The sequence below is a fragment of the Bactrocera tryoni genome, chromosome 1, assembly GCF_016617805.1.
Source record: "Bactrocera tryoni isolate S06 chromosome 1, CSIRO_BtryS06_freeze2, whole genome shotgun sequence".
Classification (NCBI taxonomy): domain Eukaryota; kingdom Metazoa; phylum Arthropoda; class Insecta; order Diptera; family Tephritidae; genus Bactrocera; species Bactrocera tryoni.
In genome coordinates this window covers 24,433,542-24,569,863 of record NC_052499.1, presented here as the reverse complement: position 1 = coordinate 24,569,863, position 136,322 = coordinate 24,433,542, and the positions used below count along the sequence as shown (strand labels likewise).

The window sequence follows — 136,322 nt, the reverse complement described above, 5'->3', positions numbered from 1 at the left end:
TGCTCACCGAAGTGTTCTCTCAATAAATCCATTGATTAATGCGATGTGTGTGAAGTGGCGTCGCCTTATTGAAATCGAGATCAGGAGCTTCAATTGCTGACATCAAACAGTCGGTTATCTTGGCGTAATAACGGTTGCCATTGACGGTTACGTTGTTACCGGCATCATTTTTGAGGAAATATGGACCGAAGATCTAGATCTAGATGAAAAGGCGGGTCTTGAATCTCTTCAAGTTGCTCTTCGTCGCAAATACGACAATTTTACTTGTATTCATACAGAAATGGCCTCATTGCTGAAAATTAAGCTCCAACATGTCGGATCTTCTTGGAACTTTTCGAGAGCGAAGCGATGTCGCTTGGGAAGGTCGATCGGCTTCACTTCTTGCACACGCTGTGTTTTGTACGTTTTTATTTTAAGATTTCTACGTTAAATGCGTTTCATCCATACGTCCGTCCGGGTTACTGCGAACGGCGACGAATCGACTCTCCGCGGTGTTCGTGTATATTCTCAGCTACGGCTACTGTATTTGCTTCCAAGTACTCAAATTTTTGGAACACCTTCGTTCTCTGATTGGGAAAAATGACATGTTCGATCAATGATATGATAAATGATTATAATGACAGAAGACGTAATATCTCGTTTGTTGATCCAATAACCCCCCCGTCTATCATGCTTTATCTGTTTACTCTCACAACATGTGGCAACTGAGTATAATCGTTTTGTTCACCTAACTATTGTTCGTAACATTAATCGATCGATCGTAACTAAGCGAGACCCCAGACTAACTTTCTGGGTACAACGTGCTGGACGCCGCAGGAAAGGCAACGTAAATCGTCTCCCAACTGACATAGGAGGCCCCAGCCAAGAAAAGAGAAAGCTCCTAATATCGACGACTATCATACGAAGCTGAGATCTGAGCAGGCGTGCTTAAATAGGATAACCGGCGTAAGGTAGTGGCCAGAGTGCAAGGCATCGCAGCATTAATATTAGTTATAAGGCGATGCAATATTAGTTGTAAGTGGTAATGCCCCAATTAACCTTCTAGCATTCGAAAGGAAAAAGCTGTGGAAGCTAAAGAAAACATCCGATCATAACAAGAACACAATAAAACAAATAAAGAAAGAAACAATAACAACATGGCGACAAAGATGGACAAATAAGAGCCGCAGCAGATGGTCGGCATATCTTTCCCGGATAATAATGTGCTCTAATGTCAAAAATGAATCAAATCGGTTCGATACTTCCACTAGTCCCCATAATCTATTATACGAGTAAATATATAACTGCAACTTTTGAACGGCGGCTGCGTTATGGTCGTGATTCATTATTATCTTTTTTTAATACCAAAATCTTTGTAAATCAATTAGCTTCTAAAAGCCTATGAACTTTTAAGCCTACCTTCCTAGTTGGTAAGTTTGTAGTATTCTCTATGTATAGAGAATGGATGCGTGGTATGACTTCGATTATTTTTAGCAAGGAACATATATTCCACTTTGACTAGAGTTTCTCAAAAAATTATACACATTTCATAGCCAAATCTATGTCAATATTTAGAAGATATATTTTAAAGAGCGTCTTACTCAAATAAGATTCAGTGAGTTAAAACAACGAAAAACAGTGTGATAACTACTATGATTTCATCGAAAGTGACACATTTCAAATAATACAGATGATTAAACTCAGTTTCTCAGAGAAAGAGATCAAACTTGGCAGTATACAGCAAAAAGTTTACGATTTATTTCAGCAGTAACGGCCCAGCTACAAATTTTCTTCTTCTTTATTGGCTAGACACCGCTAACGCGGTTATAGCCGAATTTACAACAGCGCGCCAGTTGTTCATCCTTTTCACTGTTTGGCGCCAATCGGAGACTACAAGTGTACTAAGGTCCTTCTCCACCTGGTCTTTTCCTCTGCTTCCCCCTGCGGATACTTCGTCGAATACTCTCAGAGCTGGAGTGTTTTCATCCATTCGGACTTAGCCAGGGTAGCCGCTGTCACTAAATTCGGTGAACTATGTTAATGTCGTGGTATAACTCGTACAGCTCAACGTTCCATGGACTGCGGTATTCCTGTTGCCAATGCGCAAAGGACCATAAATCTTCCGCAGAACTTTCTCTTGAAAACTCGTAACGTCGACTCATCAAATGTTGTCATCCGTGCAGCATATAGCAGGAAGGGAATGATGATTGACTTGTAGAATTTGGTCTTTGTTCGTCGAGAAAGGACTTTACTTCTCAATTGCCCATTCAGTCCGAAGTAGCACCTGTTGGCAAGAGCAATTCTGCGTTGGGTTTCGTGGCTGACATTGTTGTTGATGTTAATGCTGGTTCCAAGATAGACGAAATTATCTGCAACTTCGAAATGTGAATGTCCAACTGCAAATAGTACTCTTTAGTTGATAAAAAAAGTAGACCTAACGTGGTGTTCCAGTTAAAATCCATATAAGCTTGATTCTAAATTTAGAGAGTAATTCGAGTATTTCACACACTGTCGTTTAGAGAGAGCAAGTCTTCAGCGGATGTTGGGCCATGCAGTCGGTATTGTTTTGTCAATTGCCGATATTCATAAGCCTAAATATACAGCGTGTGGACATATGCAGGCACATACATATGTATGTACATACCATACATGTGCTTGTGTAAGTAAATAGCAATAACACATGCATATGCGCTTAATTGTATTCCACAATTGGAGCAACAACAAGGAGCGGCAATTTATTGAATAATCCAAATTTTGTCAAATCCTATCTCCTCTAATCCGTCGCACTAATCACCGAAGCCATGAGTATTCTCATCTACGTATTGTTGTTGTTTCAAACGGTATTGTTGTTCCTGCTGTTGCATTGTCTGTGTGAACATGCGTGTATGTTTGTTTTGCTGTTTTGCTGTTGTTGTGCCTTGCACAAATTTGCATAAGTATAACGGCACACGGCGTTTAACACTCACTTGAGCTGCTGTCTGCAACAACAATAACGATTATATCGACACTTATAGCACACAATTCTCTTACCGCATTCGGTGAACATTAAGGCGTCTGCCGGCAAACCAGCTCCTCGTTGGTTCGTTGCTTGCGTAAACAAATTTGTATGCAACATTTTTGTTGTTTCTATTGGTCATACAGCTTGTTGGAAATAATGAATGTCAATGCAATGGGAATTTTGTTGCTTCTGCAAATATTTGGCAACATTAAATGCGGGTGTGTGTGTATGTGTTTATGTTTGGTATAAGCATTTACTGCTCTTGGGGTGGAAGCAGCAACTGCAGCTACCGGAGCAACAACAATATAACTACTGTACAACAAATGCTGCAACAATGCAACAATGCAGCAATACAATAACAACAATAAAATTAATACCTATTGCAGTTGTATGCTGGAAAAGTTGGTAAGTGTATGCATAACAACGACGATAACGATGTGGATGACGATGACGATGACAATAGTAACAACAACAATAACTGCAACAACATCAATGAATAAACAACGTGTCATGCTGACGGCGCTCACACCAGCAACAACCAGCATTTGCATATGCTCGTTTGAATGTGTGTGTGTGCGCTTACAAATGCCTCAGACAACCATCAAGCGGTGGCTGTGTTGTTGCAATGGCTGGCACTGGTGGCACGTTGCAAATACAGCACAAGTAAATCCGCATTGACGTAAACTCAAAATTGGCTTTTATGTGTAAGGACATTTGTTTGTTTTAACTAGTTGTACGGAATGCCATCCATGCAGTGAATCTGACTATATCCGAGCTGATGCGCTTTTCTGGCGATGAGTGATGTACGGCGATGCCTTTTGTAATCTTATACATATACCTACAAAAACACAAGCACACTATAATATACCTATGTATGTATGTGTGTATTGCGACATTTAGTTGAAATGGTGAAAAAGAGGAATATTTAAGAGGTTACATGGATTTCCTCGGGTAAAAAACAGCAGTTTTCCAAAAATTTTTTCTCATATAAAAAATGAAATATTTTATTAGAATTTTTTATTGATACAAACAAACACTACTAACAAAGAAATTCTGAAATTTTTGGAAAAATATATTTTCCATATCCGGTGACTCCTTGGAAAAAAGATGCAGGCAGGGTAACTTCTTACAGGATCAACTGAAGTGAAAAATACGTATTTTAGTTAAAACCTTAATTTAGAACTTTTACGAAAAGAAAAAAACTAAAAATTGAATTTTTGGCAGACATTTTTACAAAATAATTAAAATTTCGGTGAAAATTTCGCGACATTTTTTTTCAAATAGTTCTTATCGAAAAAAAATCCTTCGTTCAAGTTTTTAAGAATTGTAACTCAAAGACCTGTGTAAAATTTTACGAAGATTGGTTGAGGAGTTCTCGAGATATCGTGCCCACCGATTTAAAAACACACAGTTTCGAGAAAAACGCGTTTAAAGACGACGTATTTAGCGTAGCTAGCCTCGAGCGCCCAAGGTCTCAAGTCTGTATCTCCGAAATTATAACTCGGATCAACTTTACTACTCTACAAACTTTAGGACAATATTATAGAGGTGTTTTAAAATTTAATAAGACAATAAAAAAGTAAATTTTCATAATGGATTTACATCCATTTAACCTATTAAAATTACCATGGAAATATTAATATTTCCCAATTTAAAAATATAACCTCTTGGAGTTGAAGAAATATTGAGCGTGTAAAAGGAAGTGTGAATATGAATCTTTCCACATTATGCGCGTAGAAATTCATCTAAAATGTACATGGTGAAATCTTAGCAAGTAAGAAAGGTCAGAATCCAAATATGTAGGAGATTATATAACCATAGCTATGTAGGAATATTACAGTTAGTTTTAGGTGTTACAAAAACCGATGGGTATAAAAATGCTCCATACTCTTTTACCATATCTTGCGAGAGAAAAATGAAGCACTCAGGGAGCTTGGCCTAGCCTTACGCTCCTTAGGTATAACTGCAAACGCCTGCCTACCTCGGAACGTTATAATCGACGACAACATGGGTGGGATGGAATATATACCGAGAGTTGAAGAGGGAAGCGAGACGCATTTGCAGACAAAAAAGAGAGATGGCGAAATGCGTGAGTACGAAGAGCTTGATAAGCTGTTCGCCAGGTGTAACGCTCATAAATTCTACGAGAAGATGCGGCGACTAACACAAGGATTTAAGACCGGAGCATACACTTGTAGACCCCCTAGAGGTGATATGGTAACTGATGCCATATCATAACTTCGAAGTCGTAGATAATTTTGTCTAGCCTGGAACCAGCATTAACACCAACAACAATGTCAGTCTCGGAATCCAACGCAGAATAGCTCTTGCTAACAAATGCTACTTCAGATTGAGTAGTGCAGAGGCGTGGACGTTGACAACATCCGATGAGTCGACGTTACGAGATTTCGAGAGAAAGGTTCTGCGAAAGATTTATGGTCCTTTGAGCGTTATACACGGCGAATATCGTATTCGATGGAACGATAAGCTGTATGAGTTACACTACGACACTGACATAGTCGAGTGAAAAAAAGACAGCGGCTACGCTGACTAGGTCATGTATGGGTGAAAATACTACAGCTCTGAAAATATTCGACGTAGAAGCCACCGGTGGAAGCAGAGGAAGAGGAAGACCTCCACTCCTTTTGAGAGATCAGGTGAAGAAGTACCTGGCTGCACTTGGTATCTCGAATTGGCGCCAAATTGCGAACAGAAGAAACGACTGGCGCGCTGTTGTAAGCTCGGCTATAACCGTGTAACAGCGTAGATCGTTAAAGAAGAAAAAGTAATGTATTCATGTGGTTTCTTCAGAGGTCGCGTAAGTGTTTCTATATTCTGAACATGTGTTCGAAAGCTACTGTCCTTTTTTTCAGTGTATGCTTTTACCTCGGCGGCGTATAAAGTCTTGGGTGGCCAAACGAGTTTGAAAATGAGGAATTGCAAGCATTAAAAAAACCTATGCGATTGTACGCGGTTCACATCAGAATAGGGTATTAAAAATTTGATTGATTGATTTTTGGCCGCGAAGCTGACGCAGGTTTTTTGAGGAGGAATCCAAAAATTGCCAGAACGATGGGAAAATGGTGTAGAGTTCTATTGTATTAGTTTTGTTTATTAATGATCTTTTAACTTTTGACAAAAAAAAAAAATAGACCACACGAATATATTTAAGGACTTAATGCATTGGTGTATCATTAGCCCTCCTGGCTCTTCTTTAGATACATATTTAAGTGAGATGCTCTTTCGAAATGGACAACAAGTCTTACAAGGTTTTCGACCACCAAGGTCTATTATCAATATTCTCAGTGATAATCTCTCTTTGAATTGTTCGTACATACATATTTAATTGTGCATTAAAATTAGTATAAATTCATAAATTTTTTTAGCACCTTTTAACTGGTGAAAGTGTAGTTAGTTCTTGACTAGTGTGGGTTAGAGGAAGCATAACTCACTCTTCGCCAAACAATTGCTACTTTAGTTGGAGGCACATAACGCTCGCAAATGCATGCGTTTTTCTATTTTATACATACATATGTACATATGTGTATGGCTGAGTATGCGGTGCTAAGCTTATGCATTTGATCACATGTTTCGATACATTTGGTTAAAAATTGCATTACAAAAATTTGTTCACGCGCTAGTAAATCATCGCATTTTTTATGACGGCTGGAATTTGTAATAATGGAAAATACTCGGTATTGCGCAATCCCAAGCTATTTTGGAAATTATGCTATTTCATGTGCAGTCAAAAAATAGTTGCATTGCGCTCCGTGCCATACATTCGCAGCCACACATATACATACATATATAGTGGGTATTGCTTTAATTTTGTAATTTTGCTTTCAATGGGCAACAATAATTCAGAGAATTTTCAAATAATTGAACTATAATGAAACAAATGGAGGATGCGTTAGACATGATTTATCAAAGTATCCCGAAATTCGGAAAAAAGCACAAAATTATGGATGTTTGAGTGTATCACCTATCATATTTATTAAATATTTTTATAACATTTAAATAGAATTTGCGGACTCTTTTCTTCTGCTTTTTTACTGGCGTAGACACCGCTTACGCGGTTATAGGAGAGTTAACAAAAGCGCGACATTCGTTTTCCTTTTCGTTGTTTGACGCCAGTTAGAGATTCCAAGTGTAGCCAGGTCCTTCTCCACCTGGTCTCTCCAACGAAGTAGAGGCCTTCGTCTTCCTCTGCGTCCCCCAGGGGTACTCTCATAACTGACGTAGTCAGCGCAGCCGCTGTCTCTTAATTCACTGAACTATCTCAAGGTCATCATATATCTCATACAGCTCATCGTTCCATCGAACGCGATATTCGCCGTGGCCAACGCGCAAAGGATCATAAATCTTTTGCAGAACATTTCTCTCGAAAACTCGTAACGTCGACTCATCGACGCTGCCCTCGTCCATGCCTCTGTGCCATATAACAGGACAGGAATAATAAGTGACTTATAGAATTTGGTTTTTGTTCGTCAAGAGTGTACTTTACTTCTCACTTTATTCTGCGTCGGATTTTAACGCTGACATTGTTGTTGCTTTTAATACTGGTTCCAAGACAGACGAAACTGTCTACGACTTCGAAGTTATGACTGTCAACAGTGACGTGGGAGCCTAGTAGTGAGTGCGACGACTGTTTGTTTGATGTTAGGAGATATTTCGTCTTGCCCGCGTTCACTCCAGGCTCATTTGCTTCGTTTCTTTATTCTTTCTGGAGAAAGCAGAATTAACGGCGCAGTTGTTGAGCCAATGATATCAATACCATCGGCGTATGCCAGCAACTGTACACTCTTATAGAAAATAGCACCTTCTCTATTTAGTTCTGCGGCTCGAATTATTTTCTCCAAAAGTAGATTGAAGAAGTCACACGGATAGGAGCTGCCTTGTCTGAAACTTCGTTTGGTATCGAACAGCTCGTGGAGGTCCTTCCCGATCCTGACGGAGCTTTTGGTATTGCTCAACATCAGTTTACACAGCCGTATTAGTTTTGCTGGGATACCACATTGTGGCATAAAGGCAGCTCTGAAATCGACGAAGAGGTGAAACGTGTCGTTTGTCTTTTCACGGATCTTTTCCAAGATTTGGCGCATGGGAAATATCTGGTCCGTTGTTGATTTTCTAGCTTTTCCGAGGCTGTTGTTTACTTTTCATTGGGGGCCCTTTTTTTACCTGGCCAGTTCCAAACCCAGCCCTGTGGAAGGATGGTTCGCTTTCTCATTTTAGCTCGTCTTCCAAGGGATGTTCTTTGGATACTTGGTATAAGAGCGGAAGTCGTGAGCCACTAGAGCCGTATGTCAAATATTCGTTTCTTGACACTCCCAAGTGAATGACAATCTGAGAACTCTGACTCCTTTCATATCGGTTAAAATCATTTATTAATAAAAATTATATTGAAACTATTGTACATATGGGCACAGGATCAAATAAACAGGCCCTTTTTTGGCTTATTCCAACATTCGTTTTATTATTTGATGAAAGTGCATGTAATGCAGATTGTAGGCCTACAATTGAGGAAAATTAATCGATTTAATTTAATCGTGTATATAATCTTAACTTAAAAATTTATGAGATATATAAATAATTGTAAATTTGTATTTCACTCTGGTTATTAGGTACTATACTATTTTTATTAAAGATAATTTGATTTAATAATGCATATATTAAAATAGCAATATAAAAAATTTATTCAAAATTGCTAAATTTTGCTTTTAGACTAGTACTCAAACTACTCAAACAAAGTACTCAAACTACATATTTCGCCATTGATTAATAACAGCACCCACTGTTTCTTTGGTATTGACGACGCTGCCCGAGTCGAAGATTTTTCGAAGAAGATTTTTTGAGACTGAATTTGCATAGCGTATTCAACAGATCATAAATTCCAACTCTCATCATAAACTGGTCCAATGGGTTCAAATATGAATTTTCACACAGCCAATGTTTTGCAACTATGAAATCACGAATATTGCTTTTAAGCCGATGCTATCCTCCGAAGGGAGTATAGTTTAACTGTTTTGCCACGCTTTCTAAAACATCCCGCTGGTATACTTTTGTCCCATTTTTAATCTCTTTTCTCCACAGAAATGAAAAGGTGTCGCCGGTACCTCAGACTCTCCAAACATTATAGTTATAGTTGAATGGTGGCCACGTTGAAACCGTGGAATAACATTTTTTGCGTCGTTGGAAGTTTTGCGTAGATTTTGTCATTTTGTGTATAAAAAAGTTTTCATTAAGTGCATGCCACCAAAAAAGCCACTTGGATCTGTTGAGCCAAATTTTTTTCAAACCCAATAATATAACCGAATTAATGGCAAGACACATACTTAGTGCATATATGCATAATGCAATAACTGACACTATCACTAATTTCATCATCATTTCTCTTTTAGGCCAAAAAAAAATCGGACTGATTAGTTAATTTCAACATTTAAAAAAAATTGCGAAAATCGCACTGAGACGATCGATGCCTTAATCCAGTATGAGAGCGCTTTAAAAATAGGCGGTTTTTATAACATTTTCTATTGTAGCCAGATCGAACAAAATAAGAATTTTTGGGCATTTAAATTAAAACCCCCAACATTTACTACTGTGATCAAATTGAAAGGATCAATTTTATCCATTTCATCTCCTTCAAAGTAATCCCCTCCCGCTGCAATACACTTATGTCCACGAATTTTCCTGTCATCCTAGCACTTGGAAAAATCCTCCGTCGTGATGGCCATCAGAGCCTTCTTCGATTAGCATTTATATCCTCAATTGAGTCAAAACGGTGTCCTCGTAGTGGTCATGTGAATTTGCTGAATAGCCAGAAGTTAGACGAAGGTAAATCAGGCGAATGCGGTGGCTGCGGCACGACAATAGTTGAAAGTGTGGCGAAATGATCACGAATAACCAATGCAGTATGAGATGGTGCATTATCGCACTTCTTTGTTCAATAAATTCAGACATAGTAAAAATCGAAGAATTCACTTTTAAAAGCCTTACAAAACGACGCGTATCTCAAATACTAATGAATATTTTGACGTGAAATTTAGCATAGATGTCACTAACAGTGCTATCAACGAACAGAAAAAAATTCCGATTAGAAAAACACGCGAAGTATAAATTAAAAATTCATTTTCATTCATTTCAATTTGATCACAGTAGTGTAGAACGATGCTGCCATTTCATCCATAAGAAATAACGGTTTGGTGTGGTTTGTGATCGGTTAATATTTCTTCAAAAATGATGCTGGTGAGAACGTAACCGTCTATGACGGCCGTTATCGCGCCATGATAAGTGATGCCTGAAATGGAAGCTCGTGATCTCGGCAACATTTGGTTTCAAGAAGACGGCGCCATTTCCCACACATCGCATCAATTAATGGATTTATTGAGAGAACACTTCGGTGAGTAGATTGGCCACCAAGATCGTGTGATATCACACCGTTAGACTTTTTCCTGTAGGGATATGTAAAGTTTAAAGCCTTTGCGGACAATCCCGCTTCGGTTCGGGCCTTGCAGCAAAACATCATGCGTGTCATTCGCTAGTTACCAGTCGAAATGCGCAAACGTGTCATCATTGGACTCGACGGATGGACCATCAGAGACATAGCTATGGCCAACATTTGAAAGCGATAATCTTCAAAACATAAATGCCAAGGAATATTCATTCGAATGATAATAAACATTCTGCATTAAAATTGAAGTATCTGAGTTTTTTCTTAAAAAAAGTAGTATCTTTACATAAATAAATCATAACTAATGTCCAATTAAAACTTTAATACTCTTTTTGAGCAAAAGCTGAATTTAATTACTTTAATTTTGCTTGCCAAGTCATGTTGCAAACCGCAATACGAGCAATAAACTTATTTGTAGATGAGGTTATTCAAGTCTCAATTAAGTGATCCGATGTGGTGCTTTATGTGGCGAAAATCATATCTATAACAATTTAAAAGCTTCAATTTGCTTAAGTAGTGCATGATATGTTGAAAGCCAGTTAGTTTTACATTTAAATTCCAGCAGAAAGCCTTATAACTGCACAACTATTGTTGTGTTGTGTATTAAATTCCCTAGAATTGATTTTCGCCTCGTGTACTCAGTCACGTTTTACTGCAGTGACAGCGCCGGAAAAGGAAAAGGATATACATCCTGTAGTAGTGAAATGCAAATGCATATCTATGGAAATCTCAATGGCTGATGTATGATTACCATTGTTCACACATACGCACGCACACTGATGTATATATAAATCCTCTCCAGTTCACTCGTGTATGTGTGTGTGCGTGGTTTTTGTATATATGTACATATAACGGCATATCTGTAAGCATTTTCATTTTTATAGTGGCACGTGTAAATTGCCAGCAGCTACAAAAGCAACAGCGAAGCGATAGCAACGCAAATGACAGTACGGCAGCATTGGCAATGACAAGGCGCTAGCAACAGCCAGCAGGCAGCAGCAGCAAATACAGCAGCAGCCGAAGCGAAAGCTGCGCTCAGGCTGAGCTTTAGCAGGCAGCCAGGAAGAGCAGAGGAAATAAAATGCAGTCTGCATTTTTGTCAGCGCAATAAAATGACATTGGACCGAAAAAGTAATATGCGAGTGCGGGGTGGCGTTGGGTTTGGGTGCAGTCGATTTTGGTATGCGTTATAAAATTGTGTGGATGGCTGCCGGCTCGTTCTTTTAACTCATGTTGGCTTTTCTTCTGCTCTCACGTTTTCCGTTACTCATTCGCCTCGTATGAATGTACGTCATTCACGGCTGATAAAATGACATTGAGCTGCGAATTGTATTTGATAGCTTCAAAATTGTCTGTACGCTATAAATTTTTCATCTATTCAATTTCGTTAAAACGTATACATATGTACATATGTATAAGGAGAAATGAACGGGACGCGCACCACGCGAGTGCGAATGACGCTGGTGATATTTTGTTTTTGACAGCGAGAAAGTGATTGAAAAGAAAGCAGTGACAATTGCGCGAGGAAATGAAATCTCGAGAATATTTAAAGTCAAATGAAAGCTCATCATAAACAAGCAAGCAGCAAAGAATCTATAAATGATGGAGGTGTGGTTGTGGTCCGGGTCAAGTTATTAGCTGAAGCGGGCAGTTAAGCAAAAATATATATTTGTGTTTGACTAAAGTACACATTAGGGTACAAAATCGTTATTTATACATTTATTACAATTTTAGTTTGCCTGACCAAACCGCTGTAGTGGAGTTTAAAGAGAATTTTTTTAAAAACTGCATTTTTTTAAATTGCTAAATTTTGCTTTAACAAGAAAAAACGTTAACTAACTACGAAGCTAATATACCCTTCACAGGTGCATTTCTTTTAGTAACTATGTGTTCAGTTTGTATGGAAGCTATTTGCTAAAGTAATCCGATCTGAACAATTTTTTCGGAGATTACATTGCTGCCTTAGAAAATAATCTATACCAAATTTGATGAAGATAGATTGTCAAATGTGAAAGTTTTCCATACAAGAACTTGATTCGGATCGTTCAGTTTGTATGGTAGCTATGTGTTATAATTAACTGATCTGACCAATTTCTTCGGTGATTACATTGTTGCCTTAGAAAATAATCCATACCAAATTTGGTGAAGATACATTGTCAAATGTGAAAGTTTTCCCATACAAGAACTTGATTTCGATCGTTCAGTTTGTATGGTAGCTATATGTTATAATTAACTGATCTGACCAATTTTTTCGAAGATTACATTGCTGCCCTAGAAAATAATCTATACCAAATTTGATGAAGATAGATTGTCAAATTTGAAAGTTTTCCATACAAGAACTTGATTTCGATCGTTCAGTTTGTATGGTAGCTATATGTTATAGTGGTCCGATATCGTCCGTTCCGACAAATGAGCAGCTTCTTGAAGAGAAAATGACGTTTGCAAAATTTCAAAAGGATATCTTAAAAACTGAGGGACTAGTTCGTATATATACAGACGGACGGACGGACAGACAGACAGACGGACATGGTTAAATCGACTCAGCTCAACATACTGATCATTCATATATATACATATAGGGTCTCCGACGCTTCTTTCTGGGTGTTACAAACATCGTGAGAAACTTAATATACCCTGTTCAGGGTATAAAAATGGAACGTATTTTACCATTCCGTTTTTCCCAAAAAAACTACGTTCTTTACTTAGAAGTTTTAAGTAGATAAGGATCCCATATTGTGTTTAAAGAAATTATAAAATCGGTTGGTTTCATTACCTTCAGTTTAAATTGTCATTTTGAGAAAGAATTCTTAATTTATTTATTTGATTTAAACTGTCTCTTTTGTAACATCCTAATCTAATCGAGATAGATATGCAGTTATACACATATAGTTATATAAATGATCATGAGACAAGTTGTATATCGAGTAACTGTCTGCCTGTCTGTTCATGCAAGCTGTAACCTGAACCAAATATATGATATCTTGATGGAACTTGATACAAGAATTCCTTGGCACCATAAACACTTCTGTGTTGTAGATGGGCGTAATCGAACCACTGTTACGTCCACATGCCGATAATCGAAAACATATAACACGCCATAACTAAGACGCAAATGAAGATACTAAACTTTAATTTGGTACAGTGAATTCCAATAGGGAGGACAGATGTGGTTTAAAATGAGGGCCATTACAGCCATTACAGCTGTATAAACCGAATTCCCTAAGGGAAAATCTTCCAGCCATCGTCTCCGAAGTGAAATTCTATATCTCATGACCAACTCAATTAATATCCACCAAATTTGATATATAACATTAGCGAATATCTAGATATTATACGATGTTATCGCGCCTAATTCCTAATGGGTTTTCAATAAGAGCGCGTCAAAAACGGTTTCGATTATCAATGAAATTCTGAAATGAAAGTACAGTCCATGGATTTTGATTTCTTTTGCATAGCCAGCACGGGCACGCTTTCAGAAGTCCAGACGCTGAATCCAATTTTCGACGGTTTTTAAGCATAAATCGGCCAATACTGCCGCAATTTCTTTTTCGATATTCGTACGAAGTTCATCAACCGTCGCTGGCTTGTTGGCATAGACTTATAGACTTAACGTAGCCTCACAGAAAATAGCCCTAACGGCGTCAAATCGCACGACCGTGGCGGCTACATATTGACTGGGCTATTTCGTGAGGTAACACATTCCGCAAATTTGGATTTCAATAAATCGATTGTGATATTCGTTATTGTGTGGCTTGTGGTACCGTCCTGTTGGAACCACATATTGACCAAGTCCATATCATCCAATTCGGGTCAAAAATATTCTGTTATCATTGAGAGGTGGCGATTCCCATTCACAGTAACGTGCCGGTGTTGATCACCATGGAAGAAGTACGGCCCCGCCGACTCATAAACCGCACCATACCGTAATTTTTTTGGGATGCAATGGTGATTCATGGAGTACGTGTGGATTGCAGCCTAACCAATAACGCATATTTTCCTTATTGACGAAGCCATTGAGCCAGAAATGAGCCTCATCGCTGAAGATGGTTTTTCGATTAAAATTCGAATCATTTTCATGTTGTTGCTCAACCCAATTCACAAACATACGACGATTCTGGTGGTTCAGTTCTTGCGTCAGTTTGATCCTGTAAGAATGTAGGCCAAGATTTTTTCGCAAAATTCACCACAACGAAACAACGGTTGAGAACGACCTTTGAGGCTAACTTTTTAGTTGAAATCTAGTATCGAAAATCGGAGAGAATATTTTTAGAAGTTTTATGTAAAGTTCGGGAGACCTTTCTAAGCACGTACATATATGCATTCTAAAATAAATATTTATTAGAAACCTATTTTTGGTGAAACATTAATTAAATACTGATTAAATACATTTTTCCTATACGTATGTATGTTGCGTGGGTGAAAGAATATAAATAGTACTTGTAACGAAAAATAATATAGATATGAGGTCCGGAAAGGGAAGGAAGTTGTTGAGTTTTAAAAACGGCTTAATTCAATTTTAGGTAAAACTACGAAAAACTGCACATGACTTTTGTAGATTTACACCAAGGTAGCTCGTTCCATTGGGTTTTGATTTTCATTACATGTTTCCGTAGAGGTCATCTTATAGACAAGATTTGGATGTTTGCCATACACCATTCTTGGCAATCTCGACCACTATTTCATTGCTCTCAATGGCCTGGCACCCAGTGAAGTGAAGTTGCTTATTTCTGGCAACATTTTCCACTGCTGCCTGCTTCTCAAGACACTTCTGGCCGATATGCGACGTGAGGTCTTGATTGCTGCTTGGCTGTCTACGTGGATATTGACTTTGCAGTTGCTTGCAGGTGCATTAGAGGCTAGCTTCGTGGCTTTCTCAATAGCAAAGACCAGACCTTGAAATATACTGCATTAGTCTGCGATTTTGTATCTTCTTTATTTTCTGTTAGCTTGATACACTTGACCCAGCAACATCCAACGTCTTTGATTCGTTTAAAAAAAAAAAAACGTTTTCGGGAGGTCTAAAAAGTAGGACGCCGTGGTGGCGAAAAATAGTCAAGTCATGATATCCCTTAGTCTTCTTTTAAGATGTTGAACTGGTTGTTATTAACTACATGTAATAGATTTGAGCAGCAGTTGCATCCGCTGCACATCAGAGAAACCAACTAATTGTCCGTACCAAAGATATAACTATTTTTAATCGAAATGATATTAGCTGTCTTCGAATCGCCAAGCTTTACTCTCGAGCCAGTCGAACAAACTATGCCAGATGCTAAAACCAATGTGCAGCATTTGTGGTGCAATCCTGCGCGAACATATCCGCTGATACATGTGCAATAGCGTTAAGATTTTTTATTATTAGAAAAAAAACTTTTCTCGTTAAAAAAATGCTGCAGTAACCCTTTATTTTTGTTTCTGTAAATTGCTATAATCTTTCATATGTCGTTTGAATCATTCACAATAGTCCAACTGATCTAAAATGTGCAAAACAAAACTTGGTAGCATTGGAGTTAGCAGCTATACTAATTATACTAATAGTTCAACTCGATGACTTTCTTATTGAAGTTACATATCGTTTTGTCGACAAGCGAGCAGAAGCGCGCAGAGAAACTGCGAAACGAAGACAGCTATTATAAAGGAATATCAGTTCACCAATTTTTAGTACAACTTTTTATTAGAAATAATATATATACTTGTATATCTACTAATTAAATTTTATTTAAATATTTTTGAGTATTTTTGTAACTTATAAAATATAAAAGCAAAACAAATTATTTAAAAATTAATTTCCATTTTTACAAAAATAATTTCTTAAAACATAATATCACTAACAATTCGCATTGCTTGTATAATATTCAATTGATATATAGAGTAGTGTATAAAATACAATGAGAAACGATTCTGTTAGGTAGACAAATATATAATTAATTACAACGAATATGCAATATTTTGCATAATTATAAAAAATATTATAGAATTCTTTTTTAATTTTAACTTTTTCAATTTTGGCAAATTATTTAAGTTATTTATTGTTTTACAAATAAATGTACTTTTAAATAATACCATACTATTGCATTTTACCCTCTGGTGAAAATTGTTGGGATAGAAAATATGTTAAGCCATAACAAATACTTTTTTGATTCATAATTTGGCATAAACAGCTTTTACTAAAGACTCTACTCACAATTTGCAGCTGAGCACGTGAAAACGCACTTAAAGTAACCGAAAAATGATTTTGGTATTAATTATTTATTGTTGCTTAACAAAAGTATTTATAATATAATATAATAATATTATACTATAGAATTGTAACAAAATTTCAATTTGCACTTCTTTTCAGCTATAGTGTAATAAAAAATCTTTATGTTTTATTTCTACGAATTGACTTCTTGACCATTTATTTTATCTGTATTATTAATAATGATTTGTTTTTGATTTGTGCCATAAACCGATAGTTCGATTAAGTTCAATAAGCGGTTTAACGATCGATAAAATTGTCATCAACGATTGATAATTTTAAATTGAGCTAAAACGAATATTTTCATTTTGATAAATTTGAGAAAAAAGATGTGTTTCTTTGACAAAGTTTGGCAAAGATAAATTTAATAAAATGTAGTCTAATTAATTGACTAAGTATTTGAAATAACTGAAAACTAAATTTCCGAGATGCAGATTCCAATTAAATCTAATTTTTCCTTTTTATTTATATACACTGCAGTCTGTTTGCACAGACTTGTTGCAATCCTCAGTTCCCCAGTTCTCCTCCTTTCATTAATTCACTTTGGCTGGCGCACTTAGAATTCCGTGTGGAAACTGTTTGCCGTGTCTATCATTTTGGAGGTGAGGAAAATCTCCGCATTCTCAGTTAACTGGAAGAGAAAAAGATTTTCAGAAGCAAAATAAATATTTCTAAAAAACATCGTAAGTAGCAATTTGACTTTCACTTTATTCTGCACCACTCCGCTTACCTCGTTCAACGTCAGTCGTCCATCCTTGTTCTCATCACATAAGCTGAATAGTGTTGCCGCCTCTTGCAGCGCATAACGTGGCGTCTTCGGATTTACATAATTCAATAACTCCTCTCTATCCGCCCTGCCATCGTTATTCTTATCAATAATTCGCTTGAATTCCGCCCTTCTCTCCACAACGGTCTGTGAGATGAGCGACTTTCTGCGTAAATCCTCATCATCATCCACATTTACTTCGGAGAACTCATCGATCGTCAACTGATCATCGCCATCCTGATCGAATTGTCGCAGTAAATCATCAACTAATTCCAGTAAATTTGATATACTCGATTCGGGATGTCGAAATGAAAGATACTCATCGATCGTGAGACTAAAGAGATCGGTGCGCGCTGCTTCCGACCAACGTGCCTTGTCGCGCATCATATCCTCGCGCGCTTTTCTATTCAATGCTGTATGCTTTATCTCATTGTGCTCATCAATGTCTGCATCGGTCATGCCGTGTTCTTTGAGAAAGAAAGTGTGATATTCTTCCCATGTGATTAAGCCATCGGCGGGAGATTTGTCCACACGCTGAAATTCGTGTGGATTATTTTGTATCGCCTCCTCAATATGATCCAAGATCTTCTGATTTATGTAAACACCAAGTTCCTGAATTGTCAACTCAGAGTTACCATCCCGATCGGCGCTAAAAGATAAAATGGAGTGAAAGTATAATATATTAGAGCAAAAAGTGCTGAAAGTTATTTAGTTAAGCATATTTTTAAGGATACTGTTATATTACACTTATTTATTTTTAAGAATATACTGAGGTTTTTTGATATTATATCCTAAGACAGACTATACTGATATTAAATATAAGGCCCTATTGCAATCGGTTACGATCACAGAACATAACTTGAGTAATTGCAGAGATATCATGAAGCAAAAGAAAAAAACGTCAACTTCGGTTGCACCGATGTTATAATACCTTTCCTTAGTGCAAAATATTCCTTACAAGAACTTTAATCGGTCAGTTTGAATATCAGTTATATCCAATAGCGATCCGATCCGACCAATTTCGTTTGAGACTGTGCCAAATTTCGCTCCCTGTTCAGTGTATAACAATGAGAATGGTCTGCACCTCCAAAACACTAATTGGTGTGGATTCAGGGCAAATGAAGTCAGTGAAATAATGGACTGCTTTAATTTTTGAGATATAATTGCGGAGGTCAAGAATATTCTTTAAATATTTCAAGCTCCTCACGTATAGCTGTAAACACAACTATTCGTTTTCGGAAAAGGCAAAACAACAGCTGAGAAGTGCCTACATCGCAACGTTAGAATCGAGCACAACACGTCCGGGATAGGATAAATACTGAGAGTTGAAGAGAGAAGCGAGACGCATTTGCAGACCAAACAAAAAGAGAGGCCGAAATGCGTGAATACGAAGAGCTTGACAAGCCGAAAAAGAAATACCGCTATATCTGAACTTGGTATTCCCGCAAAGCTAATATGGTGGAGTAAACTGATGTTGAGCAACGTCAAAAGCTCCGTCAGGACCGGGAAGGACCTCTCCGAGCCGTTCGATACCCTCTGAGGTTTCAAACCAGTATAACTGAGAAGCTACTTCGGTCCTCTCTGGACGAACAAAGATCAAACTCTACAAGTCACTCGTCATCTCAGTCCTGATATATGGTGCAGAGGCATGGATGATGACAACATCTGATGTGCAGGCGTTATGAATTTTCGAGAGAAAAAATTTATGGTCCAACGGCAAATACAAGAGTCGATAGAATGATGAGCTGTACGAGATATACGACGACATTGACATAGTTCAGCGAATTAAAAGACAGCGGCTACGCTGGCTAGGTCATGTCGTCCGTATAGATGAAAACACTCCGGTTCTGAGAAAATTTGACACAGTACCTGCCCGGGGGAAGCGGAGGAAGGCCTTCACTCCGTTGGAAAGACCAGGTGGAGAAGGACCTGGCAACACTTGTAATCTCCAATTGCCCGGGGGAAGCAGAGGAAGGCCTTCACTCCGTTGGAAAGACCAGGTGGAGAAGGACCTGGCTACACTTGTAATCTCCAATTGGTGCTAAACAGCAAAAAGAAAGAACTACTGGCGCGCTGTTGTAAACTCGGCTATAACCGCGTAAGCGGTGTCTGCGCCAATAAAGAAAAAGAACATATGACAATGAAGTAGAAATTACGACAGTTTTATCCAATTACTTTTTTTTGGATCTACTCAACAGGAAAATACTTTGTGACGTCAATTAGCTTTGCTTAAAATATTATGAAAGTTTGACAGTTCGCTTATGACATAGCATGTCAAAATACTCTATTATAATGGAATGAGTATTATCGTACAAATAAGTTTGGGTGATATGGTAACGCTATGTTTTCATTATCAGTATAAAAATTAGTACTATAGACAATAATCATAATGTATTCACATTTTCTTGACTAAATAGATGAAAGGAGCGTAGAAATTTAATGTAGTTCAAAGTGAAGTAAATTAAATGTTTAAATATCGCGATTATATAAAATTACTTAATAACAATATTAGTAAATTTTTGCATTTTCGAGTTTTGCAGATTTTTTATCAATTAACGTAAAGTACCGCTTAAAACTTTTTAATTTAGCCGCTAAAAATAGTTAAAGCTCTGCTTTGCTGACTATCGTCGGGAAACTTTACTGAACCGAAACTGTTTGGAAACTATTTTTAACGATACATACACACATAAACACATATGTATATAAAGACATATATAGGAGTATATACTAGTGAACAAACATTTCTGTAAGTGAAAATATTGTAAGATTATCAGAACTTTTCGGTAAACACGTTGTCTCCTTCACATGAAATTCGTATTAACCCAGTAGATTCCACTACAGAGCACTACTTCGAATAAATTAATAATTACGTTTTATGTCATTGTCCAAAAATGTATTGTCATAAAAGTCTACTGAATGAACTGGTTAAACGTTATCGCCTGAACAGGTACGATTTCTCCAAATTTAAAACCTTTTAAGACTAAGCTACCTAAGATATTTAAAAAAACACACTCGGCCCTGGCCGGCAGGTGCATTGCTGAGAAGGTCGCTCTAAGGCTTACAAAAGCTGAATATATGAAGTGGTTAAAACAAAGTCACGCTGAAATACTCTCCTCCTTCATCTCTGTAAACCTTAACCACAGCGTCACAGAGGTTGGTTGCTGTTTCTCCAATTGCTTACGGACTAGGGGCAGAGAGAAATTGTTGAAGAAGAGGCGCAGTCAGCTTTTTAATGAATTGATTGAAGCTGGAGAGGGGAAGGGGGAAATTGGAGAGAGAGAAATAAGGTTTCCGGCAAGCTTAGCTTCAGGCTACCGAATTACTGTAGTGTTTTTTAGACAGAAGTGGCCGCTATTAACGCAGCAGTAAACTTACTGCTTTTAAGTGCAGCTTCTTACAGAGAATTAAGCATTTACGCAGACCGCAGAACGGCAATAATTCAAGTTATTCAACGAGCGTCTATCCTCACCGAATATATCATTCATTGAAAGATTAGTTTGGGTGCCTGGCCATAGCGGAATTGGTGGAAACTGCAAAGCAAGAGGGGGAGAACGAGTTGGATCTGCGTTGTCATCAAAGGTGCTAGCACTGGTCCTATGGACTTCGCGAGTGTTGGTCAATGTCTAGCTTCTAAGCAACTGCGAGGTCCTTCTGACTTAGAGTAGAGCGTAGGAGACCTACTGAAGTATTTGAGCATTAAAGTATTTCGTCGATTTACGGCGGTCATTTTGATCAATTTTTTAGGAGATTGAGTGACAACAACCGAAAGGTGTTATAAGCTGTCCAAGTTAGATCCCTATTAGGATAAAGCATTTAACCTAGCTTAACTTAATATAGTAGATGATGAATTTTGCTTTTCGTACGCAGTCATAAAGCATGGAAACCATGTTAAAGAAAAGTTGGTCCAAAAAGCTTGAGGAATTTATAGAAAAAGCGATAAAGGTGACACTATTCAAGAATGAATAATATTGAAAGAAAATAATATCCACCATTGCTCTGATTGTGAACCGAATGCGGTACTATGTTTTTACAAGTTTTTTTGCGAGGCATCAATTAAGTTTCCTACTGGGTATTTATCGCTATGTAAGTACACTCTGTCAAGAAAGTATCGGGAATTCTTCATTTCCCCCTCTCATCTCCCGCTTATATGGAAGACAGGTAAATTTTTTTTCCTAGGTTGATACAACTGTCCTTAATTATGATGCCAAAAATTAGTGCAATCTGTCAACCAGTGTGTTTACAGCAGCTGTTTATGTCAGTCGACCGCAGTTGTGTTTGTTGAATTTTAAAATTTAAATCAACGTATTGTTGTTAAATTTTGGACAAACAGTCAACAAATATCATTGAGCAAGCACCGTATTCACCTGATATGGCCCCCTGTGACTTTTTCTTATTCTCCACACTGAAATATCCACTTCGAGGAACACGCTTCGACTCAATTGAAGACATCGAAACATATTCGACGCGAGAGCTGAAGGCCATTCCGGAAAGTGCCTATAAAAAATGTTTAGACGATTGGAAAAAGTGTCGGCACATGTGCATCGCTTCAAATGGATATTAGCTTGAAGGCAATAAAATAAATTTGGATGATGATTGAAAAATGTTCGTTTTATTTATAAATTCCCGATACTTTCTTGACAGGGTGTATGTATGTATGTTTAAAAATAAAATCTTTTATTTGCTTTTTCGTTTTGTAATTTTTGTAACTCTGTGTTCGCATTCCGAAGTTCGATGATTTAAGCGCCTGCGGAAGAGGCTTGCCGCTAAAATCTGACGCTTAAAAAGTTTTGCATTTGCGTTTTAAATGCCGCATTGCAGAGCAGATCGTAGCAAAGATATCTAAGTAAAAGTTATAGCGCAGCATAGCCACAACAAACAAACGTTCAACCATACGTTTGTGTATCTATATATTTACGGTTATGCGCTTATTTGTACTTGTTATGGACCACTTAATTTAGATAACTGTTGCCAAATTTTCTTGATACACAAGCAGTAAAGTAGCAATTTTTTTTATATTGTCTCAGAGCGCATTTAACATTTGCAACTTATGAGTAACAGTAAATTTTACTAATTTGTTTTAAATTACCCTGTAACTGGTTCTGGAACCAGGCACTTATTCAAGTTTAATAGTATTGGAAACGAGAATTAGTATTGAAAAAATAATGTAAATGCTTGAAATCGCATCTAACAAATTTTCAATTTCAAAATTTCAGCTTCAAATTGCTGTTAAAGTTTACTTTTTTTGTTAAATTACCTATCTAAAAACAAGATTTGTTCAATTTCTTGAAAACTTATTTAGTTCTGTTTTCGAAAACCACTATCTATTATCTATTCCAAGAAAAAGACAAGACCCTACATCGCGAAGATTTCTGACCTCTATATAGTATGTAACTTCTATCCCAGACGCAATGATGTGTCTTGACAGAAAAAATAGTTGATATCTGGGCAGATTGCCAGCTTATTGCTTAGTTTGTAACTTTCATTTTGGTGGTTTAATGACTCAGCTCTTATTTTTATTAAATACAAATAGCAGCAAAATGATTCCATTGATGAATATCCGCGTCTGAAAATTTTAGGTTTGTTTGTGTGAATTGCAATTTAACAAAGCGAGATTTGAAACAAGAAAAAAATTAGCTTCACTTGCATTAACTTCACTACTTGGAACGTAGAATACCTCTCAGATATAAAAAAGTTTCCACACAAGAACTTGATTTTGATTGGTCACTTTGTATGACAATTATATGCTATATTGACTCGTTCTGAATAATTTCTTCGGAGATAACACCGTTGCCTTAGACAATAACCCATGTCAAATTCCATGAAGTTATGACTTCAAATAAAATGCCTTGGTCACCCAAATAGCACATTTTTTAGAAAGTGAAGATTTGTTTGCAAAAGTTTATCAGGGATTACTAATTCCAGTTGTCTACGATAAAGTGATTCGAGTGAAAAGGGCCCGTGATAAGCACCGTAGTCCTGAAAAATGACGCATTATGTACAATATGAAGAAATCCGGGAAAACTGTTGTAGAAATTGATGTTTTATTGAATTATTCCCGGAAAATTGTTTATAATGGTTTTAAACGCATAAAAGCTATTGAGATCTATGTTACCAAAAACAAAAAACAACTACTCGTACAACCATTGCGAAAGACAATAATTACTGAAGATAGAGCCATAGTCTGGAAAACTAAGGCCGGCCCTTTTAAGTCTTTATGACAAATAATGCAGGAAATCAATGAAGAATATGGATTAAATATATCACGGAAGACTGTTGGAAGACATTTAAATGAGGCACAACATTTTGGGCGCCTGAGTCGAAAAAAACCACATCTGTCAAAGCGGCACATCCAGAATCGGCTATGTTCAGCGAAATCCCCATGTGTTTAAAGACTTTATTTTTTGGAAAAATTTACTATCGACGGATGAATCGAAAATTAATGAGATGGTTCTGATGGGAAAAGTACTGTTTATCGTCCTAAAGGTAAAAAAAAAGACGATAAAATACGCAGTCGGAAATATGATGATATGGGGTGCCTTTTCCTGGCATGGCAAGGGCCAAATTATTCCCATTAAGGGGAAAATTAATCGGTATTAATATTTAGACATAGTAAGAAACGAAAGAAATGGAACAACTTACTTTCAATGCACGCTCTTTCACTTGACTCTTACGCAGGATAATGACCCTAAGCACACAGCGAAGGTCACAAAGAATTGTCTTAAGAAAGAAAAAAGAAATGTTTCGGATTAGCCAGCGCTAAGTTCTGACCTTAACCGATTAGAAAACTTATGGAGCGATGTTAAACTTTAAATTACTGCTAAACATTTCTAAAATTTTGAGGATTTATGGGAAGGTATTAAGGAAGCTTGGTACTCCATCTCAAAGAAGAGGTAAGAGAAGCTCGTAGAAAATATGGTACGCAGGTATGATGTTGTAATTGAAAGTCAGGAATATAGCATCTATTATTAGAAATGTAAGCATATTGTGGCACCGATTCTTTGATTAAATTTCATCTGATTTTTGCAGGTTTGGTAAAATGTACTATTTGAGTGACCAAGCCATTTTAGAGGGAGTTCAAGTTTTTCAATTAATACTAATTATTTGTGAATTATTATTTGCCTTTTTTTCATTTAAATGGATAAATTAATAACCAAGTAATCATATTTTAAGCTCTTTTTACTTTTTTAAAGATTTTTGTCAATTGTATAAACGCTTGTTGCTTCTTATGACTAAGTGTGCTATTTGCGTGACCATGGCTGTATATTTTACAGGGTCTCGAAGGTTACAAACTTAGTGCAAACTTAATAAACTCTGTTCACATACTTTATTTCATTACTCAAAATAGTAAAATATTAAAAATATTTTCACATTATAAAAACTGAATCTTCTATTCATACTTTTGCAACATGTTGCTACTTATTTTGAACTTATTCGTTTCTTATTTATTGTGGTATCATTTTTCGAACATACCTATTCGACTTCATTTCGAACAGATAACAACAGTCCACACAAAAAGAATGCCAATCAGGGATTGTAAGAGTTATAAGCAAATGATCAAAAACTCAAGTTTAACTCTCTTCAATTCTCATTGCATAAGAGTTATGAAAAACTTACTAATTATTAATAACTATTATACTGTGAGTAATAAATAAGAGTTATGAAATAACTCGCAGCTCTTTGGACTGACGTATGAAACGACTTGGCATTTTACGTCGAGATCTTAAATTGAAAGCGTATAAAATACAGCTTATGCAAGAACTGAAGCCACTCGACCTTTCCAAGTGCCATAGACGCTCTATGGGCTCTGCCATTTCATCCAGAAAAAACAACGATTCGACGTGGTTTGTAGGCCAGTGGAATCAGCGGTCCATATTTCTTCAAAAATGATGTCGGTGAGAGCGTAACCGTCAATGGCGACCGTAATCGCATTACGATAACCGGTGACGGGTGATTTCGGTGACATTTGGTTTCAACAAGACGGCGCCACTTCCCACACATCGCATCAATCAATGGATTTATTGAGAGAACACTTCGGTCAGCAGATAATTTCACGTTTTGAGCCGGTCGATTGGCCACCATGATCGCGTGATATCACACCGTTAGACCTTTTCCCGTGAGGATTTCTATAGTTTAAAGTCTATGCGGACAATCCCGCTTCGATTTAGGCCTTGGAGCAAAATATCCAGTAAATATTCACCATTAAATTTGAAATTTCTGTGTTTTTTCCTTAAAATAGTAGAGAACCTCGAAACGGATCAGCCTTTATTTTATACTAAATCTGGTATCGTTCTCGCAGTAATTTCCGGTGAACGGAAGCGAGAGTACACAGCAGGCGCAGCAGTAAAAATATTTGAACTGCAAGAATAGAAATGCTGCTCCACGTGTCTGGAAAAACTTTCACATTTCGTTATGATGAAAAGGAATCTTTCTAATACTGATCGGAGAAGGCTAAGAGGAAATAAATAACACTAACATTGATTGCTCACCTAAAGCTTGTTTGTATTACTTAGATTTAAGATATATATAGGGTAATATATATATATTTATATCTAATTATAAACGATCGGGATGATAAGACGATTTACGGGTGACTGTCTGTTCGTCCGTCATCTCTCATATATACCACCTATCTAATTTATATCACAATAGAGGACACGTCCACGCTTTACTTTGGGTGATCCATAGATAATACTACTACTATCATCTATATTTTTTCTATTAGTTAGATTATAACTATTAGTTAATGAGATATAGCATTTTTGCGTAGTAACATGGGTTAGTTTACAAAAAAAATTGATCATAAAAGCATTTCGTGTGTTAATAAAGCATTGCTTTTTTAGAGAAAATATTGATGAATTTGGGATCTGCACCAGGGAAACCGTTGAAAAGAGATTTTCTATGTTGGAAAGAGGCGAAATAAGCACCGGGAACAATGGCAGTGGACGCCCTAAAGAGGCGAAAGCTCTGTGCAAAGTGGGTGCCTCGCAAGTTCATAATCTAACAAAAACAACGAATTGCTGATTCTGAGGAGTGTTTGAGTGCTCTTTAATCGCAATAAAACCGAATTTTTGTGTCGGTGTGTGACAATAGAAATAGACATTATAGTGGACTGCACATTATGAACCGGTCTTCAAGCGTGGAAAGACGAAAAAGTCAGCTGGCAAGGTTATAACATCAGTCTTTTGGGTTGCACCTGGTATAATATTCATAGACTGATTACTGAGCCAATTATAATCTATCGCACTGTGTATTTGGTTGCAGTTCTATTCTACTATTCCAAATATTTAACAATTGTATTATTATTATTATTTTAGGAAGGATCAGTTTGACATAGTACGCACATATGTACTTCATCGTTTCCAATGAAATATTTCTCGCTAGAGAGCTCCGATAATAAACGCGTCCGATCGATGCTAAATTCAAAGTGAAGAACCGTGGCCTCCATTAAAGTGCATTATATAAAATATAAGTATAAAAAAATAAGTTGAAGTGTGATTAGAAATACGAAAACACTTTTTCGTCTACCCAATATATTTGTATATAAATATCTCGGACATGAAGCAAAAACGAGTATTGCTACTACGTGAGTCAATGCTCTTTAAAAAAAAGTTAAAAAGATTCCAAATATGATTGTCAAAAATTCTTTTATTGAATGTAGAATGTTGAATTTGTATTCAACTTCTTGCTATGGAGTATAATATAAATATTTGATAAAAGAAATGAAGCTATGAGGATTGCTATAGCTTCGGTGTCGCTGAAAATTACGTTTGTTTTGTTTTTACTGTTTTAGAAAATACAGAAATGTTTAAAGATGACTAAAAAATCGATCTAATACTGAAAAGTAGCTAATTTGCTTTAAATTCTGTTTTCAGTTCGTAATCTCCCACCGTAATCACATGTAATTGATTGAGAGTCTAGCCTCCTTATATTTTCAATTACCTGATTAATGGAATTTGTGACACCCTCTTCGCCACGCTTTATTTCAACAACCCATACTCTTTAATGGCATGTAAAAATATTTTTTTAGCGGCAAAAATGCTCGAAATTCAGGCCTCTAGCCTAGAATACCCCGTGAAATAGATTATTGCAAACTGTTATTCAGCTATTAACTGCAAGCTTTTGACTATTCATTTGTAAGCGCATAATTGCATTTCGGCGCTGATTAAAATATGCTCGTGCGCTTTTAAGGTCATTCGGTGATGCAAAAAAATTTAGTGCGGCACAAGCGCTGGAGGCGACCGGCGCGTTGCGCACGAAAATATCTTTATTATTAACATTTTTAATATTTCCTTTGTATGGCCGTGTTGCAGTTTACAAACTTGCGGCTTTTGTGGAACAAATTAAATTTTAATTCCTTTTAGCATTTAGCGTTTACACGGCAGCTGCATGGGAATTCGAATCAGCGTGGCGCCGTGTGGTGTGAATGGCGAGAGTGTAGAAAATGTAAAATGCAAAAACATAATGGGAATGCTAAAAATGTGGCCGCGGCACGCAAATAATATCTTTATGTATGTATATATTCGAGTACACATGGATTTGATAAGTCTGAATGCGGTTACTCATACGCCGTGTACGCCAAAATTGCGGATTAAAACATCACACCCATACATACGTTGTTGTGAAGCGTTCATATGGCTGTGTTTGTATGTCAGAATGTGCTTCAATTTCCTTGCATAATCACATTTCGCCTGTGTAAGTGTTTATATGTGTGTGTGATGCAAAAACGACATAATAATTATGCGCTCACACCCGCAGTGCAAAGTCGCTGCACTCCATCGCCCCCGCTGTTTGCGTAACTGACTAAATATTGCCAGTTGAATGGCAGTTTGTGTCTATGTGTCTTGGTGTATGTGGCTCTCCGCGTGTGTGTAGAAAACAAAATCACTTTGGGAGTTCGTGTGGCATGTTGTTGTGTGCAACCGCGGAATGTAATAGCAAAAAAAAACCTGGCAACTAACGGGAATGCTAACACACTCACACACTCTCGCAGATGTGCGAGGGAATTTGCGTTCATCGATTTCAGCTCATCCTCAGCGATTTTTAAAGCTGAGCAGAAATGCTTCTCAGTTCTTATTGCCGCTAATTCCCCAGCGTAGTTTTTGTTTTTGTGTTTTTTTTTGGTTCAGCTTGGTATTTGAGGAAGCGATTAAAAAGCGAAATGCGATGACTGAGTGCTGAGTCCACATATTGGGAGTTAAACCTTTTTATTATCAGAGAGATGAATAATAATATTCACTTCGAAATCCATTAATCTAAAGCAGTTGACTGCGGAGAAAATTAAATATTTATTAAAACGTAAAAATACGCACATATATACTAATGTTTAATATGCAGGAAATTCGACCTGGCCTTTTGTATATTAGCGAATACGAAATTCTAAAAATTGCCAAATCTCTTATAATTTGAGAAAGCACATGTAAAGAAAAAATGTAAATTCATATTCAAAAGTTCAGTGTTCGTGGAAGGGAATAACGTGATTACCAATGAAACTATTTAGGATAACTGCTTATGCAACTATCACTCTTCCGCAAGAGTGTTGAGAATATCAGTATTACTGGTTTGTGATGTAGATCATTTTTTGGTACACCTTATAGGTTTTCTGAAATTTGAATTGGTCGAAAGAGACCGGCATAGTAGCAGCCGTAGCATTGGTCAAGAGCTGGGCATGAGTCATCAAAAATTCATTTCAATTTCAATAAAAAAAAACAATAAAAATACCGCAAGACTTTTTTGACAACCCATTATTTCAAATAAATCTTAAGGTTACATGAATATTAGTATCTTTTCACTTCCTCTAACTTTCTCATATAAATTATATATATACTATATATATTTGATATAAGGGAACTGTGGGACGGCATTTTAAGCTCCTCACGTTCAGCTGCAAACGAGAACGGAGCATACTCTTGTAAAACCCCCCAAAGTGATATAGTAACCGATGCCCAGACAACATTAAAATTATGGAGGAAACACTTCTCCAGCCTGCTGAAGGGTAGTAAAAGCATAACGACAGAAGATGGTTCGTTTCATTGCCCGAGCGAGGTTTCCGACAAGGCGAAGGTAAAATCTTTTATACGAGGGTTAGTTCTGTTTTCTCTAGACTGGTTAAGGAAGCGAAGCAAATTGGTCTGCTACTGAACGAGGCAAGATGAAATATCTCCTGTCATCAAACAAACAGATGTCGAACTCGGGACTAGGCTCCCACGTTACTGTTGGCAGTCATAACTTCAAAGTCCTAGATAATTTCGTCTATCTTGGAACCAGCATTAACACTAACAAAAATGTCAGCCTCAAAATCCAACGAAGGATAACTCTTGCCAAGAGGTGCTACTTTGGACTGAGTAGGCAAATGAGAAGTAAAGTCCCCTCTCGACGAGCAAGACCCAAACTCTATAAGTCACTTAATATTTCGGTCCTGCTATATGGTTCAGAGGCATAAACGATGACAACATCTGATGCGTCGACGTTACGAGTTTTCGAGAGAAAGGTTCTGCGAAAGATTTATGGTCCTTTGCGCGTTGGCCACGGCGAATATCGCATTCGATCAAACAATAAGCTGTATGAGATATACGATGACATTGACATAGTTCAGCGAATTGAAGACAGCGGCTACGCTGGCTAAGTCATGTTGTCCGAAAGGACGAAAACACTCCAGCTCTGAAAGTATTCGACGCTGTACCCGCCGGGGGAAGCAGAGGAAGAGGAAGACCTCCACTCTGTTGGAAAGACCTGGGCGAGAAGGTCCTGGCTCTACTTGAAATCTCTAATTGGCGCCAAGTAGCGAAAAGAAGAAACGACTGACGCGCTGTAGTTAATTCGGCTTTAACCGCATAAGCGTTGTTTACGCCATTAAAGAAGAAGAAGATACGCACGACGTATCATAAAAAACCGAACCGAACACATAATATAAAAAAAAGCGAAACAGCTACAGCATTGAAAAAGAGTTCAATCGTAATTAGAGATGAGTGCATGCTATGTTTTACAACAATTTAATAAAAATATGCGTCAGTGGAGCCACGGGTGCAGACCTAGTGGAGTAATAAAATTGCCAGAGGCTGTTCCTGTCAGTATCTTCGAACTTCTCTTTTTTATACTCTCGCAAGAAAGTTGCTAAGGAGAGTATTATAGTTTTGTTCACATAACGGTTGTTTGAAAGTCCTTAAACTAAAAGAGTTAGATATAGGGTTAGGATATACCAAAGTGATCAGGGTGACGAGTCTGTCTGTCCGTCCGTCCGTCTGTCCGCCCGTCCGTGCAAGATGTAACTTGAGTAAAAATTGAGATATCATGATGAAACTTGGTACACGTATTTCTTGGCTCCATAAGAAGGTTAAGTTCGAAGATGGGCAAAATCGGCCTTCTGCCACGCCCACAAAATGACGGAAACCGAAAACTTATAAAGCCATACATAAAGATATTAAAGTGAAATTTGGCACAAAGAATCGCATTAAGGACGGGCATATTTGGAAGTAATTTTTTTGGAAAAGTGGGCATGGCCCCGCCCCCTCCTAAGTTTTTTGTACATTTCTCGGAAACTAATATAGCTATGTCAGCCAAACTCTATTGAGTCGTTTCTTCAGGCATTTCCATATACAGTTCAAAAATAGAAGAAATCGGATAATAACCACGCCCACCTCCCATACAAAGGTTATGTTGAAAATCACTAAAAGTGCGTTAACGGACTAACAAAAAACGTCAGAAACACTAAATTTTACGGAATAAATGGCAGAAGGAAGCTGCACCCAGGCTTTTTTTAAAAATTGAAAATGGGCGTGGCGTCGCCCACTTATGGACCAAAAACCATATCTCAGGAACTACTATACCGATTTCAATGAAATTCGGTATATAATATTTACTTAACACCCTGATAACATGTACGAAATATGGGTGAAATCGGTTTACAACAACGCTATTTTGAATTCCATCTGATGCCTTCTCTGTATAATATATAAAATAAATAAAATAAAACTTTACACAAATGCGGTATTTGAGCTGAGGTATCCCTTGTGGAAAAATTGTCGTGATCGGACTATAACTTTTCAAGGTCCCTGATATCGAATACGAAGAACTCAGTGCCTAACCTAACCTAACCTAATTTTTCACCGAAAATATCGGTAAATCTCTCAGATATTTTCATGTAATTCAGAGGGCATCATTTTTATACTCTCGCAATAAAGTTGCTAATAACGGTATCTCGATTATCACTTTATCATGCGAGAGTATAAAATGTTCGGTGACACCCGAACTTAGCCCTTCCTTACTTGTCTATAATACAAATGTGGAACATTCTTATTTTCTACAACCTTAACTCTCATCTTAAAAACTTCTAACTTAGCAGAGTTGGTAGACAAGTTTTTGACTTCATAAAAGAAGAGGCGAACATAATTATTTATGTGTAATTGTGTTTAATTTATGTGTATCAAGGATGGTTAGACAAGATTATGTAAACACAAAAAAATGCTTTTCAAATTGTCAGTGCAAGCAATATTGCTTTGAACCAGAGAAGGCTATAGCAGAGATTGTTGGTGCTAGTACTTGTACCACCTACGGTATGGATAAAAAATAAATGCGGTAATTTAATGTATTAATGCATAAGAAGAACTTAACTTTTGGAGTTTTTTCTTTAAAAGAACATCCATTCATATGGAAGCCTAAAATGAGAGTTCTTATGACCTGCTTATCATCATCTGCTTAATCTCCATATTACTCATCCAGCCATTTTAATGTGGTGTAAGTGCGTTTGTCTATCCTCTAACGAAATGGCAGTCTAATCCAAACTTAACCTAATGAAAGAACATTCGTAAATTTCTAGGCCGTAGCCTGTGCATTGAAACCACTCCAGTTGTGCTATTCCACATTGCTCATTAGCGCTTGCTTAAAACCACCAAAACTCTGCACAACAATTTATACGGATTTAGTTATTTCGCCCTCATACTAATGAAGGCATTTAGTGACCATTAATTATTTTTTCTCCCACACTGCCCACCGTGTCATTGGGGGATAGGCAAGCAAATAAAAATAAAAGAGGAAAAGAAGAAATATTGCGCGCTGAATGCCTCGCCTTCGTGTTAATGCTTCGTGCACGTTTATCTACATAGATATGCTTAAGGATATGGATCCCCACAAGGAGGTACTTACCGTTTGAATGCTTTCTCGAGAATTTGTTTCTCGTTGACGGAGCTCGCTGCTAAAATAACAGTTTCCGGTTCGCTAGGTTTACCGCCTTGCCGCGCGCCACCCACGCTCACACCACCGCCGGCCGCGTTGTTAACCACAACGGCAGCAACACGCGCCGCTGTACTCTTCTCACTGCCCGCTCGCTTCGCCAGCCCATTGCCAGCACCACTTAAGCGCTGCTGGGCATTTTGTTGTTGAAATGTTGTGGCCAACACAGCTTCCGGCGGTGTTTTCAGCACATTATTTCCGTTCGCTGCGCTCGACTGCTCGTGCAACGCCGCCGAAACTGCCACCTTCTCGGCCACACTCTTTTGTCCGCTTCGCTGTAGCGCTTCTTTTGTTAGCCTACTTTGTTGTTGTATTGCTGCTTTCGCTTCTATTGGATATTTGTTTGAGTATTCCAGCATTTGTTGTGGCAGCGCGCCTGCCTGTTGTGCCGCTCCGCCATCGCCGCTCCCCGCCCGCGATTTGAGCGTGTGCTGCAGTTTGTATGTGGTGCTGTGCAGTATCAGTCCAATGAAGAACATGTAGAAGAGTATGGCACAAATGGTGGACCAGCGCAGCCAGCGGAAAGTCTTGCTGAGTTTGCTGACAAGTGGTGACATTGTCAATGTGCTATTGTTTTTGCTACTCTGATGTTGTTGTTGTTGGAAGTGGCTGACCGCACGGTTTGCTCGCCGCTCAGCGACTGATATGGAACGTAGCAGCGGTGGTGATATTGTTGTTGTTTTTGTTGTTGCTGCAGCTGTTGCAACAGTTTGTAGCACTTCACTTGTTTTATCTGGGAAATTTGTGAAATTTTTAATTATTTTTCTCGTCTTTGTGCGCTTTGCGCATTCTTTATTGTAATCGCTTGCGAGCCTAGCCGCAGCAGGACGCTGCTGGAGCCTTATTATTTGTTGTTATATTTTTATTGTGCTCTTTTTGTGTCACTTCACCATTATTTTGGTTGTTGTTGTTCGTCAACGCTTTTGCAAAGTTAGTGACAAAGCTGTCACTGTCACTCTCGCTGTGGCGCTCTGACTGTTTTGCAGTCGCTTTTAATATCGGCGCACTTCTTTTATTTTGTATGTATTTGTTGTTGTTGTGTGTTTTTGTGCGTGAACCCTGAAAAAGATGTTGCTTTGTGAAAAATGTGATTTATGGCGGAAAGAAAATCACAAAAGCCACAGCAATCACTTTAACAAAAACTTCCAAAAATCACAAAAAGTTCTCTTTCGTGCCGCATGAGTTGTTAGTGTTGTTTGTGCCACAATTGTTCGCATGTAGTACGGGTTTTCAGTTATTTGACCGCCACTTGTTACAGCATTTATCCTTTTTTTAACATTTTACTTTTTCACAATTTCTGTTGTTGTTTGTGTTGTTGAAATCCAATAAGCTTTTACTTTAGAATTTATTTCCTCTTTATTTTTCAATATGTGGCAAGTTAGGGTACAACAGATCAAAGGCCTCAGTGTATAATTTTATCTTCCATTTTTTTTAAGAGTCTAAAAAGTTTTTTTTATTTTTTCCTGTTTGTTTTTTAGTTTAAACCAACAAGCGGACGAACCTCATCAGTACCTACTGTTCGAAATCCAAATGCAGCTATTTTGTTTATTTACTGAAACTTGAACTTATTTTTTCGATATAGAGTATCTAGAGTCTATACTGGTGTAGAGGAGCCATTCGCAAGAGGTCGGGTCTCTCACCGAAAGTGATCATGTTCTGTGGAGTCTTTACGAGGTGTGTTCAAAAAATATTGCGACAGTTTGCTGATAGTTTTCTTCGATTGCAGGGGCGTGGTGCATCATGAGTTCTTGCCACAGGGAAGAACGGTCAATAAGGAATATTACCTGCAAGTTATGCGCAATTTGCGCGAAGCAATCCGCCAGAAACGCCCGGATTTGTGTAAGAACAAAAATTGGTTTTTGCACCACGATAACGCCCCTGCTCACACATCATTGCTTGTGCGCGACTTTTTGGCCAAAAACAACACACTAATGATGCCGCAACCACCGTATTCCCCAGATCTGGCCCCCTGTGACTTTTTCTTGTTCCCTAAACTGAAGGGGCCCATGAAAGGACGACGTTACGCTTCTCTTGACGAAATAAAGACAGCATCGAAGGAGGGCCTGAAGAAGATAAAAAGAAAATGATCTTTTGAAGTGCTTCGAAGATTGGAAAAACCGTTGGCACAAGGGGATTACTTTGAAGGGGACAAAATAGATATTCATGAATAAATAAATAATTTTTGAAAAAACACAAAATTCGCGATACTTTTTGAACACACCTCGTATGTGGTGGAGAGCTCTGGAAAATACTAAACTTGCAAAGAAACTCGACAGCGTTCAACGGGTAGCGCTCATCAGCATGTGTCGTGCACTATTCCAGCCATAGAAATTAACGCCATTTTGAACTTAGTGCCCGTAGGCATTGCCGGAAGGTATATGGCTGTGAAAGTGGCTATTAGACTCAGAGAATTTGTGTCCTCAAACACTTTTACTTCATACTGGTTCACTTAGATCATGGAGTCGCTAAACCGAACGGCGGCTCCTTCTTTGCCCATATAACGATGGTGAAGCTATGGATGGGAAGAAGCCGTTGGAGGAGAGGGGCATCTTTACGGATACGTCAAAGCTTGGAGAAGGAGTTCTCTATTAACTCCAGTTTCAGACTTCCTGACATTGTAGTGTTTTCTAAGCCGAGGTTGCAGTTATTAAGGTAGCAGTAGATCTGCTCGCTCCGGAGTGCAGCTAGTCCACGTGCGATTTTCTATCCAAACTTAATCTCTATGGAATAATTTATCAAACTGTGGTTGGTTGGTTAAAAGTGAGACACGAGAGCGCCAGACCGCGGTCGGCTGCACTAATGCCATTATTGGACACATTGTGACCCCGGGTGGTAACCAAATTAAGCCTTATCCAAAAATTAAGAGGATTTGGTAAAAAGGATGATTTTTCCCACCCCAGTTGTCCAAAGTCTTATAAGTTGTAGCCTTTTGACCCTAGAAGATATCCCGTCTCAGCCGGCTGACGGCAAAGCATTCCCAAAGATAATGTTCCAGCGCCTCATCATCCTCTAGGCAAGTTCTGCATTCAGCCGAATCCACTCTTCCAATTTTCTAAAGCTGGGATCTTAAGGGTAGTTTCCTTTTAATGACTCCTACAATATATCTGTGTTCTGTTTTGCCTAGAAGTATAACCTTTTTGGTCTGTTAACAATCAAGACTGCGTTGCTACTGTTCTAAGATCTGAGAAGTTCCTCTACGGTACATTACTTTAAGCAACCCTTGAAGGAACTGATTGGTCTGGAGCAGCTTAGGTGAATAATGATGATATTAACCGAGTTAACCACTAAGAGTACAGTTATTAATTGCTGTAATAACCTAACACAGTCAAACATAGTATAGGTGATACTGCTGACCTTAATTGCCACCTGGTTGTCCACTGGAAGGTTTATAGACTTAGTGGTGTCGCTTGGTACCTTCTGTAATACCAAAAATTTCGGGCTGAAAAACTTTGTAGTTATTTAGTTTGAAGCTATGGATTAATACAAAAGAAGTTCGAAATCACAAACTGATGCATTTCTTTTTCAGTTACACTCCCAAAAAAGTAATGGGACAAAACAAGTTGGGCTACCTCATGTCACTGTTAGGCTGTCGCAGGTGCTCTTAAACACACGCAAGAAATGCTTCATTGTTGCACAGGTGCTCAAGTGCTGATAATTTAAGGGAACACATTTTATGAACCAAAAAAAAAAAATAATTGGGCTCAGTTTTATTTATGTTAATTATTATTACGTTCTGAGTAGACTAATGCCTTGTTCAATAATTTTCGACTAGCAGAATAAAAAATTTAGTAGTTTTGTTCACCTAATAGTTAAATGTAACTCCTAAAAATAATCTAGATAGGTCGGGTTGCTCTTTCAAGTTGGTCGCCTTGTCGTGGCGAAGGGGCTTAAGTAAGAGTAAAGTGTGCATCCCAAAGGAGACGCATTCTAATCTTACGAACCTCATAATTCGCACAATAGTGATATGGATGAATAAACCCAAGGTTTTACGCCAATCTCCTATTGTGGAAGTATGGGGATACCCGCACCAACCCCACCCTAAGCCAAGGTGTCGAGGTATCCGTGCCGAGGGCTAAATGGTCAGCGGGTGGTAATAAATAGCTGATCGCGAACCGTCCTTTCCGATGCCCGGGTGAGGTCGGAGGTATAAAAGCCTTCTCTCCGCATATCGGCTTTGCGTACGAGTGACCAACCCTTTCCGGCTTACTCGTGAGACCAAAATGAACGAAAACAATAACGCAATAACAACCAAATTGACGACCACATCGACGACTAAGGACATGAATTACAGGAATCCCATTACGGAATCCGAAGAGGACGAATTACTCGCCTCCAGCCAGGAGATGAGTAAGAGGACTGCCGGACATACCAACCAAAGTATACCGGTAGATACAGCAGTGAAAACAGCAGATTTAAGGGAGGAAGCGTCCACTTCCAAAGCTGCTATGAGCATCAACCAAAGTGCACTGGCAGCTAAAGAAGAAAACAAAAAGAAGTGCAAGAAATCCCAGAATCAGCTGAGGAAAAACCGGTACCAGAGGGCAGTATTAATACTAAGGAAGATAGCCAAAGACCAGGCAGCCGGTACCCCAGTTGATGAGGCAGAAACAAAGCGCCTCAAAACAATAGTAGAGGAATATGTAAGCTACCTAAAAAGGAAGCAATCAGAACCTCTAGAAGAGAGCAAACAAGAGAGCATTTCACAAAAAAAGGAATCGCTCTATCACAGAAATACCAGAAACTCTGGCCAAAAAACCTAGGCGGAATGAAGGTGATCACAGCAGCACAACAACGACAAGGCATTTCTGCGATGTAGCTCGGGATAGCCTGCAAGTGGCCATCATATTCTCAGAGGAGCAAGGCAAAAAACTCCTCAGGTGCATAAAGCTGCAGAACAAATCTATACCTGGTATAGATGAGTGGCAGCTGATCAAGGAGGAAAAAGCGAATAAAGCAAGTAGACCAATACTGGTGGCCATATACGATGAGTCCATTGAGGCTCTCAAGAAAATTGACTACAAAATTAGCATCGGAATTCGCAAGGCCAGACTAAAAATCTTCCAAGGCGACAAAGCGGCTGACGAAGACGACACGGAAGAGGTCGACGACGCCAGCCAGTTGCTAAGGATTGTGGGCATCGAAGAAACCCGAGATGCCCAATAACTTAAGATGCGTGTAGATAAACCTGCAGCACTCGAAGAGTGCTACAGCGAATCTGACAACCCTCATGAACGAGGGGGCATAGACATCAGCCTAGTACAGGAGCCCTGGGTCAATGAAGATACCATTAAAGGGCTAAACAGCAGCAACTATAACCTGTTTTACACACGGAGCAGAGGTAAACCTAGGGCATGCATTCTTATCAATAGAAGTATATATGCATTTCTTTGTCCTAATTACAGCACAGCAGATATCACAGTGGTGGAACAGAAGGAAAAGCCCTTCTTCTTGGTCTCGGCCTACTTGGCCCATGATGAAGACATACCACCGGCCCCGCTCACCAGACTAGTAGAGGAGATCAGGAAGGAAGATGTCCTGATAGGGTGTGATGCTAACGCAAGGCACACCGTATGGGGTAGCTTCAGTATAAACCAGAGGTGAGTCACTCTTTCAGTACGAGTATATTCTGAATAGCAATCTAAGTATATGCAACAAGGGGATAAGCGACGAGTTGGCAAAGGCAGGAGCTTTCCTCAGCTGAATCCGAGGCGGAGCCAAGCCCGCCCGGATCGATCAAAGGAGAGATCAATAGACAATTTCAACAAGTTGCAAATAACAGGTGGAAAAACATTACAAAATGCGTCATAACTAAACAATTATGGCCAACATATGACAGGAAAAGAACCAACGACTTATTAAATAGGTCAAGAAAAAGCATCTACAGAGTAACAGCTACCACAACAGGGCACTGGCCATTTGGGGAACATGCGTCCAAAATGGGTATGCCCTACAACGACATCTGCCGAGGCTGCGGAGTAGCAGGGAACAAGGAAACAATTTTCCACTTTCTCAGTGAATGCCCAGCTCTAGCACAGATCTGACACAAAAACCTTGGAATCCATCCAGCACCAAAAATTGAATGGATTTCGACTAAAAGCATATCAGACATAAGTAGTTTCATCGAAACCTCAAAATGGTTTGAGAGAGAAGGTGAAACGTAATAGCAGATACAGGAGGTTCTACGAATAGTGTATCAAAATGGCACATCAAGTGCTAATTGAGCCCGATAGAGCTGCACTCCTACCTACCTACCTACCTATGTAGGTAGGGTTAGGTGGGCCAATAAGTCACGCATAGACCAGTTTTGATCCTCTGCGGTACCAGATGTAGTTCAGTTGCTAGGTCCAAGAGGAGTTGTCATCCTTTAGGATGCCTGCGCTTGACGTGAATTTTAACAAAGTCTACGACCTCACTATTGATACTTCCTCCAGTGTATCATATGGTGGGGACCTCAGATGCTTACAGCGTAGTCTTGCCAATGTGGGACAAGTGCACAAGAGTTACTCCTTTGTTTCCTTGGTGCCCTGCTCTAGACATTTCCTGCAGTTTTCTCGATCTGTCAGCCCCATCCTGCGGGCATCAGTTAGCATTCCCATCAACTACCTACAGTCTCTTCTCTTCGAGTTTAAAAGATATAGGGTTATGTATATCAAAACCATCAGAATGTTGAGGCGAATTGATTTCGATATATCTGTATGTTCATCCGTATGACTATGCAAACGATATCTTGATTAAAAATTTGGAAATATTGATGTAGCTTGTGATGGGTAGAAACGGTTCGTTGCTACTTTCGTAAAATGGTTGTATTGAAAAAGATTTGTAAAAACATAATAATTCACTTAAACGTTGTGCCTAATTAAACTATAGAGCTCGACTTTAATAAAAGATAATGACGCTTATTTTATAACGAGCGTAGTGCCGCTGCTTTCTGCAGAAACTTTGATGTTGAACCTTAAGTTTACATGCCTTTACGAGAGATACCTTAAAATTATGGCCGAAATCGAACTTTACTTTAAGCACTAAAGCAGAGTTTTAGGAATATTATTTCAAATTTTACTCAAATTAGTTTATAACTGAAAAAAGTAATGTTATTTTTTCCCAATCTATTCCAATACCAGATTTTTCTTATGCTAAATTGTTAACTCTTGACCAGTCACCATATAAAATTTAAGTAAATGAAGTCGAAAACGAAGAATGTAAACTAATCGTTGTTGTTAAGAAATGTGCCAAATATATATACCAACCCCTAACAAAACTATTTAACTCATCTCTTAAGCAAGGCTTATTTCCATCCATATGGAAAAAGTCATTTATAATTCCTTTGCATAAGAGTGGATTTAGGTCATCTATTGAAAACTATAGGGGAATAGCAAAGTTGTCTGCAATACCTAAACTTTTTGCAGCAATTATAACAGACGACATAACCTTCCGGATCTCTCCACTAATTTCTTGTTCTCAGCACGGTTTTCGTAAAGGGAAATCTACCACAACTAATTTGCTTGAATTTGTATCACATGTATCAACGGGCTTTAGGGAGAATAAGAATACTGATGTTATATATACAGATTTTAGTAAAGCTTTTGATAAAGTAAACAATTCAATTCTTTTGAATAAACTTGATCTTCTTGGTTTTCAACCAATATTTCTAAAATGGGTTGGTTCTTATCTTAGTAATAGAATTCAACAAGTCATATTTAAACATACTTTTTCTGACATAATCAATGTTCCTTCAGGCGTTCCTCAAGGTAGCCATCTTGGTCCAATTCTGTTCTTGTTATTTATTAACGACATATCATCTGTTGTTAAGTTTTCAAAAGTTTTATTATATGCTGACGATGTAAAACTTTTTAAAACATATACTTCAAACAGCGAAAGATGTCAGTTGCAAACAGACTTAAACAACCTAGTTTCTTGGTGTGATAGAAATGACATGCCATTGAACCTTAAAAAATGTAAAACGATGTGCTTTTCACGTAGAGCTGTAGACCCTACCTCATACGCAATACACAACTTTAGGTTGGAGCAAGTATGCAGTTTTGTTGATCTGGGAGTAACTATGGACCCCAAACTCAATTTTAATCTTCACGTATCTTCCACGGTTTTTAAAGCTAAAGGCGCTCTTAGTTTTGTTAAACGTTGGTCTAAAGAATTTAGAGATCCGCTTACCACAAAAATTCTTTTTACATCTCTGGTGAGGCCTATATTAGAGTATGCTTCTGTGGTTTGGAACCCTAGTTACCAAGTCCATTCGGATAAGTTAGAGTCCGTTCAAAAACATTTTTACTTTTTGCCTTAAATCATTTGCATTGGGATTCCAGTTTAAATCTTCCCCTTACATTAACCGTTTAAAACTTATAAATCTCCCGACACTCGCTAGTCGTAGGGAGATGCTTGGTATAATATTTCTTGTAAAACTCATGAATGGGTCAGTTTGTAGCCCATCTCTCTTATCTGATATTAATTTTAACGTTCCCGTTCGCCCTACCAGGCAGTTTAGACCCTTACTTTTAAAATTTTCTAGAACAAATTTTGAGTTAAACGAACCATTCCGCCGTATATGTCATGATTTCAATACTCATTCCAGCACATTTGATCTAGCAGACTCACTCTTTACCATTAAAAAAATTATTTTATCTACTCTTAACAAGTAACATTTAATAATTATAAACTTTAATCTAATTCTTAATTTCGGCTGTTGAAATTTTTGTTTCTGGAGCTGAGCAGCTTAAGATCGCAACGCATAAAACTCTCTTGCCTTTTATGACTCGGCTAATTCCGCTCGTTCGCGGATTGCGCCCCTCGCGTCGGTTGGGCGGGAGGAGGGTAATCGTTGGGTATTATTATTATTATTGTTGGTACAGAGTTAATAAATCAAGAAAAATTGTATGTATGTATGTATATGCAAGTGTTAGTTTTACTTGCTGGGGCCAGAAAACATAAAATTAAGTTCATAAAACGCCCATCGTCGCACAGTGTCACTTCATGAACCGTTCACAAAGCGTCTCGTATTTATTATTGCGAAACTTTTTATACGCTGCGCTAATAGCTGCACTTAAAGCACTCTTGCTTTTACAGTTGTCGCACACATACACTTACACACTTATTATATACACGTATATGAAATGAAAACACTTTGGTTTTTGTTATTGTTATTTTTGTTGCTTGTATCACTCTTAAGTGTGCGCCATTGAAACGTTTTAACAGCCTTTCTCGCATCCCATAAGCACTTCGCACAAACAATTGCCGGCCGCACACAATTGTGTGTGTGTGTGTGTGTGTTGTGTAGTTCCTGCTCCTGCTGCTGCTCCTGCCGCGGTGCAGAATGCCGAGCAACTGGCGCGTTTTATTATTTATTTATGTTGTTCTTAGCATTTAAATATACACTCATCAGCAACCCTTGGCAGCTGCTCCAGCAACAATTGACGCCGTAATTCACTTTCAATGCCTTAAAACACACAAAACTAAATGCGGTACAAATGTTTTATAATTGTGTCTAGTGGTTTGTCGTGCTTGTTGCCATTGTTGTTGTTGTTATGCACTCGCTTACTCACTGTCCCACAACGCTCGACTGACGACTGACGGCTGACGAATTCAAGTTGCGCCGCGACATTTGCACGCGCCCGCACGCCAACTCGCTCGATAACTTACTGGCTGACTTCTGTGTGTGTGTGCGCTATGTATATGCGCATATGTATGAATTTGTGGCCTCAATGGCGCTCGAGATTGTTGCTGCCTGCGCCGCCGCTGCTATTGAGTCGTTTGTTGTGGTTGTTGCAGCTGGTTTAACTCATGCTCTTTCGCTGTTGTTGCTGGTGTTGCTGGCGTTGCCTTATCGCTTGTATAACTCTTTGATTTTCTTTTGGCTTTTTGCTTGCCTCTTGGCTGGTTGTGGCTCACGAGTTATGTGTGGTGCCCGTATATTTCTTCTTGTTGTTTACAACAGACAACAGACAACACTCACTGCAGCCGCCTCGACTTAGCATTTACATATATTTCATGTAATTCATGGTTTTTACGCGTGTCTGTCGTAGTTGTTGTTGTTGTTGTTGTTGTATTTCTTGTATTAACTTGATGCTTGCTTACCGCCACTATTGTTGTGTTTACTAGCGCTTTGTCTTAGCTGTTTTCTTGTCTTTTTTCAACTCGAAGTTCTCCAGCCGCTTGCTAAACCAGTTTTTTGTCACTGCTCTCCACTCTGGTTGCGCCATAAGAAAATAAACCAACGAAATCCGCAGAGCCGACGCTTGAGTCCACCTTAACGTTCACTTTTAACTCGCGCTCTGCAAGTTGCCCCTGTCACACCGCTCACTTACCTCCGCCCACCGCCACGTGCATGCTCATGCTTACCATTTATGCACTTGCAATTTTGTTGCCCTCTTTTTTTGTGAATTTTTTCGTTGCTTTCGGCTTAGCTTGGCCTGGCTACAAAAAAAGGTTTCAGTCTAAATTTATTTTGGTATGTGAGGTCTTTCAATTTTTGTTTGCGCGACTTAGACTTTTGTCTTTTGGTTCGCTATTTTCGTCAGTTTTCGTTTTTTCTGCACTTTTCTTTTTTCGTTGGATGTCTATTTGTGTTATGCACGTTTTCTATTGTTATTGTTGTTGCGTTCTTCGCTAGTTTATTAGAGTTCACGTATGTTTTGTTGTTGCTTTGTTGAATTGTATAAATGACTTGTTTTACAACTGGTTTAAATTTTGGCTTCAGCGCTTACAGTGTGACAAACTGAAAATATCAAAAACAAAAGTTATTTTGTTTGTGTTATTTGATGTTATGTTATATAACTGAAAGACAGTAAAGCCTATATAATATGTATGTATGTATATATACATATGTATCTCAAGAATAAAACATTCTAATAGAGTAATTATAGTTTGTTTTTATAGAAAGTTTTGAAAGAGGAGTAAAGTGTTGAAAGTGTTTTCATTTTAATGGCTGCCACATACAAAGTTATAGTGGCCTAGAACCCACATCCACACTCCTGAATGTTGTACGTTATAGGCTCAAATCTCAGCTTTGAAGATATCTGATAATCTGTTTAAGATTCTTTTAAAAAAAAACTATGCTTATGGAAAGCAGTCAGCATCTTTATTGTAGCTGTTATATCAAAATCCTCTTGAGACCTTGCCGAAACATGCTGAAGGATTAATATGAGAGAAAATATGTAAATGTGCAATTTATTTGGCACAGACACCTCACCGTAATATTTATAGGCTTTAACTACTGAGAGAGCTAACATAATTAGAAACAAGTAAGGAAAGGCTAAGTTCGGATGCAACCAAACATTTATACTCTAGCAACTTGGAAGAATCAAAGTCAGGGAAATATCTTAAGGTGCAGGACGATATCCAAAGGATCGGAATCCAAGCACTTATATATATCTATATACATATATAAAAGAAAGTTGTTGTTAGTTACACCATTTATAGCTGAAGAACGGCTAAAAATTGGTGGGGAAGTAGCTTAGAACCAGGGTAAGGACATAGGATACCTTTTATCTCTGTATGTCCAAATTTAATACAACTCATAAATACAAAAATTATATTTCAAATAACAAGCATTTGTTCAAAATTCATGTTTGTAGAAATCATTTGAATATATGCATACAATTTTAAACAGATGCTTCCTCAAAAATAATACAATTGCTAAGTATTTGGAATAGTAGAAAATAACTGCAACCAAATACGCAGTGGAATAGATTATAACTGGCTCAGTAACCAGTCGTTGACGTGCCTCACAAAAGACTGATTTCATAACCTTCCCAGCCGACTTTTTCGTATTTCCACGCTTTAGAGCCGGTTCATCATGTGGAGTCCACTAGAATGACTATCGATTGGACTCCAGTGGGAATTGATGGAGCTATGTTTCTATTGTCACACACTAACGCAAGAATTCTGTTTTATTACGATTAAAGAGCACTGAAACACTCCTCAGAATGAGTTATTCGTTGTTTTTGTTGGATTATGAACTTGCGAGGCACCCACTTTGCACAGAGTTTTCGCCTCTTTAGAGCATCATTGTCCTCGGTGCTCATTCCGCCTGTTTCCAGCTTAGCAAATATTTTAATTATAAACTAACACAAATCTAACTTCACAAAAATGCTATATCTCATTAACTAATAGTTATAATCCAACTAATAGAAAACATATAGTTGGTAGTAGTTTTATTATCAAGGTATGTATCGGCCACAGTGAAGCGTGGACGGGTCCTCTAGTATAATATATGTGACCTGGTCTACGAAAAAGGGGCTTATGTGTCAAAAAAAAGGAGAACAATTAATGAGATAACGAGAAACTGACGATTATTTTTAACAGCTTTTCCCAGAAAACTAGTTTTCGCACGTTAGCTCCCTTTTCGTAGACCAGGTCACATATATATAAATAAGGTTTGTTAAAAAAAGGAAAATGATTATACCAAACAAATGTAACTAGTATATGGTAACTATTGACCCGGTTATATTTACTAATAAAATGCTCCTTGAGATTCATTAAGAAACCTCACATACCATTACCAACAATATGGAGTTAAGTCATCCGAAATTAATATTTATGTTAGTTATAAGGGAGCTAGGTTAAATTTCGTCCAATTTTATCCTTTTAAGCACAAAGGTACACTGTTAGCACTTAAACATGCCCTCTCAATTTTACTAAGATAACGAACATATTAGCCGACTTATGCGGTATGAAGCCACCCGGAATTTCGAAAATCGTTGTATTGGGTATATAGAAGTTAATGGAATTATGAACGATTCAACTCAACACACAGACATACTATTGTCAGGGAAAAAATAAAACGGGGTCCAAATATTCGGTACCTAGGGCGTGAACAGTGTTTGGTGGATTTGAACAATTTTTGGTCACAAGGTGGCATACGCTAAAGGCATTATTTTTATACCGTTATTTCTATTTGTTATTTTCTCTTCATTTTTATATTGAAAGGAAACAATCAGATGGAATTTAAAAAATGTTTATATGGGAAGTAGTCGTGATTGTTGTCCATTTGCTTGCATCGGTCGGCCCTTATGTCATTTCAACTAAAAGTGGGCGGTGCTACGCCCGTTGTTCAGTTTTTGCCGCGGCCCCTATTGAGGCGCCTCATACTATCTCGAATTAACTGTTACTGATTTATCGCACTTTTAGTAGTTTTTAACAATATCAATATATGAAAAGTGATCGGGATTATGGTCCGATTTCATCCATTTTCACATTGTCACTATTTGTAGCCAATTTTGCCCTTTACCACTGTGATCCTTTGTGCCAAATTACAGTTCTGTAGTTAAATTAAGTGCTTAGTTATGGCACTTTATAAGTTTCTATCAATGAACTCCACCTTGCTTCTTTGCCAGGAACATGTGTGCAAAATTTCACTCAGATATCTCAATTTTTGCTCAAATTACAGCTTGCTGGAATGGACCGACGGATGGGCAGACAGACAGTCACTCGAATTTCTACTCGTCTTTTCATCCTGATCATTTATATATACATAACCCTATAACGGTTATTTTTAGGTGATACATACAACCGGATGATATGTTGCAATAGTATAGAAATGTAATCTTAGATTGATTCATCATAGTTACTAACACTTTGAATAATAATTTTGTAAATTTACATTTTAAAAAATCAATTACACAGTACAACAGCTAATCTGGGGGGTGAGAAATTCCAAGTCAGGGTGATGGTACTAGGTCAGTATAGTAAAACCCTCAAAGGGTTTGGCGTTCGTATATTCAAGTTTTTTTTTATGACCTTTTAAATGTTATAGTGAACGAAAATTGGGTACCAAATATAGTGTGTAAAAGCTGCTACAACCGTCTAATGGATTGGAAAAATAGATAATAGTGGTTCGCGAGTTATGTTAAACTACGTTTTTGCCAAAATGTTACAACTAAGCGAAAAAACATCAAGAAAAAATTTAAAAGGTCATAAAAAAAACTGACACATACGAACGCCAAACCCTTTGAGGGTTTTACTATACTGACCTAGTACCATCACTCTGACTTGGAATTTCTCACCCCCCCGACAATAATCCCAAAAATGTTCCACAGTGTTATTAATATCTCGTTCGAATTTCCGTGCACGTTCCATATTAGGAACTTTTTTAAGAAATGATTCACCATACTTTTACCAAATATTAGACCGTCATCAATTAAACTAGCAGTTGACATATTTCGATCGCCTCATCATTATCGCTATTATTGTTCTTTGTTTTGCTGTTATTAATTCAATCAAACAATCATCATCTAGAGGTTTATTTATCATTAATTCGTCGACTTCTTCAATCTGTAGGTCCTCAAATCCTTCTCCTCCGATTTCGTGTACCAAGGCTACAATTTTACAAGTCCCCACCGATGCTTGGGGAACTGAGGTACCACTCTTTGCGCATTCTGGCCAAAGTGATTTCCAGCAGGAATTTAATGTTGATGACCTTCACTTTTCTTTGGCCATTGAAGCATAAGTAATGCAATTCAAAATAGAATATTTTTTCTATGCATCAACGATTGTCCTTCTCTGTTGCATCTAAAATATGTTGGAATGCTCGTTGAATATAATAAAGCTTAAACGTAGCAATTATACCCTGAGCTAATGGTTGAATCAAGGAAGTGGTATTAGGTGGCAAAGATATTGCTGTACATTTGAATGCTCTAAAACGGGATGACTTGGCGCATTATCTGTGAACAAAAGCACTTTAAAATCAAGACATTGCTGTTCCATATATATTTTAACTTCAGGAACAAAACATTCTTCAAACCATTCCGTAAATAGACCTGCTGTCATCCAGGCCTTTTTATTCGTCCTCCAACTGTTGAATGTTTTTTCCTCTCAAAGCACGTGGCCTTAATGATCGGTTAATTAAAAGAGGCTTTAAAATTTTGTCACCAGAAGCGTTGCTACACAATAAAAATGTTACCCGATCTTTAGCAACTTTAAAACCACTAGCAATTTTTTCGGATTTTGCTATAAAAGTTCTGGAAGGCGTTTTTTCCAGAACAAACCCGTTTCATCGGCATTGAAAGTTTGGTTGGAGACATAGCCCCATCTTCAATTATTCTGGCTAGTTCTGCTGGAAAGGTTTTAGCTGCCTTTTCATCTGATGATGAGATTTCTCCTTTAATTTTTAAATTATGAAATGCGTTTCTTTTAAGAAGTCTTGTTAGCCATCCATCACTAGCAGAAAATTCCTTGCTCTTATCTTGACGACTTGTTGATGTCTCCGATATCTGCAGTTGCTTATAAATTCGTAGTGACTTCTGCTTTATAATGCAACTCTTTTTTGCAACAAATCCTCAATCCAAAACACAACACATTTTTCCATTTTTGCTAACACTTCATCTCCAATGTATGACGATGCTTTGGAACTATGTTTTGATGAACTGATGACAGATTTTCGTATTTCATTCTCATTTTTCTTAATGGTCCAGTAGCTTCATTTAAGAAAAGCCTTGCCCACATATGTTGAACATTCACCTCTTGCCAGACAGTCGAAGATTTTTAATTTTATTTCCAAAGAAATGGCTTGCTTTTTACGAATCTTTTGAAAGTTTGGACACTTTGTTAACTGTAGTAAGGGCAAAAATTTTATTTTTAAAGCTTAACTAAAAATTTATAGCTAAAATATATTTTTTCACTTATTAAGTTCAGAAATGTTCAAAACTAATTGATAGCACGAACAATTGATAAAATATTGCGAGCTAACAAACTTTAAAGACTTTAATTAAGCAATATTTTATGTAAATATCATGCGAACAAAATGTGTAGGTAAGATTTATCTAATAAGGGGATTTCTCAGTTACTACTATGTATGTTCATTTCAGCAATAGTGCCAAGTGTGGTAAAAACAATGTCGAAATCTTGATTTTAAATAGAATGAAGCGAACAACAAGTTCGAACGAAGAGCTGAAAAGTATTACCAACCTATTCATTACGTAGTGTTGTGTAATGTTCCTATTGTATCCCGAATAGGGATATTTGAACATGCAGAGTTGCATAATGCTATTTTTGTATGAAGGAATAAGGATATTCCAGCAAACAAACATACAAGTAATTACAAGAGAGTGATTTTAAAATCGTACATGATTAAACATTTTTTATAAACATTTTTGTTTTTCAACCGTGTAACTTCAAATCCGTGTAAAAAGAAACCGTGTAAAAAAAGATTTGGGTGTACTATGTACATTTCCTTACTAAGCTTCTGTCCTGACCAACCCAAGAATTCCTGTATGGTAAGAGTATTATAGGTCCGTCGGCACACACGTACAAATTCAAAGTATAATTGCTGTATGGAAAATTTAAACCAAGCAGTCAAAATATCGGATTCATAATGCATTAAACAACTCGTTCGATTTTGATATTAATCGCAATTCACCAATATTTTTCAGTAATGCAGTTTCGAAAATCCATGAGAGCTTCATTAATATAACTATTTACATTCAAAACACCGACGACGTATCAGTAAAACACACAACGTTGTATCGCAGCTCGCAGCTTTGACAGGATTTGTTCGTGCTTGAAATTGAACCGTGTCCAATAGTGCGACCAATAATCACAGTGCACTCTTGCCATTACTATGGTCCTATTTATTTGCACCCAAATCGCGTATGCAAATTAGATGGATAGCGGTTGAAGCGCGCTTGCTGTGCAACACAACAAATGTGTGACCTATCTGTCGGCTTTCGTCGTAATCCTTTCCCCCATTAAACCAAGCCTTCGCTGTAACCAATCGCTGCGCCATATCTTCTGCGGTATTTGCTTTTTCCGCATGTCATTAAGTGTGTTTGTTGTTGGTTGCACACATTTGTTTGCTTGTGTGCAAACGTGAGTAATTGCTGTGGCGTGTGGGTATTTGATTCATGCTTGCAGTAAGGCCCACTTGTTGTGAATTTATAATATTAATCACCCACTCATGAGACATAATACATACGAGAATTCAGTGGATTCATTTGCAATACTTCCTGTGAAAAATTAATTTATAATTAGGAAGGAAGCATTTAGTTTGAAGGGAGTCGAATATTAAGTGCGTTCTTACAATAATAATTTTTTTTCAAGGATTTGAAGGTGTTTTTTTACATCGATACATTTTTCGAAGTTGACAGCTTTTGCTTGATTTATGCTCAGTTTGGTTTGACATTTTATAATAAACAGACTGTTTCCGGAACAACGTTTGCAAATTGTGCAAGATTATTACCAAAATAATGGTTCGGTCCGCCCAACTGAGTCGGATATTCGAGCAACTATGTTTCGGCTTCGCATCATCTTTACTCTAGTGTATATAATTCGAATGCTCAGATACGCCGTACAGTGCTCACCGAAAACGCTTTTGCTATTTCGAAGCAGAGTATCGAAGAAGACCTGAATGAGTCCATCCACCAGCGCACGCCACAATTGAAGTTGTGCAATTATACGCGTTTTATTTCTTCTTAAAAACCAATTCTTTACTCCGTTTAGTAATGTAATCTTTTAAATGAAATACGAAGCAAAAGCCATTACACCAGACATCATTACAGGGAAGTCATATCTGTAGAGACCCAAAACATGAGTACTGAAAACCAGGTAAACGTAGAGTAATCTAATTGGGTCAAAATTGGCAAGGGATTTAACTGAACCAATCAACTTTCACCAAATTCCTTTAGCAAACATAAACGCAGATGTTTAGTATTATCCCCTGAAGATTGTTCCATAGTTCGAATCCCCACTGTAGCTAAAGCAGGTGTTTGCAGCAAGCAAATTACCACCGCACACACGCACTCACCATGAACTGACCGACTGACAGACCGCTCAACCGCATTTGGAACAATTCGCTTACCACAACTGCAATTTCGAACAACAACAACAACCACTGCAGTCATGTTGCATAGGTAGGACAGAGCAACATTTACAGAAGCCACAATAAAGTTAAACAAATAAACAATGGCAACAACAATAAAAACCATAGAGGAAGAGTCGAAAGAAAAAAACAAACGAAAAAAAAAACAAAAATACAGAAATAGCAACCAAGTAAATGCGCTAAAATGGCTGCTAGTTGTAATTACTAATGCATAAGTGAACGGTAGTTGTAGTGCAATGAACAAAGCAAACAACAAGAACAAACAGCATAATAGCATCAGCCAACACCGACAGCTGGCTGTGAAAACCGAGCGAGGTGAGGGGTAGCGACACAAAAAAAAGAGCAAATAACCAGTGGCGGCAAATGCAAATAAGAGGCAAATGAATTGAAGCGTTGAAAGAAAGAGAATGGTGCAGAGAGCGGATGGGCAGCAAAGTTCAAAAGGTTGCCAGCAACTGCAGTTACAGCGGCAACACCAAATGGCAGCAACAATTGTTTCTGTAATTGCGCATAAAGTGCAGTTAAGTGTGAATTTTGCATAACGGTACCGCTAGTTAACAACTGTAGCTGTAGATAAGGGACAGTGTAGGGCGAGCGGGAGAGAGACTTGGAAATAAAAGTTAAGACGAGAGTTGAGAGAAGCTTTCGCATTCAAATGGGTGCAACAAATGACGCATACGAAGCGTAACAAAGGCTCTAACGATGCTTAAATGCCATACATACATACATACATACAAACAAATACACTTCAAGCCCTTCAATTGTATTAACGAGTGATCCAAGTAGTGGTACTTATTTCAATAGCATTTTTTGGCAGATCACGTGTGAGTCATGAACTGATGTCGCTTGATCTCTCCAAGCGACATCATATTTGGGACGAAGGGAAACCTGTATTAATTCAAAAGCTGCCATTTCTTCTAGGAAAAACGACGGTTTGGTGTGGATTGTGGGCCGGTAGGTCCAAGTGTAACCATCAATGGCATTAATGCGCCATGATAACTGACTATTTGATATCTGAAATTGAAGCTCGTGATATCGGCGACATTTGGTTTCAACAAGACGGCGCCAATTCCCACACATCGCATCAATCCATGAATTTATTGAGAGAACACTTCGGTCAGCAGATAATTCTAAGTTTTGGGCCGGTCGATTGGCCACCGAGATCGTTTGATATCACCCTGTTAGACTTTTTCCTGTGGCAAAATGTAAAGACTAAAGTCTATGCGGACAATCCCGCTTCCATTCAGTCTTCCGGGCAAAACATCACGAGTGTCATTCGACAATTACCAGTCGAAATGCTCGAACAAGCCATCGAAATTTGAAGTCAACGAATGGACCATCTGAGACATAGCCGCGGCCAATATTTGAAAGAGCTAATTATCAAAAAATAAATGCCAAAAAATGTTTTTTCGGATGATAAATTCCCACTGAAATTCCTTCAAAAAGTAGAATACCTCGAAATGGATCACCCTTTAAATGCATCGCCAAGCTTCTTTACCGACACGTGTTGCCTACATTGAAGTTTTGCGAGAAATATGGAATAAGGTTCTACATGTTCTAAACCGACACCGACTGATGCGACAGAAATACATTCACGGCATTTTAATTGCTTCCCAAGCCATGCGGGATTTCAAAGTGAACTTTTTCTTCGGTATTCTATGCTTATTCAAAGATAAACGAAATGAACTGCAATTTATCACAATTGTCGTTCTCGAATTGCTTCCAACTAATTGACAACAGAAGCATATGAGACGAGGAGATATTTAGTCTTCTTTGGTACCAATCCTATTAATAATAATATAATAAGTGGCAGGCGGTCAAAATCTAACATAGATATGGAGTTCTGCTGCTTCACGGTTCGTTGAAAGGGGATGCGCTTTAGCGTCAGGCCGCAGGCTGAAGGATAGGCATTCGCAAAACAGGTAGACGCCTTGTGAAGACTCCTACAATATTAAAAAGTTCTCGTTTCCTTAAAATAGAAGCTTTTTGGTCTGTCTCCTTTAACCTTAAAGGAGCTAGCCTTAAATGAGCAGCTAAGTAATTTGTGTTTCCAGTTGCCCAAGCAGGCCAGCTCGTCTCATTTCCTTTTATTCTTATATGACTGAGTATCCAATAACCTTACGCAATTGAAATTAGTATTGGTGCAACGGATAGCCTTAATTGCTACTTGGCAATCTACTAGAAGGTTTATGAACTTGCTGGTTAGAGCGGATGCACACTTCAATTATTAACTTCAACATTCGAGTAAAGAAGCCACATGGCAAGGGTTGTCTTATAAGAAGTATGCCTGAAGGAATTCTAGGGCAAATAATTATTACCTCAGGGTTAAAAGTACAAAAAACACAGAACCAATTTGCATAACCCATTCGGACACTGTGATCGTGGCTAAAACGAGTGGTTTTGTGTAAAAGTAAGCTGGAGCAACCTGGCACATTTGTGGTTAGCGACGGATCTTTGTGCGAGAGGTCTGCAATAGTTCCAAAAAACAATAGCGAAATATTATACAGGTATCTTGAATCAATATGATCATTTCGTTCATAATTCGTAGTGATTTATTCCTCGTTATTATTTACTCTATGTGAATAATAGCAGTTTTTGAGCAGAATGGAGGAGCAAGCCATGGAGCACTGGAAATCATCACTTCATTTTAAGAAGCTTTGTTGGTATCGCTAACGATAATACAGGATCACAGAATATAAATTCCACAATTATTGCAAAACATATTCGCCCACGATGACCAATACTTCTTGAGTGGAATGACTCTTGAGGTAACTGCAAACGAATGCCCACGTATTTATCTGTTGAGGATTAGCAAATGCCAAACGTTCACATACCAATCAGTGAAGCCCAGTCTAGCAGGAATTGCATGCTAAGTAGCAGCACGGTCAAATAGTAAATGCAAAAACAACTTCCATGCACACATGCGCACATATATGTTTGTCTAGGGAGAACTAGAGCACTAAGTGTCTTAGCCAACAGCAGGCAGCAGAATGGCAACAGCGTAAACGACAGAATTCTAACTAAAAACAACAGGAACAACAGTAAGGAAAGAATGGCCACGTTCGGCCTGTGCTGAACATTAGCTGTTCTCCTAATTTGTAAGATTTAAAGGCGTATGCATTATTTTCAGATTTCTGAAAGATTTTATTTTGTAAATCTTACGTATGAATTGAAAACATGATTAATATCGTTACTGCTGCTTGCGTTATCTAGTTTATAGTTATCATTGGTTGTAGAGTTGTCGACCATGTGATCACATTTCAGATTATGCAGCAGGTTGCGCTAATAATTTCACAAGTCAAATTTGGTTAAAATCGGTGGAGGAGTTTATAACAAAATTTCATCCACACCACAGCGGGTGTTCCCGTTATCCTAATTTTCAAGCCTACTCTACATCTATGAGTTTGAATTTGTGTCGGAATTCGTTAGAAAGTTATTGCACTTTTCTTCGTTATAAAATTAACCGTTAGTTGGAAGTGATTTTGGTTATAACACTCTACCCTATATCATATCTTACACCTACTTTTTCAAAAAATTAAAATTACTCATGGCGCTAATTATTTATGTATTGTTTTTTGAAATTTGGGTTATATTCCTGCGTGTTTTTACGAATAACTGTCATTTGTGGTCGCGATATCGTTATGTTTCCGTGCGTCTGAGGATTAACCTCGCTCATCCTCAGAGTGGCGAGGAAAACATATGTATATCAAATTCTTCATAAAACAAAATTTATATACTTCGGGCAACATGTGGCGAGGGTATAAAAATAAGATAAGGAAAATGCACGTTCATACAAGAAAAAAAAAAACAACAAAGTAAACGTGCAACTTCGCCACTTTGGCACACTTCAAATGCCAAGTGGCATACGTGAGTGCAGAATTTCAAACTTTGTGAGTGCATATATGTTTACATACATACATATTTTGTTACATACATACGTGCCTGAGTACATGCATGTATTTATATTTTTACTCACAACATACGACATGGCGTATACGTAACATTTTTAATAGGGGGACGGTCCGTGCAATTCTATATTTCAGCGAAAGTCAGATTTACAACGTTTATGGCAGCAATTTCTTAAGAATGCTTTTGTGAAATTTTCCAAAAACACCATATTCAATATTTTTGAGTATATAGTTTACTAAGTTCGATTAATTTTATATTTTCATTTCCTATTTTTCAAGGTGTTATACTATATACAGTTAAAACTTTCATAAAATCGATTTTTTTTTATTTAATTTTTTTAATGTACATACATTTAAGAATACACACAGAAAATTTCATATCCTTCTGGGGAATATTTTCGAAGATACACGCAAACTTGCAAAGGCGTTTCAGAGTGCTTGGAAGGCTTGGAAGTACAAGGCCAAACTTTAAACGCCTTTTTCTCAAAATGGTGTTTTCAAAGTCGATGACCAACATTGCTCGAAAACATCTAAATCGGTTAATCTCAAATTTTAACGCGAGCTTCTTAAATATATTCTTTAGTTATTAATATAAATTTTTTTAATCAATACATTTTTTTTGTAAACGATTTATGTCCGAAATATTGGTCAAAAATCAATTTTTTAGAAACCGCCATTTTCTCAAAAAAATTTTATTCGCTTATTCCTCCAATTAATTAGAGATTTTCTTTAACAAAATCTGTTGATTTTTATTTCAGAGGATTCAGTTTTTATAAGTTTACTCAAACAAAATTCTGGAAAATGCGCTTTTTCAGCCTTCTAACTGTATATAACAAGTTGGATGCCTTTGGAGCGCCAATAAAATGAAAGTGGTGATCTGATAGATTACACTGCCTGAAGAAACAGTCCCGGGGCTGTATTCTGCCGAATTATTGGGCTGATTCGACACCGGATTGCAGAAAAAGCCTACTTCCGACGCCGAAAATAATTCAAAGTAGGCTGCGAACTGCTAAATTTAAAACAATCACTAGACCAAGTACTTATTGATTCTTTATAGATTTTCATTCGTCAGGCTGCGAACTGCTCAATTTAAAAAAATCACTAGACCAAGTACTTATCGATTCTTTATAGTTTTTCACCGCCTCTAAGATAATCTGATCTATCCGATCACCCGGCCAACAGCTATCAACTTACAGCATCAGCCTTAAAAGTTTTTTTAACATTAGTTGATTACAACAACAATGCTAAAAACTCTCAAGCTTAAGGAATTAAAATTATTGGCACTAGTTTTGGGAATTCGAATTTCCGAACAAGCTTTTGATTAATTCTTCTTGAAAAAATATTTAAACTGGCGAATAAGCTACCCAGAAGTCTCCATCAGCTGTTTCTAGATTGCTTAATTTATAAAATATTTTTTTCGTTTGATGAAATTTCCAAATTACATATGCATTTTATTTATTATGATTTTTGGAGGGCAGAATTTATTCCACAACAATTTCCATCATAAAATCTTGTAAAATAGCTTTGCGCATATACAACGATATTTTTTATCCGTACTTAGGAGTTCTGGGCATCACAATGGACATGCGTCTCCAGCTGTCCAAGTGAGATTACTCGTGGCCTCACTAATAATCAGCCTCTTTACCTAACCTTACCTTCTGCCGAGAACATTTCAGAACCTCAAAGGTCTTCTACCATGCCACTGTGCCAATATACATACATAAGTGCCACCACTGCATTTATGTAAAACTCAAGTACTTTTGGTATAAGTGCATGGGATTGTAAAAGACATGTGTTGCTATAAGCCTGCTTCTCGCATATTTTGTTCTCTTTTAGTTTAGTCACCGCGTCAATTCGCCCTATGTTGTTGCTGTTACTGTGCCATGCGGTTTTTTATTTCGCACAAAGCATAACAGCACAATGACACTTGCGCATTTCATTACTTACATATACACACTCAGGCGCCTGTCTTTTTAACCTTTGGCTGCTCTTTGGGTTGCTTGACACTTACTGCAACGCCTCGCATTTCTATTATTGTCATTTTTGTTGTTGCCACAATCACTGCTCGCGCTATTGCAACCCAGCGACTGGTCGTTGCCATTGTTTTGGTTATTATTGTTGTTGTTGTAATTTTTTTCTACATTGCGACAAAACAAGTTTCATTTCGAAGTCGGCCTGTATATTAATATGCAAGTGTGTACGTGTGTTCGGCGCTGAAAGTGAAAGTGCATTCACACACTCATCGACACATTTCGCTTTCAGCGTTGACAAGCTTGACTCACCGATGTTCACCTCACGCATGCACTCGAAACGTGACAGGCGATGGACTACGAAAATGGGCGCGGCAAGCATACATTCGCCTTTCCAGCACAAAACAAGGCCTGACTTTATCTGATTACCCTGTGAGAAATTCATTTTCGCCATTTTGTCATAGTTACGTTGTTTCTGTAATAGCAACGACTATAAATATAGAAATTTCTCTGAGGAGATTCGTGATGTGCGATAATGAATGGAAATGGAAGTTTCATAAATACTTCTCCGATGCAAACGCGTTTCGAATATTCAAAACGAATATTCAAAAATAAATATTAATGAATAATTTAATATTTTGCGTTTTATTTACAATATGCGGGTACTTTTTTGTCACAATGTATATGTTTTTTATCATTTATGGAGCAGAAATATGAAGAGGAATCGAAGAATTTATTCTTACGACTTCCTTTCTTTTAAAAACCTGAAGACCTAAAGAAATCATGTTCAAATTTTTTTAGTAGATTACAGCAAAATAAGTTCTTTGTTTCGATGAACCCATCTGGTAAAAACAAATGAGAAATCTCCTATAAAAGATAGTGCGGGGCTAACGGGACACTATTTACTCGCAGAAGCAATAGTTTTCGAGTGCCCAGATAATAGTTTTTTCGAGCTTGAAGCGTTAGTAGAAATAATTTCCATGTGAAATGAATTCTCGGCTGATAAATAGGAATAAGAAGCCATGCGCAAGAGCAAAACGCTGTTTCCTTATAATTTGCAAAAAAAAAAAACGAGGCACTTTCTCAATTACCACATTGCATAAGCTGTCCCAATGGGTCACTCAACATGGGACAGCATTTAATGGAATTACTGTGTATGAGTAAATTTGTGGATGCTGTTGTTTTGCATACGAATAAGCAGTTAGTTTGTTGGCCAGCCGACCACGCACGCCACGCAGGCCAGCAGACAGCTCCTTGTTTAGTCGTTCAGTTGTTTAGCCGCTTGGCTGATTGTCTATGCTGGCGACAATGATGGCGGCAGGTGATGTAAACGAGTTAAGAGAGCGAAAAGTCAACAACGACACAGCAAATAAAGGGGGATGCACAACAAAAATAACAACAAATAAAATGACATACAAAGCATTAAAAGAACACTGAAGCAACAGGAAAGAGTACTACAACAACGATGGAGGAGAAGGAAGTGGCGACGAATGGAAAGAAAGCCTTTGTTACATAAATATGTGAATGAATGAATGGAGCAGCCAGCGGTGCCGGATACGGAAGCATTTGTTGTTGTTGGTGTTACCGCTCTTGCTGCCGTTTTTCTTAAATTATGTATTTAGCAGGCCAGCATTGTAGTTGTTGGCTGCGCTGTTGCTTCCTCAGTTTAGTCAAGTTAAATAAAGTTGGTCTCGAACGATTTCGGATGAAATGAGCGTTACGAAAGTGTTTCGCAAATTTATGCAAGAATACATGCATATTTATTTTTATCACGCTTTACACCCGGTTTGTTCACTTTTTGCACACAAGAGCAAAATGTTTTACAGTGTATTCGAGTTTAATTTTAGCATTTTGTGGTTATAATGTAAAGGATCAGAGCCATGAGCGTATTAGGAACTGCCAAATCGCTATCAAAGGTAAGCAACAACATGGTCTTAAAATCCTTAGATCCAAATTGTGTATATCAAATGGTTACTCCAACGTCCAGTACCAATACCTGTACTTCTTAAACACAAAGATTTGGAATATAGCTCAATAAGAAATAAGTAGTAAGAATGAGACAGGAGGTATTCTGATTTTCAGAGCATATAGTACTTAAGATATTAGATAGAAACAGTAGCGAAGAAATAGGAGGAGAAGATAAAATGCCATGAATACAAGGAAAATTGTTCCTATCTTTTAGCTCATAGAATCTATTGGCAGGATCGAGTGGAATGTAAAAATGTGTTAAAACCTCTAATGTTTTTGTTTCCACGGGACAATATCTTTAGTTCCTTTATCTAGTCCTTATTATCTCTTTCTTAGTATATTTATATCGTTTTCCTTTTCATTAGTATACGTACATATGACCACACTGACAGTGAGCTCAGAGCTAGTCACTGGCACCAGCAGTAGCATTAAGTTACATCCAACAACTCGTCTGGATAATTGGCCACAGCGGAATCGTGAGAATTTGTAAAACCGAAGAGATTATTAGAAAAGGCCCCTTAACCCAAATTCCATCAATATAGGGGAGAGCAAGGGCTCGCCCGTCTTCGTGCTTTCTGGCGCTGTATATATGGGCAACGCGCGACCTCAGCAAGCTTGGTCAACAACAAGCAATTGCGAAGTGGTGAAACCCTTCTGGCCCACAGTGAACGTAAAGATCCATTGAACCAGTGGACCTTACCAAACTCATACTTTCGAATTGATTGTTGTCTTAACTGAACACTGTCCCATTGGCTCTCACGCGGTGAGACTAAAGATTTTGGATCTAGACAATTTCTCCTCCAATTTGTATCTTTCGCCAGAGTAAGGTGGAAGCATCTCGGTTGCCATACTTTTTACGAACCCAGCGAAATTGAAATTTGCCATCTCAGTAAATTTGTGACAAGCTCCAGGCATTTTGTCGATATGCGACGGTCTTCAAATCATACATAAGAGCTATGAGGATCATAACAATGCTTTTTGAAACTTAAAAATCGCTCGGAGGTTTGTCATACTCTATCGAGGGATAATTGCTACTAGGAATACTTATCGATGTTAGTTTTTACAAAGATCAAACGCTGGTCTCGCTTCCACCCACTAAAACATGGCGGTCGATGTGAACTGAAGACCACCAAAAACTACCATTGGCACCTCCTCGGGCCGTCATGGCTGTAAACTTTTCCAAAGAAATTATCTGAAAAGCAAAAAGAAATGAAAAATTCCAACAATTAGAAACTTGAAGTTAAAATTAACTTTTACCTCACGCTGCCAACAAAGTTAACGTAATACAGCATAAACACACATACAAACTTACTTATACATACAAGGACATACATGTCAGGCATTCATATATTTAGATTTGTGGATTTGTAGTCTCAGGTGAAGGTGAACAATGTAAACTCTTGGCTCATAAAAATACTTCACCTACTAACTTCAATTGTTGTTGTTGCACTATTTCCTTGTTAACAGGAAGCTTCGCAAGTGAGACGCCGAGAAGAATTGTTCGCATTTCTTGTCGACTACGAAATATCTATGTATACATATAGATATACGTATGTGTGTGTGTGTGAATAAGTAGGAGGAACGGAAGGCGAAACCAGACCAGACAAGTTAAGGCGAAGGAAGGCGGAGAATGATCATTAGTTTAACTCGCGGCAGGAGCGGGAGCAGAGGAGGTCCAAGGCGATGGAAAGTTAACTAAAAGTGTCAATCAGGTGAAGTGGCAGCGTGCGTGCGAAAGCATTCATTTGCGAGATGTGGGCGAATACGCCAAGAATACGGAACAAGCGTGTACGCGCTGAGGATGTAAGTGCTTATGTATGTGTTGGTTGGTGTATGTAGCCTAGAATGCGGACAACTAAACGCTCAGCTCGACCTGGTACATTGTTAAAACAATTCCTTGATAAGATGGAAACGTGTCGGAAAATATGAGCGATAAGCAAAAGGAGGAAGGAGTTATGAACGGCAGTTGGTTAGACGCATGCACACATACATATATATACACCATAGTGTCCGTTACCTGCTATTGTACAAGCACATGAAGAGTTCCGCAGGAAAATGAAAGTGAAACGGATACAACACGCAATTGTTGCGCAATAAAGTAATTAAGTACTTAACAACAGTTTACGTAATTCATGCAAATAATATTATTTAGCTTCTATGGAGTGAGGGCTTGTCCCACACCATTTTCCGCAGACTGGATATGAATAAGAAACATTTTCAAGAAAATAATTGTACATTTCCGCTTCCATGGAAACTTGAGTGTTCTCCTCTGAATAGGAGACCAATTTTGGAAAGACCAGGGGTAAACAATTTATTTTTTGGATTGTATTTTGGATTATAGAGATCAGCCTATATTTCCAATAGCGCCAACTGGAGGTGCCTTCAAGACTTTCGGAGCTAGAGAACTTCTATCTCGCAGCTAGTGAACGACTTTACATATTCCTGGCAGATATAACCAATATATAACCATTTTATAACCAAAACTCCAATTTTGTTTCAATATGTGTGGTTTCAATTATATTGTCTTTCCTTCCCCTCCAAACTTATGAAAAGTGATGTTAAGTTATTTTGCATTTAAGGTGACTATATGTAACCGTTTGGATTTAATTTGCTTATGTTAAAATGGTTATAAAAAGCATCGTTCCATACAAATCTGGAATTGCTCAGTAATCCTCCATAAAGCTTTTTTTAAAATACTGCATTACCATTTATTACATAGGGCTATGCTATTTCGTTCACTTTTTCGCTTTTTTCACAACCCCATCGCTACGATTTCTTAAAAAGTTTCGTTTCTTTTTCAAAATTCTAACTTTTTACTTAACATAGTTGTCATTGAGGTACGACATTATACCAATTTTCCTCTTTTTTCACATCATATATATTATTTAGAGAGAATATTTTCCCGAAAATAACTTGTTTCCTGTGTCAAAAATGGGTAAAATCATGGTCCTAAATATCTAACACAAACATTTTCGAAATTCTGGTTGACTTTATACCGTAAGTATTATAAAACTGGTAGACACATAATTTGTGAAATGAAAATTCTTAGGTGTTTCTTATGCAGTTTGATACCCTAAAGTCAAATCTGAAATCTTACGAACTGTATTTTGGTATCAAGGTTGGGGACCAAGACAAAGCATGGGCCCTTCATATCTGTTGTAAAACTTGTGTAACATTGTTAACAGCTTGGTTGAAAGGTTCAAATCGCAAAATGTTCTTTGCAGTGCCAATGGTTTAGAAATGTTCCAGAATCTTGGAGGCTCGATGAAGAACTAGAACCGACTTGCTCTTCAAGTGATGTTACCGAAAAAGCAAAGGAAATGACAACCGATCCTTTATTTGATTTACCAGGATGTTCAACAGTGTCGCATCTAATTTCGCATGGTGCACTTAATGACTTAGTTCAAGATCTAAGCCTTTCAAAATCCCAGTCGTCTTTTAGCACCAAGACTAAAAGGTTGGAACCTTCTCCAAAGTGATGTAAACATTACTTTTTACAGAAAAAGGCAGAAAGACCTCACAAATTGCTTTCTTCAAGAAAGGGAACTAGTATACTGTTCAGAAGTTAACTTTTGTTTAATGCTGTAGGACAGAAACATGATCCACATGACCGGCGTCTATTCATTGATTCCTCTAAACTTAGTTTAAAGGCGGTATTGATTCATAACGGTAACAAATATCCATTTGTGCTTTTAGCTCATGCGGTTCAAATGAAGGAATCATATGAGAATAAGAGAGTTCTTTTAGAGCACAGCAGTTATCATGAGCTTGGTTGGCCAATATGTGGAGACCTAAAAGAAATAGCCCTTTTTCTTAATATACAACAAATATTGTTGCTTCCTTTGCGAATGGATAGCCGTGCGAGAGACTGTCATTATTACAGAAGCAGTGGCCAGTACGTCAGGCACTCACTCCGGGCCAAAAAAAACGATACCAGTGAACCTCTAGTTGATCCCAAAAAAGTATTGCTAACACCTTTGCATATTAAATTGGTTTTAACGAAGAATTTTGTTAAGGCAATGGACAGAAATGAAAGAGGGTTCTTGAGTCAGTGAAGCAAAAATTAAGGAGGGCATATTTGTGGGTCCGCAAATAAGAGAACTAATGAAAGATAAAACATTTGAGGAAATGTTCAATGAAACTGCAATACGACCCTGGAGTGCTTTTAAAAGCGTTGTTAAAAATTTTCATGGAAATGTAAAAGCAGACAATTATAAAGATTCTGTGACTGAAAAACTGCCCATAAAAAAATGGATTGCAACATGTCCCTTAAAATTGACTTTCTGCACTCCCATCTGGAGTTTTTCCCCGAAAACTTAGAGGCTGTAAGTGACGAATATGGGGAACGGTTTCACCAAGACATTTATGCTATGGAGAAACGGTACCAAAGCAAGTGGAGTCCCAGTTTGCTTGCGGATTAGTGCTGCACATTGTTAAGGGATACTCCAAAAACAAAATATCGCCGAAAAACATCGACAGTAACACTTTAAGGTACTTTTTGAATAATAAAATAATATCGGGTGATTTTTTTGAGGTTAGGATTTTCATGCATTAGTATTTGACAGATCACGTGGGATTTCAGACATGGTGTCAAAGAGAAAGATGCTCAGTATGCTTTGACATTTCATCATGAATAGACTTAGCCTTAGCCACAACACGTCGAATTTTTCAGTGAATGGGCCCAGAAAAGTTGGCATGAAAATCCGCTTTTTATCGACAAATTTTGTTCAGCGATGAGGCTCATTTCTGGTTGAATGGCTACGTAAATAAGCAAAATTGCCATGCATCCCGAAAAATGCACTGTTTGGTGTGGTTTGTACGCTGGTGGAATCATTGGACCGTATTTTTTCAAAGATGCTGTTGGACGCAACGTTACGGTGAATGGCGATCGCTATCGTTCGATGCTAACAAACTTTTGTTGCCAAAAATGGAAGAACTGAACTTGGTTGACATGTGGTTTCAACAAGATGGCGCTACATGCCACACAGCTCGCGATTCTATGGCCATTTTGAGGGAAAACTTCGGAGAACAATTCATCTCAAGAAAATGGACCCGTAAGTTGGCCACCAAGATCATGCGATTTAACGCCTTTAGACTATTTTTTGTGGGGCTACGTCAAGTCTAAAGTCTACAGAAATAATCCAGCAACTATTCCAGCTTTGGAAGACAACATTTCCGAAGAAATTCGGGCTATTCCGGCCGAAATGCTCGAAAAAGTTGCCCAAAATTGGACTTTCCGAACGGACCACCTAAGACGCAGCCGCGGTCAACAATTAAATAAAATTATCTTCAAAAAGTAAATGTCATGAACCAATCTAACGTTTCAAATAAAGAACCGATGAGATTTTGCAAATTTTATGCGTTTTTTTTTTAAAAAAAGTTATCAAGCTCTTAAAAAATCACCCGATATAACAATAGTATAATCTATCGCTGTTTCTTTTAAACAAAAATCCTCATAGCAAAAAAAATTATAGGTGATAGAAGAATCTGTAGTTATTTTCTGCATTTGTGGCAATTTTTAGATTTTTTCACGCAAAACATTAAGATTGTATCAAATATTATAGGTTAGTTATACTAAGAAGATTATTTCGAAAGATGGTTGGATTGCTCATAATTTGAATTAGTTAGAGAATATAATTTCCATCATCTACTAATGGAAATCTGAATTCATCGCTTTCTTATCAAATATCTGAGACTTTGTGGGATGCTTAGAAAATTTATTGAAATTTTTCAGCTCGAAATTTGATAATACGAAGGATCCTGTACCAGACAAACGCGTTGTCGAATATCCCATATTCCGTTTCGAAACTTTTATGTTGGGTAGAAAATATAATGATGGACGGCCACACACATGTATTAGTAAAAGCTATTCTCTTTAGTCTATCGACGCTTTAAGTAATGAATTTAAAGAGTCTAACAGATCTCTCCTCTTATTTGAAGTGTGTGTCTTAATGTTATTCGACTAAGAGAGTGCATTACAAGTTTTAAATCGTCTGCGAATTTCCGATGGACTTTGTAATAAGCTTTTGCATAGTAGGAATAGGTATGCTTTTCGAAAAACAGAAACCAAGCCATTCTGGTGCAAAATCAAGCTTAATGGCAATCGACCACAAGCTCATTTCTTTTGTGGCGTCATCAAACTGCTTTTTTATTAAATACCACATCTATTTGTTACATTAAAATGCACACACATATTTATGATACTGTCACATGTGACGGATAAACAACAATAACACATACATATATTACTCGCGGTAATTTACAGCTTTCCACATAAGCTTTTATCGCGTACCAAGTCCTTATTACTTTTGCCCATGCCATTAATAACACAAACATTTGCCTATTTGCATGAACACTCCACACACTCGCAAATAAGTGCCTGTGTGTGGGTGTCTATGCGCGCCACTTGTATATTTGTCTACATACACACTCTTTCGTGCTTTTGTGTTCTCCACTTCATACACCAACAACTCTTGTATTTACGTATATGTGCTTGAGAGTTATTTTTTCTACCGTTAACTTCATTTCCATTTGCATTTTTTTCATTTCCACACACAGTTGTATATTTGCGCATGTGTGTGTGCAGTTATAAGCACTTTTCCTCTTCCACGTCTTTCTCCCTTTTGTACTTGCTGTTTCCGTTGGTCTACTACGGTGCTCTTATCCTGTTTTATTTATGGCTATTTATTTGTTGCTTTAATTATGTTTTACGCATACGCACCGGCGCACACGCATACACATATATGCATGTAATATATTCACGCATAATGTTTGCGTTTCGTACTCTCGTAGGCTCACACACGTGACTACCTTTCTATGTACATATGTATATGTATATGCACATGTATGTATGAATGTAGGCACGTCTGTACATTTGTCATATGTGTGACCCTAGTTCAAGGAGGTCTTCATTTGCATACAGCAACCGTCGTGGCATTCCAACATGTACGGCAATGTTTCCCCAACACTGCTGGGTATGGCCACACACACACCCATCCATACTTACCATACATATACACTTGTATACACATGCTCTGGTGTATACGCTGCTGAACTACAAGAAAAACAAATCAGGAAAGAAAATTCGCTTGGGACTGACAAGATTTATGCCCTTTGCAGATATTTTCTTGTTGGCACAAAATAAGATGGGACATCATTTTTCAACAAACCATAAATTTTTTTTTAATTTTCCTTACATTTTCCTTAATGAAAGTCGGAGAAATATATGTACCATAAGTTTTCTGGTTTTACGGAGATTGCCAAGAAATTAATTGTCGGTAATTCCTCTTCCGTTTGTGGCGCTGATGAGTATGGTAGCAATTTTAGCCAAGTTCACAATAGCGTGACAATTATTTGTTTCATATCCAGTCACAATTAGGTAATAGGTAATGAAATTTTTTAAAATTGAAACGCTTTAGTGGTCCGTCAGAGCACTGGCTGTCATAAAAGCTTCGATTCGCTCAACAATTTTTACTTTTACGGTTCAAGTGACTTATCTTCTTATTCGTACAGAATTAGTGAGGCAATAAACAGTGCAATTAGATCCAGTAAAGTCTTTAAGTGAACCAAAAAGCCCTTATTTTACACAAATCAAATCCGATTACAAATACTTTGAATCACCATTCAAATACATATACTCAAAAACAATTATAGAAAAAAATATGGTTATCTTTAGTACTAGATTCCAGCATAAGAAGATACATCAAGCTACCTGGCTGTCTCCGGATCGAAAAACCACCAAACAGGTCGATCATGTTGTGATAGACGGAAGACACGTCTCCAGTTTTCTGGACGTGCGTACGCTCCGAGGTCCTAACATCGACTCGGACCACTATCTTGTTGCAGCTAAGATTCGCACCCGCCTCTGTGCAGCAAAAAACGCACGCCAACAATCACAACAGACAGCCGAACGATTTTCTACTCGGCTTGCACTCCTGCTCTCTTAGAGCAATCGTCAACAACTCGGTATAAGGGAACTGTGGGACGGCATTTCAAACTCCTTACCTACAGCTGCAACAGAAACCATTGGTTTTCGGAAAGTGCAAAAGAACAGCTGGTACGACGAGGAGTGCCATGTTGCAGCGGAGAGAAAACAGGCTGCCTACCTCGCAACGTTACGATCGACCACAACACGTGCGGGATGGGATAGATACCGAGAGTTGCAGAGGGAAGTGAGGCGCATTTGCAGACAGAAGAAGAAAGAGGCCGAAATGCGTGAGTACGAAGAGCTTGATAAGCTGGCCGACAGGGGTAATGCTCGAAGATTTTACGAAGAAATGCGGCGGCTAACAGAAGGTTTTAAGACCGGAACGTACTCTTGTAGAACCCCCAAAGGTGATCTAGTTACCGATGCCCAGAGCATACTTAAATTATGGAGGGAACACTTCTTCAGCCTGCTAAATGACAACGAACGTACAACGCCACGAGAAGGTGAACCCGATTCCCCAATCAATGACGATAGAGCAGCGTTCCATTGTCCGACCATGAAGAAGTTCGAATAGCAATTACCCGTCTGAAGAACAACAAAGCAGCGGGGGCCGATGGATTACCGGCCGAGCTATTCAAACACGGCGGCGAAGAACTGATAAGGAACATGCATCAGCTGTCTTTGTAAAATATGGTCGGAAGAAAGCATGCCCAACGACTGGAATTTAAGTGTGCTATGCCCAATATATAAAAAAGGAGACCCCACTATCTGCGCCAACTACCGTGGGGATAAGCCTCCTCAACATCGCATATAAGGTTCTATCGAGCGTATTGTGTGAAAGATTAAAGCCCGTCGTCAACAAACTGATTGGACCTAATCAGTGTGGCTTTAGACCCGGAAAATCAACAACCGACCAGATATTCACCATGCGCCAAATTCTGGAAAAGACCCGTGAACGGAGAATCGACACACACCACCTCTTCGTCGATTTCAAAGCTGCTTTCGACAGCACGAAAAGGAGCTGCGTTTATGCCGCGATGTCTGAACTTGGAATCCCTGCAAAAATAATACGGCTGTATAAACTGACGTTATGCAACACCAAAAGATCCGTCAGGATCGGGAAGGACCTCTCCGAGCCGTTCGATACCAAACGAGGTTTCAGACAAGGCCCTATCGTGCGACTTCTTCAACCTGCTGCTGGAGAAAATAATTCGAGCTGCAAAACTTAATCGAGTAGGTACAATCTTTTATAAAAGTGTACAGCTGCTGGCGTATGCCGATGATATTGATGTCATCGGCCGCAACACCGGCGCCGAGAGTTCTGCTTTCTCCAGACTGGACAAGGAAGCAAAGCAAATGGATATCTTGCTGTGAACGAGGGCAAGACGAACAAACAAACAAACAGTCGTCGCACTCGCGACTTGGCTCTCACGTCACTGTTGACAGTCATAACTTTGAAGTCGTAGATAATTTCGTCTATCTTGGAAGCAGTGTAAACACCATCAACAATATCTGCCTGGAAATCCAACGCAGGATAGCTCTTGCCAACAGGTGCTACTTCGGACTGAGTAGGCAATTGAGAAGTGAGGTCTTCTCTCGACGAACAAAAACCAAACTCTATAAGTCACTCATTATTCCCGTCCTGCTACATATATGGTGCAGAGGCTTGGACGATGACTACAACTGATGAATCGACGGTGCGAGCTTTCGAGAGAAAAGTTCTGCGAAAGATTTATGGTGCTTTGCGCGTTGGACACGGCGAATATCGCATTCGATGGAACGATGAGCTGTATGAGATATATGACGACTTTGACATAATTCAGCGAATTAAAAGACAGCGGCTTCGCTAGCTAGGTCATGTTGTCCGAGTGGACGAAAACACCCCAGCTCTGAAAGTATTCGACGCCGTACCCGCCGGGGGAAGCAGAGGAGGAGAAAGACCTCCACTCCGTTGGAAGGACCAGGTGAAGAAGGACCTGGCTTTGCTTGCAATATCCAATTGGCGCCACGCAGCGAAAAGAAGAAACAACTGGCGCGCTGTTGTTAACTCGGCTATAAACGTGTAAGCGGTGTCTACGCCGAAGAAGAACACAACATCACAGACATAAACAATTTTCAAATAATACATACAAAATTTTCTTAAGTTGATAAATAAGACTTTCATTCTTCACATTTTTGTTTTATCGTAATTAAATTTTTATAATTATCATTTACATAGGCCATATTTCTATTACCACTTCCCCAAGTACCGCCGATCCAAACACGTGATTATTTTTAAAATTGGTTCTCTGAATATTGAAAGGGAAGCTTCATTTTACTGAATACAATCCCGCACAATGAACAACTCAAACATAACTTTTCGCAAATTTCGACCATAAGCCTGTAATTGTTCTCTATTTTCTGCCAGGAAACATAAATCAAAAATATCACGCTGACGTCAATGAATCATCTCAGATATATTCCCACTCCCGTTTAATATTAAATATGGATAACTTTATAAAGGTAATCTAAGATTTATAGGGTGTTTGGAGCACAGCACCAGGGAAACAATGGAGTATCTCTTGTGCACTTGTCCCGCATTGGCTAAACTGTAAGCACCTGGGGTGCCCACGGTATGATACACTGGAGAAGGTATCGATAGTAAGGCTGCAGAGTCTATTAAAATTCGCGTCAAGTGCAGGCATTCTAAACGATGACTACTCTTGGACTTAGCAACTGAACTCCATCTGGTATCGCAAAGGTCCAAAGTGGTCTATGCGTGGCTTATTGGCCTACCAGATTAACCTAATCTAACCTAGGGTCATACATTATTTGGAAAGTAGAAATGGGTCTCTTAGAAATATAAATGCTTCGATATATGTTTAGGAGATGTACCTGTTTCTTTGAGTCGCTTTTGAAACCTACACAGCAAAATGACAAATTTTTCTTAAATATACCATACATATTTTAGAAAGTATCTCAACTATTATATAAAACATTGAGCCAAAATTTATAATAAATAAGTTCAAAAGATGCAGTAGCATGTAATAACTCGAGACCTGCCATTATTTCTACACAAGAAGCTATTATCTATTACATAAATTTCTGGTCTATGCTAAGCCATTTTAATAAAGTTATCAATATAAGTAATTATGAAAAATATGACTCTTAAAGTTAACTGATTTAATTAGGTTGTTATATGGATTGGAGACGCGATTATAGTGGAAGCAGTTTCCAAATTTGGTTGAGAATTGTGGAGTGATTGGTGTATTATGAAAATTCGCTGAATGTTCTTAACAAACTATGGTTCAATTTTTAGCTCTGAGTTAGAATTATATCGAGGGTTAAGTAATATTAAATAGTACATTACTAGGCTGTAGTGGTGTATTTAGTGCAACTGGCTTATCGAATATATATAATATATTAAACCACATTAGGAATCGTTTCAAAATTAATAACATCTCGTATACTCTGTATTCGAGTGATTATATATGGTAACTAGAGGCTTGTTGTACATTACTTGGCGACTAATGTTTTGTATAAATAATAATGGTCTCACTACCCCATTCTATAATATCAAAATAGATAGAGCGCTAAGAAAAATGTGTGGTCTTTTCTGAAACTATAGTTATAATGTGAAGTTTTGTGACATATTTGAAGCACTTTATAATTTCTTGGTGAAATTCATTTTAAGAGCGGGATAATGCTCTGAATTTGCCCTTCTGCAATACCAACTTTGTACGTGCATGACGTGTACCAAGGTTTTTTACGATGTATAAATTTGTTTTCTAAATTTATTACGATTATTTTTAGATGACACAAAAAAACGGTAGGTGCTTTTGCAGAGATAGCACACAAAAATGTTTAAGACTGTGAAATATCAGTTAATACATTTATATAGTACAAATGTGACTGAGCATTTCCGAGCACTAAAGCGAAATTCATTCTTCATTTTGCACTTGGTACACTACTTACTCCCAAGTTAGATATTATAAAAGAAGGAAGTCAAAACAGTAAAATTTGGAATATAAAGTGAAAGCATTCAAATATGTAGGTTAGCAACTACATAACATAAACAGTTTTATCATGCTCTATAAATAAAATTTTACGTCTTGAAGCATCTATAAGTTTCTACAAGTTAGACTTATTTGTTGAGGACATCACTTGTGTTGAATTAAATAAAACTTTACTTAATCATCCAAGAAATTAGTGCAACGCCAAATCTAAATCAAGACTGAAACTCAACAACTTTTCCAAGACGCCCAAAATATCTTATATCCCAAATAAAAAATTTAAGATAGATGGTTTCTCAAAACCGAAAAACTTCACTCGCTTTTCGTTTTTTAAATCCTATAAATCTTCGCTTCATTAATATGCATTAAAACCATAAAAATCATATTTTTATACATACATAACGCTCACTGTCTTTCCCATTTACAGCTTGACAACCGAGTAAATATGTATACACGCACATCATCTCAGTCACTAATCCTCGCATTTATTCATATGTTAATTTCGTGCGTAAGACTACGGGCATAAATGGAGCAATAATAGACTACTTGACTGCAAAGTATCCTAAGCCAGCTAAGCCATTCAAGCCAAACCAAGTCGAGCCAAACCGAGCGGAACGCGGCAATGGGGCGGCGCAATGCTTGTGTTAAGTGGAGCTTCGCCGCCGGTGTACGAATATGGCTTTTGAATTACACATGGGTTGACAGACATACAGACAGACATCTAGATACTATGTAGGCATGGCAGATCCGTAGCGAAAATATAGCAGACTAACACACGTGCGTTGGTATAAAATGATGACTAATATGGTTGTGGAGTAGCTGATATAACGTCTTCACTTAGGTTTTAAGCGCCGCGCTAAGCCGACTGACCGCCCGTCGCACTAACTGTCGGCGTAGCTATTTGTCTGCTCACTTGACGGCTTTTGCACGTAACTGCCAACTTGGATGCGAGATATTTTTAGGTTGGTTGTTTTGGTTGCAGCAGGAAAATAAGCAAGAAAATCAGAATCATAAAATGTGGCTTTAAATTGAAACTAAATTCTGATTTTTATCTAAGCAGTTATGTAAATATTTACTTAACGGAAATACTTCTATGCGAAACGAAAGATGTAATTTTCATTATAAAAAAATTTTATTAGTTCTCGCAAATAGCCAAATTACTTTAGTACTTAAGTCTTCTCTTAATATTTTGTGTCGTTAATACAACAATAACTTTCAAAATTTTTCATGAACATGCATTGAGAGCGAAAGGGAAAAAACTGTCATATGTTAACAATATTATATGTATCAAAACAGTAACTTTTTTTATTTGGATATAGCATGCCTTGGCATTGAATAGCGTTAATCAACACAATTGTTAAGTCCAAATTTTTCATACCACAATAAAACTTGCCAGAGATCGGATTTCAGGACCATAACCAACTCTGCCCTGAAACATCAATTTGAGTTTATGGCTTCCCTAGTACCCATATAACATTCTTAGGATAGCTAGAAGTATGTATTTCGATCAGTATTGAGAGAACTTATTTCAATAATGTCCAATATTTATTCCTCCAGCTACATAAATTATGTTTAAGACTAATGAGCGATAACTAAACAAAAATTTACAAAAAGCTTTATAGGAGCCGTTATGTACCTCGGGGCCTACTCTACTGATTTCAACCAAATTTGGGACATATTATTATTCTGACCAAATGCGGATTTGGGCAAAATCAGACTACAACCACGCTTACTTCCCATATAACAAAGCTTTAACTTCTATTTGATTTAATTCAGACCCATAAAACAACAGTTATTTTATAATTTTTGACTAAAAAAATCATTATGACGGAAGTTTCGGATATGATGTACATAGTCATAAACAATTTTTGTTTTTTTTTTTTTAGGAGTACACAAATACTACTGTAAGCAAAAAATAGTTAGACTTTTAAATTTAAATTTCGCGTGAAAGCTAATTCGTCGGAATAGTGTTTTTGATTGTTACAAATTATTAAAAGAGGGTCGAGAACGCGTTAACGACGAACGACGAACGACGAACCACGCCCAGGACGGCCATCAAGATCAACTGATGATTAACACGTCAAAGATCTACTGGTTAAAATATTGGAAGGACCTGTGAAAACCACTTTGAAGGATCATTTGGGCCTAAGGAAAAAGAAAGCAGAAGTGGCTCCAAAAAAGACTCAATTTTTTTCGAAAAACAGCGTCGCGTTAACGGATGGGAAACAATGCTTTCGGACTGCCGGGATGTCATGAAACGTATTATTACTGGCGATGAGCCTTCGATCTATGCTTATGGCCCGAAAACAGACAATCAATCGGTGGAATATTGTGGCAAAGGGGAGTGGAAGCCGAAAAACCATATCAAAGCAGGTCAAAAAACATGGTTACCTTGACAGTTTTCCTTGATCATTGAGATGTGGCGCACTCCGAAATCCTTCCGACCTACCACACTGTCAGCAAGGAATACTATTTGAGAGTTGTGCGTCGTTTTGCGAAGCTACAACTCTTGGTTTTTGCATCACGATAATACCCCGCCGCATATTGCACTGATTCTTTGTGAGTTTTTATTAAAATTTTTAACCAATATCGTGCCGCAGACACTGTATTTGGTTGATTTAGCTCCGAGTGACTTCTGCCTATTTAGCAAACTCAAACGAATTTGAGACATTGAAGACATTAAACATGTATCGCCAAAAGGAACGACATAGATTTTGAAGAATATTTTAAGAATTCTCAAATTATGAAAAAGTCTTACTAATTTTTACTAATTTGTAAAATTTTACTTTTATGTTTTTCCTCACAAAATAATCAATACATTTTGACTTTTATTTTTAGCTCACCTAATAAGACTTACTTTATGACTTTTTTTGCTCACAGTTTAGTAGTTACGGGGTGAGTTTAAATAACTCAATATGTGAGTATTCCCGTCCCAATAAAAGTGTATCTTTGTGCATAAAATGAATAAGCAATACTTATACTATTCGCATCAGAATTTTAAAACATCCGATTGGCTTTACTACTTAAATGTATATTAGTGTTGGTAATGACCAATAATCTTAATGAAACTCAGAGAGCATTTTTTCTGTTAATAATATGTGGTAATATCAGAAATAGATAAAATCGGTTCAATTCTGCTCCCATCTCCTATAAAACTGGTGTGCGATTTTTAAACTTCTACATAGCTTTATACCGTATATAGCGTTTAATATGTCTTAGCAAAATTAACAGCATGAAAATATTTTCTTGAGTATACGTGAGCAATCTTAAAAGTTAGTACAAAGAGCCCAGACTTTTTTAAGGTTGCTAAAATTGCTAAAATTGTGATAATTTAATGAAATTAAGTGGACAACCTTTCTTGCAGTTAATATGAATGGATTTATTCTAGACTTTGGCTCAAACTTCATATCCTCAGTGTTTTGAATTTCTGTTCTCTGGTTGAGCTTTTGCACATCAACTCAGTATATTAAATTTAGCCTCTTCGGCTGAGTTTATGTCAGATATATCTTATTTGAGTATGATTTTAATATAATTTTCGCCGGCAATATAGTTATAAAGCTAAATTTATGACCTATAATATAAGTTAGTAAGATACAAATTTGATTTCAATCCATTCCCGTTGAATTATTTTGCAACTTTTTAAAAATAAAGCTTCTTTAACACCTGAAGATATTTCCACGTCTTCAATCGCTGCAAATTGCGAGATTATGAAAGACACGGTTACAGCGTAGCCCTTCCTTACTTCTTGAGCCAATCAATTAGCACTCAAATTATATACATACATATGCAGTGGAACAAAAATTTTTTTGTTTTTAAAAAAAGGGAATTTTTATTAAGAAAATGTCAACTTTACTACTGAAGCTTCCTTCTGAAAATCGTTTCTTATAACAGAAATAAAATCCTCTGGATTTTCCATGTCAAAAATACAATCAAAGTTGTATTACTTAATTATGTAATAACTTACTATTTGCAAATAGCTCTAATCAATACAAACTTTCATAAATTTTACTCACATGAAAATATTTTCTATAAAATTCAACACAAAACAGTATCCATTTTGCTTCGTTGGATGACAAACTCGCTTGAGTCATAAATAATTGTAAAATATAAAAGCAACCTATTAAATTCACTTCTAGTTATTAGTCGCAAAGAATGTTGGATTTTTGGAATACCAAACACGTTGCCTAAATTTATAAAATACACACATTTCGTTTTATGAACAAAATAACAAAGCACATAACTGTTATGTGAAATTTATATAATAATAGAGACTGAAGGATAATAAAATTCTTATCACATAGCAACAGCAAGCGACAAGGACGAAATGGCCAAAGCACAGCCACCGAGTAAATTTGCTGTTTGACATGGCGTATGAGTAACAGATAGAGCCAATAATATGGATTGGCTTCATACAGCCATTGCACACACATTCTTGCTTCATATATATGTATATGTATGTATGTCTCAATACAAATGTGCATACATACGTGTGTGTGCAGCAAGCAGCTTACATTCTTTATATTTTCTTATACTATGTACCATTGTACTTCGTCAATAGATTGGCAACTTGTGGTTATAATAGGTTGGATTATTCAATCACACAATCGCACAATGCGATGGGAAAACTGTCCTTTCATTTATTGGGACAAGCTGGATAAGAAGTCACACACAACATTTATGGTACAACAAAAGAATGCGTTTATTGTTTCCCTTTTCTGCCATAAACCATGAGATACAAAAATGAAAATGGAATGGATTTAATCTTTGTGAAAGTCTTTACCAAACATAGAAACTTACGAAATAGCCATTATTGCATCCAATAACTTAAAAACTAGAGTTGAGTTGGAATAGAATCAATAATTGCACATTGGTAACACGTAACAGGTCCCCGGCCTGACATATAGATGGCGCTACTAAAATTAAATCCATATAATTTTTAGTTCGCCTATATAAAGACGCGTGTATAAATTTGTCAGCTGTCGGAGTGTCGTGAATTGTATCACATTGAGTGAAGCAACTTTAGTTATTTTGAAAAAAATGAATAGAAAGGAAATTTTGTAGCAAATGTTTGGATTGATCAATACTATTTGAACTCTTCACCAAGGAAAACATCCATTAAAAAGTGGCATGCCAAGTTTAGACGTGGTGAAATGAGCACCGAAGACGATGAAGTCCAAAAAAGGTCGTCAGTCTACAAAATAGTTTTGGATGACCGTAAAGTGAAGTTGTTCAAGACAACAGGCACTATAAAGATATCAAAAGATCGTGTACATCATGTCATTCACGAATATTTGGGTATGAGAAAGCTTTGTGCAAAGTGGGTGACGTCCGAACTCACTTTGAGCAAAAACTACGACGAGTTCTTCAAGCGTAATAAATCCGAGGTTTCATGTTGATATGTGATAATGGATGACACGTGACTCCATCATTTCACTCCGAGGTTTAATCTGTATTATGGGATGAATATGGAATAATTTTTATTTACTCTTGATAAAGGAAGGCTCATCAATTGCGATTATTTCATAGCATTATTAGACCATTTGAAGGACGAAATCTCCGAAAAACGTCCGTATTTGAAGAAAAAGAAAGTGCTGTTTCCCCAAGACAATGCACTGTGTCATAAAACGATGTCAAAAATCCATGAATTTGGCTTCGATTTACCTGCGTATCCCCGTATTCTCCAGATCTGGCTCCAAGTGAATATTTCACTTTTCAAAGGAAAGCTCGCTGGGAAGAAATTTCCTCCGAACGAAAAGGTGATCGCCGAAACTGAGCCATATCTTGAAACAAAGGATAAATCGTACTACAAAAATGGTATCGAAAAGATGGGAGCGTCGCCATAAAACATAGTTCCCGTTGAATAAAAAAAAAACGAATTTTACTAAAATTATTGGGTATATGGAAAAAAGTCAACCAGAGAATCGAGAATCAATAAATTATTGATATAAGGTTTAGACCAAGGTAAAAACAAATCCCATTTATAATCGGCGCTAAATCACATTATATTTTTAAGAAAACTTCTGCACTTAATTTCATTAAAATAGCACACATACTTCAGATGGAATGTCTCAGTAGTGAACAAAGAACTTGTCTAAAATTGTATTTCCAACCAAATTTCGTTTTCGGAATCGTTGCTAATGTGTTAGAGAGATGACAAGAGAGCTCGAAGATCTGAAGAGTCCGATCGAATGATTTTGGTGGATATTTTCGATATGAAACGCGTTCTTGCTCGTCTCGTATTGATAAATATTTTTTTTGTTTATGTTTATGAGTTTGATATGCGAAGAAATCAACAATGTTCGGAATGGAACTCATTTTCAGACGACCGAAGAGCAGGGCCATCTTAAACCAAGCTGCGGTCCTTGGGCACACAAGAATTTGGGGCCCTTTCGAAAGTAAAAAAAGCGACTTGTACTAAATTTGTGTTTACATTTAATAAAGGTAATCAAATACAGTATGATATAAACGTCATTAATGATGATGCATATAGGTGTATGTGTGTTGGTGTGTGTGATTACGATATTAAGATAACGATTTCTTTCGGGATTTCTGTTGAGCAAAATCTTTTATTATATCTTTAAAGTCAATTTCTTGAAGGATATCACTTTCTATGCACATAATTGACAAACTACTCGTTCTTGTAACATTGTTGTTCGGAATTCATTTTTTATTCTCTTAAGCTGCGAAAATGACTGCTCTCCACTACAATTGGTAACCATTAGACAAAGGAATATTCTAGGAGCAATTTCTACTTTTGGAAAAGTTCTTCCAATTCATCTGATTTTATTAGGTTATATAAGTTTGAGATTTTTAAATCCGATGATTGCTATGCTGTGTTTTTTAAATATTGACTTAAATGAAAACATTCTGTTTTGAGCTCATTTGCATTAATGTCTTCATTAAATTCTGAAAATTCTTTGAATTTTTTGATCAACTCGCCAGATTCAATTGTTGTTAACTAACAAAGAAAACTAAATCGACTATAAATTTCTTGGAATACTGCCGAACGTTTTTTTTAAATTTGTATTTAATGTGTCAATTATGGGAATGAAAGTATCTACACGAAACTTATCCTTGCCGCTCAACTGTGTAGTCTCTGATGATCCTTCAACAAAAGTGATGCTTGTGCTGCGATTTTTCTTCTTTCAAATATATCTTTGTAGTCAGCAAAGGGATTTTTTTCTTTTGCAGCCGTTTCATACTGATCAAAATTATTGCGTGCGGTATTAACATAACTGATCAGAGATTCGAAAAGTATCGTTACAACGTCCATGGTCAGGGTGCTATTCTGTAAACTTAGACTTGTTTTATTCATAATTCCCAAAAAGATCATTCCATATTTCCGTTCGAAGATCAGTCTAAAATTTTCCCAATTTTATTTTAGGCTTTGGGCTTCCTTTCTAGTGTCTCCTGGTTGATTGGTGTCACTTGCGATTGAAGACAATGCTTCAGAAAAATTTAAATAACCATTTTGCGAAGCATTAATAGCATTGGCACGTGCAGACCATCTAGTTTCCGAAAGCGACTTTAGGACTCTATTTGCTCTTAAATGCTCTGTCAAAATTTTCCATCGTTTTGTCGAAGCCGAGAAAAAATTGAACAATTTTTGTACAAATTGAAAGAATAATACCGCTTCAGTAACACACTCAACAGCCTGAACACCCACCAAATTTAGCGAATGTGACGCACATGGAACGTAAATTGCAAATTCACAAATTTCATTTATTCTTGACTGAACACCAAAGTACTTTCCAGACATATTTGATGCATTGCCATAGCTCTGTCCGCGACAATCTTTTATAGGAATATCAAGGCTTTCAAAAAAGTTTAAAATGGTATCTGCTATATATTGCGCATTATGTTTATCCATAGGCAAAAATTGCATAAATCTCTCAGTAGGCTGTCCGTCTTTTACGTATCTAACAATGAAAGTTAGTTGGTCAACGTGGGACAGATCTGGCGTAGAATCTACGCTAATTGAATAGTACTTTGCTGATTTAAGTTCTTTGACAATGGTTTTCAAAACTTGCTGTCACATTAAATTAATAAATTCATTACAAATATTTGCCGATAAAAATGATGTACTTCCTTTTCCACGATTTCGGCAATTTTGTATGTGATCAGCAAGAAAAGGAGCAAATTCACTAATCGATTCTAAGCATCCCAAATAATTCCCATTATTTTGCGATTCTAATGTCTCATTATCGCCGCGAAAAGCAAGACCTCTTGCAGCTAAAAATTTCACTACTGCAGCAATCCTCCTAAGCACATTCTTCCAATTGTTAATTTCTGTATTGTATTGGGACAGCAACTCAGTATCAATTCGTCCAGTAGTTTTCATTCTTGCAACATAATTCATCATAAATTTCCTGTGCTGTAAACTATTCTCATGCCCTATCAATAAGTTACTTATATGCTTTCAATCTTTATATCCATTAGGAGAACTTAAATTATGTCCAGTACCAGTAGTGGTACTAAATAGACGGCAGCAATAACAGTATACAGATTTCTTTGCTGGTGAATAAAGGTGCCATTTTCGTCGTAAAGACTCACCATTCGTCAATTTACGAATAAAAATGTTTTTACTTAAGTATCTAGTTTTCGTTTTAACCTTTGAATCTGGAAAACTTGTAGAAGTTTCAGAGAAGTCACTATTTATATTTAGAAAAAACTCTGGACCTTTTCGAATTCAAATATCACGGACTTCTTCCGGTAAAATGTCGTCACAGTAAGTACCAGGGTCAGGAGACGCAGATACATTCTCTAAGCTTGCAGTTATTAATTCACAGTGGCTTGAAGTCGATGGTTCAGCATCTAATGTATGTTCGTCATTTTCGTCACATGTAACCTGTTTTTCCTGGTGACATTCAGAGGTTTTTTTGTCGTGCGGTGATGAGAATGAATAATCCCTCGCCTTATTTGTTTCTTCAACCGTAAAAAATGAAATGAGCTTTGAAAGTTTTTCCGTTATTTCTTTTTGAGCTGTAACTTTTTTTCTTTTTTGTGAACCACTTTGATATGTTTTTTTCGAGATAATGAAATAATGTTTAAACGAACAAATCAAAACTTCTGTCTATTTTACTCAATTTTAAATATCAAAGATAAATAATTCAGTGTTTATTAATCTCAGTAGCAAACGAAACAAAATAACGCCACTCACTCACTCCTATCAGACTGAAAGTATAGACAATGTCGACATTTATGTTAGGCCTTGTTTACACGGTGCAGCTTGACTTTAGAATCGGAGTGATTGCGTGAGTGATTGCTAGATGGTGTACTTAGTAAATTAGGTAGGATGCGTTCGGAAATATACCCTCTGATAAGACTACTGATTTGTGAAAAAAGTGTAATACGCCCGACAAAATTTGTGAGAGAAATTGTCGGTCCTTCGGGGAATGGGGGCCCTGGGCACGGGCCCCGTGTGCCCTTATGGTGAAGACGATAATGCCAAAGAGACAAAATAAAATTCGCTGTAGGCCATCCTAAGAAGTGTTTATGAAAAGTGTCTCGAAGACTGGAAAAATTGTTGGCATAAGTGTATTATATCTGGTGGGGATTAATCTGAGAGCGACAAAATAAATATTAATGAATAATTGAATATTTTGCGTTTTATTTACAATATCCGGGTACTTTTTTCTCACAATATATAAATAATTTTTGTAAAAAAAGATATTTGTTCTATCGACAACTAATTCATTTTGCAAAAAGTAAAAATTTCTGTATTACGGAATTAGTATTTTATCACTTCAACTTCAGTTTTCCCTCTCTTGCTGATAGGCTCTGCATTTTTAACAACTTCTATACGCGGTATGTAAATCATTTTTGCTGCGTCTTCTTAAATTACTACATAAAAATGTAATACTCACTGCCGTGTTGACAGGCTGCTAGTTCGTGGCACGGAATTTTGCACGTCAGCACACGAATCGACCAGCTACAAGGCTTCCTGCGCTGGCTAGATTGCTTGACTGATATATTGCTGGCTTGCTGAGCGAGTGGCTGGTGGGTCGGTAGCGCCTGTTTGGCAGCTGATTAGCGGCTGCGATATACTGTTAAGAGTCATTTGTCAGTTCATTTTGGCCTCAGCTAGAGCTCAGCTTGCACATTCACAAATTGGGGTAGAGTAACACTACACGATGATTGTGTGTATGTGTGTGTCGATGGTATATGTAAATTTATTACACATACATTCACAAACAGTACACAGTGGCGCTATGAACATCAAGTTACAGTACAGTATCTCGCTTATATGTGTGCATATCTATTTTCTAATCCTGTATTGCATTCTTGCATTCTAAAGCGAAATTCCAGAAGGAGCAAAACTTAAAAATTAATACGTTCTACGTACACTAGGTATTGCAGTCAGTGTTAATTCTAGTTGTTGAAAATTATTCGAGAAGGGTATTTTAAATAATTTTTTTCTTCTTCATTTGCAAGTTTTCCCAAGCTCTTGATACTAAGTGAGTGCTCCATAAGAGTCGACACTGGAGTGCCGATAAAGCTTATATCGGCTTGTCGGTGTGAATGCTGAACTATATCGAACTACTATATATCCTCATAAAACTGTTCATTTCATTAAAAGAATTCTCAGGAACTCCTTCACCGAACATTAAAAGAAGCAAAGTGAAGAAACTGTTTAGTATTATTTCAGTTTATATTTTTATTAGACAGACAATCATAGTTTTATTTTTAAAAATAAGCTTTTTGTTCTTCTTTTTAATCTTACTACATACAAAATTTGAATAAAATTATTTAAGTCTTTAAGTCTTTATGCTCAAAAAAAATAATAATCTTCAAAAGTATTCGATTTCCAACATCAGAACAAATACAAATCTTAACACACACACATGCAACTCAATTTGTTTACGTCCCTGAAAAAGCAATTGTGCCGCCTAGTTAACCTCAACACACCTGCCTCACCGAGCCAGCAGTGGCGGCCGGTCTGTTAAACCGTAAAATTGTAAAAAAGGTATGAAAATGCAGCGATAAACTGCGGTGAACATTGGTTGCAGGTGCCACCATATGCAGCCACTTGAGCCATTGTAGCGATTCGTTCTTACGACTCTTGGCCAAAAAGCTTTACATATTTTTATTACACTCTCGAGGTTAGCGTGCTGTTTTAACACTTTGCCATATACCATACATATACCTGTATACCATACACATACAAATTATTGGGAAGTTATGGGTAAAGAGATTTAGGCCGCGTATTTCGTTCGATTTGCATTTTTTGGTTAGCTTACAGTGTTAGGTAGACGCTTTTATTGGAAAAATTTATTTATTCAATACAAAAATTTCAACAGAAAACTTGAAATTTGTTTGCTTTTAAATGGGTTTTATGGCAACCGAAACAGCGACCTTCAGACTGCAAGCAAATATCCTCATGCGCAGTTACAAAATTTGCTTATGAAATCAGAAAAAAATACGCAGGTATCGTCACCTAAAATGTAAAATAACGTAACAGCACTTTTCAAAAGCGTACAGGTGAAAGAAAAACGATAAGATGAAACCACTCATATTGTAACAAAATTTCAGTTTCGGTTATAAATTGGTTATATATTGGTTATGTCGGAAGCAGTTCATTTTATGCTAAATATACATATGTAATATTTGAGGTTTTGTTATAAAATGGTTATATCTGAATACTGGAAGCTTTGCATATGATACTCGTATATGCAAATGATGTAGTGAATCGTAAAATATAAAAAACTCAATTTCGACTCTTTTGATGATACGTTGTATTGCATTTTAGGTGATGATATATACATTTATGTGTATGCCATCTGTACCTTTTACTACCATACAGTCATGTATTTTTTGGCCATTACAGTTGCCATATTCGGTTTCACTATACTCACTGTTCTTGTTGCTGTGCAGACTACCGTAATGTTATATTGCTGCCTACATTTGCCTGCCTGTCTAGAGTATAATTTGCAGCGTTACAACATCGACTAAGGTGGTTGGTAGCTTTTGCACTGCTTCATCATCCTCATCAATATTTTTTCCCTTACGACTTCGCTTCCGTTTTCCACTTTCTACTTTAATGTCAATGTACTCAGCGCCACCAATTTTTTTTTTATTTTCGGCTCCTTTACATTGGTATTTATAGCACGTTTGTCATTCGTGCCCTATGTATGTATGTATGTGTTGGTGTATGTCGTTATAGACGCAGTCGTGCGTGTCTGCAAAGGTTCCGATTCGAAGCATCTATTTCTGGAAATTCGTAATAACGTCTTCCTTTGTGAATTGTGAATAACCTGTCAAAGCGTTAATCAATAAACAGTTATGCGATTTCGAAGTCACATTCGTGCTTGCGTGGTATAATTAATATTCGCTCTACTCAAACCACTTAATCCAAGTAAAAGTCCGCAGAAGAAGTAAGGTTAATTAAGAATTTATTTGATAAGTTTGTGAATATAAACTACTTCTGCTTAGATGCCTTTCACGCCTGTTAAATTTGATTCATAATCATTAAGCTATAAAATATGGCTTGCAATCGTAAGTGAATGAAAGAGAAATGGTAGAAACCTCTTTCATTTAAATTGATGATGAAAGGAAAGAAATAATAATCTGTATCTTAAATTGGTTTGCACTCTACATAGGTCATAAAAAGAAAAAAATATATACACTTATGTTATGTTTCGAAATTTTTGATTAAAAGGTGAGTAAGTGCATGTATGTACAGTAAATCTCAGCAAGTTCAAATTTTTTTATTCAAATTCTCATTGTAATTGTAATTGAGCCGAAGTTATAATCTTTCACAAAGCACGTCCAGGGCCAACAAAGAAAATCTGAAATTTTTGGAAAGGAATAGTTTAAACTCGATAATTGCGACGACATTTCCGGTGACCCCTCGGAAAAAAGGTGCGCCCGCGCTGGCAGGATAACTTTTTACATGGTCATCTAAAGTGAAAAAATACGGGTTTTAATTAAAACCTTAACTTAGAACTTGGACGAAGGAAAAAAAGTGAAAATTGGATTTTTGGCAGATATTTTGACAAAAAACTGAAAATTTTGCCACATTTTTTTCAAATAATTGTAATCGAAAAAAATCCTGCGTCCAAGTCTTTAAGAATTGTATCTCAAAGACTTGGGCAAAAATTTCATGAAAATCAGTTGAGTAGTTCTCGAGAAATCTTGCCAATCTACTTCTAAAATACAGTTTCGGGAAAAACGCGTTTAAAGACGCCGCATTTAGCCTAGGTGGCCTCGAGCGCACAAATTCTTAAGGTTGTATCTCCGAAACTATTACTCGGATCAACTTGAAAATTTAGTAAAATATTCTGAGGTATTGTAGAATTTAATAAGACAATAAAAAATTCAAGTTTTTGTAAACCGAAAATCCATGTAAACTCTTAAACAGGCCCCAACCTGGTCCAACTTATTTATTTGTAATAATTTTTACTTCCTCAACTGTTGTTGTGGCCATACAGAGTAGAAACTTTTTTTAATAGTCCAAATAAGTTGTAAATAATCTAACTTCGCAGAAATCTATATATCTGATATGAAAAACCATGGTAGTTCAACAGACATTCAAGGTTACGTTCAAATCTTGATTTAAAATAATACATGAATAAAATAATCGAGGTAAAAAATCAAATATTTTTTTGAAGAAGCATTGATACATTTTTTATTCATAATTTTATGCTCTAAGATTAAATTTTTTTAATAACAAAAGGTCACGCTGCAAGTAGCGAAAAAATGGTTGAAGTTTATTCCGAGTATTTTTATACCCTGAACAGGGTATATTAAGTTTGTAACACCCAGAAGAAAGCGGCGGAGATCCTATAATATATATATGTATATAAATGATCAGTGTTGAGCTGAGTCGATTTAGCCATGTCCGTCGGTCTGTCTGTCCGTCTGTCTGTATATACACGAATTAGACCCTCAGTTTTTAAGATAACGATTTGAAATTTTGTAAACGTCATTTTCTCTTCAAGAAGCTGCTCATTTGTCCCAACTATATAGCTGCCATACAAACCGAACGATCAGAATCAAGTTCTTGTATGGAAAGCTTTTGCATTTGACAGGATCTATTCACGAAATTTGGTATGCATTATTTTCTAAAGCAACAATGTAATCTCCGAAAAAATTGTTCAGATCGGTTAACTATAGCATATAGCTGTCATACAAACTGACTGATCGAAATCAAATGCTTGCATGGGAAACTTCCTCATTTGACGATATATCTTCACGAGATTTGGTATGAGTTATTGTTTATAGAAATAATGTTATATTGAAAGAAATTGTTCAGATCGGCTCACTATAGCATATAGCTGCCATACAAACCGAACGATCGGAATCATGCAAGCATAGGAAACTTCCTTGTTTGACGTGGTATCTTCAAGAAATTTGACTTAAGGTAATAACATAATCTCCAAAAAAATGGTTCAGATCGCATTACTATAGCATATAGCTTCCATACAAACTGGGCACATATTCACTAAAAGAAATGCACCAATGAAGGGTATTTTAGCTTCGGTGCAACCGAAGTTAACGTTTTTTCTTGTTTTTTTTTTTTCATCTCATATATGTCACGTCATTTTTAATCATGTTTTGAACATATTCACTAATTTGCAACTATTTGTAAATATGTTTGGCGCTCCTCTTATTTTCTGTTCAATTCAGTCAGAGTATACACAAATTCTAAACATGATTTCAAACAATTTTTCTAGTTAGTATTGTACTTAAAAGTCTACTGTATCAAATTTAATTAATTACACCTTCTCAAATTTTAAAATCGCTTTTCAATAAAATGTGTAAATTTTTAACGGCAAATCATAATTTTCATTCTACTCAATTTAATCAAACGCAACATAATGCACTCCAATACAATTTCTTCAAGAAAATTATCAGATTTTGCTTTTAATGTTTGAAGTACTAAAAAAAACTTGTATTATCTTAACTCGATTATCGAACAAAAACATCAATATTTTTTTTTAGTAAATGTGTTGAGTTTGCAAAACCTCGTCGAGGAACTTCTTAGCTAGACATTTATATTTCAAAGGACTATGCTGGTATACAAAAATTCGTTTCTAGTTCAATGATATTTCAGCAAGAAGGCAATCAAATTTTTACATTACGCTTTCGCTCATTTCTTACTACACAATTTTCCTTTTTATTGACTTATCTTTGAAGTGTCTGCCATTTTGTGCCCGTTTGCCGCTATTTTACAAGCTTCCGCAGGTTTTTCCGCAAATGCACATTTACCATACGCTTCATGCTTTATTCACTTAATTTATTAGATATACTTTTATAAAATTTATTTACCCGATGCTTATTGCCAGCCATCGACATTCCATTGACTAGCATTTTAAATATTTATCAGCCACTATGCAATCACTTACTCATGCTCTCAAGCACGCCAGTACGGCGGTGGCGGCAGTGTGTGGTGCGATGGCGTGCGGTTCCCATCAACAATAGCAGCAAGCAACACACATACACACACACACACTTATGTGCATATCTAGTTGTTACCAGCAACGAAAGCAACTGCACTCAGCTAATGCTAGTTTGCTTAGTTACGGCTTCTATTATCCTACCACGACAACGGGCGCTTAAAAACCCGCATACACACACATATCTACATATGCATGCATGTATATGTTCATATACTTATGCTAACTGTTCGTCTGTGCCGTTTCATTTTTCGCGCTTTCGTATTTTCGCATTCGCTGGTGCCGTTACGTATCCGCCACGGCGTACCATAGCCGCCTTATTGCCTTCTGCACGCTTTCAGCGTTTACGCGTATATTTTTTGTGTATGTGAGTGCGCATTTATTTGAGTTTTGTTTTTAGTTTTACAGCATTTTTTCACCTTTCACCTAATGACGTTTTGCTGGCTCTTTACTTCCTCTGCCGCTTGTCTGCCGTTAAGTGCGCTGCTCTGCTTTCGGTCTGCCTTAAACAGAATCTTGCTTACTGGGTTTCATTACTTTTCTGCCTTGGTTCACTTTCTGCTATTCGCCTCTTACTTTGCTATCCTTCACTTGTTAACCTTATTCACCCGCCTTTCATTCTCCTGCCCCTCAGCCAAACATTGGCTCAACTTTATCTGTTTGCTTCACTTTTCACCTATGTCCCACAACCACGCCGCGCCCTCTCTCTCACCTATCACTCTCTCATTGTTTGTACTTTGGCGCTGCCATCACCTGTTTCTACCTTCCGACCTTCCGACCTTCCGCATTCCCTCTTTGCCAACCCCCTCCCATTGACCCACTCGTGGCTCGGATGCTTGTTTGCTCTTGCTGCTGTGTGAATTTCTAATTTTCTTTTGTAATTAGTTAATTAACTAATTAATGAAGTTTGTGTTTAAATTGTTTGCGCTGCAATAAAAACAAAAACACTAAACAAAAATAAAAATAACTCAAAGCAGATTTGCAAATTGAGATCCGCCATCCGCCATCTATTTACCTCCCACTGCAGGGCCGCATCCCCTTGAGTCCATCACATTTTACAACTTTTTCGCATAAACGACTGCTGATTTACTTGTTGTCTGTCTGCGCTTGCTTACACATATTTGTTTGTTGCTTTCATTGACTCAGACTGGGCACTTGTTGTTGTTAAATTGCTTCAGCTGCCAGGCTAATTAAATGCAGCAAAACAAAGGAGACACACGCACAAATGCAAAAACCTGCAGAATGAGCGGTTAATTTGCGCTGTTGCCTGCTCTCTTTCGCTGTTGTTGTTATTTTTTCCGCCTTTTGTTTTCACACTCTGCAACAACAATTGTTGCAAATCAGACACTGTATAAATTTACTACACAAATCACTCATTCACAACAAGCGCAACACGCAGACACACCTCCCCACACACGCGCACACATACACACGAACACATTAGTCCACATGTGCGCTCGTAAGTACTCACTAACGGTTGCTACGCGACGCGCCACTAGCCCATACGCTCGCAAAACAACAGAGTCGAAATGATAAACCGCACAACTACAACAACAACTCAACGGTGAATGCAACAAATAGTAGCGTTACATCGTCACACTCGTCCACGGCACACTGCTACCGACGGCACACTAACAGTACAATTCGTCGTCGTCGCGCTTCATGCGCCATCCGCAAGAGCAACTACTACAGTATGTCTAAAAACAACGCCGCACCAACAGTTACTGCCAATGGAAGTCGTCGCTGGCGCCGTGTAAGGCCACTGAAACGCCTCAGTACTGCTTGGCTCTGTTGTTGTTGCGGCTGCGTCGTCGACGCTGCCAAGTTGAACAGAGCCGAACTGGACATGTGTCGGCATTCAACAACAAACAGCGCCCACACACACGTATCTACATATGTAAACTTGTAGAGGCGAATCGCTGTTATAAAGCAAGCAGGAGCATTGTAAAACAAGAAGAAGCAGGCTGTAGCGCAAAATGTTGTCCAACACAACAACCTCGCCGACAGCGACTACGCAAGGGCAACATACGAAAGGCAATTTGTACAACAACAACGGAGCCGATGTGATAAACACGAAAACGACAGCGACGACGGAAGGACGAGGCCGAGGAAGGACGTGACCGTCAACAGCAGCGTTAACGTCAACCAAGGGAGCTTGATTGCAGTCTACGATGTTAACAGTGTGTTACCATAACATGGCCACATATGTAGTTGGAGGCGTTGTCGAATAGTTGTATGAGCTACATTTCAAAGATTTCAAAGAATGTGAAAGTTTTATAGTTTAATTTTTCATTTTCACAAACATATAATAACAAATTAGCTGCTTATATATTTTATGAGGCACACAGAATAACAGAGAGAAACTCGTTGATATTATTGATGGCTTTAAATTACTTTGTTTGCTTTGGCACGCCCAAAATAATTAAGACAAAGTATAATGATTCCCCCGCAAAATTAATACGGCTGTGTAAACTGACGTTAAGCAATACCAAAAACTCCGTCAGGATCGGGAAGGACCTCTTCGAGCCGTTCGATAACAAACGAGGTTTCAGACCAGGCGACTCACTTTCGTGCGACGTCTTTAATCTACTCTTGGAGAAAATACTTCGAGCTGCAGAACTAAGACTTTATGGTCCTTTGCGCATTGGTAACGGTGAATATCGCATTCGATGGAACGATGAAGTTATACGATGACATTAACATAGTTCAGCGAATTAAGAGACGGTGGCTATGCTGGCTAGGTCATGTCGTCCGAATGGATGAAAACGCTCCAGCTCGGAAAGTATTCAACGCAGTATCCGCCGGTGGAACCAGAGGGAGAGGAAGACCTCGGTATTGATGCCTAATTGCGAATAAAGAAACGATTGGCGTGCTGTTGTAAACTCGGCTATAACCGCAAAAGAGGAGTGTAATGATATTTACTCAACCTACACTACAGGCCCACATCTACAAAGCCCGTATTGAATATTTCTGATCATATTCTTATGGAAACTCATTTCTTTGCTTTCTGCTTCGTCCTTTAGGCCCTGAGTAGTGAGAGAGTACAGACGTTTAAAGAATGCCTGCTCTGTAATGACGTCACACAATTTTTTGTTTTTCCAAAGCGACTACAAAGATTTCATCAATGATCTACGGTTTAAGAACAGTTTCTTTAATAATCAAAAATATTAAAAATATTATCGACATAAAATTGGAGTTGAAATTCACAAATTTTCAGTTTAATGGTTCATTACATTATCCATTTTTATATCACTCAATTTTGATCAACTGATAAAATATCTAGAAATTTCATTTGAATATAAGAATAATAATCCATTTGTGCAAAAACGGAAAGTTCATTAACATAACTAATAACATCAATTCGCTGTTTGTATTATCTGCATTATTCTACAGGTAATCATTTGTGTCAATAATGTAAAGTTATGTTTAATAATCTAAAATCTCTCTGATCGATGCGATATTATAAACACAGTAAGCAGACAAAATCTCAAAAGAACTCAATAAGTTATAAGATATCTAATTACATATCGGACAGGTACACATTCACAATGTGTTGCGCGCCACCTATCAGGCTAAGAAAAAGTACTGCCAGAGAACGTATATCATCAGAGAACGTATACCAGAGAACGTAATTTACGTTACGTTTATAAACGTTCTCTGTATATAATTTACGTTCTCTGGTATTGCCTATTAAATTCACTCCGATTGGGAAACAACACTGTGTTAACTTTGTTCAAAATTTTGACGTTCGCTATTTCTTTTCTCTGTTTTCATTCCCAGTTTCGCAAAATTTGTAAACAAAAACTAAAAATTGTGAATTTCGTGAAGAAATTTGAAAAAAACCTTTATAAAAATTTAACGAAAGAGCATTGAACCGCAAATAAAACAATTAAAAGAAAAAAGAAAAAATCACAAAGACAATTTTGCGATAAAGTGTAGAATATAGAATCGCTGCTGATTCCGAAGTAACTTCGGCAAATATTAGCTTTGTTTTATTGGTTAAACATAAAGGATAGAACGAGAAATTGTCTAACATCAACAACAAATGCCAAATCAGGTTTCATTGTGCATCGTAAAGATCGAAATTGACCCACAGCTGAGTGAGGATTTTGGTGCGTAGTTTTTAAAAGCATTACAGAAGAATATAACAAATTATTGACTTACAGAACCCGGAGCCACATCTGCTGAACATCCCACAAATCCGCGCATGCTAAAAGAGCGTGAACGTGATCGAGGTCTGCGACAAGCCAACCAGATTGTCATTGAAACTTACACAAATCGTTTGTTAGCACACGCGGACGAACTACAACTTTCAGCAGCAGAGGTGCATCAACAGGCAACAGTTGGAGGTGAAGCTTCTGTACCGCTTGATATGAGTGGCGAACGTAAAAGGGATTTGCGCTCAACAGCTAGTGGTTCACGTGAAGCTACGCCGCTCGAAGAAGGCCAATGTGCACCTGAATTTCCCAAGGAAATTGGATTCTTCTCCGGTAACCCGGAAGTTACCAACGGCATTGTGCATTTATACAAGAAAAAGTATGCCAAACTGAAGATATATTACCACTTATTTGTTAAACTAATTCATCTAATTTGCTTTTTTATATAATATACCAGTGAGCGTAAGGAATTAAAAGAGGGACCATCCGATAAGTTGTGCTTGCTGGCGGTGCCTGCCAGTGTAAGTTGTCATGACTTAATGGGCTTTGTAGCGCCCTGTCAGTCGGCGATTAGACACATACGCATTGTACGCGACGGCAGCCCCAATCAATTTATGGTGATACTCGAGTAATTAAAGGGACAATCGGTACCGTGCTTTGAACTCGATTTTAATTACTATACATTTCACAGATTTCGTTCGAATGCTGCAGCCTTAGAGTTTTACCAGTCATACAATGGCGCCGCTTATAATTTGTTGGAGCCCGACTCTTTGTGTCATGCCGTATGGGTGTCGGAAATTGAGCGCGGTGGAGATGGTGTGCCACCAGCTGGTCATACCGAACTACCCAATTGTCCAGGTATGTATATTAAACTCGTTTACTTATATCGTTGCTTAATTCGTTTTAAATTTAACACAGTTTGCTTGGAGCGTATGGACGAAAGCGTTGATGGCGTATTGACTATACTATGTAATCATGCCTTTCATGCCAACTGCCTTATAAAATGGGGTGATTCCACATGTCCTGTTTGTCGTCATGTGCAGACTCCTGAGTTGCTTGAGAACTCCGTTTGTATGGAGTGTGAGGGCACAGATTCTCTATGGATTTGTCTGATTTGCGGTCACGTTGGTTGTGGTCGCTATCAAGGTGGTCACGCTGCGGCACATTATCGCGCCACGAATCACACTTTTGCCATGCAGTTAGGTACGTCAAGCGTCTGGGACTATGCTGGAGACAATTTCGTACATCGGCTCTTCCAAAACAAGACCGATGGCAAATTGGTGGCTACTGCTAACGACGAGGGCGAAGAGAAGATCGATTCAATGCAACTAGAATTCACATATTTACTGACATCGCAGTTGGATACGCAGCGCAAATATTATGAAGATCGCTTGGATCGCCTGGAAATGGAGTGGCGGGACTTCAAAGCCGGTGCTGACAATGATAGCAGCAAAGTGAGCGCTTTGGAGCAAAAAGTGCAAACACTAACCAAGGAAAAGCAGATATTGGAGCGCAAGTTGACACAAAATGCCACAAAGTAATTGTCAAAATAACTTACACATTTTAATTGAACACACACACATATTTTATATTTATCGCAGATTGAAGGACATGCAAAAGCAGCTCGCCGAGGAGCGTGAATTCTCCAAAACGTTGCAAAGCAATCATAGTTCTTGGCAGACCAAATATGCAACACTCGAAAAACAATACAAAGAATACAAGGAGGCGCGCGAAGCTGAGTTGAATGATGTCAAGGAGCAACTGCGCGACATTATGTTCTATATGCAGGCCCAGAGCAAAATCGCCGATTCTGAGCTCAAGGATGAGATTGTTGGTGGCACGGTTGTGGTGCCTGAAGCAGAAGCAAGCACTTCCGCAGGAAAAACGGCCAGACGAAAGAAGAAGCATTAATTTTTATAATTGCCACAGCCTTTCCTTGGCTCAACTTCTGCTTATTGGAGACTAAAAAGAATTTTCACTATAACTTAAAAGCACTACAGACGTAAAGTGGCTGCTATTTTTAGCATGTAAGCATTTAAAAATAAAACATTGTACTATGAATGCTAATCAAATTAAATAGCTTTATATAAACATACATACATACATACTTATACACAAAAATGAGAAATAAACCTTTACATATCGCTTCACAAAGGACTGAACTTTTCTTCACCTAACGGTTGTTTATAACACCAAAAACAAAACAAAAGGAAATAAGTTCTCTGATAAATTAATTATCAATTTTTGCTGTATGTGTTGCTTGCTCTACCGAGGTGTTAGCCACGCTGCTTACCTGTAACCAGCCCCTTCGGGCTCTGGTCAAGATGTGTGAATTGGGCGTAGGATTAGCAGCCTGCGTTGCCCCGTTCAAGCGCTGGTCCATCCGTGTTTTCCAGTACCAGTAAGCGAAGGACAGGCCTCAGGGAACTGGGGTAGGAGCATAGACACCATACCCTCGGACGGACCAGCCTTCCTGTCTATTTCGGCCCGTCCCGCCTGCACACGATGCGCAGGAAAAAAGGGACACCATGAATGACCCCTTTAAACGCGCACCGAGGTTAGGTAGATCGCCCACAAAGGCGTTGAGTGTCGAAAAAGCGACAATCGACGAATTTTGCAGTACTCCAGGAATGCTTTAAGAGGAAGCGAAACGACCTCAAAAAAACTATAAAAAGAAGAAAGGCCTGCTGCTTCAAAGAGCTGTTCAATAAACTTGACGAAAAACCATGGGGTAACGCTTACAGGATAGTGATGATAAAAATGTCCTCGAAAGCCACTTGGCCCTAAAGGCCAAGCTACAACCTGTCCCACGCTACTAGATACCGTAGTAGAAGCCCTCTTTCCCAAGCAACCGTCTCAAGTATATTACTTAGAAGGAACCGGAACACCAGTCACTGACAAAGAGGTTGTAGAAACAGCAGAACGGTTCGCCAATAATAAAGTTTTAGGGCTGGACGGTATTCCTAACAAGGCCCTAAAGATCTCGATTAAACACAGCACTGATCCGTTCACAAGACTGTTAGCAAAGTGCCTACGAGAGGGCATATTTCCAAAAATTTTAACAGAAACCAAACAAACCGCCTGGAGAATCAAACTCGTACCGACCACTGTGCATGCTAGACACGGTGGGGAAAATACTAGAGCGAGTGATAAGCGTACACCCGGAGCAACATATCGAAAAAGAGCTACTGGAACTAACCGATAACCAATATGGATTCCGCAGACACAGGTCAACAATTGACACAATTAAAAAACTTACTGATGTCGCAAGTAAAACTATAGAAGGAACTAGATGGATGTATGGCTCCAAAGAGTACTGTGCGGTAGTCACATTCGATGTTAAGAACGCCTTTAATTCAGCCTACTGGCCTCATGTAATAAGAGCTCTTTAATTAAAGAAAACACAATCCTATTTGCTGAAGATCGTATCCAACTACCTGTCGGACAGGGTTCTTTATACGACACAGACGAAGGACCACAAAGCTATATAGTGACGGGTGGAGTTCCACAAGGCTTAGTCCTGGGGCCAATTTTGTGGGATATCTTATATGATGGAGTGCTGCGCCTCCTATTACCAAAGGAGGTGCAAATAATTGGATACGCGGATGACATCGCGGTGACTGCGGTATCGAAAGAAATTCATGAAATAAAAGATTGTCTTATGTTGACAAAGCTTCAACTAAGGAAGAAAGAGTGTCAACGCAGCGAAAACCGAAGGATTAATCGGAATTAGAGCAAAAATGTGTGAATGAAGAGACAAATGGCTAAGCTTTGTCCCACGATGTAATGCCTAACGGCAGTTCCGTGGGCCAAATATAAAAATTGACGACGGAGTTCAGGGTTTAGTACGTAGGCCAATACGAATCATCCAAGGACGTTCCTACCTTACGAACGAGCGGTTGGTCAGTTGTATTCGAGCACCTGGATAATATGATCAAGCAGGATTAACCAGATGTTGCTTTAGCAAGAAGTGGTGTGTTTCGGTGGCACCAGGCCTTTTTGGAGGGCCGGGAAGAGGTCGCTGATGAAGACCGGAAGAATGAGCAGAGTTAAAACGATGCTCATTGTCTTTTTTTGACACCAAAGGCTTCGTCCTCAATGAATATCTTCTTCCTGGACAAACCGTCAACGCCAAGTTTTACGTGGAAATCCCCAAGAGACTCAAACGAAGAGTCAATCGGGTCCGAAATCATATTTTGAAAGTTTTTAAAGAGCTGTAACGATTGGTTCAAATTTTTTTTAAACTGCCTCAGTCCTATGTATTACTTTCCGGACAAACCCTGTAAGCTTGTAAAAATATTTTACACAATTTTTCTTTCGGAGATTCCAAAAGCAATATCATCGAATGTTATCTTTGTCAAGGTTTTTGTTTCATATATGTATTTTGGCGAGCATTATAGGGAACATATGTATGTACACAGGTACTTCACAATTTGTTGTCAAAGTATTTCTGGGCTTTTTGGTATTGGAGCTCATACCAATTTCTTCAGTCTTGAAGCTATACCGAGTGTTAACAAGATGTGAGAATTTAGAATGCTTATTTGGTGATGACAGAGTTGTGAAGGTAAGACCTTTGCTTTCAGTCACCAGCAACCGCTGTTCAACCCGACGTTATCGATGGCATCAGCATAGGTCAACTGTTGTAAACCCTTAAAAAAGAGAGGGCCGAGCCTATAGATTTTAGTTTCTCTGCGCCAAAAATCTTCTATTTAATCACATCACGACTACTCACTTTATGCAACGTCGTTTCATAACAAAGATCAAAAGGCTGCCACACTAGGAGTATCCCTTCTTGGTAATTAAAAAGCGGCACTGTGATATTTCAATTCAGGTTCACCTTCTTCAAATATTTTGCAAAGATGAGTAGCGAATCTGATGGCTGTCTATTGAGATTGTAGGTATCCAACCCTAGGTTTCCTTACGTCATATTGAAAAGCTTTTCATACAACCACTTTATTCCTATCTTTCAGTTTTCACGTACCTTGGTTTAATCTGAAATTTTAAAAGTATTCTCTATAAATGAAAACGTCCTCTGTAAACGCATATTTTCAGTGGTATTTATATGCGTTCCGAGTATCCCAGCTGAACCAATTCGAAATCCAGGATTTCATCCCGACAGACAATGCCAAACTTCCGAAAATATATTTGATATGATATGAAAAAGCATACCGTATAACGGGTGATCCAAGTAAGGTACTTTTTTTAAGTCTTTTTTGACATGTTATTTTTGTTTAGTATTGTTTGGCATTTCGTAATAGAAAGACCTATACCTGAACAATGTTTACAAAACATTTTACGTCGAGACCTTAAAATAAAAGCGCACAAAATATAGCTTGTGCAAGAACTGAAGAAGCTCGACCTTCCAAGCGACATGGCTTCGCTCTATGGGCCCGTTAAAAGTTCCAAAAAGATCCGACGTTTTCGAGCCAAACTTTGTTCAGCGATGAGGCCTATTTCTGGTTCAATAGGTAAGTAAATATGCAAAATTGCCGCGTGTCATTCGCCAGTTACCAGTCCAAAAGCTTGAACGAGTCATCGAAAAAAGAACTCAATGGACGGACGTAGTTGGGGTCAACAACGTCCAAAGAGATAATCCTTAAAAATGCTAAAGAATGTTCTTTCGAATGATAATAAATATTCCCCATTACAGTTGAAGTGTCTGTTTTTTTCCTTTAAAAAAGTAAGGAACCTGGAATTGGATATACATACATAGCATAAAAGTCGATCCTTCCCTTTTCAGACAGCGATGAAATGCATACCATGAGTCAGGGAATGTTTCTCAATCGTATTTTTCTAGATAGACGGCGCCAAATAACAAATTGGCTTCGTCAAACAAATATTTTTCAATATTGTTCACCTAAAGGTGGTCGAGTTAGATCATATACATACATATATATATATATATAAATTATGAGGATGATGAGACAAATTCGATTCCGAGTGACTTTTGGTCTGAACGCCAGTCCGTCTGTGCAAGCAATAATAATAAACCGGAGATCAGTAGCAAGGGGCGCCTGTGTGCAAAAAACTTTGAAAAAGCGAGCGATAAATTTAATATATAATTCTTTCGTCTGGCCTCCGCCAGAATTTTCCTTAGCATCACTAGAGGTGGCTCTGCTTGTAATTGTGTGGCATATAGGCCGAGATAAGTCAAAGTTCGCTGGCTTCGCCCAAGTGTCTAGCACTTACAACGTCCTCGTTGCTGAAATTAGATAAGAGAAAATCATTAAGTTCGTTACGGAACAGCAAACAAGCTCTAAATCTACCTGTACTGTTGGTCACCAGCAGCTTGTGACTCCTCCACGGCCCTTAGATTAGGACAGCATCGGGCCTGTCCCTTCCAAGGCGAAGCAAAATATTGGTAAGAGGACTCGTTATTCAGGAGAATCAACACCTGTGGTTGATATGGTTTATCGGTTCTGTCGAGTCTTATAACTCTCTGGTCGCGAGTCGAGAACGGGGTTGCAATAAAGGAACATTTCCTCTAAAAAAAGAAAATCCAAATCGTCAAGACAACAAATCAGCTATGTAACTATGTATGTACTTCTGATTTCAAGAAAACGATATTAAATTTGATAAGTGAAGAGAGAAGTGATTATTGTCGCAATATATAGTACATATGTACATATAAGAATTGAAGGTGTGTTAGATTTAGTAGCTCAGGAAGCTAAGTATCACGCGGATTGTTATATGCGTTTAAAAAATACCGTAAAACAGACCCAGAGAGAGAAAAAAATTCATTCAGTCACAATACAAGTATGTATGTAGATGCAGCAATGGAGCAGATTTTCAAATATATTGAAGAAAACGATGACTGTCAGTTTTCACTGGCAGAATTAAAAAGTATTGTAACAATTGACTATATTCCTGACGATAAAACAATAAAAATGAGGTTAACGAATCATTATGAGAATAATATTGTATTCTCCAGTAATTTTGGATCCAACAATACGAAATAAAAAAAAAATCGAGATCGGCCAATTTTTTTTTAACTTTTTTATTTGAAGTTTTAATAATGCAATCAAACACTTGTTATACGGATTCATTGACTGTCCCTGGGTTTCCGAAATTTAACTATTTTTATGCCTTACGGCGCTCCACTAAAAATATGGTAATAAAACTAGACTTCCAAATAAATTAATATAATATCAAATTTGATTGTAATCTATTCACGATTTCGTCGAACAATGAAGTTGAACCCCTTCGCTATATATTTTTTAATATTACCAACACCTGTGGGTATTTGCCTGGCTTTTAACCTTGCAAGTTACAAGAGTATATAATGTTCGGTTATATCTGACTTAGCTCTTCCTTACTTATTTCTATAGGAGTTGGATTTAATCTAGTAGATGCTAAGTAAACACAAGTAAGTTGTTAAGACGCTGTTCAAAAAGCGGGAAACATGGAACATCTTCAAACAGGTTTAACTCACAGACTTTGGACAAATATTTCTTAATTTCTCTTATTATTCAAATGTTTAATTAACCATTCGACAAAGTTTTAAAAACCGGTATGCGAGTAAATACTCCTCAAAGGCCATCATTCATTCTATAATCTGCCGCCACATCAGAGTCGAATTATAGACACACACACATATACACAAATGACTTTTTAAAATGCAAAATAGACAAAGCGTGTGCAAGCGTTTTACTTCGCATTTACCAAACACACACACACAAACATTTTCGCCAATCATCATTCAGTATTCTAAGTTCTAAATTTGCTTGGCTGACCTTGACCCATGCGAATAAAATTAAATTATTTACTAGTGTATACATATATATGTATGTGTATTTATGTGTGTATTGACTGCCATAAATACAGGAAAATATAAATATGCATACACATAAAAATATAAAAGTTTTTGAAAGCCAAAGTAAGTGCACACACAATCACGATACATACTTACATACCGGCAACTACAACAATATGACTAATTTCAGGGTTTGTTGATAGCTTTGGTTATGTATAATTAAAAATTTTAAACATACACAAAATTTATGATAAAATGCTTGCTCATACAGTGGCACTCACGCACACAACCACACATACCTTTAAGTGCTGTACAATCACATTAGCGTGTAGCAAACATCTGTGTGGCGTAAAAGTCTATGAAAAACACAACATTTGGCAAAAACACAAAATTAACTTCTCACATTAATTGCCTTTAGCTGCCTCAATACTTCAAACACCGAGACATGGCTTAGAAGAACGCAGAAGCAACACCAACAAATAAAATAATATGCCATAATAATAATTATAATAAAGCGCAGCCCTCGTGCAAATAACAAAAAATTAAAACAAAAAACAACAAAAATTGAAGGAACACCAAATTTGCGGAACCGGTTATACATTGTTTTATTTTTTATGTTCTCTGGTTATACGAGTACTACATGTTCTCTTCCAGCGCTTGACTGCTGAGTGCTGGCGATTGTGCTGATTAGTTACTTGGACTGTCGTCGTTGATGCTGGGTGGCGCTGAGTGGCGGGCGGTCAACAGTGGCCGATAACAAGTGGATAACGGCAATTTTTATTTACGAATTACTCACAATTTTAACCTCCATCGTAATTTAACTGACTGGATTTTAATGTGATCTCTACCAAGATATCAGAAATTATTTCTTAAGCCGTAAGGATATATTCATGAACGATTACTGACTTGAGCATGATCTCCATCTGATCAAATTTTTATTGCTAGACTCGTACAAAAGTCTTGGTACAGTACAGGTCGCAAAAGATATGCTTGGTCACACAGCCTAGAACCCTTCATTCCTCAAAGGCGTCATTACTGGTGGCGAAATTCTGATTTTTTTGTCGAAACTGTCCAACAACCTAGCGACTGGCGCTCCAAAAATGAGTCGCAATCGAAAAAAACAAAATTCACTCTAGTCTAGGAAAAATTGGATTAAGCGTTGGTATACTTAAAGTTACTCAAAAGGAGCCTATTTTTTGAGGGTAATAATAAAGACTTGGCTCTCACGTCACTGTTGACAGTCATAACTTTGAAGTCGTAGATAATTTCGTCTATCTTGGAAGCAGTGTAAACACCACCAACAATGTCAGCCTGGAAATCCAACGCAGGATTGCTCTTGCCAACAGGTGCTACTTCGGACTGAGTAGGCAATTGAAAAGTAAAGTCCTCTCTCGACGAACAAAAGCTAAACTCTATATCACTCATAAATCCCGTCCTGCTATATGGTGCCGAGGCTTGGGCGATGACAGCAACCGATGAGTCGACGTTACGAGTTTTCGAGAGAAAAATTCTGCGAAAGATTGATGGTCCTTTGCGCATTGGCCACGGCGAATATCGCATTCGATGGAACGATGAGCTGTACGAGATATACGACATTGACATAGTTCAGCGAATTAAAAGACAGCGGCTACGCTGGCTAGGTCATGTTGTCCGGATGGATGAAAACACTCCAGCTCTGAAAGTATTCGACGCAGTACCCGCCGGGGGAAGCAGAGGAAGAGGAAGACCTCCACTCCGTTGGAAGGACCAAGTGGAGAAGGACCTGGCTTCGCTCGGAATATCCAATTGGCGCCACGTAGCGAAAAGAAGAAACGACAGCGCGCTGTTGTTAACTCGGCTATAATCGCATAAGCGGTGTCTACGCCAATTAAGAAGAAGAAGAATAATAAAGATTTATATTAAATTGCTTAAAAAGTTTTTCAGCTAAGGTCAAATTTGATTAGCCCTCAGTAAACACTTTATTGATAATTTGAAGGAAATAAACATAAGATAATCCAAATTTATTAAAAATAGCAAAACCTATTCTTTAATTATACATATGTTTACTACACACTACTATATTTAAAAATTTTAATTAGAAATACCTTTTAAGCTTAAATGAGATATATTGTGGTTTCTTTCTAATCCTTTAATTTAAAAGGTTTCTACGTGGATAGCGAGATACAATAAGAAAGCATTATCTGATACCTCTTTTTACAGATTTAAAGAAAATTCAACACCTAGATGAACATCTTCTTTTGGAGTCATGATCCTTTGGAACTTGGTTATCCAATCTGATGATCTATTACGGTTCAATCTTGTAAAAATCCCAATAACTATTTGCTCCACTGTGCCTACGTCTATATTGTATTGTATATATGTATGTTATCGCACTTGCGGAGGCGATAATGGGGTAGTAGCAAAACAACGTTACAGAAATAAAAGTAAACAAGTAAGGAAGCAAGGTACGGGTGCAACCGAACATTTTATACTATTACAACTTGTAAGAATCAAAGCTCTGGAAACACCTTAAGGTGTAAAACGTCAACCAGAGGATCGGAACCAAGCAACTTATACATTGACCGACATATTCGTCATAAGGTTTGTTATAAAAGCTAAAATCGTGGCACATAATGTCAGCCGGATGTTCGAAAATCCTATTATTATTAGTTATATGGAGGTTAGGTCAAGTTTTCGCCCAATTTTATCTATTTTAGGCACAAAGATACTCTGTTATGAGTAAAATATTAAAATATCTCACATATTGGCCGATATATGCGGTTTAAAGTCATCCGGAAGTTCAAAAATCCTTATATTTTGTATATGGGGACTCAGAGAATTATTGACCCTATTCGAACCATTTTGATACACAGAGATACTATTATCTGACCAATATTTTCTGTCAAAGGTCAACTGTAGATACTGGGGTCCCCATATTCGGGACTTTAGGGCTTGAAAGGTTTTGATTGGATTTGGAAATTTTTCGGTCACAAGGTGACATACTCTAAAAACTTTATTTGTGCAAAGTTTTATCCCGTTATATTAATTGCTTCTTGATTTATGTACCGGAGAACGAAAGAATCAAATGGAATTTAAAATTGTGCTATATGGGAAGTAAGCGTGGTTGTAGTCCAATTTCGTCCATTTTCGTACTGTGTTATAGGAATATGATAATAATACCACATACTAAATTTAGTTCAAATCTATTGCGCGGATCCTAAAATATTGGATTTCATCTAAATGTGGGCATTGCCACGGCTATCGTAAAATTTTTACCCCGGCTCCCACAGAGCCCTCTCATGCCATCTTGGGTTTAAAATGACATAAATTTAATGCCTTTTATACGTTTTTGATAAATGGCGTTTTGTGGACGTGACCCGATTACGATCATCTACGAAGTTTGCCTTACTTTTTTTTGCCAATTAACATGTGTACCAAGTTTCAAGATATCTTAGTTTTTATTCAAGTTACAGCTTGCACGGACGGACAGACAGACATTCACCCGGATTTCTACTCCCATCATCCTGATCATTTATATACATACATATGTATATAGTATACCTATAAACTCATATCTATCTCGCTTAGTTGTAGGAGATATGTACAACTGTTAGGTGAGCAAAACTATTATACTCTGTTGCAACATGCTGCAAGAGTATAAAAATGACAGACCACAAAAGGACGGGAAAGAAATCCGCAACAAAAAGCCAACGCAATTTTGAAATTGAATTTTAATTTTGCAACTCAAATTTTGGTAATTAATCATTTTTTCGTTAAACATGCTGTTCTACGTGTGTTTGCATAAGTGGATATACATATATGTATGTAGTATGTACGTATGTAGATATTATATATATGTTCCTTAATCTGTGGTTTTAAATATACAAGCAGAATTGGAATTTCTAGAATATGAGCACAAAATTAACATTTAGAATATAGCAATAAAAAACACGAAACATTTTAAATAATAAATATATGTACATGTATGATATTGTTGTTGCAGGCACATTTAGCGGTAAAAAGAGAAAGAAACATTTGAATTTTATTATAAAATAACACGCTCACAATTATTGCCGGTTGTTAAAGCAAAGGCGAAGTTGATGCTGTAAGCTTTGCTTGAGCTCTGCGACTCGTGATCATTGCCCAAAGCAACAACACCGACAACAACCTCAAAAGCAAGTAATTAAATGATTTAATTCAACATTTTGATTATAAATAACAAACGAAATGCTCATTAATTTCATAATATTTACTTTAGGAAGGGGGCGTCTCCTTCGAATGCATATACTTGTATAGGAACACACATACTTGCATATTTAATAATTAATTTATTGATTATGTACATTGTATTGGATGTACACAAGTATATATTTTTATTTAAGTATTTTAATTAGGAACCAACCCATTCATTCTTGACTCCGTGATTCGTTTTTTTTATTTTTGCCATTACACAAATGCTTTCTGCGCTGATTCAAATATGTCTACCAGCGAAACAGTAATGTACTTAGTAATATACATAAATATGCTTATACTCATACATTAAACTATAGCAATACAAAGAGCGTTCCAAAGTAAACAGGACTTAAAAAAAAACAGAACAAATGGTTTTTTCGGCAAAATCAATTTATTTTATTCAAAATAGTCTCCTTCTGCTTCAATAGTACAGTTTTTAGCTGGTTGGCCGGTATGGCCACCAGTAAGCCAGTGCAAGCCTTTGGATGCCCTCTACGTCTGCATAACGCTTTCCTTTCATGGACAAATGCATTTTCGAAAAGAAAGATGTCGCACGGTACCATATCAGGTGAATATGGGGAGTGGTTAATGGTTAAAAAGTGATTTTTGGTCAGATAATTGGTAACAAGCGTCCATCGAATGTTGGATTCTGAGCAATTTTTGGTCGTCAGTCAATTTGTGCGGGATAGGCAATCATCGCCATAAACTTATTTCATCAATTGAAACGTTTCGAAAAGATTTTACTAATTTTAAAACAAAATTTAATGTTGGCTCTTTGTTCGAAGCTCATTTTCGCACCAATAACACAAACATACTGACGCTTAAAACGCAATAACTTCACTTCCAATCAATGAAATGTCAGGAAACTCCCACTGGACAATTGATAAAGATAGCAGATTCCAACGCGCCAGCTAACATATAGATGTCGCCACCAGGGGGCGCTGGATTCAAAAAGTCCTATTTACTTTGGAACACACCTTGTCTTTCGCTTTTCTACATATTGATTTTCGTGTAACTTCCTTTTTTAATTATTTTTTAAAGATGCAATTTAATGCATCCAATTAACCTGCAGTGCTGTATAGAAGTGGGAGAAATATAGAAATTGATGGCTCCAATATATGGACCAATGGTCTATTTGAATGTAGATGAATTTATTATAGAAATAGTTAGGAATCCTTGATGAAGATGAGAATAATGCCAAAGTTTAAAAAAAAAATTATTAAAATTATGAGAGCTTTATACTTTTCATTTCTGCATATAATCATAGAAACAAACAAGTAGTTGGATAGAGTAAATTGAGGCATACACCGAGACCTAAGATTTATTGTGGCGTCCCTTCAGTAAGCACAAGAGTCCATACGCATGTTAGGGGTTTCTTGAGCATACAGTGTCCGTTGTACGTTCACTCGAAAGTTTGATTACATTTTCAAACATCATGAGATTGTGACCACTCATTAACAACTTTGCCTGGCACATGCCTATGAGTTGCCAATACCTTGCCCTGCCTATTCACTCCTCCTTGCAGAGCAATTCTTGTATGGTATGGTGAATGATCGCAATGCAAGGTTCCGGTTCAATCTTCTTGGAGGCTGCTCACAAGTGGACAAGCTCATCTGCCAGTTCATTACCGGCTACACCCTTTTAACCAGGCTACCAGATGAGTTGTTCTTGGTTTCGAGTTGATATGCTGTACATCAATAACGTATAATTTAATACGCTGAGATCGTTAAGGGTGCCGCTTGACTATCGCTGAATATGACCTTTATTGCGATAGTTTATCTTTACACACTGACTAATTGCAAAGACTTCTGCTTGGAAAATACTACGAAAAAGTCCCATAGGAATGGAAAGATTGGTACGCAGCCCAATGCCTTCCAACATTTTCAAACCGTCAGTGTATCTCTTAATAGTGTTGTCTCTTAGCCGCAGGTCAAGCGTCGAGTTACTCTATTTATCCTTACTGTCCAGGGAGAGACGATATTACCCTCGCTTTGCCATACCCTTCTGCTGCTATTTAAATCATGGTATGTTTAGCTGTTAGTTTGATTACTAGCTGGTGCGTTGTGAGTTCCAGCATGATCTTCAATGCTACCGCTTGGCTTAGAGTCCCAGGATCCAGGCGAGTGTACACAATGAGCATCTTTATGACTTGGGCCCCCCATGTAACAAATATCATGATTTTCGAATATCCGTCTGACTTTACTCCATATGATTGGTGATTATATGTGAGGTACTTTATTAAACCCAGAAAAGAGTTTTTAGTACGTAACATGTAATTTGTATGTGGTCTTGGTGAAAATAGATAAAAGCTAGGCAATACTACTCCCGTGTATTATTTATAATGATTTTCGTTATTCTAACAAACCTTATGCCGAATATGTCGGTCAATGTATGAGTTATATATACATATATTATATATTATATATACATATATTATATATTATATATTATTATATGTATATATAACATTACTTTCATTCCGATCCTCTGGTTGACGTTTTACACCTTAAGTTATTTCCCTGGCCTTGATTCCTGCATGTTTCAAGATAATAAATTGTTCGATTGCACCCGAACTAAGGTTTTCCTTACTTTTTAAAATATTGAACCAATTGGTTTTTGTGTTCAAATTGTTCAAGAGCTTTTAGAAATCATTTTTGTTTTCAAATATCCATTTATAATTCTAATTTTTCCACACTCTATATTGAGGAACACCACTGTACGCCTTTACTACTTTTTCATACTATCTTTTTTTCATTTATGTATATATTTTACTAATTTATTAAACTCACAAATTAAAAGTATTAATTGTGTACAATCCTTAAAATTATAAATTTAGCTTGACATATTGTACATACATTATGTACATATGTATAAGGAAACTGAATCGAGTAAAATGTGTAAGACTAATGCAACTGGTTTAACCATGACTTTCTCGACTTTAACTTAATAGTTCAGTTATTTAGGGAAACATGCTTGCACCTTAAAATTACATTTAAGTTTACTTGAAGCGATGGCAATTACTTAATATCAAATATAACAAAGTTGTCCAGACTCTTCAAAATATTTCACACACCTTTAAATTGTTGCTGCAAAGTACGAAGACATATAAGTTAGGTTCTGGCTTTGCCCTTCCTCATTTCTTTGTGTTGAAAAATTAAACTCTTCCTCACCCTATTTGTTTTAAATTCATTTAAGTAAATCATAGTTTATTATTTTTGTACAAGCCAAAGTGGGAATCTTTAAAAAATATATAATATATAATTTTCGATTGAATGGAATCTTCTATTGCACTAAGCGCTACCACATCACCTAACAATATAACGATCGCATTATAGCGTAGAATCATACATATAGTATATATTATTATTAAATTATTGCACAGTATACTCGATTTTTTTTATTCGCTTATTAAATTCTACAACATCTTTATAATATTGTACTAAATTTTCAAGTTATTCCGAGTAATAGTTTCGGAGATACATCCTTGCGAACTTGTGCGCTTGAGGCTAGCTAGGCTAAGTGCGTCGTCTTTAAACGCGTTTTTCTCGAAACTGTGTTTTTGAAGTCGGTTGGCAAGATTTCTTGAGAACTACTCAACCGATCTACATGAAATCTTCCACAGGTCTTTGAGATCCAATTCTTAATGACTTGGACGAAGGTTTTTTTTTAGATTACAACTATTTGAAAAAAAAAAATTCGCGACATTTTCACTGAAATTTTAATTTTGTTTGTTAAAATATTTGTCTAATATCCAATTTTCAGTTTTTATTCCTTCGTTCAAGTTCTAAGTTAAGTTTTTAACTAAAACACGTATTTTTTCACTTTAGATGATCCTATGTATAAGGAGTTATCCTGCCAACGCGGAGAATGTTTTTTCGGAGGGGTCACCGGAAATGGCGTCACAATGGCCGAGTTTAAAATATTTTTTACAAAAATTTCAGAATTTTTTCTTCAATATTACAATAAAAAATTCTAATAAAGTATTTAATTTTTTATATGAGAAAACCCTGTTTTTTACCCAACGAAACCCATGTAACCCCTTAAATGTGTACTTCAAAAAAATTTAACAAACGAACGATTTGTAACGAATTAATATTACAAAAAAACTTTTATAGTTAAAAAAATCGTGAAAAAAATCAAACGATTTAGTCACCGTTAACCATATTAGAAACAGCGATTCGGGAGTCATTGTGATTTTAATAATGTTGTCACGAGATTACATCTCCATTACATGAAACGTATAATGAAATTTAAATCAGTTTTTGTTGTAATTGTTTTCGTTTTAACGTTTGTAATGCTTAAGTCTAACAAAAAATTATTTTCATGCCACAGCAAATCACCGGTTTCCTAAAAAGATCTGCGACGGAATTAAGTTGCACACTTTCTATAATTGGCAGCTCTCAAAAAATAACAAAATCTGTCAAAAAACACGTGTACACAAAATTTTTTTGAGAATTTTTCACATTTTTGGCTAAAAAGCGCAACACTTTGTAAAAAAAAAATTACAAATAAAAAAGTGAAACAGAAACCCTGACAAAAACAGCAACGACGCACAACGCAATTGAAAAAGGCAACCGAGAATATGCAAAAAATGGATCACAAAGGCAATTATTATTTATGTAAAAAAAGCCTTATTCAAAAGCAAAAAGCGCACGCACAATTCCAATTCCTAAGGCGAATAGAACCAAAAAAAAGGAAAATTGTGTTTGTGCGTAGAAAAGAGGATTTTTCGTTAATGAAAATACACGCAAAAAATAGTAATTGTCATAGATTTTCCATTCTTTTTTTGTAGCGCCAATATGTAAATGCTTTTTTTTACAAGTAGGCAGGAAATACCAGAAAAAAACACGAATTGTAAGAGAAGGTTAGAACATCAGCGTTTGAAAAGCGCGACAGGATGCTGTGAAATTTCACAAAAAAGGTGGCAGTTAAAAAACCAGACAAACAAGTACGAAATATAAATACTGAAAAAATGACTAAAAAAAAGAGTTAGACGAAAAAAATGTGAAATTAAAATTAACCGGCAAAATATAAAAAATGACAGGCTGTCATTGAAAAAAGCGCGGAAAACCTTTAAAAGGTCTGTTGCATGTGACATCAGCAAAACGGGAGACTATAAAAAAAAACGAAAATCACCAATGAAGCCAAAACGCATTATTCAAATTCGTTTGTGAGAAAAAATCCGATGCGCATCCTAATGACTTTTTCATAAAAAATACCCAAAAGTATGCAACGTTTCCAGCGCGCACACACACAGCACTCGGCAGCCTAATTTGAATATTTCGCTACGCACAGCCAGTTTTATCCTTTTTTCATACCCGATATGTCCACAATGCATCCTAAGACGATTTTTTTTCTCACGATACGATGAGACTACATTGACTACCCCACAGCATAGTCAGGGTGTCGACGATCACTGCAAGCTTAAGATGATCATACATCATACATATGCGCACATAAGACAACGAGAGGTGAGCTCAAAGAAAAATCCTTTCAAAATCCAATTTGCATACGGAAGTGACACGGCGGAGTAAAAAAATCCGGATTTTTTGCCTCATTTCCATGCAAGAATTCAACGCAAGAAATTAAGAATTCAAGACAGCGCGGTGAAAGGATGTGTTGTCAGTGGTGAACAATAGCATGCCAGCGCACCAAAGCACAGCAAAACAAATACAGCGCCCTGAAGAAAGGGTACAATGAGTAAGTGTGTGCTCGAGGCGAGGCGCAAGGAGCAAGAAATACGAGTTGAATGCGTCCATACGACTATTAGTGCTTCGAGGCTGGGGTTGAGGTGAGGAGAGGCTTTGGTCGACGCACAGGACAATAAGCGGTGCATCCTCAGCTGTAATTTATGTGTAACACGAAGCGCCGAAGCGTTCAAAAGGGTTGATCGCGCCTAGCGAAAGGGTGCTCGCTTGCCAACTGCTATCCTTTTGTGGGACAAATACAATGCGATTTGCATATTTGATCGCGTCATAAAAGCAGTAACAAACGATGTTATTTACATAAGTACATGCATGTTTGTATGCACATAATGTGGACTAGATGTATCCACGTACATGGATATTTTATAAGGTGTGTGTGTTAAAGGTTTCAATATTTGAGAAATATTTCCTCGCAGCTCGTCGAGAATAGCGCCAACGAATTATGCTTCGGGCGTCATTCAACCAATCCAAAGAAGCTGTTCGCAAATGAAAGGAATTAGCGCAGCCAATGGCAAGCGAGTTTTCTTTTCTTGTAGCATTAGAGCAAAAGTTTATATCGATATTATAAAACATATTTGTGTAGAAAAGCTTAAAATCCAGGTGTCGAAAAAACGGTTTTCATTTTTTTCCTTTCTTGTATGCTTCCGAGTTACACCTTAAGCAGCGCAGAATCTATGATAATACCATTTTCGTTTCTTCGTTACCACTCAAGTATATTTGCAGCCGAACTTGGCTTAATTGAAGATTTTCTACGCCTAATAAATGCATTTTTCACGAATAGCCTGAATAAGACAGTCATTAATAAGTGGAAAAAGGATGCCTCACATGCTCATTGTTTTCTTATCAATAAAAAGGCTACCCTCAAATTTCTTCCGTTATAATTCACTTCTGCTTGCTATATCCTATTGACTCCCTACTTACAGTTTGACCTTTTTCCTGTTATTGATTTTGTCTGCTTATTGATTAGCGCTTCCGCTCTTCCTTTCACAGATCGCCATTTGCATTTCCTCATTATTTTACATACTCATTTGATTAATTGTATTTTCTTAGTACCCTTTCGTTGTTATTCTTCCTGTTGTTGTTCTCTCAACTCTTATAAGTATGATTTCGCTTTCTCCTGCGGCGTCTTCGCATTGTTTCGCGAGTGAAAAATTAATAAAAATAAATATTGATCCATTAGTTTTATGCCCGCGAACAATAGCAGTGACAGCAAACTTAATTTAAATTTTCTTTAAGAATATTTTCATAGTTGATGATTCTGGATATTTTGGCAGCTGTCTGCAGAATGGTAATGAGCCATACAGCAAGCTATTAGAAGATTGTTTTATTAAAAAATGAAAATAAATACTGAAGATGCCTTCGGCTCGTAGCTCGCAGCTGCTTCCCAGTGCTTGATTTATTTAATACTTTTTAAGAATCATAAGCTCATCCTCATATACACTTTGAAGACGATTTCTTCAAGCTAGACACTAAAGCAAAGATTTTAACGTACAGAAGTACAAAATTACAAAAATTGAATATAAATACAAATATGAGGATTTGGAGCATGTATTCATGAAGGATGAAGTCATGTATAGAGTTCACGCAAGTGAAGAAGGTTTTTGACTGCCATTTACTTGGAAGTGGCCAGAATCGATTCTCAAACAGCTCACGACGTCCGGTCTTTGACGAAGTATCCTCTGGGTATAGTGTTATAAGATATACGGGGGCATTGACATAGTTCAGCGAATTAAAAGACAGTGGCTACACTGGCCAGTTTATGTCGTTCGAATGAACGAAAACACTCCAGCTCTAAAAGTATTAGACGCAGTAACCGCCGGAAGAAACAGAAGAAGAGGAAGACCTCCACTTCGTTGGAAACATCGGGTGGAGAAGGACCTGGCTTCGTTTGGAATCTCTAATTGGCACTCAGGAAGAACGACTGGTGCGCTATTGTAAACTCGTCTATAATCGCGCAAGCGGTGTCTACCCCAATACCGAAGAAGAAGAGGAGCACACAATAAAGTACATACTTGTTGTTCATTTTTGTTGTTGTTGCGTTGCTGACACTCTAATCAAAATATGTATAGGATAAACTTCAACGAATGGGTGCTCTCACCTATATTGGGCATATGACACAAAATGTGGGTTAGGACCGAGTTCAGGCATCTTTGTATATGAGAAACTACGTTCTCTATCGAGGCCATGTCCAATGTCCAATGTAAAGCAAACTAAAAGAAAAAGAAAGAAAACTTAAAGAATGTATCTTTGTCGATTGGTGATACATGAAAATGTACTTGCGATCCAACTTCTGAACAATAGTTAACAACTTAGAAGACTAAAGAACTCCTCCTCCGATTCAATTCCTTTAAAATGTTAGTTTCACAAAATATTATGCAAGTATATATACATACGTATTTGAAAATAAAGAATCTACATTCATATACATAAATCGTAAGTATTAATATCACATGTAATATGAGAAATTGTTTTTCAACTTTTTCATCATAGTATTTATATCCAAAAACACTTACTTAAACTTTGAATTTCAATATATACATACATACGTATATAGTATACATATATATTTTTTTCAACAAATGACATTGCTAATATGCGCCAACAATTCAAATATGTGAATGGATTTCATTCAAAAAATGATGTTATTAACAACTTTCTTTCATACGGTCCTTCCTTAAGTACCTGCGCAGTGCGCATGCGTGGCGACCACATGTTGTTATTGCTGTTGCTGCCTTCTTTACAGTTGTTGTCGCTGCTTAAACGCCTATATCCGCACATCAATCTATCGCCTTCATCCGCCAGATTGCCCAACATTGAATGAAATAAATCGTTGAGCAGATGTCGGCCCGCGCAAGCAAGGCAAACCAAGGCAGTGACCGAGGAGAACAACAAACGTCACAACCATCAGCTGCAACACCGCAAGTGTAGAATAAATCGTCCACAAGAAGAAGTAGAAGAGACGAAAATGCAATAACAAGTGCACCTCCACGCGGCCAATGACAAAACATTTGTGGTTCACGATTTCATATTTGGAAGTTCTTGTTTCATTTTTAGCTCCTCATTCAGACGAAAAAGGAGCATAAAGAGCAAGAAAGTCTCGCGTATGTCCATGAAATGGAACATATAATGATCTGCCCAGTGACACAATGAAAAATGTGCACTCTTGTGTTAATGCGAGGAGTAAGGGGAAGAGAAATGGAAAGTAGAAACAGTAGAATTGCGTAGGAGCCTCACCAAAACGGCACTTTCATAGCGATACCTGTAGAAAAGACAAACAACTTTCATACCAATTGTATAACAAGGCGTGGTGAATAAGAAATACAATTAAGAAAGAAAAAATGATCGGGGGAAGTTGTAATAATTCATCATTAATTTGAGTAGACACTCATAAAATGTATACCCTTCAAGAAAAATATAAATATGTACGTATTCTAAACTTTTGATTAAGTCTACTGATTTTGAAGCTCTACTTTACACTTCCGACATTCATTAATAATTCTGCCTTCCGACTAACCGTTTTTTATAGTATATACTACATATCGTCCCAAGAAATATGAGAAGATTATTAAAACCGGATACTGAGTGCGAGAGTCTGTTAGCGTTTGAGAAGTGAAGTCGTCTCTTATCGAGAAAATTTATAATTAGTAGTTCATATAGTCACAATGTACCCAAAAGGGCAATTAGCTTGGCTCTTCTCGTCAGTAACATTTCAGGAGAATTTTATGTTGTCGCAGATCAGATAGTGCTGCTTTCCTTCAAAAGATTTTGGGCTTATATCGCTTATGAACTGTGTGAATTATCCATAACAGATTGTCAAGAATCTTCGCGATACATCTTCGCTGGTTGGCGCTGAAAGCACGTAGTTCTAGTTTTATTCGTCGCATCGGGTCATGCTATACCTTTTTGGAAAGCTCATTTCACGCGCTAACACGTGCTTGATTGATTGTCGTTTCTTTTAAGTCGTTCGTGAGTTATAGCGTCGCAAACATGGAGCAAAATAAAGAGAAAATACGGCATATTTTACAGTACTACTACGATAAAGGCAAAAATGCATCTCAAGCCGCCAATAAAATTTGTGCAGTTTATGGACCTAATACAGTTTCCATTTCCACCGCACAACGATGGTTTCAACGTTTTCGTTCTGGTGTGGAGGTGGTCGAAGATGCGCCAAAATTGCGATAAAATCTCTGAATTGGCCGAAAGAGACCGGCATATTAGCAGCCGTAGCATCGGTCAAGAGCTGGGCATGAGTCATCAAAAACTCATTTCAATTTCAATAAAAAAAAAATTCAATAAAAATACCGCAAGACTTTTTTGACAACCCATTATTATATAACGTTGATCAAATATATGGAAAGTATCAATATTTTAATGATGTTACTACCCCGCTACCCAGAGCTAGCAGAGGAATTCCTTCTATGTTGGATGGAACGAGTGAGAAAATGCGTCCGCATGCTTCTCTCTTTACTTATGGCGGGCTCCATGGTGATCACCGTCAAGCACAGAGTGACACAAATTTTAATTTCCTTATGAAATAAAATCTCACCGAATTCAAATGTAAGTCTTTGCCGGCCAAATGGTGTATGCTATTAAAAACTTGTTTGATAATGCTAAGAAACTGGTATCGAACCCATATTTTGCCATGACAAAATGGTTAAGTCCCTCGTAAAAAAAATGTCCTACCCACAAGATTAAAATATTTTAAGAAGGAAAAACCACTGACCAAATGATGTCAAGCATTTTTAGCCACTGAAGTTTGGAGCAAGTCTCAGTAGTTTGGGATGAATAGGTCGTGTGTAATAAGGTTTAATGTATTCGCTTGGGCTTTCTAAAAGGTCAGTAAAAATTTGTTGCGATCCTTGACATTCTTCTCTAAAATCATTTAGATCTTAATTGACGACGTTATTCAAGAAAACTCTACTTTGAAAACTGAGCCGCTTACAGGAAGCCAAGATTACGGAACATCCGAAGGTACACTTCAACCATCGATAGGGCAAAATTTCATTGCATCTGAGCTCCATAGCAATACATTAAATTTCATATTAAAGGAATATTATCTCACAAAACGTACTTAACTTTCTACTAAATTGGAGCATAATATAGCCTCAAAATAAATACTAGACCTTACAACAGGATTTGCAGAAAGGTACAGCCTATATACATACATACATACCTACAAATACAAATATGTATTTCACCGCTCAGCTGCTGCTGTCAGTAAAAATAATTAAACAACAACAAAACAACAAGTCGAGATAGGAAGCCGCAGAGAAATCAAATTGAATGAATTGAGATGAGATAAGAGTCTTGAGTCACAAGTGGCTAGAACCTGTTTTGTGAGGCTGCTTCGTGAAAATAACACATAGACATACATATGTATATACTACATATGTACTTATAAACAATAAAATCCCAACTTCTCGCATGCAAGCACACACAGTAATGACATACTATAAGTATGTACATATGTTTTACATGTAGGTAAGGCAGACAGGTACACAACCGAACATGCATATATGAACACATACTTACGGCACATTCAGCATGATTGCGCCTGCGCAATCTTCGCTGGCAGCGCCGCAGCAAGAAATACATACTAACATGGATTCAGGTGTATGTAGGTTTGTACAAATCTTGTAATCATCCCTCCGAACTCTGTGCCGCAACATCTGTGCCTGTCTCTTCTGCTTGCTTCAAACATTGTGTCTGCGCGCCTACGCGACTGCGGTTTGCTGCACTCAACGATCTTGTTTTGTGCTCAAACGTGGGAATATTCCTGCTGCAAGTGATGTAAGTTGTTGCTATTGTTGTTGCTGCAGTTGATCTGGGCCATTGCATGCTCGTACAACTTGCGATTTCATTGATTTGTTGCTCGTGAGAATGTGAAGATAAAAGAGCACGCTGCGCTAAAGAATTACTGCACCTTCTTATGTTCACTTTTACTTGGAGAGTTCTTCAATTGCAATGTGCTCAAAGAAGCGCAACGGCTGCAGAAGTTGTTGTAGAAAACAAGTGTTGCATTTTTGATAGCCGCACGCCCACCAGACACGCCTTCCACTTCCTTTTTCTGGCAATTGCTTTCATATATATTTGACATTATAGAGCGCAATTGTTGAGCTCCGGCTCCTGTTTTTGATAGACCAATGAGTATTTTATATTCGTGGATATACACGGATTTGAATATAAATAATAAAATTAAAGTTTTTCTCAGATGAGATTACAAAAAGTGGCTTGATTCATTCTTGACCGCCAATCTACAAATTGCCAGAAAATTGGGAAAATGTTACAGCTTCAGATGGACAATACTTTGAATAATACTTCTACTACTGTAGTTAGCTCTGCCATAATATATAGTATTAAAATGGAATTATAATGCATTTTTTAATAAAATAAATTTTATTTATTAATGTAAGCATTGTATGCAAATGAGCAATATGCAAACTTTTATTCGAAATCGTCATCTTCTGCAGGAATATTGCGTTTAAGCCACTGCTTTATAGTATTTGTCTGCTGGAAGAAAGTATTGTTTAACTGCATTGCTACGTCATTTAAAACTTCTTGATGGTACCCTTCTTCACAGAAGTAAAGAGGTATAATGCCATTAAAAGACACTCACCACTAAACCATTACAGCAGCTGGTTGGTGACCACGTTGAACCCTTTGAAAAACCTTTGTTGCGTCTTTAGAAGTCTTTGTACAGATTTTGTCGTTTTGCTTATTAAAAACTTCTTCAACATTTTTCACTGTAAAAAGTATACTTTCACTGTCCTTGACCACGTGCCACTGAAGAAGTCACTTCCAGTTGTTGCGCCTAATTTGCTTCAAACGAATAAGAAGTTGAGGATTTGACCTACTATGGGCTTTCATGTGGAAATCTGCAATAAGTCTCGATATTGATCGTGTTACATTTCTGCGAAATCGTTCGCGAACAGTTTTTATGGCTGAATTGGTTTGATCCACGCAAAGACGACCACTTCTCTTTCTGAATATCTCCAAACTCGGCATATTTACGGAAATGAGATATCAAATATAATACAAATTGTCGTTGTGGATCCAAATAGTACTTCACAATACATTTGGCGAAAAAATTACATTTCGCCGCTATAAAATCGGGCAATGACTTCGTCCATCCCTCATGATTTCTTTAAAATATCAATAACCGTCAGAACAATATGTAGCACGTGTTTACAAAGATTGGATCATTCGAAGCAAGGTATTACTCACAAACCAATCCGTTAAGAGGTTGAACTGGTTTCCTCGGGAAAAAAACAACAACAATTTTTTCTCATATACAAAATTTAATATTTTATTAGAATTTTTTATTGCTACAAACATACCCTATTAACAAAAGAAGTTCTGAAATTTTTGGAAAAAAATATTTTGAACTCGGCCATTGCGTCGCTATGACCGGTGACCTTTCGGAAACCCTTTAAACCTTAACCTAGAACTTAGTTAAAACCTTAACTTAAAACCCGTAAGCCCATGTAACCCCTTAACTAAACCAACTTCTGAAAGAAGCCTCTTCGATCGGCTTGAAAACTGGCAATACTGGCATTCCTGCCATTAAGGGGGTATTCTACTCTAGAATTTTGAAAAATCCGATTTTTTTCATATATGTATTTAAAGCTTAGACCCTTAAGAACATATCCTCCAAAGGATTTTTAAAAATTAAAATTATTTTAAGAGCTACAGTTATTTTAGTGACGCAGTACCTAGCCCGGTTCGGCAGTATCGAACTTTTTTAAACGCGTTTTTCTCGAAACTACTTTTTTCCACACGGTACCGGCATTATCTCAAGTTCTATACAACCGATTTGCTTGAAATTTTGTGTGAACCTTCTTTATATAATCCTTTATCGTTCCTACCAGCATCGTGTCAAAATTTTTGTTTTTAATATTTTAAAAAAATTCAGGAATTTCAAAAAAAAAGCGTAAAAAATGATTTTTATTTTCAGGCAGTCGCCATTTTTCAAAAAAAAAAAAAATTCGTGTTCCCTGAGGTAGGGACTATAACAGCATCCTTACTGATTAAGAATTTCTTTTGATTTTTTTTTTCAGACCACCAGGAGAGTCAGGATCAATGTCACCAGGATGCGCCATTTTTTTTACACCTGTCTCTCCCCCCTCTAATTATTTTAATTTTTAATATTTTTTTGTAAAATTTTTTTTCTGTATTCTTAAGATATCAATAAAAACACCATAAAAAAATGGATAGTAAAAATATTTTTTGGTTTTTTTTTAAACAAAATTCAAAAAACTGCCCAAAATTTGATTTCTAGACTAGAATACCCCCTTAACAACTATTTTGAAAGATTATCGGTCAGGATTGGCAGGCAATCATCTGCTTATCTCAATTTGAACCTTTACGGTCAGCAAATGGACAGTGTAAAGTAAACAAAGTGACCAGCTTTGGCTCGTAAAAGAGGAATTGCGTCATGGCAAAGCCAGGATGTATATTAACTCGCCTGAAGCTCCAAGAGCTTAGTTGGGATAAGGTTATGCATCCATCTTACAATTTGGACCTTTTTTTCTATAAAGGTATTTGACTGCGATCATTCCGATAACGTCGATTCCGACAAATAAGCAGCTTCTTGGGGAGATGAGGACGTGTGCAAAATTTCAGATCGATATTGATTCAGCCCATCATTTATGTCCCTTGTATATATATTATAGGTTCTCCGAAGTTTCCTTCTGGTTGTCAGAATATATACTAGGTTTACTAGGTCTAAGATATTTATAAAACTTAACTAGTTGGACTTGTTACCCAAAGCATAAGTTAAAGATACATAATTGTTAGAGGTTATAGTGATCGTTTCAATATTTACTAAGCCCTTCCCTACTTGTATGTCAACCTACCTACTTATTAAACTTAAAAGTTTTGATCTGTAAGATGCATTAAAAAGGAGTCAATTAGGATTATGGCAAAGTTAGAAAAATTAATGCATAAAATTGTGAACTTGGCAAAAGTGTAGAATGGAAGTATTTTTCGCGAGGTGAAAGCATAAAGCATAAAACTACTTATATATGCCAATATTAAATTTTATTTCCCAGTAGACCGTTAACTAAAAGTTTCAAAGAAAATCGAGCGAATTGCATACAAATGTCTCTTAAATAATATTTATTTATTATATTTTTATTATTCATATTTTAATTTTTTCTTTATTTTCCTACACTGAAATTACCTTTCTACCATTTATGTTGCCAATTTTTGCACACCCGTTCGTAGCCATTCGCTCGTTAACACTTTTTTATGTTAATGGCAAATTTTCATGTTTGTCAATTTATAGTCTCATAAAAAATGCCAATAAATTGTTAAGTATCAATTACAAATCAATTTGAATGGTAATCACAGAGAAACATAAGCAAAAGGCAAACAAATAAAAAGTACAACAATAACAACAATATGAAAAATAAAATAAATAAATATGAATATAGCAAAAAAAGAACGAAAAGACAACAAACACATGCACCTGTAGAAATCAGTGACTCTATCGCTACTAGCATTACACAGAAAACAAAAAAAACACCAAAAAAATATGAATAAAAAATTGCACGACTAAAAAGTAAACGGCAAAAAGATTTAGTGCAAAAGAGGGAATAATAACTGCAAAAGGCAACTCCACAAAAGGTACAATAGCACATTAATACATTATATGAGTGAATGGAGGAAATGCGCAACGAGTGAAAAAATATTGGACGAGACAATGCCACTGACAGGCAAACAAAGGGCATGCAGAAATGGCACATTGAGAATGGCAAATAGCAAAAGACACGAAGAACACCGCAGATAACCAAACGCGTCAAATTTCACAATATATCGCCTTATTAGACAAAATCAACGCAAACACAGAGCAAACAAAAAATTACAAAGCAAACAACACTGCAATTTGAAGTGAGAAATATTGTTTTCAACAAAAGAAGAAAGTTGTAATAAACAAATAATAAAGAGAATCTTGCGAAAGTGTTAGTTACAACTTGGCAATAGGCAAAGCGAAATCTGCTTATCGTTTAATAGGCTGTAGGTAAAACTCAAAACGCCCTGCAAAAAACTCGAAAAATTTGCATATGCTACTATGCAACGCAGGTCGCACGCATAGATTCTCGCAAGTAATATGTACACACACCTCCCATTCGATATGCGATGAATGGGAAAGATCTTTCCCTAAACACTTAACCGCGCCCAAAATGCAATTCTCACCATAATGCTAATTACGATTACGTCGATATACCGTTGTATTTAGTTTTATTGTTATTGCAACATTATAATCAAAGCCACACATTCTTGCCACATAACACCATTCACGCTAAATATCATATTTTTCGCCCATACAATACCAAACAATTGGCATTATGGCCATTGTAGCGACACATACAAAGCGCTGCCTAATGATTTCGCAAGTAAGCAAAAGGTTGAGAATCAATAGTAGATCGATGCGCATTGGCAAAAGGGAATAATGTCGTGAAGAAAAGAGTTGGCAGCAGAAGCGCCTGCACTGTAACAACCAGTGAGTATTCAACAACACAACAACAATAAGCAGAGTATACAACACTCTCGTATTAGAACGTATGCCCTTCCTTAAGCAACCCCTAAGTGTAGCTGATTATCTTCATGGCGCGCCCAGCCTCACACATGCCATCCCGTCGAATCTCGAGAAGTCATAATCTCATTTGCATGCGCTTTCTTCGCATCGCGGAGCATAGAGGTGGCAGAAAATACATTCCTTCATCGTCCCCGCAAACATCATTCAGTTGCATGAGTCCTTTGTCGCTTTGTGCAGTTTATAAACCCCAAAATCTATTAAAAAATCGTCGTACACACGTTTTATCCTTTCCTATGCAGATCGTTTAAACGTTTTCTCTGTGAGAATATTCCCAGGTGATTTGCATAATTTTGAAAACTTTCAATGAAAATGATTTTCATCAAAATACTAAATTGTTTGGAGGTGATAGCGGCACAATGTCTTATTAACATTTTGTATGTGCTCAAGAGACAATTGCCTATTTTGCCTCCAAGGTGTCGTCTCTGTTGAGAGCCGAAATTCGTTCACCTTGAAAATTAGTACACTGAAGAGTTTGTAAGAAATTATAACAAATAGTTCGATTTCGACTTTATCTGAATAATTTCGTACTGATATAAGTCTCTCAATTTCTTTAAACTATAATTTCAAAACATGTATCGTGTTCCAATTATCTTATAATGCTAAGACCCAAAATTATTCTGAAAGCACTTTGAAACAGTAATCTCACTTTGCGAGACAGTTTATGTATATTTGACAATCCATACCTTATTTCATCCTAAACTAGGTATGTAAATCATCTCTTGAAATCTGTAAATATATAAAGACCAAATCTATGCCAAATTAAGATTACTATCCTGGAGAAATTGTTGTGGAAAATCATCAAAACAAGAAAAAACAATAAATTCGCATACACGGAAGCTAAAATACCCCTCACAAGTAAACAAGTTTCCAATAACTTGACTTTGATCGTTCATTTTGTATGGTATCTATATGCTATTGTGATCCGATCCGAAAAATTTATTCGAAGATTGTTGCGTTGCCTTTGAAAATATGTCAAATTTCGCGTAAAAAAACTTCTCAAATAAATAATCGTTCAGTTCGTTTGGCAGCTATATACTACATCGACGTTTCCGACAAATAAGCAGATTCTTAGTAACAAAATGTTTGCAAAACTTCAGGTCAACATTTCAAAAGCTGAGCGGTTGCTAGTTTGCGTATCTACAGCCGAGCAAAGACTCGGATATGCATAAGTCGACGCAACTCATCACTCAGATCATTTATGTACATATATATTTTATAGAATCTCCGTCCGAAGTAAACCTCTGGGTGTTACAAACTTCGTGACGACCTTAATATAGTCTGTTCGGAGAAGATCTTAGTAATTATGTAGCTTTTATTCTAATTTTTCTCTTTACCATATCTCTCAGATGTCTTTTGTTAACAATGCTTTATCTGGATTTGGAACGAATCGATCTAATAATGGTATATGTCATATATATTGGTATATCAAATAGAGATAGGAAGATATTTTTTGAAAATTAAATCTTTCGATATTTAGACCACTGTGTGATATTCAATTTCGTAACGCAGCCATGTGATTTTAACAAAATGTCTAATAATTTCTTTTTTCAGTAGAATGTATTATTACTTGTCGCCTCTGTAGACGAACGGAGTTTTTACATAACCTCAAATTTGTATTCCATATTTTTAAATTGAATTCATATACTTACATACATATGTATGTATGTACAAATTACTAAGCATCTATGAAATCAACACCACTTTGCCGCAGTTTTCTTTCCCCAATAAGCAAATAAAATTGTATTTTTTTTTCAAAACCACAAAAGAATTTCGCAAATGCTCATTTCTATCGTATCCGATTTCGCATTTTCGTACAGTGTATTCTACTACCACACTTACACCCAAATTTTCTTAATCGCCTTTCGTCCTCCAACCCGCCGCGTTCACTTCGTCACCACTCCGAAATGTGTACGATTCCCTTCAAAGCCATCGTCAACATTATACCAATTATTGATTGTCTGCGATTCGTGTCTGCGATTCGTGTTTGTATTTCGTGTTATTATGAAAATTACGTACCAGTTATTGAAAATCTATGCAGATCCAAAGATGATCAGCAAATGAATCTGCATTAAAGGCAGCCGAACCAATATCGAAAAAAGTTTGTTTATTCGCCAGCACTAATGGAACATTGAAAGACGGTCGCATTTGAATTTTTCTCATAGTTTGCATGACAAAGCCAAACCGAAGATTGCCATTCGGTGGTGTAGTCAGATAACGCATCGAGACTCAACAAACCAGCAGAAGAGTAGCTGTAATGAGGGGAAGATGCAGCACACAGTGCATAGGCAGGGTGTATTAAAGTGATGATTGCGGCACCCAAACGCTGATGAGGGTACACTGACTAGGCAGTGCTTTCTTTAACAGGCTCTTTCTCTTTGTTGTACGCTGCTCAGGTAAATTTTGTATGCGCCAGGAAGAAATAGCTCTGCTTACTTTCTTAGAAGAAAGTGCGCTTGCGGGCTGCAATGACAATCCAACCATCATCTATGCATACGAACAACTGCAGAACAGCAGCAGCTGTTGTGGCGCTGCTAATCTCTGTGAGGACAAACCGATTTCCACATTACTGCACACGATCACCAATGTTTGATATGCTAATCAATGCGCTCGTCGAGTTCCGTGGCATATGGGACGATTGTGTGACCATAAGGCATTATTGTTGCGTTCGGAAGGTACGAAAAGTACACAACAACAACAAAAGCGATAGGTAAGCAGTCGAAGAGACAACCTCATGTGTTATGATCGATGATCTGGGCGATCGCTGGTTTACGTTGTGTCTGCTCAACCCTGAGTGCGGTCGCAGAAATCAAATCATTTATCAATTAGAAAATTGGCAAACATTGCGTTCGGTTTGGCAATGCGCATGCGCGCGATTTCTAACTCTTCTTACCTTTGCTGTGCACGTTCACCATTATAATTTCGCACAATTTACACAAATGATCGATTGTTTGGCCCTTGTTTCTTGTTGTGCACAATGCGAAATTGTAAAATTGGGTTTGTCTGCTTGTGGATTCTATTCAATCAGCTCTTTGCATTATATTCGCATACTTTGGAGATGATTTGTGAGCTTACTTAACATATGGATATGTACGAATGTGGTGTATGCTGCTCCTGATCGCGGCGATGTTGTTGAGGTCTGTTGACAATTGCCAACAATAGGCACAATGACAATAACAAACAGTCTTCAGCCTTTTCTTTTTTTGCACTTCGTTTGTTTTGTTTCCTTTCTCACATTCGTGCTGATCTTGTAAATCTTTAACTTGTCAATTTTTATTGCCTTTTAAGCGGGTTAACGGGGCTTACTTCCTTTGTGCTGCTCAATAAAAATTGGAAATATTGCAAAAAAAGTAAAATAATGACAAAGAAAAGGGCTGCAGAAATCAAAGGAAGTGTGACCCCGTGTGGCAATTTCTTTTTTGTTTTCATTTGAATTACACACTTGAGATCCTTTTCCATGATCCTTGTCTTAATAGCTAACAATTTCATTTATATATCCCTGTGGGTGCGATTTTTTCATTATCGCAAAATTTATAAAAAATACAACAATGGTGAGATGATAGCACTGGTTGTTGTGATCAGCAAATGTTCAAGTTATAAATTTGTTTTTCGGCTTTCGCATGTACATACTTACATATGTACGAGTATAGTATGTATATTCGTAGGTAATATACAGATATAGTAGCTCATTTTTCTGTGATTTATTTCAATTTTTGCATATTGTAGATTTTTTTCTACTTTGTCTTTTCTTCATATTCTTATATTTTTTGCTTCTACATACATCAGCAGCTGTGAGCAAAAAATAGTAAGACTTTTTAATTTAAATTTCGCGCGAAAATCCATTCGTCGAAATATTTTTTTCTAGTTTCAAATGTCAAAATGTCACATCAAAATAATCATTAGTGTTAAGAATATGCTTGTCTTTCGGAAGTCCATAAAGTGCATTCGGCGATTTTTACGATGAGTGAAATTATTCAAAATATAAATTTGTGTATGGAATGAAATTTCTGGTGCGGAACGTTCACTATGTTGGAAAAGACCTTCAGTGATAATGGTTTTTCTCGAGCAAGTGTTATTAAAAGCGGGTCGAGAACGCGTTGAGGACGAAACACGTCCAGGACGGCTATCACTATCAACTGATGATCAACACGTCAAAAAAATAAAGGAATTGGTGCTTGTGAATCGACGATTAACAGTCAAATATCTTACTGGTATCGTTGGAATAGCGGAAGGATGATCAGTGAATATCATTATGAAAAGTCATTTGGTAATAAGAAAAGTGAAAGCACGATCGGTTCCAAAATCACTAAATTTTTTCGAAGAACAGCGTCGAGTTAAGGTCTGTGGAACAGTGCATTCCGCCTACCAGAATTTGTTTTTTCTTTTTTTTTAATTTCAAACATTTTTAAAACTTTAACAATGTTTGATATGACTACAACTAGTTTCAAAAACTAACGAGCAGTTTGATTTGAATAACTTAAAAACAAATTACACAGAAATTAGTGGTAATATTCATACATACATATATGGTATATAATTAATTCCTTTATATTTTAGCTTCCAACTGAACTATGTGGTTTTTTCGACATAATCGACTAGAGCGTCATGTGTCTAAAAGAAGATCTCTCGCCTCCTCGTTCACATGTGCATTAAGCCTTTTGTAGTGGGCGTCTGCCTGACTCCTTATTTCTTCGGCGACTGTATTCATCCTTAGGTTTCGATGAATATCAGCATTTCTGTAGTATCAAGGATCATTTACAATGCCTCTTAGCACATTGTTTTGAAAACGTTGTATAATATTAATACTGCTATCATTGGCACATCCCCCCAGTTGCGCACCATATGATCATACCGGCTTGATTATTTGTTTATAAAGAAGTAATTTGTTGTGTATGGACAGATTTGACCTTCGCCGAATTAGCCATTTCATTTTCGACAATTTCAGATTAAGTTCAATCCTTTTTATTTTAATATGCTCTTTCCAACGTAATCTAGCATCGAGCGTGATGCCAAGATATTTAGCCGTGTTTGTATATGGTATGCAGACATCTAGAATACTTATAGGTTGATAAGTGATTCTTTTGTTTGTAAAATTTACATGAACCGATTTGTCACCATTTACTTTAATCTCCATTTTTTAGTCCAACTTACTACCGAGTTGATTGCATGTTGCAGGTTTGGCGCAGCTTTTTCTGTTGTTTTTTCGACGCATAGTATTGCGGTGTCATCAGCAAAAGTAGCAGTCATACTGTTTGGTGCTAACGGTAAGTCTCTTGTATACAGAATATATAAAAGTGGACCTAAGATACTTCCCTGAGGAACTCCTGCTTCAATTTCTTTTAGTTTGGAGAATTCATTTCCTTGTTTTACACGGAAAAATCTCACGGTTGTATACGATCCTAAAAGAGCACAATACTCAATCGGAAGACATTATTTTAGTTTTTGCATAAGGCCTTCGTGCCATACCTTGTCAAACGCTTGTGCAACGTCAAGGAATACAGCTGAGCATACGTTTTCCTCCTCCAGGGATTTTTCTATTTCTGACGTTATTCTGCGAATTTGTTCTATTGTTGTATGCTTGTTTCTAAAACCGAACTGATGCGATGGGATTAACTGCTTTTCGTCGATTATAGATTTTAATCTTAGATAAATTAAGTTTTCAAAAAATTTTGAGTTTTGTGAAGGTAGTGAAATTGGTCTATATGACGAGACTACGTGATGATCCTTTCCTGGTTTAGGAACCATAACAATTTTCCAAAGGCTTGGAAAATGTGTCAGACGGATTGCTGTATTGAAAAGATAGGTGAGCTTCCGTAAACATTTGTATGGTAACTGCTTTAACACTTCAGCTGTAATTAAATCGAAGCCAGTTGCTTTCTCAACTTTAAGCTTTTTAATTTTTCCGAAAACTCTTAGTGTTTGTATCACGATACTGCACCGTCGAATACTGCATTAATTCTTCGCAACCACCATATTCACCTGATTCAGCTTCGTGTAACTTTTGGCTATTCAGCGAAGTCCAATGACCGCTCCAAGGAAACCTTTTTGACTCGAATGAAGATATTAAACGAATCGCTGTGTGCATTCCCATAATTGACAACTATTTCGAGGACTAGAAAAAAAACGTTGGCGCAAGTGTATTAGGACCAAGTGAGATAAATTTTTTTTTTTCTGATCATAGTAGTGCAGCTTTCGTGCGACTTCTTCAATCTACTCTTGAAGAAAATAATTCGAGCTGCAGAACTAAATAAAGAAGATATAATTTTCTATAAGAGTGTACAGCTGCTGGCATACGCCGATGATATTGATGTCACTGGCTAGGTCATGCTGTCCGAATGGACGAAAACACTCCAGCTCTGAAAGTATTCGACGCAGTACCCGCCGCGGGAAGCAGAGAATGAGGAAGACCTCTACTCCGTTGGAAAGACCAGGTGGAGAATGATTGGTTTCGCTTGGAATTTTCAGTTGGAGCCCTCTTGCGAAAAGAAGAAATGACTGGCGCGCTGTTGTTAACTCGGCTTTAACTGCGTAAGCGGTATCTGCGCCAGTAAAGAAGAAGTAGCAGCGAAAAAATATAGCGATCGAATGTTACCTCGTTTTGTAAGATAATTATCTCATTAGTCAAATATTTTCCATAAGAAAACCCTTCATCGTCGTTTCTTAAATATTTTAAAAAGTTGCAGCAATCTATTTAAACAGAGTTTCAACATTTTCTTGAAAAGTAAACCTTGTTCGAAACACGTGGGAAGCTTGAGTGATTTTTTATATTTGATCTGAGAATAGAAAAGTAAATTATATCCGAAAGACGTTGTTTTGATATAGGATTACCTACTATTCTGTGTACTCCACTGCCGAAAATTCAAAATTTTCATCGTGCTATGAATGATCGATCATTTTATTATTTAGCTCATATTCCTATTTATATTACTTAACATTAAGAAATGGGGTTAATCTTTATTACCCTCCAATCACTCTTGCGTAGTTTCTCTAACCTTTCTAAGGCTTAACCTTCTGCGATAAATAATCATCTCCGGTCCCATAAAAAGTGTTTGAAACGGGTAAGTATTTTAAGCGGATTAAAGGATAACTGCAAAAATAACACTCAAAACCCTTGAGTAGAGGAGGCTGTGATCCCTGACTTTTCGCTTAAGTTGTAATTTTATACTGTCAAGTAATTCAAAGAGATTTTTGCAGATTGATAGTTGTAAGCAATATATTATGGTTATGATATTTAAATTATATGCATATATCGTAATCTGGAATACAAAACAACGTATCTTGAAAAAATTCAAGTCGTTTTTTCGAAGACCATAGTGACCATAGCGTTCGGTTTTGATAAGAAATTGGGAATTGTGCATAAGAAAACTTCCACAAGAAGAGTTAGTACTCAAAATCAAACAAAACATTTTTGAAACATGTTTAACTGGAGAAATTCACGAAACTCTTTTGAATCTACATTGCAATCTTTCTTTGTCAGACATCTAATTGGGCTTATGACCGGGAGTGAGAGATGTTGATACCATATACCATTCAAATATAAAGATGAGAAAATGTGCTGAATTTAAAGATTTTATGTTTTTTTTGTGGTTATTTTGAAGATTAAAGAGTGCGACTTCTTGTGACATTTAGCTGTAGGGATCAAAACAGCTAGAGGGAGTTTCTTGTCTAGAGACTTCTTCAAGAGTCTATAGTGCTGTTCTGGAAATATTGCGGTGCCCTAAAAGTAATTGAATGCGAAATTACATCTATATTAAGAAAGTGTATTTTGAATTTCCTGATCCCCAAATAAATTTCAAATGAAATTAGAATTTCAATTTTAGTATATAAAGATAACACGCTGAACCAGTTGAGCGGCCTTAAATGAATTACGACTGAGCGTTTGCTATATTTTTTAACTAAGCTTTATATACGTAGGTACATTATTCTGAATTTAGTCATATATACACACTCATACATACATACAAAGCTTTGACCGGGTGAATGTACATGAAATGGGCAGGCACTTTATAATACGTGTTTGTATATTTCACACGCGCGTGCTATTTTAATTTATGGTTTAAAAAAGAAGCAATCATAAGGAGAAATATTATAGAGACTGATGACGTGTTGCTGCATAAAAAATTTTAATAGTTTGAGTGTTTTTATTGCTAAATAAAAATCTCTAACTAAGAAGTCTGGGAAGCCTCCACATTGGATATTGTAATAAGCTCTATTATTCCAAAAGTTCCTGATTCCGAGAGTGTTCAAGGAGTATACATATAACATATTATTATAGAAATGCTAAGTTCGGGTGTAAACGAACCTTTCATGCTCTTGGAACTTACAAAGATCAAAGTCGGGGAAAACTCTATTCGAATTTCAGTTAAGTAAATCACCGATTGATCAATATTTTCGGTAAAAAGATTGCAATAGGAAATGATTTTATCCGAACACATTCATTGATTCTTGATTTGTATACTGGAAAGTGAAAGAATCAGAGGAAATCTAAATTTGTGCTATATGGAAATAGGCGTGGTTGTATTTCGTTCATTTTCGCTCTGTACTTTAGGATTGTCAGAGTATTATTACTTACCGAATTTGGTTAAAATCGATAGAGTAGGTCCTGTGATATGGGTTTTCAACTAATTTCGGGCAGAGACGCACCATCGTCTAAATTTGGCACCAGCCCCTATACCATCTCATTTTATACCGGTTGGGCATTTATTTATAGATTCATCGCACAACTAGTAGTTTTGTGGTTCTGTTGTATGGGGAGTGGGAGGGGCTATAATCCGGTTTCACCTCTTTTCACAGGGTGGGTTTGATTGCCAAAGAGATTCGCCCAGAACAAATTTTGTTGTTGTAGCTTCAATAGTTTGGGAGATATATAATTAAACTTCTTAGATCCCACTTTTAAAAAGTTTTCCCAGCCGTAGATGCTTTTTCTGCTATGGACAATACCAATTCTCCTTGGATGCCAAGGTTCATGTGTACCAAATTTCATCAAGATACATGTCTAAATTTTTACTCAAGTTTACATGGTGGCGTTTTTCTTTGTTTCCGATTTTTGTTCTTTTTTTTTAATATTTTAAGGGAAAAACTTTAACTTTTTATTTCAGAAAACTAAACATTCTTTCAGCTCTGAAAGCATCCACAAATATTCAAAGCTGCGAATAAATATCGCGGGAAATTTGAAGACTGCGAACGGATATTTACATCTACCGTGATTAGAAAATTATTGTGTTTCAAATACAAATATATGAAAAAATTAAAAAAAAAAAATTTTTTTGGTATTAAATCTCTTTCACTTGCTGTTCTCTAAATGCATCACATACTTCATCAATATTTTTCAAATATAACCCTGGGCTTATTCATAGTATGTAGTCAAAAAATATTTTCTAAAACTATGTTCCAAAGTCTAGAGATACAAAAATAATAGTTATCAGCAGTCAGTAATTGAAATGCTGTTTGGGAACGATTTTCTGCAATACTCGGAAGCGGAGGAGAAGAAGAGAAGAGAGAGTGAAAGGCTTAACAATATGGCAGCAGCGGTGGCAAACCTCACTCAAAGGACGGTGGACCTACAGACTGACAAGAACCCAAATTCTAAGTGGACATGGGTGTTTTAGAATCTACTTGTGCAGACTCCCGCACGACATTAGTCCAAATTGCCCATCTTCAGTGTTTAGCTATATATCGGTGCATTAAAAAAAAACGTTAAAATCAGCGTTAACGTCAACATCTGCACCGAAGCTATAATACCCTTAACGCGTGCATTTCTTATACAAGTAGCAATATGTATAACAAAATCTTTCTAGCCAAGTGTGGGTATACTTAACAGGGCTTCCGACGTTTTCTACAGAATGTTAAATTTCGTGGCAAACTTAATATCCATTGTTTAGGGTATAAAAATGTCTCCACTCTCGTGGAATCAGACAAAAAACTGTAACTTTTCAGACATTTTTAGATGTCACTTTCGCTTTCCTTTACTACGTCCTAACACACTTTTCTTCCTCTCTTTTTCAAATCGCAATTTCATGATCAGTAAGGAAAAACTCATTTACTATACTCATTTACTATAGAAGAATATTTCTTTCATATTTTTATAAGTCCATAGGTTCTGAGCTTCGTTTGTTGTTTGTCTGGTTCTAAAGAAAACAAAAAAAATTCAAGCTACACTTGATTTTAATAGCTTCATTAGAGCACCTAAAACCTTGCTGCCAGTGCATTCTTATGTGAGTTTGGATGTGGGCTTAATGTTTAATGTTCTCCGTGTACTTTGAATGTGTTTTCAGCTACTATGTTCTTCACATATGTACATTAATAAATACCTACATATTGTATAAATATTATATATTTATATACACGTCTTGTATATGGTCAGTTTTGCCGTATTTGCCGAATTTTTCACCAGATTGATGCCAGCACTAAGTACCCGCACTCGCAGCTGTGTATGCGTACTTGAAAACCGCACTCTTCAAAAAGCTAAGCGTCGCGGTACCTCATATCGCCCGCCCCACCGCTCGGGCCAACGTGCTGCTCGCACACGCGAGCCCGCGAATTCAATTCTCAAGGTCTTTACGATGACGTCTCCAGCTTCAAGTCATTCGCTTTTTTATTATTCATTGCGCTGGTTTTTTTATTCTTATTCTTTTCATTATTTTTCGGCATGTTGATTCGGCTGCGACGGCGCAACTAAAGCTCTCGCTTGTAGCTATTTATTCTGCGCTTACAAAAATTGCTCAAGACTTGCTTTGCTGCCTTTTACCGGCGAGTTTGGGATTAATTGTTGAAATGTGTGTGGGGCCAGCTGCGCCACACAGCACCACACAGCTCAGCAACAAACCCCACTTGCCTAGTGTACATATGTAGGCATGTACATTGTGGCTTGTGTTGATTACGATTTCCGCCCCGCGTTCAAGTTCATCACGAAATTCTCAACAAAAGCCAAGCTTTGAAGCCGCAGCCGCTAACGGCTGTTCGTGGCGACTGTAAGTGGGGCTGAAGTGTTCCCCTTTTAGTCCACTTGATCGACTGTTTTCTTGCTTATCCGCTATCGAAATTTCGTTTGTTTTTCTTTCTCTATATAGTACTTATATAGCATCTAAATAAGTATTCACATACTTTAAATTTATTTACGTACATATGTAACAATCAAGTGGAAATCAAGACGGGATTTCCAAAGCCGCTACGGTGGGATTGAAATGTTTCGAAAACAATTGCAATATCTTTGGTTAATGGAGTCGCATGTTTTGCTACATATTAAGAGTTTTGTTATATATTTTAAGTTGTACCACTAACTTTTTTTAAATTATCCAACCTTTTATCTGAGTTATTGAGCATTTTCACTTTCACTAGGCCTCTGCCGCACCGATATTCAGTAGTCCAATTTACGCTATTAGCTACTTTGAGATCCGTGGAAGGGAAAGTTTGTCCTTGATAGATTCAAAAATTTAATACAGTTTTTAAAAGAAAATATACTCTAAATTTCCGAACCACCAAATACCATTCATTGAGGACCAAAAACAGGAAAAAGTCTCTGGGATCCAAATTTGGCAATATGATGGATTCGAAGGGAAAGCGAATCCCAATTTGGAACGTTATACCAGAGCCAGATTTTATCGGTTGTAATATATCGACACAAGAGTGGTGGTTCATTTTCGAATTATTAGGATTAATGGGCTCGATTTTATTAATACTCTCTCACAGAAAAATTTTATTGAATCGAATAAATAAAGACAGCTGCTATATAAATGTATATATTTCGAAATGTAATAAACCTACTTCAGTTTTTCTAGAGCGTAGATAATTTCGTCCATCTTGGAACCAGCATTAACACCAACAACAACGTCAGCATCGAAATCCAACGCAGAACAACTCTTGCCAACAGGTGCTACTTCGGATTGAGTAGGCAATTGAGAAGTAAAGTCCTTTCTCGACGAACAAAGACCAAATTCTACAAGTTCATCATCATTCCCGTCCTGCTATATGGTGCTGATGAGTCGACATTACGAATTTTCGAGAGAAAGATTCTGCGGAAGATTTATGCCATTGTCAAGGCGAATACCGCAGTCGATGAAACCATGAGCTGTATGAGATATACGACGGCATTAACATCGTTCAGCGAATTAAGAGACAGCGGCTACGCTGGTTAGGTCATGTCGCCCGAATGGATGAAAACCCTTCAACTCTGGGAGTATTCGACGCAGTACCCGCCGGGGAAGCAGAGGAAGAGAGATCTCCATTCCGTTGGAAAGACCCGGTGGAGAATGAGCATCCAATCTCCAATTGGCGCCAAACAGGGAAAAGGAAGAGTAACTGGCGCGTTAAATCGGCTATAACCGCGTATCCGGTGTCTACGCAAATAAAGATGAAGAGTATGTATATACATATGTATGTGGTTTTTAAAGCGTTACATCCAAAATATTTGTTACAACAGACTACGTGAACTCTGAGTCATGATTTCAACTATACAACTTATCTTTGTTACTTCATGTTTTTTTGAACTAAAATATGGTTTTACTTCGTGGAACTGTGAGATCTGTGGATGGTCTATTTTTTATATGCGACTGTGAGAAGGTTGCTCTTCTAGGATAAAAGCGTTCTGGCTCTGTGTTTAGCGACATTGGATGCATTTCGCTATCAATCAATCATAACCTCATTTCCGTTACCAACATGCCTGAACTCGAGAAAAATAGTTCCGTAAAAGTATTGTCAGTTTACAGTTGTTTGCAGTAGTTCTTAGAAGAGTGAAGGAATTATGTTATTCATTCAATACGCGGTAGTTTCGAACCGTTAGCTTCAGTACGAAAAATTTTAAACGTGTTTTTTCTCGAAACTGAATCGGAAACTTAATCGGCCGACAATATTGTACTAGTAGGCAATCGAACGTATCCGCTTGAAATTTTAACTTCGGCTTTGGAGTAACATTATCTAGTAAACTATGTACGAATTTTCGTATACTACTCTTTTTTTTCGGAAGAAATGTAAGCAAATCTTATGTAGCCTAAGTTTCAGTTTTTTTCTCCTTATCAGATAGCACCAAGCCCGACTCACACTCGTCTTTGGTTCCACAATTTTAATTTTCAATTGAGACCATCTTGGGTGAAGAGAATTTTATTGTTTGTGGTTTGTTTTAAGATCGGGTTAACGCTTAACTTGCGGACTATGGACCGCCACTTTGACTAAAGCAAAATCACTTGGTTATAAACAAGAGATATTTAATATCAATAGTAAGAGTAGTAAGGCTAATTTCGGTATATGATATTTATTTTAATTTTTAATACATTTTAATACATCAAAATAAATCAATCTCATGAACGTTAGACATAAGAAAGCTGGCAGTGTCGTAGTCTTTTTAATTTATTTATATTTAGCAAAGAAATGCCTAACCTACCTCCACTCAGCTTTCAATTAACTCCGCTTACCCTTACTCACATGATGTTTTTGTAGCTGCGAAGGTAATTCTTGAATTTCACTTAGTTCTTCTTCGTCAGCATTTTTTGGCCATTTGATTCTCCACACAAATTCGACATTGATTAATTAGTGTTAGATTGTCAAGTAAGTAAAAAAACTTGTTTTTCGTTAATATCAACATATGTATATATATATATATGTATACCACATATGGATATTATACATTAGGAAGGTTGTTAAAATTGAATACACGATTCATGCCATCCCCTCAAACGATCGAGGTGGCTGCAGTAGAAGTTCTGAATACAATAGAACAACCGACAAAATTTATATAGTATGTGGCGCATATTTTCTCCCATACTTTTAATAGTAAGTAAACAAGAAAATCTTAATATTGTCAGTGACCACAGAAGAAAACATACTTTGCCACTTGAACGTTGACATTTTGTAAAAAACATGTCGACTACAGTTCAGACAGAGGCTTTAAGTTCCAGAAAATTGCAACTGTTCTTTGAACATTTACGGCCCGCCCTAATGTACACAAACATGAATATTGGGATATTTGGAAGCCAATATGTAAATTTGAAAGCGAATACCTGTAATTTATTTTTTTTTTCTGATTTACCGAAATTCCCCATTTTTTGTATGAAATGCAAAGTAATTAATTTCATTGGCCTTGAAGCGGATTTCTCTAATGCACGAACTTCACTTTAAACAAAACAACTTTCAGAACAAAATAAATATGTTTTAATATTATCTTATAACAATATAATTAATAAAAGTTTCACAAGGCGATCACCATTTTCCACGCCCTCGGAATCGGACTAGGAGACCACTGACGGCCCTTTTATACAGGCAAGCTAGGCAAATGCCTAGAGCGCAAAAATTTTAGGAGGGCATTTTGGCTATCTCATCGACAGTAGTACTGTTAATTTTTTTAATAGTAGCACTGTTGTTAATATACTTATGTGATGCGTTGATTAGAAGTATTTCTTTAGTTTGCACAAAAAATATCACATATTTACGATATAGTGTCTAGTACATATGTATGCATAGTACATATATACACTCCAAACAGAAGCGGTATCAGTTCGCTTGAGAAAACAGAAAAGACAGTTCAATAATGAGGGCAAAGATGAGCCAATTCGCGTTACTAAGCAACTTTAAAAAAAAAAATTTCTATTTTGCCATTATTTAGACCTCATTGTCTCCATTCAATGAAAGATGCGATCAGTTGAAACAAGTTACTAAAACTTTTGGATGTTTATTTAATATTGACAAATTGAAAAGTTTAATTGATGAATATAAGTAGATGCAACAGATCTATGCTTCGCTCAACTTATGGTTAACATAATCGGCCAATTGAGCGTACTATTCGACACCATCCCTCATCTTCAGACCCAGCATTCATTATTGGATAATATTCGACCGAATAGACCATGTCCAGCACCAGTGAAGAAAGTATAGCAGCCGTAGCTGAGAGTGTGCACGAACTCGGACTGATGTATGTATGTCGAGATCAAGCGACATCGCTTCGCTCTATGGGCGCTTGAAAAGTTCTAAGAAGATTCGACGTTTTCGAGCCAAGCTTTGTTTATCGAAGCGAAGAGACCCATTTCTGACTAAAATGCTGCTGTCATTACATCCAGAAAAAACAACGGTTTGGTGTGGTATGTGAGCCGGTGGAATCATCGGTTCATATATTTTCAAAACTGATGCCGGTGAGAACGTTATAGTGCTATGATAGTTGAAGTCTGGAATTGAAGCTCGTGATTTGGGCGAATTTTGGTTTCAACAAGACGACGTCAGTTCCACACATCGCATCAAGCAATGGATCTTTTGAGAGAACACTTCGGGGAGCAGATAATTTCAGGTTTTGTCTATGCGGAAAACCCCGCTTCGATTCTGGCCTTGGACCAAAACATCACGCGCGTCTTTCGCCACTTACAAGTCAAAATGCTCGAAGGAGTCATCGAAAATTGGATTCAATAGATGGGCCATCTGAGATAATATAAAAAAATAAATGCCAAAGAATGTTAATTCGAATGATAATAAACATTTGCCATTAATTTGAAGTTTATATGTGTTTTCTTAAAAAAAGTAGGGAACCTCGAAATGGATCACCTATTGCAACTGAATTCTACATTAATGTCATGTAACGTGTATGCGACTGTTATTAAGTTGAGCCAAATAGGAACCCAGACATATGCCATTTCGTATACCAATGATGTAGACCGTGCTAAGGGATCATCATGTAAGTGATTGTTATTTTTGTTTCACTCAAACAAAAGGCATTACAAATAAGTCCAAACACACTACCCAGTATCCAACTTGTCTTTGACCAACAGTCTCATCCTGTGCAGTGGCGAAGTGTCTGTGACAGAGCCACGTAATCGATTTATACATATGTATGTATATCTGAAAGAGAAATTCCACAAACACAGCGAGTCAAAAATTAAAGAGGGTATGGTTTATAGATCTAACAATACGGCAACTGATAAAGGATAAGAGCTGAATAATCAAGAAAAAGTCACCTAGAAATGTTTTGTGGAAGTTGTTCAAAATTTTCTGAGAAACTATAAATCTGAAAATTATAAATACATAATAAATGGACATATAATGCCATGTAAAGCTTTGGTTGTAATGTGTCCCTAAAAATACAAGCTCATTTGGATTTCTTTTTGGCAAATTTGGTGTCTCGAATCGGCGCCACATTGCTGAAAGAAGAAGCGGTTGGCGGCTATAACCACGTAAGCGATAACTCACATATTGACCGATATTTGCGATATAAAGTTGGACCGAAGTTTGAAAATTTTTGGGGTATGTGGGGATAAAAAAAAATATTTTTCTGATTCAACCCATTTTCAGCACACGAGCATATTATTATCAGAAAATAATTCCCTCTGAATCCCTAGAATATATCTCACAAATTGACCAGTATTTTCGAAAAAAAGCTCGCGACAGGAACTGGGGTCCTGGAGGCTTCAACAGCTTTGATCTGATTTGGACAGTTTTGGTTATAAATAAGATAAAATAATCAATTTAAGATTACCCAATATATACATTATAAAATTAATCGGCGAAAAGAGGATGTAATGAAAATATTGTGAACTGAGTAAGTTGTAGATTTAGATCTTATCCACTTTGGGAGTGTTTATACCTGTTTTTAACTCCTACTAAGAAAAATGGGATAACGATGCTAATTGGGTTATTGTCTATTTTATAAAATATTTAAATTATTAGTAAAAAGTTTTTTTTTTGTATAATTCTTGCCTCGTCCAATCGTAATTAAAGTAGGAAACACACATTATAGCAAAGCCTTGTCTAAAGTCGTTAACAAGTTAATGCACTTCAAACTCAAAATTAACACCCGAACGACTTTTTTAGTAAAAGAAATCACACCTTTTTGTTTTGGTTACCGAAAATCGAACTATCGGTAGAGGCTTTTGAAATATGTATTTTCACAATTGATCCTGAACATATCATATCCCGCAGTGCAAACTCGTAAATCTTATATAAAGAGGTGTCTGCAGAGACGCTAATATCTGGAGTCGAAGTGTGTAATCGTAACACCCCTCAATCCGGTGGACGTATGTGGCTACAATAACAACATATAAGCTATATATGTATGTATTTGTGGGCATAATGCAAATATTCATACCTATAGACACACATACATACATGCACCCATATATTAACAGCTCAGCAGGGTAATGTTCTTCTTTGTATGAGAAAGGCAGAGGAACGGTCAGCAGCTGAAAAAAATGTGCGGAAAATGGAAGTAAATACATACATGCCATAATATAAGAGGAGAAAATAGAAATACGTGATGCAAGAGGTAGTAATTATCAATTACTTGAAAATACTTAATTTAGGCACATGCATACATAACATATGAGCATATACATATATACATAGTATATATTACAATATTTCGTAAAGGCACATCTTATCCAAGCTATTGTTCGCATTTTAACATTGTTAACCTATATAAATCTAGAAGGCATAAATTTTGCCAAACTTTAAAACAAATTTAGAATAACTCCAGTATTGGCTTAAGATCCGAAAAGCCACTCTCAATCTTCAGGTATTACACGAAAATAGGTGGGGAATAAGTATGCAAAAATTCTCGCTTTACATCTACAAATTTATTTAATGCACTTATGCCAACGACTGGAAAACCTCGGAACACTTTTTATAAGTCCTTTTTGGGATCACCTCCTTCAGCGAATTTTGTTTTATCTCTTCGATCGACAAGAAAATATCCCCAAGGAGCGAAATTAGGTGAATACTGTGGGATCGATAATATTCGTTGCGTTTTTATACTCTCGCAACAAAGTTGCTAAGGAGAGTATTATAGTTTTGTTCACATAACGGTTGTTTGTAAGTCCTAAAACTAAGAGTCAGATATAGGGTTATACATATATACCAAAGTGATCAGGGTGACGAGTAGAGTTGAAATCCGGATGTCTGTCTGTCCGTCCGTCCGTCTGTCCGTCCGTTGAGATATCATTATGAAACTTGATACACGTATTCCTTGGTTCCATAAGAAGGTTAAGTTCGAAGATGGGCAAAATCGGCCCACTGCCACGCCCACAAAATGGCGGAAACCGAAAACCTATAAAGTGTCATAACTAAGCCATAAAAAAAGATATTGATGTGAAACTTGACACAAAGGATCGTATTGGGAGGGGCATATTTGGACGTAATGTTTTTGGAAAAGTGGGCGTGGCCCCGCCCCCTACTAAGTTTTTTGTACATATCTCGGAAACTACTATAGCTACGTCAACCAAACTCTATAAAATCGTTTCCTTCAGGCATTTCCATATACAGTTCAAAAATGGAAGAAATCGGATAATAACCACA

At 37.1% G+C, this 136,322-nt stretch overlaps 2 protein-coding genes and 1 long non-coding RNA gene across 4 annotated transcripts; 1 reads left to right on the top strand and 2 right to left on the bottom strand.

Annotated features, from left to right (window-relative positions):
- Positions 1-16,854: 16,854 nt before the first annotated feature.
- On the bottom strand, positions 16,855-87,343 carry LOC120779375 (45 kDa calcium-binding protein). Of its 2 annotated transcripts, XM_040111573.1 has the most exons (5): positions 86,653-87,343; positions 43,001-43,376; positions 32,567-33,712; positions 17,393-18,077; positions 16,855-17,293 (listed from the first exon to the last, which is right to left on the bottom strand). In XM_040111573.1, exons 3-5 carry the CDS (start codon positions 33,208-33,210, stop codon positions 17,219-17,221), a joined length of 1,404 nt encoding a protein of 467 aa, XP_039967507.1. In that variant the 5' UTR covers positions 33,211-33,712; positions 43,001-43,376; positions 86,653-87,343; the 3' UTR covers positions 16,855-17,218. The 2 variants fall into 2 exon arrangements, with proteins under 2 accessions (XP_039967507.1, XP_039967510.1); XM_040111576.1 differs by lacking the exon at positions 43,001-43,376 and having other exon boundaries at positions 87,109-87,343.
- Positions 87,344-89,455: 2,112 nt separating this feature from the next.
- Positions 89,456-91,942, top strand: LOC120782847 (BRCA1-associated protein). Its single transcript, XM_040115374.1, has 6 exons — positions 89,456-89,749; positions 89,804-90,173; positions 90,252-90,422; positions 90,486-90,652; positions 90,713-91,331; positions 91,396-91,942. Exons 1-6 carry the CDS (start codon positions 89,683-89,685, stop codon positions 91,703-91,705), a joined length of 1,704 nt encoding a protein of 567 aa, XP_039971308.1. The 5' UTR covers positions 89,456-89,682; the 3' UTR covers positions 91,706-91,942.
- Positions 91,943-95,657: 3,715 nt separating this feature from the next.
- Positions 95,658-98,157, bottom strand: LOC120766705. Its single transcript, XR_005704614.1, has 3 exons — positions 97,951-98,157; positions 96,061-96,278; positions 95,658-95,996 (listed from the first exon to the last, which is right to left on the bottom strand). It is a non-coding gene; the product is annotated as an uncharacterized LOC120766705 (long non-coding RNA).
- Positions 98,158-136,322: the final 38,165 nt, after the last annotated feature.

Bases quoted from the DNA above. Each gene is read 5' to 3' on its own strand.
- LOC120779375 (XM_040111573.1), bottom strand. From the start codon at position 33,210: ATGTCACCACTTGTCAGCAAACTCAGCAAGACTTTCCGCTGGCTGCGC. The intron at 18,078-32,566 runs GTAAGTACCTCC...TTTATCTTTTAG, and splicing joins CTCGAGAAAGCATTCAAACG to CGCCGATCGGGATGGTAACT. The intron at 17,294-17,392 runs GTAAGCGGAGTG...TTTCTCTTCCAG, and splicing joins GACGACTGACGTTGAACGAG to TTAACTGAGAATGCGGAGAT.
- LOC120782847 (XM_040115374.1), top strand. From the start codon at position 89,683: ATGCCAAATCAGGTTTCATTGTGCATCGTAAAGATCGAAATTGACCCA. The intron at 90,653-90,712 runs GTATGTATATTA...AATTTAACACAG, and splicing joins CGAACTACCCAATTGTCCAG to TTTGCTTGGAGCGTATGGAC. The intron at 91,332-91,395 runs GTAATTGTCAAA...TATTTATCGCAG, and splicing joins TTGACACAAAATGCCACAAA to ATTGAAGGACATGCAAAAGC.